Here is a 115,277-nt window from a genome sequence, read left to right as displayed (position 1 = left end):
TTTATTTCATTTATTAACATTTCATTTCATTTATTTATTTTGCGTTTACACTGGACTACAAATACAAAACTTTACAGCATTGTTTAAACGTATAAACAGAAAATACAAAAATACAATGAAATATGTAAATGGGTCATTCTACAGAATTGGTTCAAAGTCAGGGTTGGAAACGTCTTTTTCCACAAATTTTGCATGTATGCAAATTGTACAATATCCAAGGTGCACATATAGCAATTGTGCCGCTAATTGTCATAGTTTTGTAGTGTGTCTTCTTTCCAAATTTATCACTACCAAAACATGGTAATATATAATTTAATAAGAAGCCTTATATTGGCCTATTAAAGGGGTCATCGGATGCAAAGTTTAGGTTGTTTGAACATTAATGTGTGTTGGCAGTGTATGTACAAATCTACCCTATAATGATAAAAATCCATGCAGTGGTTTTTAATTAATCTGTAAAAATAATATCCCCTTTTTCAAATCGAGCCGTTCTCAGATGCCTGTCGGCGTGGTGTCACACCCACAGAGGCCATTCTCACGATAGTTGATTGACATGAGCGTCTTACCTCAGATGTGCCCTAAATCAGCTGTAACAGTCCGACCTCCATTGTTTTGATGCCGGAGCAGGGATGTAAGTTAGACAAGAATATCTAAAAACTGAGCTTGCTTGCACCACAATTGAGGTGTTGTGTTGCTGGATGTAATAATGAACATAGTGGTCGTCATTTACTCCCGACATCTGAGCCACTGAAGACCAGTGTTGGGGGTAACACATTGCAAGTAACGTGAGTTACGTAATATTATTACTTTTTCCATGTAGCTAGTAAAGTAACGCATTACTTTTTAACTGACAAGAAAATATCTGAGTTACTTTTTTCAAATAAGTAACGCCAGTTACTTTTCCCAACATTTTTTGATTAAAAGCTCTCCTGTCCCCAAGTTGAGAGAAATCGGGAGTAAGATGTTAGTTCTAGAATAAAAGTAAACATGCATTAATTCATCTCACTTACAAAAAAGCTTTTTTAGGGAGTAACTCATTATTGCAATGCATTACTTTTAAAAGTAATTTTCCCAACACTGCTGAAGACGCAGTGGATTATGTTTGTTTGTGAAAAGAATGCGCCTCCCATTCTACATATATTGCGTCTGTGTTGGCGCAAATCATTTGTTATCCAGCTTCACTTACAGCAGAAGTGAGTATAAGTTTTTTTTATGAATTTCTGCAATCACCTTTCCTAATAATGTGCTAGTTAGCAAGTTTTGCGGCTAAAGTAAACAATCTCTCAGATACCAGCTTGTCACTCCACAGAGAGTAGAGAGGGGTGGAGTGAGCAGAGCTCATCTGCATTTAAAGGAACAATCCCTCAGAATGAGATGATTTTTGCAGAGCTCATTTTGACAAGGGTAAATAGGGTTTTTTTTGTTTTTGTTTTACACTACCATTGAGATATTTAAACCCAAAGTATATTATAGACTTTTCATTTAGACCCTAAAGAATCATATCAAATTGTGGAAAATGGGCATCCGATGACCCCTTTAAGATTTTGCTTACGTGTTCCTTGTAAATATTTTTTTTCTATTTTATTAACAAATTCTCAGAGGTAAATCAATAACAGTTAAAATTTTAACAATATTTCAAGTGTGATTTAAAGCAGCTTTATTTTTAAGAGTGTAGTGACAATTTTATGGGATAACACCCTAAAAAAAAACAAAGCTGTGAGGAAAACTCACAGTAATATTTGACAGAGACCATGATATCATTTCCCCCATTTATTTACATAATAAACAGTTCCCCCATTTATTTACATAATAAACATCATAAAGGCTCTCTGCCCACTTCCACTTCCTTAACATTAGATCAACATTTTTCTCATTCCACTTAAGATCAGCACATTTAACAGTTACGCACTTACGGGCATTTTTTACCAACTTGTAAATCAAGACAAAAATCATTCTGAGTATTCACTACTTCCTTTGCCTATACTTCCTAAGCATTTCTATTCATATTCAGTAAACCTAAATCAATCAACATGATTATCAGAGATATATGTTCAACATGATATTCCTACTATACCACACTTTGCCCTTTAGTCATAGTCTATTAGGTTTGCGGTGCAGGTAAATGTAAGCCTCGTAGCTTTTCCTTGGCCTCAGATTTAAAAATATGTTTGGTTAGTCACTACCATGTTCATAGCAGATGTATTGTATATCTTCATTATCTTGCCAGTTTTCCTCACCCATATTTACAAAGAAATATGTACAGGTGAGCAGGCTTCCAGTACAGCCAGGTGTATTACCAGTTTTACAGGCGTGGCCTAATAATTTTAGTAATAGTCTTGCAAATTCTAGCTTCCTCCTTCACATAATTCTCAACAGAGACAAAAAGGTAAATGTCAATGCATTGCATTGCATAATACCTTGTTCACAACTTTGGTTTATAAAGGTTAGAATATCTCTTTGACCTCAAACAGATATCCGTAATTTAACTATTAGATTTTCACCAGGACAGTCAGATGTGGGCCACCATAAGAAATAACCCTGGACTTTTGTTGTATTGAGGACTTACTTCAGCTCTCAGGCTTTTAATGTCAGGAGGACTTTTAAATTCGGCCCATTTTTTCCACTCATATAACTTATACTACCTTTTTATTTTAATTTTAGCCTGCGATAGTAATGTATCCACTGTAAGACAATCTAACAAATTTACTTTTAAAGCCTATATCAATCCTAAACCTATATGCAGTGACTCGATTCAGCTAAAACGACAACATTATCAGTAATGTCACACAGATAAACATAATCTTTTGATAAATTTAAACCACATCGTAATTTTTTCATTCCGTGCTATATCAGGATGATTTCAGGATCAAGATGACTTAATCAGCCTCTCTTGCATTCTCCTTTTTCTTCTCAAACACTGATTGAGTTGCTCTTCAGTCTTTATCAGTTGGAGCAAACAGTGGGCTTAAAAGTTGAGTTTGCTCATTTTCCTTGTTGGTCCCCCTTGAAGACTCTTCTGCCTCTGCCAGAGTTAGAAGCACGCCTGGTGTGAACACAGGATGCTCCACCACGTATCTCGCTTCATCACTTGGACAGTCCAGATTAGCGGAGTAAACCATCCCTGGTTTCAGCAGAACTACTTCTACCTATGAAAGGAGACCTTAAAATGCTTTTGTTAGAGACAACACGTTTACTCATCATCCAGTCGAGGTTACTGAAGTGACCTGTGAGAAAAAATTCATGTAGACTAAGGGCTGTTTTTTTTCCCTTTTTTCTTAACACCAGTAGAGCGAAAGGGCTAGAGCCCATATTATTCCAATTGCAGACAATATCATTTATAATTCTTTTTACTTCTGAGTGATATACAGTGAAGTTTAATTCAGCTAAATTATTTCTTTGTTGTTTAACAGTGTCTCACTATTCATCAAATCATTTCTTAATCATGCCTTTTTTTTTAGGCTTTTCACCCATTAATATCAAGTTTTTTTCTGTGAAGCATTCAGCCCACATGTAACATGTTAAAAGGCACAATGTATTTACTACATTTAACACAAAATCAGTTTGATGAAGTCCATCATGACATCCTAAAAGGGAAAAAATTAAGTGTGGAATGGTCAGGGCAAGCCTTGTTGCTCTGCCTTCCCATGTTTTACCCTGCGCAGGTGTGGCACTTTTTCTTTCTGCCAAAAAAATATCCCAGGGCAGGATAATTACCCAAATTACTCCATAGCCATTAATTTATCGGCCATACTTGTATGCCCACTTTTGAAAATTTGGAAACAACTGTTCATGGCAGTTTGTCTGCATTGGTGCACCAACACTTACACACTTTCTAAAAAAAAATAAATACAAAAACAAAGATGTCACTACCGAAACGTCACCAAATGTTTTGGTAGTGACTGTTTCAGTAGTGACAATTTTAGCTACTTTTGAAGCTTGCTCAAAGATGCTAATCAGCACATGGTTAGCTAGTACAGTTCTGAACAGTTGTACACATACAAAATTTTGGAATTTTGTTATCGAACTCCCCAAAAAAAGTGTAATTATAGAGAAATAGTGTTTTGTAGTGAGTGACAAATGTAACATTTTCCATACTTTCGAATAAATTTACCTCAAAATGATAGGACCATCTCACCATGTAGCTATGAGAGAGGGGGACACATAAATATGTACAGATCATAAATTCAGGAGTGTAGTTAAAAATCAGTCTCAGCCAATGGATTAAAACATTGTTCGGTAGTGACAATTAAAAAATGCAGGACACTTTTTTTCTTTTTTTTCATAAAATTTCATAATTTACTTTTTTTAAATTCACTTTTCAAAAAAATCTAAAATATATTTTAAAAATCAACAATGGCGTAAAATGCAAAAATTATTTCAATATCATTTTCATAAGTTGAAATTTAGGGTTAGGGTTCTGGACAGCCACCTTCCAGTTGCAAGTACCCACTAAATTATGATTATATATAATGGGTTTACTAAAGATTGTAGTAAACATCTAAGTACTTAAATGCTTTTAAATGTGTTTTTGGTTGTGGGACAGCAGTTTGCACCCATTGTGTGGAACTGGCCTTATACATTATAGCCTATTACAACTAGTTGTAATAATTTCCCCTAAAAATCCTCTTTGTGTCAATTCAAAACATATTTGCGTATAAACAATTAAATTAAAGATTTTTTATTACTAAATACATTAGTAAACAATATAACTTACGGGATAAAACATATACATTATTTAATATTCAAGTTATTACACATTTCATTTTTTTCAAATGTAAATGAAATGTTGCTACCCATATAGCGTTTATCTGCTACTGTTAATATGTCAACGAAGATTTAAAAACTCGCTGGTGGATGTTACAAAAGTTTACTGGTGAGAATGAGGTCAAACGAAGACCAAGATCTCGCGAGATTTCGCATGTCTGATTCTCAGGCAGAGTCCGTGAACGGAGTCAGTCAATGTGGGACGGAGTTTTGCCTGTTTGTTAGTGGAGTAGGAGGGGGAGAACGAGCCGTTGACTTGACACAGGGCTTGCTTGAAATCAGTTCGGAAATCAAGAAAGCCAAGAATGGCGTCGGGTGAGACACTGTACATCGAAACCGACGGCTCGGAGATGCCGGCCGAGATCGTCGAGCTGCACGAAATCGAAGTTGAGACCATCGAGACGACAGTGGTCGGCGGAGACGACGACGAGCACCAGCCGATGATCGCGCTGCAGCCTCTGGTCACAGACGATCCGAACCACGTTAACCATCAGGAGGTGATTCTGGTCCAAACTCGCGAGGAGGTCGTGGGCTGCGATGATTCAGACCTCCACGCAGACGACAGCTTTGAGGACCAGATCCTCATTCCCGTCCCCGTTCCCGTGGCGGAGGAGGAATATATCGAGCAGACTTTAGTGACCGTGTCTGGCAAGAACCCGTCGGGTAGGATGAAGAAAGGGGGAGGCAGCGGGAAAAGAGTGGTCAAAAAGAGCTTCCTAAACTCCGCCGAGGCGAGCGGACGCAAATGGGAGCAGAAGCAAGTGCAGATCAAAACACTGGAGGGGGAGTTTTCCGTCACTATGTGGGCATCGGGTAAGTTTTGACATCCCATCAAGTGCTTTGTTCTCGCGCAGGCCTCGCCTGGGCCCTCTTCCTCTCGAGCTCGTTATAAAGCTGCCGGACAGCCTGGTGTCAGAAACGATTTTCGCACCAGAAAAGCCACTTAGGAGGGTGGCCCCGGTCTAAATGTTTTTGTTTTGATGGGAAGCCATGTTTTAAGTGTGGATGGGCGCCGCCATATTCCTCCAGACCATTATGGCGGCGGCCCCGAAACATGGCGGTTCTGTGAGCGGGGAAAGATGGCGGCGGGAGCGGAGAGAGGCGCTGTGAGTCCGCCGCGCTGCTGCAGGCCGCAATGGCGCAGCTCAGTTTGAAGAAGGGGAGGGACCTAGTCACACGATCTGCTGCTCGTCTGCAAACCGTCTTTCTCACGGCGCTTCAGTCGCTAAATAAACAAATGTTACCGCGTATTTAAATCTTCTAACTGAGAAATTCACATACATCTAGCAGATTCCTGTGCCGTGGGGCGAGATTATCTCAATTTACTTAGACGTGACTAACCTTTCGAAACATTTAACAGTCAAGTGCATATTGCGCAGTGATGCTTTTTAATGCTTAATGCATTACTTATTTTTATATCAATACATATTCAGATGCTTATGGTGGACAGCGGTGTTTGAGAAAATACGCTTTTGCGATTAACGGAAGTAAGATGTCATTCACTTTGAACTTGGAATGATTTGACAAAAATCGTATTATTTAAGGCTTTGTACGCATTTTATCTGTTTTAGGGCTCAATGTTTGAAATGCTCAAACATATACAAATGTTTGAACTACGCCACAGCCCAGCTCTAACGGGTGCTTATATTTATAGCCATGAATATTAGTTATTGATGATTTATGGGTGTGTATTAGTAATATACTACTTAAATTCTCTACGTGGCCTCTAACGACCAAAAATATTTGGGAATGCTTGAATATTAAAATAAAGTACATGAAGGTGGAGTGCAGGTTGAAACATCTTGTTTATATGTTTACGAGTATGTGCACCGTGAAACACTACAGACTGCGCATGCGCTTCAGAGGCGTTCACGCATTTTTTTTTTTTTTTTTTTTTTTTTTTGGAAGGCTCACATAATGCTGTGCAGGAGGAAAAAAACATGACACGCATACTTCATTGCATTTCTGTGCTCGCTTTAAATTACCATATTTTGCTGCCGAGTACAATACTGGAATTTAATTTGCGTGCCAGATTATTATTAACTGCTTAAACAGTGCTTTTTTGAGACAATGGATATTGTTTTTTTCTGATTAATCATTTATGACTTGGGTGTTGCTGCATCAGTCATCAGTTTGTTTAATTTTGGTTTGCTTTATTTGTCCTTACAACGTTAGGTCTGTGTATACAGGATGTGTGGTTTGATTAAGTACATTGTTAAATGTTTAATCTCGTGTTTTGTACAGATGATAAAAAAGATGTTGATCATGAGACTGAGGTCGAAGAGCAGATTATTGGGGAAAACTCTCCTCCTGACTATTCCGAGTATATGACAGGCAAGAAACTGCCCCCTGGTGGCATCCCTGGTATTGACCTGTCAGACCCCAAACAGCTGGCGGAGTTTGCAAGGTGGGTTTTCAGCCAAAAGCTTGAGTCTTTATTACAGCATTTATTGATTTTTGTGGCATAGAGTTTTATAGTAAGCCCTAAGCATGAGATTTAATGCATATATTAAACTCCATTGGGGGCAGAAAATTAAAACCATCTCTTTTTAAAAACCATCAAAACCATTTTTTTATATATTTATTTATGTATACTTTTTGTATATTTGGCATGGGGGGTGCTATTTGTGACCCTGGACCACAAAACCAGTCATAATGGTCATTTTTTTTGTTTCGAGATACCAAGATACAACTATTTGAAAATCTGGATTCTGAGGGTGCAAAAAAATCTAAATATTGAGAAAATCGCCTTTAATGTTGTCCAAATGAAGTTTTTAGCAATGCATATTACTAATCAAAAATTATGTATTGATATATTTATGGAAGAAAACTTACAAAATATCTTCATGGAACATGATCTTTACTTTATATTCGAATGATTTTTGGCATTAAAAAAAAAAAAAATCGATAATTTTGACCCATACAATGTATTGTTGGCTATTTCTACAAACACCCGTGCTGCTTACGACTGGTTTTGTGGTCCAGGGTCACATTTAAGATTGAAATAATCTAAAAATTTATTAATTTATCTCAGATTGTTTGAAAGATTTGAAATTTGCCAGACTTGTGGAGTCGCATCGATATAGGATGGGTTAAAAGTCAAATTAATTTATCATTTTTTTGTATTCAAAAGCAATGAATTTGATTAGCTTCATGTATTTTATTCATTATTGAACTCCTACAATTAATGTCTTATCCTGAATTTTTTTTTCACAATACAGAATGAAGCCAAGAAAAATAAAAGAAGATGACTCTCCAAGGACGATAGCATGCCCTCACAAAGTGAGTTCATCAGCTTAAAAGATTTTAGCAAATATGTCCAGTTACCTGCATTTTTTAAAATGTAATTTATTATCAGGATTTTTAACATTTTAATTATGTATTCATAGGGTTGCACAAAAATGTTTCGGGACAACTCTGCTATGAGAAAGCACTTGCACACCCATGGGCCACGGGTTCATGTCTGTGCTGAATGTGGAAAGGCGTTTGTGGAAAGCTCCAAGCTAAAACGGCACCAGTTGGTTCATACTGGTGAAAAACCTTTTCAGGTAATGTTTTAAGAAGTTTCATGATGCTGTTCAGAATATTATAAAACTGAGAAGTGTTAAATATAAATAATAATTGTGCTTTTTTTTTTTCCTTCACAGTGTACATTTGAGGGATGTGGAAAGCGCTTTTCTTTGGACTTTAATTTGCGCACACACGTGCGGATTCACACTGGAGACAGACCTTACGTTTGCCCGTTCGATGGCTGTAACAAGAAATTCGCTCAGTCCACCAACCTGAAGTCTCACATTTTGACACACGCGAAAGCTAAAAACAATCAGTGAGATGGCTCGCTGAGGAAAGTTCCCTTAAAGACTCTGTCTGACAACAGCTTCCTGCTCCAAAACCCACTTTGTATGTCGTTTCTAGAACCATTCTTTTCTAAGAGAATCTCAGCGCGCATTTCGATGGGAATTGAAATGTGAATGAGGACCTGACACCAAACTATCCCTCCCGTCAACCTTCTCACGGTCTAGACCTGAGTTAAAATAACTTCCCGAGTTATGAGAGTTTCTTCTTTTGAAGATGTGATTGTTTTTGTGGACCCTCATTCACATACAAGATGCTCATTATCCTGAGCCCAAAGAAGCAAATTGCCCATCGGTGTGTCTGTTTCTACCAGTTTGCAAAGACAAAGACTGCTTTTTAGATGTCTTCAAAGTGTGCATATTGTACACTTTTTAGAGCGTAGAGCTGTCGTAATATGTGTGAGTGTGCGTGCGTGTGCGTGTCGTCCCCGAGACTTAAAACCTGTGAATGCTTTTTCTTCAAGGAGAATGAGATGCCGTTCAGCTTTTTTTCAGTGTAAATACAGCTTTTCTTTGTGAGGTATTCTGTGCAGGTATCTCATTTTGTATACCTGTCCTGTACAAATGTTTTGAAATCATGTAGATAATAGAGATGTTGATTAGATTGTGTTTAACCAATTAAAACAGTTTTATCCAGCTTCAGGAAGTATCGCTACATACACATGCCTTCTTTTGTAACACGTTAACAATCTACTCAGTATGTGAAAAGACACTTTTTCCTTCAAATTATCTAATTTATTTAATGATATGGAATAAAGCTAAACTCCCCTGTGCAGTTCCCAAGAGCCTGAAGTTCATCATGCTGGTCATATGCTGAATGCCCTCTAGCAACTGATTTTAAAAGCAAGAATTGTTAAACTTTAACCCATATGATGGGTCTGGTTAAAGGTAAAATTGTCATATAAAAAGACATATTTCCTGTAGTAGATAAAGGTAACACAAAGCAGTTAGCCTAAAAATCACCAGTTTAATCCAACATATAACGTATTACATATAAAGGCTTAAAATGGTATTGCAATGAGAACATTTAGTTGCAGTTTAAATGTGACAAAACCAGTTGTAAGTAGCACGGGTATATTTGTAGCAATAGCCAACAATAATTATAGATTTTTATTTTATGCCAAAAATCTTCATGTTTTCCGAAGATATTTTGTAAATTTTCAAAAAGTTGTATCTCGGCATTGTCCTATCCTAACGAACCATACATTAACAGAAAGCTTATTTATGCAGATTTCAGATGTATGAATCGATTTAAAAAAAATTAACCCTTATGTCTGGTTTTGTGGTCCAAGGTCACATGCTATTTTAAAATCACTCCACTGACACTGCATCAGTTACAGCTAATGTTGTTAATAGCATTCTAACTTAGCATATGCACAATATTCAATTATAAATTGTAACTTACACAATTAATGCTATTTAAAATATTCATGATATAAATATTTATAAACTGTTTTTGCTGACACAGCCTCATGTAATGTCATGTATCAAGAATTGCAGCCTTACTAGAAACTAGTCATAACACTAAAAATACTTTATAGACCAATTTTGAGTAAACGTCACAGTGACGTCACTTGCAGCTGTGCGCGCATAGTGGTTGCAGAAAAGCACTGGTGGTAAAGGGGTAAAAATCCATGGAATAAGAGGAAAAAAAATATTTTTGTGCCTTTTGATGTCAAAATCAGAATGCAAATAATTTTTATAGAATAGTCATCAAAGACGTCATTTGAAGCTAAACGGACATACTATGGATTAAAAAACTGCTATGATTAGCCTACTCTACTTTTAAAGCATAAATTTGATTTAAACAATTAGGTCTACATAATGTTCACATATGCTGTTCATGCTGTTCATATTGCATTAGCCCTACAATTAAAGCATGAAATATTATTTAAACCTATTCCTATTAACATTTTTACATAATGTTTTTTTTATTTTATCTCACAATTCGGACTTTTTTCTCACAAATTTAAGTTTATACCTCCTAATTCTGACTTTATAATTCGATTTAACAAAACTAGAGAGTTTGTTAATTCTGAGGAGGGAAAAGCCAGAACTGTGGGATATAAACTCTGAGCCGAGGGGAAAAGAGAGAATGACAAGTTGTTTTTCCTCTAGAGTTGTGGGATATAATTTCAGAATTACGAAAATAAAGTCAGAATTTTTAAATATAAATATATTTTATACTCTTTTATTCCATGGCTCCACAGACTGCCAATTGAACCGCCAGCAAAAAACGTCATCCCTGTTTCGGATCTGTAAGACTCTCCCACGATCTAACGTCAATTTCATTGAATAACAGTGCTTATGTCTTTAAGACCATTTAACATAATCCATGCACTAATACTACATAATTACTTGCTATTGTAAATGTGCTCTGCCAACTCCAAATTGAAGTTCAGCAAATAACAATTCCTTCTCAAAAAAAGTGTTTTTTGTTTCTGGATAATATTAAAAATACTTTAATCCAAAACTGTAAGCACACAAAGGCATTGATTTCAAAATAAAAACTTTAATTTGTATTTTTCCAAGCAAAGAAACAAAACATTGCAGTCTTCAAAATATTCATGTACCTTTCAGAGGGAGTCTTGAAGGCAATGCATCTTTCAAAAAAAACAAGTTGGACCGGTTGCTCAAACAACATTCAGTGCACAAGGCGTCTAGTAAAAAAACATTCTCAATCTTACCAATGACTTAGTAGTTCCAGAACAACAAATCCATTCAATATTTAATTCCCTGAGGATCTCTTCACAAAGTCTGTGAAATCAACCCATTAAAAATGCCAGAAACAGGCCATTGGTTTACACAGCTCTCAAGTAATATTTAATAATTAGGCTGGTTTCATCACATGCTATATTTAAACTTTGTAACATCATAGTGTTTATAATAAAAGGATCTATTTTATTGCGTTTTAAAAGGAACTGAAATTAAATATTACGGCATATTGCACTTCATTGAACGTGGTCTCTTGACAAACTTGAAAAAAATTCAGGGGAGGAGGGGAGGAGGGGAGGGGGGTGTTGTCACTTTAGTTCAAACCAAAGGAGCTTTTTAAACACTGTCGTAGCCCCTAATCCTTCACCTCATGTGAAAGAACTTAAGTCGTATAACCTGTTGGATGGGGAGAAGAACTGTGGGTGGGTTAATAAACTAGCCATCAAAGGTTAAGTTTACACTGAAACAATCATTGTTTTGTGAAAATGATTCTTGGATGATTGACAGTTATGATATGATTATACAATGCATCATCATTTAGATGCTTCAGAGTAAAAAAAAAAAAAAAAAGTGTGCAATAGTAGATGATTCTTTTGCAACTTGACTACACAAGCAGCAGCTCAATCCATAAGAGCTTTAAGAAAAACAGGATAATTTGGTGTTCCCCATCCCGTTACTGGATCCCATGAAGGGGAGGCACAGAATCCCTTCCCTTCAACTTTATCATCTAGACAACTTAGGTGACATCCCTCTGTTACCTAAGAGTCAGAGGAGAAAACGCTGTTAAATCAATTTGCTAGGAGTATATGGTTACTTGAACAGGGAAACCAAAGGTTTTAATCGTCACCCTTAAGCTTCTGGTTACACAAGCTTGATTTCACACGTCGCTGCATTCTGAAATGTGTGTGTGCTGCATGCAGTTGCCACAAGGGGCACTACAGCAAGCATTTCCATATACTACTGCCTTTTATCATCATTTCATACATATTCTTTTACATTTCTTACATTGACATTCTAAATATGGATTTTGTAGACATAGTTCTGAACACAGGAAAAAGGCTAAAAGTGTTGCTAATGTTAAAAATGTTTTTAAACACTTACATCAAAAAGACCTTTGCCTTGCAGTTTGTAAAGGCGAGGGTTGATGAATCCTAATGAGGGAAGACCCTTCAGGAAGCGCTGGTCATTTATGAGGGACAGAATTCCACCCACAACTGGAGTTGATGCCTTGGAAAAACATTCAGATGATGAAATATCAGACTTTACTGGGTAATGTATTGTAACCTAATCTGTACTTATATTGTGAACTAAAATGGTACTTCATATTGTACATTGTACATGCATTTTCTACTGTACAGAACTGCTCAAATGTTTGGAGCAGGTCTGCCAGGTTTTCACAACAAAACTTGCCCAATTTTGAGGGGGGTCCCCCTGTTAAAAATCACGTTCCGTGGGGGTAAAATCCACGTTTTTTGGCGGGGTCCCCCTGGTCAAATTAGCATTCCAGGGGCTAAACATTACGTTATTGGGGATGCTTCAACACGCAGACATGAAAAACAACCCGTGGCAACAGTGTTAAAGTAGCCCAATTCCGTGGGAAAACAACAGATTTGGCAACACTGGTTTGGGGTCAGTAATGCTTAGTAAGATTTGCATTTGTGTGATCAAAATTAAAGTGACAATCATCAAGAATCATTTATTATTAGTGATGTTGAAAACAGTTCTGCAGCTTATTTTTGTGGAAACGGTGATACGTTTTTTTTTTTTTTTGAGAATTCTTAAATGAATATAAAAAGTTATAAAAATAGAAAGCATTTGCAACTTCTGTATAAATATCTTTACTGTCATTTTTGATCGGTTTATAAATATGTGAATTTGTGGTTAGAAGGTATATACATTTTTAATTTTCAATTTTATTTTTTGGGGCCAATCATTTCACTGCATTGAAACTGCAATTTGGACCTTCAACCCACTGGCTCCCATTGAAGTCCACTATATGGAGCAAAAATCCTGGAATGTTTTCCTCAAAAATCTTAATTTCTTTTCGACTGAAGAAAGAAAGACATTATGAATGACATGGGGATGAGTAAATTATAAGGAAAGGCTTATTCTGGAAGTGATCTAATTTAAAAAAAAAAAAAAAAATTATAGTCATACAGTCTTAGTATCACATACTTGCACACTTGCTTAATATAATTCTAGTATATTCAAAGATGCAATTTAACCAACCTGTTATGTAAGTGCACTAACAAGTAAAAACCCATTGTTTTTGTAGTATTTACTAACCGAAGTTCCAGAAACCCATGGTACAGGTATACGGTTGGTAACAACCCAGTAGTTATCAGAGAGCGCAGCTAGATCTGGATAGGCTCTTCCAGTGATGCTGAAATATGTCTGAGGAGGTAGAGGCTGAACATTCTTCAGATATGCTTGTACAGCACCAACCTACAGAGAACAATACACAATAGCCTTGTGTGCCAGAGTCTTCAAAAATAAGCAAACAGATAACAGACTTCAGCTATTTTAATAATATGGTGGAACTTCAAAGCCTCTGCTTACAAAAGCACAGTATGCAAAAGATCTGCCTGTATGGAATACTCAGGTGACCTACATTTACAAGAATCGCATGGTGCAAAACATTTCCCTTTTCATTGCAACGTAAAAAAGCAGTGTTATTTTTTCAGCTATGATTAATTTCTTAACTCATTTTGCCAAATGATATAAAAAAAAAAAAATGCAAGAATTTTATTTCCAAGATAACTGCATTTAAACTGCTCGACATTAACATGCAACATGAAGTCATGGGACAAAAATCATGAGGTCATGTGACAGATCTTATGCAACTGTTTAAAACAGGAAATAGTGGCTAAATCAGCAGCTTAAAAAGTACACTATTTAGGGACATTGTGCAGTTTTCATTAAGCAGCAAGATTTCATTCAAAACACAGCAAAGGATACAGACTAATGGAGTTTTACCTGATAATCTGGCATTGCAAACACATTACTAAAGCCACCTCCACTGATGTAATCAGTGACCTCGTAGGTGACTTTGAAGGGGTTCTTAAAAGAAGTCCCACCCACAGTGGTCACATAGGGACTAGATAGGGAAGAGATTCATTTCACACATCAACTACTTTTCATATAAGTGTTATAAAGATTATTTAAAGACCGACGTCTACCTGGATGCTGGAAAACTTGGCCTAAAAGTATTTCTTTCCTTGGTCAAGTGTCTACAACCTGCTCCACTGTCACCTGCATTAAAACACAGACACACACACACTATGATTTTAGACCTAAGAGGGAAAATGAACTAGCATATGCAACCAGTAGTTAATCAAATAAATTTAAATCCTTTTGTTCCTGCAAAGACTTTTATCTTACCGGAAGCAAAGAGCATGGAAATCCCTCTGAGGCCAGCTTTCATGAACTCAATGTTGATGCGGTTCATATAGGCATCTGAAAGGCTGTCCTCATCATCTCCATAGCTGATAGTGTGGACCCAAGGAACTGCAGACATGTTGCTGAGCAGCAGCATCCACTGAAGGAACGGCTCCTGAGACTCATGACGACCTGTAACCAAAGTTTGTGATCTTTACAATATATGAAGTAAAAGAATCTATTCGGAAACGGACCCAACTGATGCACTAAAATCAGCTAATTTAAGGAGATCAACAATGAATTTGCAAAAACCAGCAGAAAAGTTCACTCATAAATAAAAATTTGCTGAAAAATGATTTACCCTCAGGCATCCCAGACGTAGATGAGTTTCAGATTTAGAGAGGTTTTACTGGAGGAAGTGTTATTATGGTTTATGGCCAGAAGCGACAGTTTAAAAGGTTAGTTTACCCAAAAATGAAAATTCTGTCGTTAATTACTCACCCTTGTGTCGTTCCAAAACCGTAAGACCTTATTTTTGTTTTTAATTCACAAAAAGTATTCTCACAGCTTCATAAATTAAGGTTGAACCACTGATGTCACATGGACTATCGATGTCCTTACTGTCTTTGTGTCTTGAACATGGTAGTTGCCTTGTCATCTATGCAGGGTCAGAAATGGTCTCGGATTTCATCAAAAATATCTTAATTTGTGTTCTGAAGATGAATAAAGTGATGTAATGCTAAATTTCCGCAAATTAGACGAAGAAATAAACTCTTCTACAACTTGGATGACCTGAGGGTGAGTATATTATTAGCAAACTTTCATTTTTGGGTGAACAATTTCTTTAATGCAACAGCAAACTTACGGCAAATTATATCCATAAATCAGCGTTATTGTAGTTTAAGAGAAATCAGGCATATTAAGAGACATATTATGAGGGGAAAACTATTTTATTGTCTGATATATAGCTACTAACACATTTTAACTTCCATTATTTATAAATTATGCTGTATGATGTACTTTCTCGAAGCAAGTCAATCAAACCTCCTTAATTTACATCTTTCTTCACATAACAAAATTACTAACTTTAAAACTTAAAGAATATATATATTAAAAAAATAAATAAATAAAATAATTGAAATATTAATATAAACTGGAGCACATACCAGGATTTGTGAAGACCCAGGTAGAAATGTTTGCTCCACTGCTCATGATGTACTCCACATCCAGACTGGCCTCGATGCCGGCTTTCCCACCACCCTGAGTGCCCACAACCCGCTCTACAGCTGACATGTGTGTGAATGCTCCAGCAAACAGAGTCATAAACTCAGCCAGGTCAGCAGGGTGGTAGTACTGCTCCAAGAACTAGTTAGTGGAGATATTTGGCACAACCATGAATAACACTTCAGAGTTCTGTTCATATAATTCAATTAATGGATGTACCACTGTGCATCATTAGTCAATCAGTGAAATCCCCACAGTAAAAATAAGAGGCGTACCTGCGCCACTGCCTGACTGTTGTTAGAGGCAGTCCCCACATCCTTTGCGGTAAGGTTGTAGCGACTTCTGATGACTGAGGGGGTGACACCCAAATGACAGCTTCGTGACGGTCTTGCTCCTTCCCAGCCTTTACTGATATCCTTTCCTTTCGGAGGAAAACGGTGAACACCTCCCACTAAAAAGATTTAAAAAAAAAAATTGCATCATATTGATTACTTCAAAGGTTTTCCATTAGAAACTTACTTATTTTATCCTACTTTGCTACATTTTTTAAATTTATTTTTTGGGGTTTTCAAAAACCTATAATAAATAAATGAAACAAAAACGGTTGCAAAAATGTGTTTGTATGTGATAAGTTACGCTTCTTGGCCCATATAGTAAGGATATGGAGTTAATACTCAAGGAGGAAAATAACTGCATATAAATATCAAAAATTGCATCCAAATATTAGTTCCCTCCAATAATATGTATTAGTAAGATGATATTTAAATGCTTAGTTTTATGATCAAAGCTCTGTAGTCTTATTTGTGGAGGGCACACTAAATAATGCAATGCAACAGTGATGATGACTGAGTTTTGAGCATATTGACAATTTAGAGGCATTGAAAATGTACGTATTAAATATGACACAGTAGGCTTATAGGTTTTCGAAGCTGGAGATGAACTAATGGTGTCAGCTGCTCACCAAAGTCTAAATGCTGATGCACATCTTCATGAACGGAGTATAGAGATGTTGACCTCAACAGAGTGTGTGAATCTCTTATGTAGCGGTGAAATTTAGCACCAGGGAGTAATGCTTCAGCCACCCTAAGAAAGACAGATAGAAGATGAGAATCTGGTCTAATTTGATTTGATTGTGATCTGTAAAGTTCATTCAAAAATGTCCTTACTGCACAGTCATGGCACACTGAAGGAAGTCACGTGTTAAGACTGTGTGACAGTTTTTGACACCATGACCCTGAAGCCAACTCTGCACTACTTTCTCGGTCAGCTGGGATGGCTGCACGAGATCAGCTACTTCTTCCAAACTCAGATACTTCCCTAAAAATTTAATTGAGGATGAATGAGGATTAAATGAGAACTTATTTTTTTTTATTTAATCATTTGGATCAGAACAAATGAGAGGTTCAATACCATATTGATGTGACTCTGGGTCCGACACTAGTTTCAGTAATTCTTTCATCTGGTTAATATTCTGCTGCTTCAGTGCAAAGGTAAGTTCCACTTCCTCCAAAGGTGCAGCCCGTTCAACCAGGACCCAGTCCTCAGGCACGCTAAAACATTGGGAATAACATTGTTCAAGGGCTGTTTCCAGGGTAAATAAAAGGTGGAAATTACAAAAGTGACCAACATAATTCATAATTTGGACCAATATAGTTCATAATTATTAATAGACAGAGGCATGCGTGGCTCTTACGAAGCATCTTGGTCAGCTTCAAGCAGCTCTCCATTGACGAGCCAAATAAAGCACAGGACAAAAGCAGCAATCCTGTAAAAATAAACACTGTCACTTTAAGAACCTACTTTAAGGCAAAATTATTTATTTTATGGACAACAAAAGGTTACTTTTACCGCCTTTTGTCATTTTATAATCGATACAATAATCGATTTAAATAATAAAAAATAATAACATGCTACAAAACAAACGAGCAGTACACAAGAAACAAGGAAACACGTTTTTGTTAACTGTTTGTCCTGACCATCTGACCTCATGAGGTGAACCGGTGTCTGTGAGATTTACAACAGTTTCTGCAAATGTGATTTATAAACTATGATTAGCGTAAGATAACTCTATGTAAATAACACAATACTCACCGCATAGTTTTCGCGTTCATGTACCTTGATATGTGAAGAACAACACCAATGCTTTGTGTCTTAAATGTACTGGTCATGTGATAGTCACGTGACCATCAGCTGTTTTTTTTTTTTTGGTTTAGGATAGTAAATGTGCAGAGATGTATGCATATAAAAACTTCCAAAAAAAAAAAGCCATTTTTTCATAGCGATCTTATAAAAACAAGTAACACAGTGTTCTTATGAGCAATTTTCCAAAGGGAATTTTGTCGCACGTTATCGGTACAGAAACTACCACGGTAATTTCGCCAAAATGCTATAGCATTTGCCTTACTTTTCTAGAGGGTCGACCTGGTTAATTGTCCTCTTTAAAAAATAACAGTAATAAAAAATTAAAGAAATAAATAAAAGGTGAATAATAATTAGTAGAGTAATAATTTAATTTAATTTGTCACACACACACACACACACACACACACACAAACACACACATGTTTGTTTTTGTGAATTGTGGGGACTTTCCATAGACTTCTATAGATTTTGTACTGACCAAACGATATTGTCTATCCCCTAACCCAACCCTAACCCTAAACCTAGCCCTCACAGAAAACATGTTTGCATCGTTACACTTTCAGATAAACATCATTTACTATTTTTAATCATTTTTTAACATTGTGGGGACCGCAGGCCGGTCCCCACAATGTCAAAAATTTCAGGTTTTACTATCATTGTGGGGACATTTGGTCCCCACTATGTAGCAAAAACAAGTACACACACACACATGTTGTGTGTGTGCACCTGGTATTTATCATGTTATGGGGACCAAATGTCCCCACAAGGATAGTAATACCAGTAAATTTTGACTTTGTGGGGACATTTGTGAGGTCCCCATGAGGAAACAAGTTTATAAATCATGCAGAATTAGTTTTTTTGAGAAAGTAAAAGTGTGCACAGTCTCCTGTGAGGGCTAGGTTTAAAACATGTAAACACACACACACACACACACACACACACACACACACATATATATATTTGTGACAGTAATACACTACCATTCAGAAGTTTTTGAACAGTAAGATTTTTAATGTGCTTTTTTTTTTAAAGAAGTCTCTTCTGCTCACCAAGGCTGCATTTATTTTATCACAGGACAGCAAAAGCAGTACATTTTTAAAATACTTTTACCATTTAAAAGAATCTATCTATTATCTATTTGAATATATTTTAAAATCAATAAATTAAAAGTTTATTCCTGTGATTTCAAAGCAGAATTTTTATCATTACTCCAGTCACATGATCCAGAAATCATTTTAATATTCTGATTTGCTGCTCAAAAACATTTAGAATTATGTTGAAAACAGCTGAGTAGAATTTTTTCCGTTTTTTTTTTTTTTTTGATGAATAGAAAGTTAAGAAGAACAGCATTTATCTGAAATAGAAATATTTTGTAACATTATAAATGTCTTTATCATCACTTTTAATCAATTTAAAGAATCCTTGCTAAATATCAGTATTAATTTCTATCATTTATTTCCCCAAAAAAGAAGCTTTTGAATGGTATTGTGTAGCTTTCTATTTCAGATAAATGCTGATCTTTGGATCTTTCTGTTTATCAAAGAATCCTGAAAAAAGTACTCAACTGTACTTAAAAAATGATTCTTGAACAGCAAATTAGACTCATGTGACACTGAAGATTTTAAAATATATTCAAATAGAAAGCAGTTGTTTCAAATAGTAAAAATATTTCACAATATTACTGATTTTGCTGTATTTTGGATCAAATAAATGCAGGCTTGGTGAGCAGAAGAGACTTCTTTAAAAAAAAACTTAAAAAACCTTACTGTTCAAAAACTTCTGACTGGTAGTATATATATGTGGACTTTTTTTGGTACTCATGAGGAAAACCGCTTAGAAATCATGCTACATTAAGTTTTTAATTTTTTGAAAATCTAAAAATGCAAGTTTTGTGTGAGGGGTAGTTTGTACAGTATACAAATCATTACATCTATGGAATGTGCCCAAAAAACATTGGAACCCAACATGTGTATGTTTGTGTATGTGCGTCCCTTAAATGATGGAAAATACTCCTGAAGATTAATTCCATGGGACAAATGATATGAGCTCATTAATAGGGGAAAATAAATTAATAAATTAAAAATTGACTTATAAAATACTTTGTAGTGAGTTGGTAGAAGTATATTTAGTGTTTTGTTAATGATGATCCTGATACTCATTTGTAAAGAAAAGGTCATAATCTACATTTACACATATTTAGTTGCATGCTTTGAACTTTATGATTGCACTTCATACTCACTATAGCATGTCCATTCCTTCTCATTATATAAACATATATACAAAATCTTTGCATGTACTTGACAGCGATGACTGAAGATCTCTAATTGTTGTCTACTAATGCAGGGCAACTAATCATAAGTCAGCAAAATGCTGGGGTGGAAAAATACTGGGGTCAGCATACTATACAGTTGTTTTGAGGGGTAAAAATAACATTTTCAGTCCAAGCTCATACTGTGAGCTTAATAAATGTGTCTTTGGCCACTAGAATATGTTTCTTAAACATTACTTATTAATATGACAGGCATGGATAAGGTCAGGAGAGGAAGTAGACGAATTGTACTTCCTGGCAAACCCTCCAGAGTTTAACCTGATACCTATATATATTATAGCAAAGTGTTGGTTAATCCAGACAGCAAATCAACACACAATCAGCTGCATGGATGAGCTACAGTATTTTAGGCCCAGTACAGTGTAAAGTTATATAAATTAAGTGTTCAGGTAGTACCGTTGGAAATATGCTTTACCTCAACATTATGATCCAAGGTTAAACCTCCACGGTACCATATTTTCAGCCGGACATTTTCAACTTAAGAACTTGAGCATATGTTAGCTGTAATGAAATAATAATGGATTGTAATGCTCCTTCTCTGATTCCAGTAAGTGACAAGTGAAAAGAAGCATATGCCTGACTGATTATGCATATGATAGTCTTTATTTTTTGGTAGTTGACAAGGTGTAAATTAGCAGAAAAATGGATAGCATGACGAAAGAATCAGATCTAAATCCCTGCTATTAATCTACATGAATGCGTTCGCTAATGGGTTGCACAGCAGAGGGAATATCATATAACATAGGCCTAGTGAATGCCTTTAGTAGCTTTACAGTCATCTTTTCGTAGCTTGTATCTTTGGCCAATAGTTAGAAATTGACGTTCAAAAAGAAAACCACACTGAGAAATATTAACTGGAGTGAGGAGTGTGACAACATACAGCACATGTGGTATAACAAAGGCGGTATCTGTACTAAAAAAACGTGGACTACTATTCTACTATTATAATTTAACTCGCATAAACGTTGCACATGTATTAAGCGTTGTCAACAGTAGATGGCAGTGTGCGCGCATTAAACGGGGACGATCGCGCAAAAGATGCTACAGCATGAAAAACAGAATATTGACTTAATGCTTATTTTGATGAAAAATGCGTCAGTGTTATATAAAAAAAACTTAAATCCTTTCATTCTTTATTTTAAGCTCATTCTGTTTAACATAATGTTATTTATGTTAAAGTGACACGATTGCCAATAATATCAGTCCGCTCTAAGAATTCTGACTCACGTTAAACAGACGCTACCGCGTCCAAATATCTTTCCAAAAGGGGGCGCTCTTTGAATACCGAGCAACAGGCGTTCAGCGTTACTCACATTCAAGATATTAACACTATCTAAAGAGCAAAGGGGAGTTTCCAAAGTCATCAAGTCCATCCAACTTTGCCATTTTCGGCCAGAGACCACTGAAAATGACTCCCAAGAAGACTGCCGCTCCCTTCCTATGGTTTTCTTTTTGCTTTGGGAATGTTCTTGAGGCAGTGGTGCTGGGATCGGTGCAGTACCCCTCTGATAACGGGCTCCACGACTCACATCTGGATGCGCGGGGTCCTGCAGAAGCCAGTGCGAGCTCTCGGAACGACTCCACATCTGTTCATGTTCCGTCTTACATGATCTCTCTGTACAGGACTCTATCGGAACTGGACCGACGGGGAAGCAACGGCAGCCAGACGCGCTCCAGGAGATATGCCAATACAGTCACCAGCTTCATGGACCTGGGACAAGGTGAGTGAGATTGATCCGCCGGTGACACAGACAGACAGATAGACAGATGGGTTGTAAGGTGATCCCCTCCTTGAGGCCATCGGATTTCATATCTTCAGATTGAGCCTGATACATTTATTTTGAAATATTGTACTTGGCACGGAAAATCATAAGCTGTAATGAATGGCATAAGGTACACGCTGCAGTAATAAATCACTTAATATCAGGCTTGAATATGACAGCTGACACTGTAAGATGATTGATCTCGGTTAGTATGACTTCAAGTTAATACATGAGGACGCTACGGTATATTTCACCTATAATATATAGAATTTTATTACTGAATGATATTATTTGTTGCTGACAACAACAATATTGTTACTAATATTAAAAATGATAATTACGAACCCTTATAATTATTGTTGTTATTGATAGCACATCATTATGACCCCAGAAGAGGATGGATATTAAAAAAAAATCATAATTTTGGTTTGTGCATAAATTAGAGTGTGTTACAATTACGCGAATAGACTGTATTTCCCTTCCCCATTCAACTTGTTGAACCATAATAATTTATTAAACACTTTGCCTCAGTGATCCTATGAGTTGGATTGCTATAAAATAAATGCATGGTTCCATATGTTATTAACTTCTATAGTTCAGGTTTAATTTTGTTTGGGATCATCTACTTCTCACTAATATTTTCGAATACATCAAATTCCAAAAAAAGAAATATGAAGTCTCAAATTTCCAACATCTGTGACAAATAAACTTCAGCAGCACCTTGAGCTGAAGTATCTAAAACGGAGCACGCGTTCTCTCCTCCAGGTGTTGCTGATAAAGATAGAGAAACATTTTAATTTAAAACGTATGTTCAAATAAAGATTGTCACGTAAAATACAGAATTTGTAAAAAGCAATATGTCAGCTCTCCTCCCTACCAAATATATGGAGATATGCGTGAAAAACATTGTTTTTTAGTATTAAGTCAAAGAGGTTCTGTTCTTGAATGAGATTGAAGTGACGTTCATATATTGACAGGCCAGTTATTACATTTGAATGATAAAAAGTGCACAATGCCACATTTGTTTAAGAGTATTAAGGGTAATATTTAGCATTGCAATTCCAAGCATCAGATTTCCACTCATAGTTTCCCACATTTTCAGAGTGAAGAGTCATTAAATTTAATTCGATCTCTATTAGTTCTAGTAAATATAAATCTATTGGCATCACTTTAAAAAACGGAGGTAGGTATGACGTCACGATATGGCGAACGCATAGTTCATAAATAATTAATTAAGCAATTTATAAAAGCCATTTTATTTAACAATTTCAATAGCATTTTTTATTTCGTATAATTATATAAAGTAGCAATCATTTTTGCTGACCAGTTCAGCTGCTAAAATTAAGGCGTATACCTTCACACATAAGTATATCTGATGCTTTTGCGTCCAGAATTGGTGTTTTGTTGGTTTAATGGTAATGTGTTTGCTTTGAATATGAGGTGTTTCTAATTCAAATCTGGCCTGGAAGTGCAACATGCCTTTGTGTGAAGATTGGAAACTTGTCCTCATCATAAATGATGCTGATGTGTAAAATGAAAGAAAAAATTACATAACATAGTTTGGTGACCGTTGGTGGCATTCTGAAGACAAAAAAAAAAAAAATGTAAGAGCATATACAAATCCTAGATGCAGGCTCAAGGTACTGGAACTTGAGTTCCTGACTGCCTCGGCTCATTTTCTAGGTTATGTCATTGTTTAGTCTGGCAAGCGGATATTAGCTTAGAGGAGGATGCTTTACTCTACACCCCTCCCCTCTGTTCACCTTTCATTTTTATATCGTTCCTTTGTATCAGAAAGGAGAAAAATATATAGTCATTTTCTTTCAAAACACCTCTTGTAGCACCATAGGGCAGGTACAGCACGGCCAAACACCAAAAATCCAGTAGTTTGAAACAGTACCATTATAGTCAATATATGTCCCAATCTGGCCTTGGGTTTTTGTGCAGCCAGCTCATGTTGGAAGAATCCTCTTCATGTTTAACCCATGAAACTGTGGTCTCCGTATCAGGTTGCTGTACTCTGGGTTCGATTTTTTGAACTGGATGTCAAGATGTCAACATTGAGGCTTGTTTTACTCTGAGCGCAGAGTCTGGTCTCTCTTAGCAAAGGTTGGTTCTGCATCATCTCAGTCACGGATGAGACCGAGTATTGGATGTGTTCTTGTAGCCAATTTCTTTCTCCAGACAAAGAAAAGGAGAAGACAACATCTTGCAGTCAGAGTTTTTGTTCCCCGCAGTGATTTCAAGTTAGCTGTGCGAATAATGAAAGACCAGTTCCAGTTCATGGTGGCCGTAGAAAACTGAAGTCCACTTCAGCTTGAAATGTTACCTAACATTTAATTACACCCTGAAGCCACCCACCTTTCAAATTTACTACATCCTCCTGAGGACATATAGGGGAAGGAGGAGGGCTTCGGAGAGAGCTGAGCATTTCCAATGTCCTGCCAAATCTTCTTCTCACTCAATCAGTGTAATTAGCAGATGCTGCCAAAGGCCGACACAGTCTGACAGGTCAGCCAAATGCTCTCCACCTGGTCTCCGTGAGCATGCCGCACCTCGTGTTTGGAGAAATCATTCAGGGCCTTGAATGTTATTCTCATAGAGTAGAAGAACTGACAATTTGTGTATGCCATTTTCACAAAAGCCATATGTAAGACCGTTCAACGTGAGGGAACGCATTAGTGTAAGCTTGCTGCTTTAAATTCCTTCTCATATTTCTCATTTCAATGCTAATCCATGCCTTTTCTTACACCTTCAGACGAGCCTTCGTTAAAGCTCCACCAGCAGTACACATTCGACCTGTCCGGTCTCTCACGACTGGATGAACTAATGGAGGTAGAGCTGCGGATTCTGAGGAGGCCACCGCCTGATGTCTTAAGTTTACTCTCCAGTGGTGGGAACCTGTACCGACTACTCCTTCACACCTGTTCCCTCCCGGGATCCTCAAACCAACCTCTACTTCTCACCTCCAGGACCATTGATCTTCTAGATACCGCTTCGACCACATGGGATGTGTTTGACGTTGGAGCAAGCGTGAAGACCCACCTCAAGTTGCACAGGACCGTGGAAGGCAGCAGGCCTTTGTGCTTCAGCATATCCGCCGTTTCTGATTCAACTAACGAGGTTGTGCATCCTAGCATGCTGGGTCTAAACCACGAGGATCAGCAGACACACGAAAGAGCCTTACTGGTGACCTTCACTCGAGCTCGGAGGAAGGAGAACCTCTTTAGGGAAATCCGTGAGAAGATAAAGGCAATGAAAAGTCGTAAATTTCCTAATCCCGCAGCGGAGCATGGTTTTAAAGGTCATCCGAGACATCGGCGGAGGAGGCGGACTGCACTATCAGGCCGTTCCGGTGTGGGACTCACAACAGGGGGTGGAGGCGGTGGAAAGGGTGGTGGCAGACGGAGAACACGTTGCAGTCGGAAGCCGCTTCACGTGAACTTCAAAGAACTTGGTTGGGATGACTGGATTATTGCGCCGCTAGATTACGAAGCTTATCACTGCGAGGGTTTGTGTGACTTCCCCTTGCGCTCACACCTGGAACCGACCAACCATGCCATCATCCAGACTCTCATGAACTCCATGGACCCGGAGTCCACTCCTCCCAGTTGTTGCGTTCCTTCTAAACTCAGTCCTATTAGCATCCTCTACATTGACTCTGGGAATAACGTAGTTTATAAACAGTATGAGGACATGGTGGTGGAGAGTTGTGGGTGCAGGTAGCAATGTGAGTGAGGGGTGAGCGACCCCTGGACACTATCCGAAAGCCTCAAATGTGGAGGCAAAGCACAGCATTGTGGGCAAGACGACGCAGTCAGAGCTGGTGTGTGTAAATGTGTGACAACGAGCATGTGTGTATGTTCAGACGGCGACAAGACATTGAGTTGTGTTTTAGAAGCGAGCGGAGGACATGTGTGCCGAACAGCTCCAAATTCCCTTACAGCACCAAATAAACAACTCCTCAACGAAAAATGAGTGAAAACATAGGCTTTCCAGAAATTATTTTACATCCTGTTAATATAAACTCAATGATAGAGTGTTGAAGTATCCTTGCAGCAGCCGTAGAAATGTTGGCCCCGTTAAGACTCTGTCAGAGTCTGAGAATCTGTCAGCGGTAGCACGCAACTATAACGTGTGTAACAGTTAAAGGTGCTTTGCATGACAGTCAGCTTATATTCAAGATGAAATAACTCAGAAGAATTTTGTAGTTCTTCTAAAAATGTTTCTTTGTGGAGTCTGGTGACCTTAATTAAATATGGCATTGACTGAGTGAAAGTTTGACTCCATTCTAAATCTAAGGGGTCAAAGTTTAGCTGGTTAGCATGGCCTCATTAGCCCCTGCTGGTAGATGTCGTAACTACACCATGTGGTTGCAATCTTTATCAACTGACGACCATTCAAAATAGCTGTAGTAGGTGAATGTGCACAAGGCTTTCTTAAAGGGACAGTTCAACCAAAAATTTAAACTCTGTAATTAACTACTCACCCTCATGACTGTTCCAAACCTATAAGACTTTTTTTTTATCTTTTTAACACAAATTAAGATATTTTTGATGAAATCCAAGAGCTTTCTGACCCTCCATAGACAGCAACGTAACTGACACATTCAAGTCCCAGAAAGGGAGTAAGGATATCTAATAAACGCACGTCAAAGACTGATACGGAAGAGAAGAAATTAGTTAAAGTCATTATTTTAGTGTTGTTATGTCACATGGACTACTTTAACGATGTCCATGCTACCTTTTTGAGTCTTGAAAGTGGTTGCTTTGTTCTATGCAGGGTTAGAAAGCTCTCGGATTTCATCAAAAATATCTTAATTTATATTCCAAAGATGAACTTCGGTCTTACGGTTTTGGAACAACATGAGGGTGAGTAATTAATGACAGAATTTCATTTTAGTGTGAACTATCCCTTTAAACGTGTAAAACAGACCTTTTCAGCCTGTCTTTTGTCCTACGTGATCTCATGACGAAAATGTACCTGTGGGAACTTTTTCGCAAGATGCAAAATATGTACCAATAAGTACATATCACTGCAGTTTCCAACAGAAATGAACACTAGAGGTAGTAAATCAGCGAGCACTTGTAATCGTTTTCGTACACAGTTATGATTACAGCTACATATGTTTCGCTTTCCGGGCGTAAGCTTGCTCAGTAGCTTAGCTAGCACAGAATTAGACTTACGATGCATTCACATGGGGCGTTGGCGTTAACACGTCTCATTTACTTTGAATGGGTGGCAAAAGTTGAAATCTTTAAACTTTTCAAGTGCCAATGCAGGCATCAGCCAATCAGATCGCCTTATGCAAATAGCGCAGACACTAGCCAACCACGTTCATGCAGCACCAGAAAAGTAAAGTGATTGGCTGTTGTCACAATGATGATTGTGTCAGCACCAAGCTTCAGCCCGCCCTGTGTGAATGCACCGTTAGGATGCGAAATCCTTGGGTACAAATCCTGTGAAAAACATGACTCACAATGAAAGAGCTGAAAGATGATGCTTGCGATTGTGTTTTTACATCACATTCACTTTTGTTCATACTATCGGGTAAGTTTAGATGAAGTGCAGGTGGTATTTTAAAACGTCAAGGAGAATTAGAGCTATAGCGTCACTCAATGGACATTTCATGTCAGAACTGTAGTGACATGTACAAAACCTACGTCACATAAAATGTATCATATGTAAGTTAATTTGTTCCGGCGGGGGGGGGGACACTCTTTAAGCATCACCCAGTGGTCACTTCACATCAAATATGTCACAAGACGTACATAGCGGTACGTATTTTGCATCTTTTGAAAAAGTTCCCACAGGTACGTTTTCGTCAAGAGATGATGTAGGACAAAAGACAGGCTGAAAAGGTCTATTTGTTTTTGTCATAGCTCAGGATACTCACTACAAAGGGACTGGGGACTGTGCATGTGTGGTGTCATCAGTCAATCAGCAATGTGTATATATATATATGTATATATATTGAACACAAGTAATAATTAAGCATGACAGTGGCTTCTTTTTCTCAGCATTGGCTTGTATGTTTAGCACATAATTTTATATTGTTAAAATAATATACTTAATGCTAAAACTAAAATTTTATTTAATGAGCATAAGAACCTAGGCGTTTTATTTTGATGACACCACATTTGGCTTCGGTTGGACGACAGAGCTGCAGTATAGTACATGATGTGTGCAATATGTGCAAGATAAATGACTTCATTGCATTGAACGACCTCAGACCTTATTTTGTGAAAGGCATTGCAGAGCCAAAATCAAAATGATTGTTTTGTTTTATTCTGACACCAGATTTGGCTGTTTGAAGACTTCAGTGTACACCTACGTTTAGTGAGAGAGCTTGTTTACTTGAGCTTGTAATTAGATTAGATTACTTTTATCCTTTAATGTCATGCCTTATTATGGATTATCATATAAATCCACAACGTTTATTTATGAATGACAGCCGCAAGGTAAAAAAGGTGCCTTGTCCCAGAAGTATAACAAAAAGTGACCTAATTTATGCCCAGTTTAAATGCTTTCAAGGGTTAGTTTATCATTTACTCACCCTCACGTCATTCCAAACCTGTATTTTATTTTTTAAAAGATGTTTTGAAGTATGTTCTGGTTACCATCGACTTCCACTGCGTGGACAAAAACATTTCTCGAAATGTCTTTTGTTCCACAGAAGAAAGAACGTTTTGGGTGAATTATCTCCTTAAATTCATGTTAGTTTATGTTAAAGCTCCACACAGAAATGCTTCGGAATGACATCAAGCCACAAGAACAAAACGAAAATAAGCTTCTAGCGTTCATTAATCTCAGTGTCAGGGCAGAAATATTTGCCTGCTTACTGTTTATATAACATCAACTATTTCCTCTATGAAGAAATACGAAGCAGATTTTAAATTCATAACAGCAATTGTTTTCCTTTTTTTTTTTTTGGACATTTCTCCATGGTAAATTCCCTCAATCAATGTTGGTCCCACTGTATGGGAATGATAATCACCCAAATTGTCCACGGTGGCAGTATGAAAGTCACATTCCTAAATCAACAGACCACAGAAAAATTAGCCCGAGCATCTGTGCAGCTCAGAACAATATAATGGCACGAAAATCTGCGCAACACTCAAGAAAACTTAAAGTACATAATTGTCGTGACTGTTCGTTTATAAGCTTGTTGTTTTGATTGCAAGTACTTTTGCAGAAGTAAATACAATTTACCATTTACAATCAAGTCAAAAATGCAGTATTTCTCCATTTTTCATTCCAGTTGTGCAGAACTGAGAAGTATTGTTCTGCAGGATTGCTGGACTTAATCTGTCGAACAGTTTGAAAAGATAAAGCAAAAATGAGATCTTTAACATCTATGAAAACAAATTAATTTCATTTGGCCCGTCAAGGATAGTTCAAGCAATATCCCTCTCTCGAGGTCTCTATCTCCTCTCATTGTACACAATTCCAATCGTATGTGCTTGCTCCTTAATCTAATTCCTCTCAAGGCAGTTTCTCCAAACAATCTGATTCTTTTTATAAGCAGCCTTTGTTTCAATATTGACACGATCACGATACCACACCTAGCTGGAAAAGAATAACATTAGGGGACGCCATCTTCGGCTCGAGGAGATAAAGAGGCACAAAGAGTGCCGTCGACCCCCCCCGTCTGTTGTTCGGAGGTCTGGAGGTTATCAGCTTAAGCGCTGCATGGGTTACCTCAGTTGTGCCTCGCTATTTGACTAAAGTGAAAAGCCTCAGGAGACATTTAGTAGAGAAGGAGTTTCAATTTACTATGCCAAGTGCTCTCAGAGAAATGAATGCAAAGCCTGCAGGATTGTCATGGTTCAGTTAAGGGGTTTGGCACCCCTCGAATATACATGCTGATCAGTACTAAGCAATGTTAACTTACCTTCACCGACATCTGTTTTACTTTACTGTACTTAAGCTGGTAAAATATATGTTGCTTAAAAAAAAATACGGAGGGAACGAAGCCGTGACTGATTTTTTTTATTAGAACAAAGGCTTATAAGTGTAAATTATTGTACACATGCCAAAGCGCTTTTCTTAATTTAATGCATTTAGTGTTATGTATTTATCTGGCTGCAAAAATGATCATTTTATAGTACCAAGAATGATGTTTTAAAATGGGAGAATGTTTGTTTGTTTACTTTTTATTGTAAATGCACTGTGTGTGAGAGTATGTATACTGTTAGATAAGGAAGTGTACATAATTCAATGTAAATTATCTGCTTTCTTGTTTTTATTTTCATTTTTTTGATATATTGTTTATTAGTGTATGTATGAAATATATATATAAAACTATTTTAAATGGAAAAGCATCAGCATCTTTTCACACTTCTTCGCTGTTATTTTTTGTACAGATGATTTTGTTTAAAAAAACGTATTGATGGAATGAAAAAAAAAAAAAAAAACGCTCCCGCACTCCCGCAGCAAATCTTCTTTCCCAGACATCCACATGAAAGTGAACCCTCGGTGACTGTCTGACTCACCCACGGTTCCGGAATCATTATTGGGTTTGTATTTTGTCTCATTTTTTTGCCAGCAAGTATTCAGGAAGTTTCCAGGTGATTCTAAATTCCATACAACACAGGGTGAAGAGGGGGATACGGTATTGTTCGACGCTGGTAGGGGAGCTGTGCGGCATTGTGTGCTGAACTCCAGGAAACGCTAATGAGAGTAAAGGGTCCCTGTGAAGTTTTTTTTTTAATTTTTTATAAAGAATGACTTTGTGCCCTGCTATTGAGCACATGTCCAGAGAAGGTTATGATGCAAAAGCAACTGGAAGAGACGGATCATATCATCAGTCACTTTTATTATTAATATCGCCAATATTTAAAAAGGAGTATCAGAGATAACTTATTCAAAGACATTTATGCCGTCTGTTAATCTGTTTTTGATAGATAGCATAACTAATCTGAATCGAGGTCGGTAATATTTCCTTTGTTGAGTCTACAGATTCACTATATCACACAATTATTAGGGACAGAAAATAGGTGGCCCCTCACCAAGTCCATTTCTCAGATGGTGAGCGCTGACCCCCAAATATTTGAACGACTGCCGAGAGTCCATGACAAGAGGGGATACGCTTTTTCTTTAAGAAAGGAAGGATCTTTTTAAACACGCTTGTTTCTTTTTTATTGAATCATGTCGCAGTCACAATTGAGACTGAAAACAGCACTGCAGTGTCCAGACTTTGACATCTGTCCAGATGGCTTTTCCTGAGAGCCACTTTGGTCATATAAATTCTCATTCAGGTCAAGAAGTTGATAGACATTTTGAGATGGAGGAAATGATGAGGCCGTCATCCAATGTTTTCTTGGCGTTTGGGAAAAATACAGTCAGATTGTCTAGTACTACTGGCCTGAATCTTTAATTTAGAAAGGAAAAAATGTAGTTTGCTATAAGTGACCGCATTCTTGTAATTATATATCTCAGGGGTGTTTCCTCTGAGGAGGCAAAGGAGGCAGTGCCTCCTCAAAATATTGGATACAAAAAATGTGGTACAAAAAAAAAAACAAACACCAATATTACATAATATAACATTTAAAAGTATATATATAATTGTTTGTTTTTCTAAAGAAACACTGTCCAACAGCGACACCAGCAGGTAAAGTTACAGCTGGAGTCCACATCTCTCTCGTCTCCCCTGAGGCCATTAAGTTTTAACAGACTCCCTAAAGCGTGCAGTGAGTTTGGTGGGGGGGTAATTGAGAATGAATGAGGGAAAGTCACATTAGAGGAGGCAATACCTCTATCGCGATATGATTGGATATGACTAGTTATGATCAGCTGTGATTGGTTAATGTGATAAATCCTGCCTCTTGTGTTCATGTGCGTTCCGCATTCGCGAATCAGTCTGAATGAACAATATAATGGCGTTAATGGGAAGACTCATTTTAAAAAAGTTACATCAAAAGACTTAAAATGGAATGTCTGTGGGAGTTTTTAGTGAGTGATAAGCTAAGTGAAATTTAAAGTAAATTCTGGTGTCTGTGACCAATATTTACTGAGTTTTGATGACTGATGATCCAAATTTGTAAACGTTAAAAGAATTATATATATAATTTTATATATATAGTTAAAAGAGTGTTATATAGTTCTAGACTAAATGTGAACATGCATTAATTCATCGCACTCAAAAAAACAGATTCAGTATTCATCAAAATTAATTAAAACAGTGAAATGCAAACTCAGAATATGATGCACACCTGCAACAATATGTTAAACAACATAAATATCCTTTATGTATTTACTGCCATTTTATTATATGATGTCTTTGGTACTGACCTTTGATGATTCAGTTCAACCATACTAATAAACAAAAATGCCTTTAAATAAACTAAAATTTGTGCTTTATTGTTTTTTTTTATTGTAGAGGCTTATTCATTTCACATTCATTTTTGGTGTGAAAGCCAGAGATTTACATTTGCTAAAAATCGAACCATATATATATACACATATATACAGTATACATATACATATACATATATATACATATATATATATATATATAATGCAAATGTAACTTAAAAGTATAAAAACATAACACATTACTTTCCATATAAAGTAACTAAGTAACATAATTAGTTACTTTTTTAGGGAATAACACAATATTGTAAAGCATTACTTTTAAAAGTAACTTTCCCCAACACTGTATGTGTGTGTGTAAAAAATGACCATGAATTTAATGGTAAAAGACTGTAAAAATACAAGTTAAAACCTGTTAAATGGTTAAGGGTAAGTTCCCCTACTATATATGGTCAATTTTGCCATTTTTAGAAGTACAACAGAACGTATAGTTTGTAGTGAATAACCTTAAATTGACATTCCCAGAATTCCCTGTGTTACATTTCAAATTGACTGTTTTTTTTCTTGTTTCTTCTTAATTTTTCTTATCAGTTGTAAACATTAGGGTGTATGTTACATCTAATGTTGTTAAATTAATGTTTATTGCATTATTTCAATTTCATGTGTGTTACCATGATGGTGTTGTTATATATATTATGTAAAAGCTGCTTGTGATGGGCTTTGTTTCATCATGTGACTTTCTCATCACCACCTGCTTTTGGTGTTTATCAGTGTATTACAAAGGTACAAAACAGATTTCAGTACTTCAATAGGTTGGTATATTAACGTTATATCAGTAATGAAATTGCGGTATTTAAATATAAATGCAAGTTAAAACCGTAAAACCTAAAACATTGCTATACCGTATTTTTTACGATAAAATTCTAGCAACCACAGCTTTTTTTTATCTTAAAAAAATAGTTTTTCACTGAATTCTTTTTACAGTGTGTATATATATATATATATATATATTTTATTCTATTTTTGTTTTTGTTCACTAATATGTGACCACATTTCTGCAATATACATTGGTCATTTATCCATTACTACATATTTTATAAAATATTTTAGTTTTTTTTTTTTTTTTTTTGAAATATATTTAAAACAAAATGAAATACTGAAGCTTAAAATGTTACAATTTTAACAAGTACTAAAATTTCCATGGCATGTCAACTGTATCAAACAGCTTAATTCTAAATACAAGGGGGACAACTGTAGGATCACATACACTCATAACGGTTTTGTAATAGGATACATTTTAGTTTGCACTTAAACTAGAACTGTATAATGAAATCCATGTTCTTTCCGAAACATTTGGGCATTTACTATTTTACAAAGCTTTCCCAGAACTGCGAATCAGCTTGCCAAATTTTTCACACCTGTTTCATGCGTCCCTTCTGAATGCACGATATGCAGTATGCAGTATTACATCTAACTTAATTATGAAACTAGCGGCCACAAAATACTAAAGACTCATAAAGTAGTAAGATTCTGCGTTCTGGTTTCACGCACATGGTTATCAGCACTTTAATATAGCTGAATGCAAAGGCAGGTCATTGCATCAAACCCAGGGTTGGCTGGCGTGTCTGTTAGTGTGTTTTTCCCATTAAGATTTTCATACATTTCTGCTCATTGCATTCTACTTTGCTTCTTTTTTTAAGCACATGACTCCACTGTTACACTCTCTGATGTTAATGTAAATACTGGGTTTAAACTGATCTAATTCCCTTAAACCGAATCAATAGCGATGATGGGCCACCGTGGGGGACAATTCTGGCTCTCTGTAAGTTACACAACCTGAAAAACATTTTCAATACTCCTGTGAGAGCAGGCTTGTGGGATGGGATGCACTGTTTGCTTTTCCTACACTCGCTTTGTGTCACTGTAGGAGAATGTAGGACCTGAATTATACATATAGATAGGAAATGGCCACAGTATGGGTGCTGCTATAATAAGAAAAAGACTTTTGTGGAAGACAGATCTCACAGCAACACCAAATACAGTAGGCTTACGTATAGTATAAAAGATCTATTTCGATTTTATCCCTGGATCAGAGCATATCAGATGATCTTAAGTTGGTACAAAAATTGAGAGAGAGGGGAACAAAGAGCAACTATTGCCATGTCAAAACAAAACATAACAAAGACCAGGGGAAAAGAAAATGATCTATTGCAGATGATATTTGGCAGGAAAATACCAGAATATCTCTGGAACGATTCTTCATCACCACAAGAGAACCCAAACCACTCTGGAGACGTAAAACAGTAAAGCTTGTTTGCTTTGCCACAATTCAATCCACCCGGGCAGGATTACTCCATTTCCTTCTATGAACTAGCCCTGCCTCCTGGTTTAAATCAAGGATAAGCAAATTAAGGGGCTTTGTCATTCTTTTTGAGAAGCCTGGAAAGGAAGATTAAAGAGACCTGGGCTTACACGGAGAGTCCCGACTCTTAGAGAGCAGGGGAAACAGATCAGCTGGAAATATTTATTCTCCGTTTGCTGAGCCGCTCGGCAACAAGATGCGGCAGTCGCTGCCGGAGCGGTCCACCTACAGGACATCCTGGTACTGAAGAACACAGATTTCAAACCAACTAAACTACCTGGTGCAATAGGGCCATGTGGCGATGCTCGCTGAGAATCTGTGTGGTGTTGTACCAAAGCCTGTCCCAAATTTCTAAACAAACAGCTCACCCAAAAATAAAAATTCTGTCATCATTTAGTGACCCTTAAGTGAATTAAGGGTTCGAACGCTCACTGATGCTCCAATAGGAAAAACGATGCATTAGGAGCCAGGGGGTGAAAACTTTTGAACAGAATGAAGATCATATATTTTTTTTTTTATTCAGTACTGCACATCAGAGGCTACAGAAGATAATTCAATATTTCCCAAAAGACAAAATAAGTTAAATTTACCTTGATCTTCAAATTCTAAAAATTTCTTCCCCCTGGATCCTAATGCATCATGTTTTCTTCTGAAGCATCAGTTAGCATTTGAACCTTCTTTAATAGTTGCATATCAGTCACTCAGTTGTCATCAGTATGAAAAGATGGATCTCAAAATCATGCAGTCATTGTTGGAAAGGGTTCAAATACACAAAAATGCTGAAAAACCAAAGAATTTGTGGGACCTAAAGGATTCTTCTGAAGAACAGCGGGCAATTTAACTGTTCAGGACAAACAAGGGACTCGTGAACAGCTATCACCAAACAAAAAAAATAAAAAAAACAGTTGTGGATCATTCAGGTAACAACAGAGTATTAAGAATCAAGTGTATGAAAACTTTTGAACGGGGTCATTTCTACAAATTCAACGACTGTATGTAAACATCTTCTATGTGAAATATCTTATTCAGGTCAGTACTAAATAAACAATAACATGCATTTTGTATGATTCCCCTTATTTCAGTAAAATAATTAACATTTTGTAGATTCTGAAAGGGGGATGTAAACTTTTGACCTCAACTGTATACTGAAAATACTTGTGCTGCCAAGCTTCAGAATGACAAAGGCCAGTTCACACACTTAAAAAATTAATTAAATAAATAAATAATTAAATAAAATTATTAGAAATTAATCACTATACTTTGTTGTCTTTACTATCACATACCTGAATTTACCCAGTTACATTAATCAATATTTTAAACTGTTGTCAATATCAATTAACTGTTTAGAACTGTATCTAAATTATCCATGTAAAAAAACATGAGCCCGTAGGGCTGCAATATTATGACAAAAATTACAGAACAAACATTCTGGCTTCACAGACAAACATGTCGGTTCATGGCGTTAGTATAGTCTAGCGCACATTATGTAAAAACTCCAATTATAATCACTGAAGCTACGAAATTAATCTTTTATTTACATCGTATCTGCAACGTGTTATAATGAGGGAATTCGCGTGCGTGCGCACTCATCAACAGCCCTGGCGTTTTCAGTGCTGACTAATCTAAGCACCTCTGATTGACCAATGCTTTCTTAAGTTCAACAGAAACATATTTGATTGGTTATACAGCTCAATGTAGCGCAAAACAAGGTCATCAGCAATCTGATGCAGTGTGAGCAGATCTAAATCTAAATCCGCAGATTGATCATTTTCATTTATTTTCACATTTCATTTCAGTCACGAAAGCTATACCACATGGTTTAATAGTCTTGAAGTCTTTGTCTTGAATTATTGGGTTTTTTTTTGTTAATTTTAGTGGCAATTTTTGCCATAAGCCCTTGTTAATTTCCAACAAGTAATTGCTAGTAAGTGTCACAAATAAAAGCAAAGAAACGTCAATTAATACATTAAATAAAATATGAGTTTTGAAGTAGAAATGCTTAAATAAGATTTTATTGGAGTTCGTTTAGTAAGAAAATACTTTTTTACAGTGCAAAACACTGATTTGTTTCACCGTGTAGCGTTTTAGATTGTAACTTAGATTCTGTAACTGTTTTTAATATGTGCTAGACTAATGTCACTATTTTTTGCCAAGTTAAAAAATGAGTTGAAATCCTGCCTTCTTTCCCAGTCACCAATACTGCGCCCTTTGCAGTTGGATGTTATTTTTAAATGCAGAAATTCATCCCTGTAAACAGTCCCTAAAAGTTTTACAAAAGTGGTCCAAGTGACTCATGCACTATATTCTAAATCTTTCGAAGCTGACTGTTATTTACTCATATCAATGGACTGTTAATCGTTTCAACAAGGTTGAAACAATGAGTTGAACTTGAGAACCCAAGGATCTGATTTGTAAACAAGTCATTCAGACTGGTTTCAAATGATTTGTTGAAAAGTTCTGACTCAAAAGAATGATTCGTTCAGGGATTGGACATCACTTCTCTCAGGAATGCGGCAGGAAAAGTGGTGAATCTCACGCTTTTTTGTAAATAATGATCTTAATTTTCTAAATAGCACTCATATGTGGATTCATACAGACCATTTTATGATACTTCCATGGTGGTTCCGTGTCATTTTGGAGTTTGGCAGTCCCAGTTCTCGTTCATTTTCTTTTTAAGGTCAAATTTGGACATGGTGTCCTAAAGAGTCAATCAGGTTTGGAACGATGAGTAAATGATGACAGAATATTCATTTTTGGGTGAACTGTTCCTTTAAGGTCAGGCATATCAGATCAAGTCACTTTGAGCATCAGAGTAAAATATGAGAGTTTTGATGTTTCAGTACATTGACTGAGGTGGTTAGAGGACTGAATAATATTACTGGTCCCTGGGCTGTTGAGGTAAACTGTCAAAATATTTCACTTGGTAACCCCCAGGAAACCATGCAAGTGGAGAACAAACCTACAGCCGGGTTTTCTTATAAGCGGTCCCTCTTTGGCTCCACCATTCACCATAAAGCAAACTCCTGGGAGGTGTCAAGAGCCAAGTTGGGGCCTAAAGAATCCAAATACATCTCAAACCAAGAGAATAGCAGCTTTACAGGTAAAACACTATTCCAGAGTCCCGCTGATGCCGTCTGGAAAATAAAAATGATCCATGGTGAGGTCCATTCATATAAAGGAAGCTCAAATATGCATAATTTTACAGCATTAAATGAGAGTTCGTCTGAGCTTCATTAAAATTCATAATTTTGTGGTCGTATAAGGTTCCAGGTCATTGCTGACAGGAGCATATTTGACCCATGCTAGTACAGGCATTTCCTGCCACAATAATTAAATAATTTCTCCTCAAACAGAAATCAAATCACATGTGACATGTTCCGAAAAGACAAGTTTTAAAAGATCATATGCAATGCTAAAACAATATTAAAATTTTTTTGGTTAGGTATGTTTTGAAGCATGGCAGCTGGTTTGAGCTAGTTTAAGCTAGTCCTTAGTTGCTCCTTAACTGGTCATGAGCTGGTCCTAAGCTGGTTAAGCAATTAGCTCCTGCACAGAACCAGCTTAAACCAGCTCAAACCAGCTACCATGCTTCAAAACATACCTAATCAGCATATGCTGGTTTTCTCAACAGGGAAACTTTCTTCCTTAAATGCTGAACATTCATAATATTTTATACATACCACTCAACATTTGTAATTATATTATATTAAATTTAAATAGAGCTATACATAGAAGTACAAATATCACATTCAAATGGGCAAAAAAAGTTAAAATTAGACAAGTATGTCTCTTGGCCAGTTTTTTTATTGATTTAACTGCAAATGTTTTTATTAACAACATGAACTTCTATGGACAGAATACAGTTTTTGTTCCTGTTAAAATGTGTTAAAATTCTGATGTTACTGACTGATAATATTAAATTAATTAAAAACTTATAAAAATACATTTCCCATTAAGAGGACAATATCTTCTTTCCAGGCCGTCACCATATATACGAATTTTATTCTTATGTGACCTTTCTGGTTCAGTCAAGTTTACATGTACAGTGCACCCCACTGCACATTTGTGTGTTTAGAAATCATACATAAATAGACAACAACACAAATAGACAACTGCAATGTCCACTTGACAGCAGACCAAGAAATTAGAGACTCTTGAAATTACCCGATGCATAGCTGAAGGACAAAATACATTTACTTACACATATTTGAGAATTCAAATATCAGATATTTTACAATCAAGTTTATGCATGGAATACATCAGTCATACAGCACCATTGTGAGTGTCAAGTGTTTTGTGACACGCTTGATGCTTTTCCATGGAAATTGGTATATACGTCTTAAAATAGGCCTATTGGTCACATTAAAAAAACTCACACAGGGGCTCAGTTGGAATATTTGGCTGACAGACATTAAGTGAAATAAAATGTTACTCTGGTAATCAGAGCGTCCTCAAGTCATTAAAGATCCACTCTGCCGTCATGTTACCCATTTCTTCCCCCGCATCCAAGACGAACGCATGCCGGAAACCCCTCTCGCACAGACGAATGTCCCCTTCAGGGAAGTCTTTTCTGATATCATGGTAATACTGCACAGGGCACCAGTGATCCGTGGCTCCGTAGTAAAAAATAAGCTGACAGAAGAGAACAGAATTAGCAGAGCCGTTACATTAACATGATTTAGGTTTGTTCTTGTACTGTATGTGGGATTCACCACTATGACCATGTATCACAATGAGAGCAGAACTAAAACAATAAATACATCGTATGGCTTTTTGGTTTTTCTGACAGCCATTTTAGCAAGAGCTAGTACCTGTATGTCACTGCTAGATAAAAACCTCATCTTTCATTTTAAAGGCACAATCTGTGATGTTAGAATAACAAAAGTAGCAGGCCTCCCATTTGATTTACATAGGAAATTAGACCACCACTGGTAGAAGTAGGGCTGTCACGGTTCCTTGATTCAATTAAGAGTACTTGATTTTTATAAAAATCATCCTCGACTGCAATTTGCCGTGTCGAGTAGCTGGCAAAATACAGGAAGTGGCGCATTCCACGGATGAGAATCCATTAAACGCATTATTAGACTGATTTACAAGGCTGCACGATATACTAAACCCATTTAAAATCATAAACCATAATGATACTTTTGAATTCACAAATGCTATGATTCAATTATATGTGGAAAATATGTGCTTTAATTAGTACATGCATGTGATATATGTTTGTGCGCGTCACAGCGGCCCCGTTCACAGTAAATGTTGCTCCACACGAACTGTTATCATTTACGAGTATAGATCGCCACAAACATGTTCATCTGGAAACGCAACATGTGCCATTTCATCAGATTTGAAAGGTAAATCATTTACAAACCTATGCAACCACAGGACAATACATGCTAACTGTTAAGCGCCATTTCAAAATAAAAGCTCGAGTTTACACGTTTTGATGTCTAGATTAAGTGGACATTTTAATTAAATGTTGTTTAATCAATGTAAATGAAGGATTAGATTGTGCAGTAAAGTGTAAAAAGAAGAAAACACGAAGGAAACACAATGCATTAAGTGCGGTGAAAACCTAAGGGTGAAAATTTTTTGAATTTGAAGATCAGAGCAAATTTTACTTATTTTGTCTTCTGGGAAACATGTAAGCATCTTCCCTACGTTCTGAAGGGCAGTACTAAATAAAAAATATATAATATTTAGGTAAAATAAGAAAAATGTACACATCTTCATTCCGTTCAAAAGTTTTCACCCCCAGCTCTTAATGCATCAGTTTTCCTTCTGGAGCATCAGTGAGTGTTTGAACTTTCTGTAATGGTTGGATATGAGTCCCTCAAAATCATAGTCATTGTTGGAAAGAGTTCAAATACACAAAAATACTGAAAAAATTTGTGGGACCTGAAGGAACATTGGCTAGTTTAACTGTTCAGGACAAATAAGGGACTCATGAACAAGCTGTGGATCTGTGGTAACAACACAGTATTAAGAATCAAGGGTAATTAAACCTTTGAACAGGATCATTTTTATAAATTCAGCTATTATTTTCTCTTGTGGACTATATGTGAATGTCTTTTATGTGAAATATCTTATTCAGGTACTAAATAAAAATAAAATGCATTTTTTATGATCCCTCTTATTTTGGTAAAATAAATAACATTTTGCAGATGCTGCAAGGTGTATGTAAACTTTTGACTTCAACTGTATGTATTTTAAATAATTTTAAAGGCTAATGTTTGCTTAGGTACCAAAAAAAAAAAAAAAAATAAATAAATAAATAAATATATATATATATATATATATATATATATATATAACAATACAATTACCTGATTAATCTTCAGAATAATCGACCGATTACTCGATTAACAAAATAATTGTTAGTGACGGCCCTAACTAGAAGTATCAAATTATGAATGAAATGTCATAATTTGAAGCTCGAAAAAAACTTTTTTTCTAGGAATATCAAACGATTTATTGAAACGAATTACATTATACATGGTAAATAATAATTGCATAAATTAATATTTGTTTAGAAAAGCCCCAATATAAAAGATAATTTGTGTAATTTTAAAAAATAGAATAAAATACATTTAAAAATCAGGGGATTTGAGAGTTTCTATATTATTAATTGTGTTAATTAAGGCAACACATTGCCAGCTCTAGTCAAAAACTTAAAATATAATCATTCATATCTTTGGCAGATAAAGTTCATCACATGCTGTAAATCTATAAAGCAGAATAACTTAATAAATCATATAGAAAGTCTTTAACAAAGGCGAGGCACACTGAGAGCTTCGCAGAAGATCCAAATGGGAAAACAATCAAGATTGTGTTTCAATAAAACAAAATTTAAGAAAGATTGACATTAAATCCACTACGTCCACCACGTCCCCTCGGACAGCAGTGTGGACACTTGAAGGGTATTTCCTTTAGTTAGGCTGCCGTAACCTCAGCTGAACGGTGCCAATAACATCAATACGAAAGGAAAAACCACCCGTGCAGATTTCTAAAGGCTATTTATTGGTGAGACCTCGAGAGCCGTACACAATAGAAAGATCAAATTCTCTTGTCAACTGCTTTGCATGATTTCTCTGACAAACTGCATAATGTTTGGCCTTTGCCGACTGTACCAGTTAATCGTGATGGGTTCTACATCTGTCGGCCTGATCGATTTCACCACAGCCCATAAATCTAATAGAGGAGTCAGATGCATGTGGTTTAAGGCTGAGAGGGGTTTAAACATATGACCTCCTGTCTTCACCTTCAGCTTTTTCGGAAGAAAATTATTCTAGCATCGCTATTGGCAAGCAAGACGGACTGCGAAGCCGATACCAAAGAACGCCACATACTCTGACACCCATACAGACAATGCTCAGAGAAAAGGAAGGAAAACAAGAGCTTCCATCCTCCGTGGAATTACGGGTGGGATGCACAGATCAGACCAGGATTAATTCAATCGGTTTCCAGGCTCGAGAGATTTTCTGAAGCTTCGACAAGGAATTTCTTCAAGTCGAGGTGCTATGTGTAACATAAGACGCATGTCTTGAGTCTGTGACTCTTAAGAGCAGTAAAGATATCACCTGTTTAACTGATGACAGATATAGACCATCAGCAGCCCCGTCCTCCTCCCTCTGCATGTGTACGCAGTCTCTGCTTTGCATCACACCACGGTACTGAAAGGTACACATGGTTCCTCCACCCATGCATCCGCTGACAAAACGGAAGAGTGGGTTGGAGGAAAGTGCTTTGAGATCTGATATTCTTTGATTGGCTATCAGCTCTCTGAGGGTGAGTCAGCATGGGTTTCATCTGCGTCTAACATATTTAGAAGCTTCCACAATCTCTTTGATCAGCGTCCTTAATATGTAGGAAATTAAGGAAAGCTGTGTCATCTCATTGTTTCAGTAAAAACACCCATGCATGGGAAACAATGCTGTTGGCAAGTTACTTCTGTGATTTTTTGAATCTACTACAATCATCTAAATATGCGTCCACATTTTGGCCACAGAAAAATGACCACAAATATGAACAAAAACCTCTACTTTAATGGGTTAGTTTACCCCAAAATGAAAATTCTGTCATTAATTGGTGCTCCTGACGCAGGAGCCAGTGTTCTAAAGTAGAACATCTGTATATTCTGGTTAAATAAGTAAGACTGGGCAAAAATTGCAAGTCATCCTCTCTGTTGAAATCTTCAGACATGTTTATGAAAACTGTTTCACGTACAGCATGCGTCTTCCTCTGCTTGTAAATAAAGTACAGCGCATTCTACATCACAATGCCGACACCTGCTTTAGCAAACATGCGGCGAATGAAGTGTTGAATAAAGTCGTTATTTTTGTTTTCTTTGCGCACAAAAGAGTATTCTCGTACATTCATGAAATTAAGGTTGAACCACTGATGTCACATGGACCTTTCTGGGCTTTGAATGTGGTAGTTGCGTTGCCATCTATGCAGGATCAGAAACCTCTCAGATTTCATCAAAAATATCTTAATTTGTGTTACTAAGATGAACGGAGGTCTTAACAGTTTGTAACGACATGAGGGTGAGTAATTAATGAATTTTCATTTTTGGGCGAACTAAAAGATAGATAATTTTAAGGATTTTTAATCAATAACGGTCAATTTTGTCAATACATCGGTCAATACTCCATATTTAATTGTGCATAACTTAATAATGTAACTTAATTTTACACTTAAATGTGATCTTTAGCAAATGTAAAAATTCATATCCATTTTCATACTGTACATTAAGATGTTGTGATGCCTAAACTCACTTGTAGCATTTTTATTTAGTCGTTTTTTTTTTTCAGACAAAAAAGTATAAAATAATATTACTGGCCATTTATCAGCTGTAGAATATTCAAATTTTTAGATGATTTAAATTTCAGTGAATCCCTACATAATTCTAATATTTATTTGTATGAAAGGGACCATCGGGTATTAAGACTTCCATGGCTCAATATAATTTCTGTTATGTCTCTTACTAAAATATATAGTAGAAAATCCACAAAAGATTTACGTTATTTAAAAAGTCCACATTGGTTTATACATATTTTAGGAGCGCCATTGTTTCAATGGTGTCAAATGGTTGTACTACTGGTGCTACCTTTTTACCGCAACACAATTCGAAAAAAAAAAAAATACTGATACGATCCCACATTGTGCAGTTTTTGGTTGTAATTTTCAGTCAAAGTGCAACAAGAGAAGCGATGCAAGTCTTCACTGCCTTCCTAGTGATAAGAAGAGGAGAAAACAATAAAAGATGCCTGTGGATGAATAAAACTTTCCTAAAGACCTGCGTATTTGTTCTCTCCACTTTAGCCCTATGTCTTTGAGGCTTTTAGTAGAGCACAGCTACTGAAAAAGCTTACAGGTGGCGATAGATGTAAGCGTAGGCTTAAACCAAATGATGTGCCATCGATTTTTCCCCACAAGGAGTCTAAATGCCCCCAGATATCAAGTGAAATCTGCTCTAAGAAACTCCTTCAGTGGCTGCGGCGTCATGACAAGTGTCGGCATGTTTACATCCTGCCAGAATGGCATCTAGCGTTTCTTGTGTCTGCCATTTGTAATCTCTTTCAGTAGCTATGGCCCACTAAAAGCCTCAAAGGCATCAGGGCTACATTGGAGAAAACAAAGACACGGGTCTTTAGGAAGTTTTATTGATCCACAGGCATCTTCTCATTCTTTTCCTCTTTTTATCACTAGGAAAGCAGTGAAGACTTACATAACTTCTCTTATTGCCCTTTGACTGAAAATTACAACCAAAAGTCACACAATGTGGCATCGTATCAGTATTTTATTTTTCGAGTTGCGTTGCAGTAAAGATAGCAACAGGTGCACAGAGTGCAACCATTTGACGTAACTGAAATAAAAGGCGCCCCCATAGTCCAAAACATATAAAATGACGTGGCTTTTTTAAGTAACGTAAATCTTTCATGGTTTTTCTACTACATGATTCAGTAAGAGACATCATTTATGTTATATTAAGCCATACAAGTTGTAATACCAGGAGTTCCCTTTAAAAATAATGCATGTTTTAATGTATTTCTAGAAGTGACGCTGGATGTGTACATTATCTGATTTATAAAGAGACCAACTTCTTTGCCTCATGCATTATAGACAGTGATAGACTAACACAACATCTCATGTAATCCACTGTAGGGTACAGATGTTCTTGTATTGGACACAAATCAGCTCAAGACTGTTTGGAGTTTGTTTAAAATCAGTTGTTCAATTCTAACAATTATTTCTAAACTGTCATTTTATTCAAACAATATTTTCAATGTTTCTTTCTTTCCTACGTGAAGAAAACAGTTAGTGAAATCACTTAAAAGTCATCTTCATAATATTAATATAACTGATAGTTATTCCAAACAAAGGCTAATTTAAAATTAGCGTTTACGTCATTCATATCTACTGTTCAAATGTTGTGTAATCATTACCTTGCTGAGGTGTTGACGTATGGTTGCGTTGTCTCTTTCTACGACCAGTCTCATTTCTTGGCCTCCCATGTACATACCGTTGGCTGTAGAGACGGAGAGACAACAACAGAGACACACACGTGGATTAGCATGTTACAAAATTGTAATAAATCAGGCAGTGCAAACATAACTTGGTAAACATTTGCGTAACACATCAGCCTCTGCGGGTTTACTAAACACGGAGAGTATCAAAATTAAACACACATCCAGAAACACTGCCACAACCTCAAAGGCCAGTGCTCGTACAAACACGGAAACAGCAACCAGATCGTGAGGATTACATCTGTTCCCGTTCACATTTACTGGATGTACACTCCTACTAACAGTTTAATGGTGCGCCATGATGTCATTGTTTTCGGGTTTACATTCTATGTGCTGAAATGGTTTGTGAATATATCATACAGTGCGTCCCCAGTTTAATAAAACATTAGCTGTGGGATACACATTAGTGATGTATTTTTTTTCCATTTTGACATTATTTAACATCTCAGCAGGAATTAAGGAAAGTACACTGAAATTGTAGCTTATGACAGAATCAGACTGTTCAAGTTTCTGTTACTCTAATCTAGATTAATTTATTCAAAACTCCTCATTGTTTCTGAGGCATAATTACAAATTGTATATACATAATTACTCAGCTCTCTGAAGTATTTTATTCTGATTGGTCAGTTGTGAAATTCAGAGGTCACATATTTGTAATTAATGACAAGGGTTATATAACAGTATGACTGGCCGCTCATACAGGAAATCTACATAGATGTGCTGCTGTTACACTGTTAAAAATGAAGGTTCTTTATTGGCATCAACAGTTCCATGAAGAACATCCATGGAACCTTTCAAAGCAGAAAAGGTTCTTTATAATCGAAAAAGGTTCTTTATATTTTTAAAATGTTCTTCAAAATTCTTTTAGGAACTGTTCACCAAAAATGGTTCATCTATGGCATCCCTTTTGGAACCCTTATTTTTAAGAGTGTATAATCTAACCACAGTCTTTACAGGTTTGATCACCCTGTCTGTTTTTATTTTTATTTCATGACTGTCTAGCTGTACTTAAGGGCTGGGTTTTGACACAAATTTTTAAGATTCGCTTAGATTCTGATTCATAAGCTTGCGATTCAATCCAATTCGATATTGATCATTTTGGATATATAGAAGGTATAGTACATGCCAAATTTTCTCAAGGAAAAAAAACTCTCAACTAATGCTGTATGAGAGTCGGTTCCTACATTACTATAATGTAGAAGGTTAAAATGAACTGATTTGTATACATGTATATTTTTTTTTCCTAGCTGAGTAACGAGTTCATGATCACTGAATGTTTTTTCTGAGGTACACTAGCAGTCAAAAGTTTTTGAACAGTAAGATTTTCTTTTATGTTTTTTTAAAGAAGTCTCTTCTGCTCACTAATCCTGCATTTATTTGATCCAAAATACAGCAAAAGCGGTAATATTGTGAAATATTTTTACTGTTTAAAATAACTGCTTTCTGTTTGAATATATTTTAAAATGTAATTATTCCTGTGATCAAAGCTAAATTTTCAGCATCATTACTCGGTCTTCAGTGTCACACAATTCTTCAGAAACTATTGAAGACATTTTTTTTTATTATTATTATCAATATTTAAAACAGTTGAGTACATTTTTCAGGATTCTTTGACGAACAGAAAGATTCAAAGATAAGCATTCATCTGAAATAAAAAAAAATATAGAAATTAATACTTTTATTTGGCAAAATTGATTAAAAGTGGTGATGAAGACATTTATAATGTAACACAAGATTTCTATGTCAGATAAATGCTGTTCTTCTGAACTTTCTATTCAAAGAAACCTGAAAAAATTCTACTCAGCTGTTTTCAACGTAATTATAATAATAAATGTTTTTTTGAGCAGCAAATCAGAATATTAGAATGATTTCTGAAGGATCATGTGACTGGAGTAATGCTACAAATTCAGCTTTAACATCACAAGAATAAATTACATTTTAAACTGTATTCAAATAGAAAACAGTTATTTTAAATGGTAAAAATATTTTTTAAAATTACTATTTTTGCTGTACTTCGGATCAAATAAATGCAGACTTGGTGAGACTTCTTTAAAAAAAGAAGTCTCACTCATTAAAAATCTTACGGTTCAAAAACTTTTGGCTGGTAGTGTAAATGTGACATTGTTTACAAGCTGTCATACTTAGGTCTTTCCATGGTTGAAACAGTGACTAAGCGATTACATAAGACAAGATGCAGATTTCAGTAAGTTGTACTCTTTCTTTTAACATACCTTCAGATGTTCATTCATGTTTATTTCGAGCTGAAACTGGTATTGAAGTGGTGGAAATTATAAGTTTGTGTGTGCTTTGCGCTGCCGCTTCTCTTAAACTGAGGCTCCACAGTGATCTGTCACCCCACATTAAACAGTGGTAAATGGTATTTATTGTTTGAATACTGTAATAAAATGGCAAGAATTTAAAATCTGAGATTTGTTTCCTATCAAAAGTAACAAAGCACAAAGCCTATTGCAATTTATTGGATTGTATTCATTCTGAAAACAAGCTAGACTAATCGATTCTTGGGATTTAAGTAACATGCTTGTATCAGTCAATTATTTGCTTTTTAACCAGTATAATGCAAGCAAACCGATTCTTTCAAATAAATCAGAATTTTTCAGTGCTGTAATTGAAAGATACTACTTTGTTTTTTGTTGGGTTTTTTTTTTTTAAATCACCAGAGCTACTGTCATGCTGCTAAAAAATGGAAGTTAAATTAGTAGCAATACTACTTTCAGTCAGGCCTAGTTACATAAAACTGCTCCCCACTCAGCACTCAGAACATCACAGAGGATTTTCACACACACATATTCCTACACAAAATCTTAAGATTCATGAGCAAATACAAGCTGCTTGACCTTGATGACCTTGGCAGCTATTCAGAGAGACCGATCCAGATCTCGTGCAGACTAAACGTTTGGCCAAGAGATGTGTTAATATCCTTTCTCATCAGGACATTCCTCACAGTGATGATTATAGAGGAAGTGCATACATGTGTGTGTGTGCGTGGGTACATGAAGAAAGCATGTGTGTTGTGTGTGTGTAAGGAAAATCTCCTCAAATGACTTGCTTCCATTGAGTGAAGAGGAAGTGTGGGTATGATCACACATCCGCACGGCTCTAACACTATAATATTAATCATGGCCCGTGTACTATATCATCCAGCACTGTTAACACGTTTCACAAGACTGAGAGCTACATACTAAAAAGGGGGGGAAAGGCGAGTAATCAATTTGATCCCTTTCTCAAAGCAAAGAAAAAAAAGTTTGAAATAAGTTAAAGTTACGGCCATGTTTCATTAGTTAGTTCATTCTTAATGTTTGCTCCTTCAGACTGGAGAGTTTAATTCAGCACTATATTTTACAGAGGAAATGATTTTTGGAAATGGGGAAAGCTGAATGAAAGCCTTCTGTGCAGAAAACTAAGGGTTTTTCCACATTTCATTAGTGGTGGTTGCAAAAAGAATACTAGGTCTGAATATGCCTATTTCCCTACTAAATAGTATGTAAAAAACGCATTAAATTACTGTTAAGTCGAAATCCAAAGTGTTCATAAAAGAATGAAAATACCCAGACCGCGTACTGCTTCTGCCAAGACTTTACTTTCCCATGAGGCCATGGAAAGGCTGAACAGCTGATGTCGTAGGTCACATACATGTATAAAGAACATACTTCATAATAATCAAGAAGTTAAATAAAAGCAGAGTTCATACTCTGACAGTACTGTATAGAGATGATACCGATAGAGTGGAGCTATTATTATTAGTATATGTGACCCTGGACCACAAAAACAGTGGTTAGTTGCACAGGTATATTTGTAGCAGTAGCCAACAATACATTGCATGGGCCAAAATGATCGATTTTTCTTTTATGCCAAAAATGATTAGGAACTTAAGTAAAGAAGATCATGTTTCATGAAGATATTTTGAAAACTTCCTACCATAAATATATCAAAACTTAATTTTTGATTAGTAATATGCATTGCTTAAAACTTCATTTTAACTTTTTGCACCCTCAGATTCCAGATTTTTTGCTGTACTTTGGATCAAATAAATGCAGGCTTGGTGAGCAGAAGAGACTTATTTAAAAAAAAAAAAAAAAAAAAACATTAAAAATCTTACTGTTCAAAAACTTTTGACTGGTAGTGTAAACGTAAAGTTACGCGACATATTGTTTACAAGCACTGCATGGGTCAAAATTATCGATTTTTCTTTTATGCCAAAAATCATTAGGATATTAAGTAAAGATCATGTTCCATGAAGATATTTCGTACACTTCCTACCATAAATATATCGAAACTTAATTTTTGATTAGTAATATGCATTGCTTAGAACTTCATTTGAACTTTTTGCACCCTCAGATTCCAGATTTTTTGCTGTACTTTGGATCAAATAAATGCAGGCTTGGTGAGCAGAAGAGACTTCTTTAAAAAAAAAAAAAAAAAAAAAAACCATTAAAAATCTTACTGTTCAAAAACTTTTGACTGGTAGTGTAAATGTAAAGTTACGCGACATATTGTTTACAAGCACTGCATGGGTCAAAATTATCGATTTTTCTTTTATGCCAAAAATCATTAGGATATTAAGTAAAGATCATGTTCCATGAAGATATTTCGTACACTTCCTACCATAAATATATCGAAACTTAATTTTTGATTAGTAATATGAACTGCTTACAACTTAATTTGGACAACTTTTTAAAGGCGATTTTCTCAATATTTAGATTTTTTTTTTTTTTGCACCCTAAGATTCCAGATTTTCAAATAATTGTGTCTCGACCAAATATTGAAACTATACATCAATGGTAAGTTTATTTGTCAGCTTTCAGAAGATGCATAAATCTCAATTTCAAAAAACTCTCCCTTATGACTGGTTTTGTAGTCCAGGGTCACATGTTATCTACATTAACAATTTTTCACCTGTTGGACAATAAAACGAGTGAAAAAAATCCCATAGATATTAGCCATTTGTACATTTTATGGGTCTGGCTTCAGGTCACATCCGCGTGTAGCTCGTTTTGCTGCTTGATATTGCCAATTGCTGTTCCTTACCATAGTATTTTAAGGTATTATCTTAATTATAAGCACACTGGTTTGTAGTGCAAACAATTTAACCATTTACTGCACGTTGTTATTCTTCTCCTTATTTCCCTATAGCCACTAATGAACTGGAAGTTTCACCCATATAGGCTCACTTCCATGTTGAAAAAAAGGTGGCTAGGGAATGAGCCATATCTGTAGACTAGAATATCAAAGCTTGAAGGCAAAACAGAGTGTGCCAGTCATATTTCAAAGAACTGAGCGAGAGGGACTCATGGCAGAATGTCTGCTTTATTCCCGGCATCAGAGAGGTTGCAGAGTCACTTATGTGTTTGGATTGGCTGCTGTTTGCTTCTAAATAAATGTTAAAGTTACATGTAAGCTTTCCTTTGCATTCTGATGTGTGCTAAAGGAAGACATAAGTCATTTGAGATGAGGTGCAAACAAATATTTACCATAGAACACAATGAACGCATTGAAGACTCGCTAAGATATCTAATTTTATTACACTAAACACATTACAAACAACATCTCCACCCACTGAGGTAAACTGGATCAGAGGATGTTTAAACTAGAAGAGTAAAGTTCACTGCATTTCCACTACCTTTACCCCTCGAATCTTCGACTGTAAGCAAATTAATCAGGTAAACATGTTGCAGTTATTCAACCAAATCGTGCGTATCTGAGATAACAACAATCACTGAGCACTTTAAATCTTGATTACATATGGTCATATATTCAAATAAGAACATTTTAAGTGAACATATTTCTGGTATTTTCTGGTACTTCAAGAGTTTGATTCACACTAAATTCATGATGCAGGTTGTTACATTGTAAATACAAAGCAATTCAGCTTATTTTTTAAAATTCTTATTTATTTTTAATGAGAAATGGATAGTTAAAACTACATAAAGTGTGACAGAAATATTGCATATTATTGGTGAAAAGAAAAAGAAAGAAAGAAAAAAGAATGAAGATTGCATTTTTTGCGTATTTGCAATAAATAAATAAATAAAATTATGTGCAACACTTTACAATGTGTCATTTGTTAGCTTTATTGTATTAACTAACATGAACAAACAATGAACAATACATTCATTACACTATTTATTCATTTTTGTTAATGTTAGTTACTAAAATAGTTGTTCATTGTTAGTTTATGTTAGTTCACATTGCATTAACTAATGTTAACAAACACAACTTGTGATTTTAATAATTAATACATTTGAAATTAATCAACTAAGATTAATAAATGCTGTAGAAGTATTGTTCATTCTTAGTTCGTGTTAACTAATGTAGTTAACTAATGTTAACTAATAAACCTTATTTATAATGTTACCAAATTATTCTTTATATTATTAATATTCAGGTGGGCAGATGAAAGAGATTAAAAAAAAACAAGAATGTGAATGGACAGTGGAATTATACTAATTTAAACATTATTAAGAAATCATATTATTTAATATTTTGAATATTATAATCACATTTTCAACCCTGTGAAATTATTTGTATGACAAATAATCATTTTGTAATTTTTTAATCCCTTTGACTTAGGGGGGAAAGGACAAAACAAAATATATAAAATAAGTTAAGACAGAAATATTGCATATTATTTGAAAAAAAAAAAAAAAGTAAACAAATAAATAAATAAAAATCATTCTTTCTATTGTTAATATTTAGGTGGGCGGATGACAAAAAAAAGAATGTGAATGGACAGTGGAATTAAACTAATTTAAAAATGATTAAAAAATATTATTTAATATTTAGAATATTATAATCACATTTTTCAACCCTGTGAAATAATTTGTATGACAAATAATCATCAGACAGAATTTCATAATTGTTACTGCCCTTTGATGTAGGGAAAAAAAAAAAAAAAAAAAAAAAAAAAAAATATATATATATATATATATATATATATATATATATATATTTTATATTATTAATGTTTAGGGAGAGTGGAATTAAATCATTTAAACATTATAAGACATTTTATTATTTAATATTTATAATACTTATTTATAACATTTATAACACTTTGACTTAGTGAGGTAAAAGGACAAAACAAAATATATAAAATAAGTTAAAACAGAAATATTATATATTTGTAATAAATAAATAAATAAAACTTTTCTTAATATTAATAATAATCAGGTGGGCAAATGACAAAAAACAAGGATGTGAATGGAGAGTGGAATTAAACTAATTAAAACATTAATAAGAAATTATTAGTATTATTTCATATTTAGAATATTCATATCATATGCATACATTCATATAATAATAATAATAATAATAATAATAATAATAAATAATAATAATAATAATAATAATAATAAGTTACAGACCTCTGAGCAAAATACCTAAAATAATTTAAGACAGAAATATTACATATTACTTGTATAAATAAATACATAAATAAATAATATAAAATAAATACAATTATTCTTTATTTTATTAATATTAAGATGGCCAGATGACAAAAAAAAGAAAGAATGTGAATGGAGATGGGAATTAAACTAATTTAAACATTATTAAGAAATTCTCATTTAATATTTAGAATATTAAAACAGTATTTTTATATCTGACAGAATTTCAGATTTGCTAAAGCCCTTTGACAAAAATATGACATAAGGTAAAACATAAATATTGCATATTATTTGTAATAAATAAATATTTAAATAAATACAATTATTCTTCATATTATTAATATTCAGGTGGGCAGACACAAAAATAAATAAACAAAAACACTTTTACCAGGGATCCAGTGCAAAACATTGGGAGCCGATTATTTAAATTAAAGTGTTAAGTATTAAATTTAGGCCTACTTTCAAATAACAACCTTTATGCAGGTAATGCAAAAGGTAACATATAGGAGGAAAATCCCCTGACTGAGGAGAACGAAGAGGGAAAAAAAGAGGGAGACGGGTGTGCCAGTCTTGGGGCAGTGATCTGCGAGACATCCCCTGTTCTATCTCACTTATCTCCAGGGGGGTATCGGGCTGGGGGGTTTGGCAGGGCACAGCATTCCAGTCAATTTTACACATCCTCACACATGCACCTAGTTAACAACTGACTGGAGAGGTAGAAACGAGGGATACGTGCGCAAAAAACGCAGACACAGATGCACAAAGACGCAAACAGACAAACACGTGGCGATATCTCAGTCTCTCCTGTGAACATCCTGGGTGCCTCGATGTGGCCAGGCACAAAACAACATGGGTATTTGCACCTATGGAGCTTCTTCATCAACATCAAAATTGTAATTAATATTAGGTTAAATAGTTTAGTAAATTTCTTTATTGAAATTGCCATGTCAACTACCCATATACACAATGAAAGTGATCAAACTGATTATAAATCATAATTAAGCCAAATGTTCAACTATTAACGAAAGCAAGTATCTAATCTTCAGTTTTATGAAAGAAAATCAACTGTAAAACATTAGTGATTCAAGGAGCAGAAGGAGCCTCACAAACAAACAAAAGCTTTTAAATGTTTCATCCTGTTCAGTTCAAGATACAGATGTGGAACAAAAGTTTTCTTCTTTCGCTGCGCCTAATGTGCCTTGTTACTCCTTGGGTTTGCTTTAAATTGTCCTGTTGATATTTATTTTACACCACACACTCCTTTATTGCTTCTAAAAGATCTATTTGCTTCTTTTCTCTGGTCACTTTGTATTAGTAACACAAACAAGACAATTTCAAGTTCATGACGGCACAATTGTCTGAAGTCCTCAGACACAGAAAGTACAGCGTGTTATCCAGTTTCTCCGCCGCTAACACGGACCACAGAATCTCAATGTGCTTCTCTTTATTCTATTTGCCTTTAAAAGAGCTAAGCGAATGTGACAATTATATTCTCCCTTCCAATTCAATAACACATGTTGTAATAGAAACCCACATCAACCAAATGTTTCATTTTCATTACACTAAAAAGAGCACATGGTGGGTGGCCGTGATCCATTGCATCTCAAGTAAAGTCACACAGAGCAGAAATTTAGGAGAGGTATGTTAATAAACAAACCTTGCATTTTCATCCGTCATCACTTTTTCATTCACACCCCTAATGAACAGGATATTCCTATTTAACCCATTTGGGGTGCCTTGTTTTTTTTTTTTCTTTTCATGATATATCACACCTGACGACCAGGTTGTGAAACTAACTACAACTGTAGTAACTATTGCTAGAGAAAGCAACCACTGCATTTCAGCATGGTTCTATTATTAGGAAAGGTCATCCGTTCAGCCATATATCAAAAACCACAATGAGAAAATGACTGTTGTTACATACTGGATGAGGAAAAAAATCCACATTTTTTGGGGGATTTTTACTGCCCTCTGGGCTAACACAAGAGTTGCAGATGTGGTTCTTGGATCTCAAGTAAAATAATAATATAAAAATAATATAAATGACTAGCCCATGGACACAATGTCATAAAATGACAAACCTTTAATATCAGGCAGCACAGTGCTCTAAGAAGTGTGGAAAATCAGGAATCTATGGATCCAGCTTTGACATGATCAATTCCTGACACTCCATTGTATTAAATAATGAATTTCAAATGGAGTTAATGATGTATGTCACAACCCTCAGACCTTCAAACCGTCAACAGATAATGAAATCAAACATGCTCTCATCAGTTCTATGATCATAACAGACAATAACATAAAATAGATGAATTATTTCTCAGTATGGTCAAAAATAACCAAAAACATTGCAGTTTTAACTCCAGCACTGAACACATATGAAACAAGCTTATGTGAGTGTAAATAAACTTGATATTTCCATCTGAATTTGTACTTATCAGGTTGTGTGGAGCAGCTTATTTAAATACCTAAAAGATTTGTTTTTGCATAACTGCGAGTGCAGAGAGTTTCAAAGATGCCCCTCTTTAGGTGCCACATTGAGCACTGCATCTTTCTATTGTGTCCTGCTCCATCTAATGGTGATGTGCAGGCAAATGCTAGAACAGCTTCCATGGACATGGTGACTAATTGTTTTAAGACTACTTTTTTGATAATTCAAAAAGGTCCTTATGAGTGTTTCTCAAGAAATATTTGCAAGGAAATAGACTGATTATAGTAAGACGTGGTAGAGCATATCATGTCTGACCTCATAAATATCATGTGACTATTGCCAAGATGCTAATAGAAACCATTCAGCCACCAATAATAAAATTCTGTCATTTACTCACCTTCATGTCCTTCCAAACATGTATGACATTCTTTATTCTACAAAACACAAAAGAGGATGTTTTAAAGGCACAATATGTAAGTTTTTGCCACTAGATGCAGCGATGCAATCCGTCGGGACTTGGGCAGAAATCATGTCAATGAATGAGCTAATGTATTAACGATTTATTAAGGTCACTGTTGTATGAAGTAGGGTGGGGCTGAAAATCGTGGCAGCGAAACGAGGAAGCTAGAGCGACTGCTAATGAAGGACGAGTGCAATACGCAGCTCGAAAGCAGCAGAGCTCTTTTATGCCACAGACGACTGTTTTAGCTTCTTCCGGTCATGTATATGTAGGAAAAAGCAGTGTTGTTTTATCATATTAGATACATTTGAGTGTTGAAAGTTCTGTTATAATGCTACTCTGCGTGTTTGTCACCTGTCTATTAAAGTGTCTTTGGAGTTTCCATGTTTTCTACAAAATAAAACCGGAAAATCAAGGGTGTATGATGTCACTGGCAGGTGATGCAATTACACGGTCTGTTACATTTGGGATAATGCAAGTACACAAGTCAGCAAAATATTCTAATATTCTAGCACTGTTCTAATGGCTTTTGGATATTTTAATAAAAGAATCTTAGATATTGTGCTTTTAAAGAATGGTGGTAATAGAGCTGCATGATTCTGAATAAATTGAGAATCACAATGTTTTGTCGCTACCACGGACATCAGTGTTTAATCTAAACTATAAATTGTTGAAAAGACCGTGAAGCTGTTTTAAACAGCGTTTTAAAATGAAAACAATCCTTGTCTACATTGGCGTTTTCACTGCGTTATAGAAATTATAATTTTTTTACTTTGCAATTTAAAAGTTACTTTTGAGCCTCCAAAATGAGATGCAACAAATCGGCATGTAATTGTTTACACGGTCATCAGTCAAGAACACGCAGAGTGAATGTGGGCAGCAATGCCATTGTTTTCACAAGTCTCCGTTTTGGTCCATTTACACTGAAACGCAACCCCGGAATTTGTAAACTAAAACAAAAAAATTGTGTTTTGTTATTTGTACACGTACATCTTGTAGACGTCTATTTGACGTCTGCATTTACATCTGCAAGATGTATTTTTTAGATTATTTGCTCATCTGCAATACATCTATAGGATGTTTCCTATCAGATGTCAAATAAACGTCTATTAGATGTCTATAAGATGTTTATGATATAGAATGCATGTAAAACTGACATCTTACAGACGTCTGTCAGATGTTTGTACACAGCAGATGCTCTTTAACAGACATCTTGCAGACGTACATATGGGAGCTTTCTATAACACAGCATTCAACAGGTCTACACTTTCACCTCCAGCCAAACGAATGCGCGACCAGGGCTGAAACACAACGTGACTTCAATGTTTCAACGTGACAACAAAGTTTCCATGCACTCAACTGACAACAATAGGAGCGCTATTGATCTAGTGCGTTACTGTTGCAGCTGTGGTCGCTGTGCATCAGGCGGGTTGAAACTTGCGCACGAAGTAAAGCTGTTTTTGATGTAACTTTTCAAACATGAATTTAATAAGGGTGTGTTCACACTTGTAGTTCGGTTTATTTGGTTTATTTGGTTCGAACTAAAAAGGAAAATTATACATTTGGTCCTGGTTCGTTTACAGTTCACACTGGCATTTTTGACAGTGAACCTAAAGCGTTCAAACCTAAAGGCATAGTGATACGTTCACAACCTAATCGGTCGGGTTGAATGAAGTAAGACCCATCTTTTTAGCAGTCTCGGTCTGCTTGCTTGGTGCGCACCAGGGTTCGATGGCAGCCTTCACACTTACTCAAATGAGTCAGACTAATAAAGCAATCGCACCAGCGTTCATTTTAATTGACACACCCCAAGTCATTTAATAAGCTGGAACAGCCTACTAATAGCAGTTTTCTTCCCACAGATTCCCACTGGCTGCTCTTGCTGCTCCTGTCATGTCTTAAAACGTTCACTGAATGTTTTGAAGTTTTTATGAATGACCCAGCATTTTTTAGAGTGTAGCTGGTAAACAAACCATTTAGTTGAACACTGAATTCCACTGTATGGACAAAAACACTAAGTCACACAAGTCATACAGGTTTGGAAAAACACGAGTGTGAATAAATGATGAGAGGATATTACATTTTCAGTGAACAAACCCTTTAGGATTTTGAGACACACTGGAAAAAAACAACATTCCACTAGACGTTCCCATTGTGTTTTGACCGTCTATGAGGAACAAAAACTCCAGGAAGAAACAACAGCCAAGTAATTCTGTGTTTTGTTCAGTTATAAGTCTACCAACATAAAGGTGTTCCACATATTGGCCGACTTTCCAAGCAGAAACAGGTGGCCGGAGGAGGAAGTGAATATGACTCAAAAGTAAGGTGGCAGATAAGAAGTTCAGGAGTTTAGCCTCTAGGTTCCAAAATCAGGTCGACGTGAACTTTGTTCCGCTCTAACAGGAAAGGAAGCCACTTGCCGCTACGCTCTGTTTTCCCGCTTTCCCAGGTGAGTCAAATTATGATCGGAACAGCAAAAGGAACTAAAGACAGAGGAGTTTAATCTGCGTCTCCCAAGATGGTGGGTCAAATCTCTTGGTTCTCATAAATTAGGCCAACAGAAGCCTGGATGGAAAAGTGCAAAAGTGTTCAATCATAAAAAACATGTCATGAGAACTGGCATTAGCGGTTAGGTGAGTGAAAACAGAAGCCATGTGAAGTGGAGTGTTGCAGTTTACTGAAAGGATAAAGCATATTAGCGACCGTTACACAGCCGTTTCCCGGCAGATTTGCAAGCAGGCACGCCTCATTGACGTTTATGCTCCTAGATGCAGAACCTTGATGTCTGCATGACAGACATTGTGTGCATGCTCCACATGCAGTTAACATCAAAATATCAACATTCTCAGTTTCAAGGAAAGGGATTTCTGAGCAAATAAATCCTTAAATGTGCCCAGGAAGTTCCAGCTAATAGCAACATGCTTTCTTAATTAAGTCTGTCAACTCGCCATTAATTACGGATGTAATACAAGACAGAGAGTCAGAGCAGCTTTTCGTACGCAGTCACGGGCCAGCACTCAATGGTACAAAACGCACGCATGCACATGTGTACATACAGGACCACCTGGCCTTTTCAATGAATAACAAGAGATTAAACTTCCTCGCAGCAAAGTATTTCAACATTTGTTGGTATTTAATAAGGAACAGGGAAGAAAGTTGCACTTGAACATTTTGTTCAGATGGACAAAAGCACTAAATCCACTCCGATTGACACTATATGTGACCCAGGACCACAAAACCAGTCATAAGTGTCAATTTTTCGAAATTGAGCTTCATACATGATCTGAAAGCTGAATAAATAAGCTTTCCATCGATGTATGGTTTGTTAGGATAGAACAATATTTGGCCGAGATACAACTGTTTCAGTATATGGAATCTGAGGGTGCAAAAAAAATCAAAATATTGAGAAAATCGCCTTTAAATTTTTAAAATTTGCAATGCATATTACTAATCAAAAATTAAGTTTTCGTATATTTACAGTACGAAATTTAGAAAATCTCTTTATGGAACATGATCTTTACTTAATTTCCTAATGATTTTTGGCATAAAAGAAAAATCTATAATTTTGACCCATACAATGTATTTTTGGCTATTGCTACAAATATACCCCAGCGACTTAAGACTGGTTTTGTGGTCCAGGGTCACATATGAGAAGTGCTAATGATTAAAAGCATGCTTACAAGCGCTGTCAGAAGCGAACCTCTAACTCCCTCCACAACACAGGGAGAGAAAAAGCGAGAAGAACCTAAAGGTAGAACTGACAGCATTAAAAAAAACAGACAGAAAGGAGAAAAGAAGGGCGAGAGAACTGGTTCTTCAGAGCGACTAGAGAGTGGAGCTCGCACTAATGCCTCTGGGCTCTTCTGAGGCCTCTTTGGCAGAGACTCTCCGGCCATCACAACATCCATCACTCTCCTCCCAGGACAGACAGGGAAAACACTCAGCCTTTCACCTAGAGAGAGACTACGTTAGCGGTCCGTTCGCTCGCAGGAGAGGCCTCTTAATTACTCCTACTCACAACACTTCATCTGCACCATTAGTTCATGTACCGAAAGCCCTGGAGATTAAACGAGAGTTATGATAAATAAAACTTTATTCAAAACAATGTGAGACAAAGCTCTCTTGGCTGCCACTCAAATATTATTTGCGTTTTCCCCTCCTCTTCGGCCTCGACTTTTTTATTTGAACCAAATCGTCCGAATCATCTTTGAAGTGGTGATATACTTCTTATCGGCCGATAAAAAGAGAGAGAAACGCATCTGAGCGGCCGAGGTTTGGAGGGATGCCAGCATGTGAACTTTTGAAAGGTTTCAGCACCTCATTGAAACGAGGATTAGAGCTTTGGAGCGCAGTCCAAACTGAGAGAGATGGAAATGGAGAAGTGAGGGGACATCACTGAAGTGAACAGAAAGGTTACGTGAGAGTTGCACTTTAGCTGTGTGTATTAGTGATTGGAATATTAAAGATTATCACATGCTGAGATGCAACCTGACAACAAGAAAACATCACCGCTGCCAGCTGATATTTCTGTGCCAAAAAACACATAATATTTCGTCTGATGCTTATTGTGTCATTTGTCTGACACAAGACACCTAATACAAGAATAGTTCTATATTGAGGCCGCAATGGTGATATAAAGGCCCAAACAGTATTTTGTGTACTTTTTCAACATCTATATAATGACCGAGGGGGCAAACTGTGGACATTTTGGAAAGTGGATTAAAGTCATAAAATGAACGTGTGTGAATAAGTGAAGTGAAAGAAACCACACTAAAATGTGTTAAAACAAGCTAAGAGTACTGCACTGTTGTGTAGATGACAAATTAATTATTGGACAAACACACAAGGGCTGGAAGAACCGGGACAATTAAACAACCAGTATTTGGTTATTTATTGTATCAGTCAATAACTTCTAACCAGGCACAAAAAAACTGTCTGTTTGAAGTTCAAATATTTACCAGTATTTTATTTTTATTCTCTCAATATTTAATTTTGAAAAGCAATTCAAGTAAATATTGAGTAAAATAACTAATAAATTTACATGTTTAAATTTACATTTATATACATTTTAACAACAAATGCCTGTGTTGTCTAGCTCTGCCATGTGCATGCATACTCTTTGCAGTCCTGTTCAAGACAGTTAAGCTGATGACACACGGGGCAACTTTTTGAGCAATTTTGTCGGGCAACTTTTTTTGAACAATGTTGCTTGGGCATTTAGCCACTAAGAATGGGTAACATATTAATATCTGGATAGTTAAGATTAGACTGTGTCTCACCTGGTTGCCCATTGATGGAAACATTTCCAAAAGTTGCCCGGCAACATTGCAACAACTCAAAAAGTGGCCCCTAGTATCATCAGCCTTAGGGTATGTCGAAAATCTCCCATCTCATTTTCTCCACCAACTTCACAATCGTCCTACATCACTGTTTTACCATTTTTTTAAAAGGAGTTTGACCTTCTTCTTTGGATGTCACTTTGTAATCACTGGGTCAGTACTTTTGCAGCGATGTAGAACGATTTTGAAGTTGGAGGAGAAAATAAGATGGAAGTTTTTCGATATATCCTAACTGTCTTGAACCGGAATGCACAGAGTTCACGCAGAGCTAGACAAGACAAGCATTTGAGGTTAAAAAGCATATAAATATTTTTTTTTTTTTGGAAATGACCGATCATTTTGATAGATAAGACCCTTATTCCTCGGCTGGGATCATTTAGAGCCCTTTGAAGCTGCATTTAAACTGCGGGCACCATTGAGGTCCGCTATATGGAGGAAATTCCTGAAATGTTCTTCTCAAAAAAACTAAAAAAAACCCTCTTTTTCATGACAGATCACTGTATTGCCTTAGATCAATCGACATGTAAACAGATCGTCTTTTCTTCTTTACTTAGAGCAAAAAAAAAAAAAACATGTATGAACATTACAACTTATTTTACCTTAACCACGGAAAGATGTCAAGACGTCAAGTTTAAGTCCGAGCTTGTTCTATGGAAACAACAGAGTAAAAAGTTTACTCACCAGCACAGTCTACATTGATCAGGCTGATGGTGGCTGGGATGATAGAGGTGTCCGATGCATATAAATTCCTTAGAGCCAGACGCACCATGCCGACCTTCAGCCTCTCTGGAAGGAGGGAGAGCAGAAAGATGGGCAAATAAAAGGCGTACCGCAGCCGGCAGAGCACAGGGGTCATGACCTTGCCTTGAGGGGTACAGGCCATGCGCTCAATCGTGGGGAAGAGCATCACCGCCTTCACAACCTGAGGACAACAAGTACAGATGGAGATTTTTGAGATGAACGTAGGTCAGGAAAACTGTGACCATCTACTTTTGGTTAATTAAGTTGACACTTTGGTTAAGTAACTGACAGTTAGAAAAACAAGACCAGCAGAACAAGATGTTACTTACTGAGATGCTATGCATAATATTTATGACAGCATTGCGAGCACTTTTAATCATAACAAATGACATATCTTAATTTCAGTGCTTAAGAGTTATCAAACTATGAAAAATGACATGTCTGTGCTCTCACTATATTATGAAATCGATAGGAGAGACAAGGGAAGGAGGGAACAGAGAGGAGAGAGAGACTTCCAGAAACAGGAAACACCTGCCTCTGTTTGGCCATTGAGTAGAAGGCAGCTAGACTCATTCAGTGAGTAAGACAGAGTGGATGTGCTTCATCTGTCTCTACAACCCTTTGCAGTTGCAGCCAAGTATTTTTCAATGAAACTAAACAGTGCAATATCTTCAATTCTCTTGTGTAAAATATGTGATAGCCAGCACAATTCTTTGTCAGCAGTGCCAAATGCAATCTATTCAGCTTCAAACCACTAAACTTCAAACTCAGCTAGTTCTGCAATCCTGAAAGAGCACTGGTTTCATCACGCCCCGGCAACAGGCGAACAGGCAAAGTTCTGCTGCCGCTGAATTTATCATCTAAACGGGCCTTAAGGAACTGAAAAATATCTATTGCTGTCAGTGGAAAAGATATCAAAATCCAAATGGATGGGCGATTCACAATCCAGAGTCCCTCTGCCGTAACAAATACAATACAAACATCAAAAAAGAGAAGATCGAAAGAGTTGTTTTTCTGAACAGATGCTATGTGGTTGCTAGATCATTATAAGCGTCTATTAGAGCATTCCTATATGGCTGCTAGCGTGTTCACAGCAGCTAACAACTTACTATATGGTTGCTAGTGTGTTCTAAAGGCTCAGGTATACATCTTTTTCCACGTTCTGCTCCATCACGTGCACATAAAGAGCGAAGGATGAACGAGCTTGCACATGTCCACACGGACACAAAAACTGGGCTGTATGTGGACAATTCTGAAGGTGAAAATTGGGAAGGCTCGAGTATATTTCGCTTTCCGTGTTCCGTTCTCTCTCGCGCACAGCTTTCAAAGTATAGTCAAACGCAGTTAAGCACGCATGGATGAGTTTAACACATGCCCAGCACCACCTAGCAGACTCAAGGTGCATTACCGATTTGTAATATTTTATAAATGTCGATAAAAAACTATTGCAAATTACTGCGTTTCTATTAACTGATGTTATGTGACTAAAACTTAATTTTTTCCTTTCGCAATAAGCCATGACGACCGATATTGGTAGGTTTAAGCATATTGCAGCCACCGCAATAGCCATTATTTTTAATCAAAGGTGACGTAGACGTGTATATTTAGCAAAGCAGCTTGGAGAGCCACTTCTGGGGCGTGTCGGAAACGTGCCACTAGTTACTACTAGTTATAACATGAAATAAACATGAACGAACATTAGAAGGTAAGTTGCTTTAACCACGGAAAGATGTCAATACACAACATTTTTCAAGTTCAAGTCCACCTACGTTAATCTAATCACTCTCCTGTCTGGTTTCGATGTAGGACAAAATTTTGGATTCTGCTTTATGATTGGTCATATCACCTGTCAATCAAACTCCCAGCAAACATTAAAGTGCAGTTTCTAGGGTGTTTTGGGTGATTTCCAGAGTGCAGTTATGCAGTTGCTAAAGTGTACTAAACCGGTGGTTCCCAAATCTGTTGCTAGGGTCTACTATGTAGATGTTAAAGAAGAAATTTACAGAACAAAAATTTACAGATAATGTACTCGCTCTGTTGTCATCCAAGATGTTCATGCATTTCTTTCTTCAGTCGTAAAGAAATTATGTTTTTTGAGGAAAACATTTCAGGAATTACCTCCATATAATGGACTTCAATGGTGCCCATGAGTTTGAAAGTTCAAATGCAGTTTAAATGCAGCTTCAAAGGCCTCTAAAAGATCCCAGCTGAGGAATAAGGGTCTTATCTAACTAAATGATCGGTCCTTTAGAAAAAAAAGGTAACATACCAATGTAGGATGATTTTAAAGTTGGAGGAGAATATGAGATGAGATGGTTTTTTGACATACCCTAACTGTATTGACCAAAACTACATATAGTACACATGTGCATTGCAGAGCTAGACAAGGTAGTTGTGGTTGAAAAATATATTAAGTTTTTTTCTTTAAAAAAAACTGATTGTTTCATTAGATAAGACCCTTATTCCTCGGCTGGGATCATTTAGAGCTCTTTGAAGCTGCATTTAAACTGCATTTTGGACGTTCAAACTTGCGGGCACCATAGACGTCCAGTATATGGAGATAATTCCTGAAATGTTTTTCTCAAAAAACAATTTCTTTATGACTTAAGAAAGAAAGGTATGAACATCTTGGATGACAACGGGGTGAGCACATTACCTGTAACTTTTTGTTCTGGAAGTGAACTCCTTTAACCAATTGTTATGCAGTTGCTAAGGTGTTCTAAATATGAATAATAGCAATAGCAAAAGTGATAGTGGCCACTAATAAATCTCTACAAACCCGTCTAGTCCACATACGGCTCCAGGAAGCATTCAACATAATACTTTTCATCTGCTATTGCACTGCTCATCCTGATGTCCATCACTTGTCAGACCAAGAGAGAGAGAGTGGAAAAGAGCCAGTGAAAGAGAGAGGGAAAGGTGAAGAAGAGGGAGTGTGTGCAGAGCAGGTGATCTTTGATGTGCAAGTAGTGCTTTTGACAAGAAGCAGTTCCTCTTCCTGGAGGTCACAGGAATGTAACAGAGAACACAGAACAATCTGACAGTCTTTGGGAGTGGCCCTTTAATCAGAGAGACAGACGGCCAGTCACACACACACACACTTCTGCTTCTAGAGGGTTCCTTCTCTGGTACAGCCGAGGTCAGGAAGGGGGAAGGAGTTCTCTGCATCTGGAGAAGGGGCGAAGAGAGTTTAAACGTCACAATCTGACTTCCACGGATCTGAGATGTGAGGGTGCGATCTGATAGTGGAGGAATGTTAATGATGTACAGATCTACTGGAGCTTCAGACAGCATGATGGATCATACGGCAGTCCAGACCACATCTCTTTCAACTCAACCACTTACAGTGAGTATCTCAATGGAAATGTGTTGCAAGGGCCGCCTCCAGTCACGTCAGCACCGCTCTGTACCTTTCAAATGTAGCCTTGCGGCCAGGCTCCCGAGTGGAATACGTAATGAACACTTCTGGAAGGCCCACCTGAAGTTGATAGTGCTCCATCACTGCTAACCTTAAACGCCAAGTGCCTCTTTGGGAAAAGAGCGGTCAGTTCCTGCGGGAAAGCATCCCACGTCACTTTAGACAAATGAACGCACCAGGTCAAGCCAGGATGCCAGGCCACCATGACCCTTACTCTCCACCAGGCCGAGGGAAACCGCTGCCCCTTGCGTTCCAGACCAAAAGATAACAAAATTTTGCTGTAAGTGTTTTCTCAACCGTGTGACTGCATATCGAATGAGCTGGACGGTCCGAGGTCACGTCTGGGAGCTTTAAAATCTGGAGATGTTGTGAGGGTAATCTGAGCCAGGGCTGTGTGCTGTAATGTTTATGCTTGTGTTTGGCTCCTGCTGTGACTGTAACAATGTTTTATTTGAGTGAAGTATGAAATCATACCAATACTTCAGGACTGTCGGTGTGACCTCTGCTCTCCGAAACGAGGCCCACCCAGAACGCTGCGACACACAAGTTAACCTACACACCCAAATCCTCATGTCCTGGAAGAGAAAGACACGTTGTTGTGTCAGGGGAACTTGTGCGTGCCATCAGTCCACTGAGGAGAATGACAGGACTTGTTAAGCATTCCTCCTTACAAGGATCTTGAAGAATGCCTTCGGCTTTCCAACAAAATGCATCTTGTACAGATTAGCCAGTATTTTGTTTAGCACCTTTCAAAAGAACTATCGTTCATGTCACTGTCATGCACATTTGATTCTGATTCTCAAGCTTGCGATTCAATTCGATTTCCGTTTCGATTCAATCAATAGATTATTTTTGGATATATATATATATATCAGGTACAGTACATGAGAGTTGGTTGGTACTACATTACTACAATATTGAATGGGAAAAATTAACTGATTTGTATACAAACGCTTAAATTATCCTCAATGAAGTTTGTATAATAATAAAGTTATAATTACATAATTATACTTCCACTCAAGTTCGTTTTTTGAAATATAAACATTTAAATGGTGGCTGTTTATTTAAACATAAATTAAACATTGAAGAACAGTAAAACATTAAAATGAATATGTTATATGGTGCATGTATTTAGCAAAGTCATCCTCTCTACAGTTCATTTTCTAGCCGACTAACAAGTTTTTGGTCAACGAATATGTTTTTTCTGAGGTAAATGGTATGTTTTTTGGATGTTTATTCATGTTTATTCATTATTAAAGTGGTATTAAAGCAAAGGAGATAATCATTTTATGTGACGTTTCTCTACATCAATCTGTCACTCCACATTAAACAGCGCCAAAAAAACATTTTTTGTTTGAATATCATAATAAAATGGACAGAATTTAAAAATCGGAGACTTTGTTTCATATCAAAAGCATAAAGCATAAAGCTTATTGTGATTTATTAGATAGGAGGGGCTCTACAATGTTTTGTTCATTAACTGAAAACAGGCCAGACTAATCGCTCCTTGGGATTTAAGAATCAATGTTGTAATTTCGTAAAAATGAGAATCGATCAAAATACCCAGCCCTAAATAATAACTTCTGCTTATTAATTTCTGTTTAAATTAATGTCCAGATTATTGCTGTAAATAACAAACATGGCATGTAAACGCTGGATCCCACTGACTGTCACTGTATGGACAAAAAAAAAAGCTTTTAAAAAAAATACAGATTTAAGAAGAATATGAGGGTGAGGAACAGAATTTTAATTTTTGGGATGACTTATTCCTTTAATCTATTTTTGATTGCAATCAGAGTAATAAAATCCAAAGCAACACTTCAGCCAACAGCTGTTAAACCAAACTATACATCTGCGAAGACAAACGTAGGAAATTACATCACCTTCCCAGGGCACATGACGAGAAGGTTGCTGCAGGAAGAGGCATAAAGCATTTGCCTCACCTAACACTCCCAAGAGCTCTACCTCAGGCTGAGGTGTCAGGTGGAAAAGGCCAGTAGATTTCTACCTCTTTTGCAGCCTCACATATAAGCAACTAATCATTTTCTCACTTCAGACTGTTTGTTCTACAACTGGCACATACACAGTGTCACTTTCTTACAACAAGCATGTACTTCAAAGGCCATAGGGAAGACTTGTGAACTGGACTCATGTCAGAGACATACAATTGAGCACCTCCATATGCAGTCAATCAAGCTCTTCCTCTAGCTTTAAGGAGGTTTTCCAACCTACCCCATGCTGCTCCTGGTCTGAGGCTGAAATCTGCTTTCTCCTCCAGAAGTGCACTAAAGAAACCTCTACCATCATTTAAATTGACTGGTCTCTTCCATTCCAAGATAAATATCTTGAGCCCATAGTAACAGTTTCTGATTATCACACATCATATGTTACCAGGCATAATCGCCAGGTTGGCTTCCTGGCAGCCTGCAATCTAGGACGAAAAAGGAAATCTTTTTCCTCCTTCGTGCATGTTTGCTCCGAGCCATGCCATATCTGCCTACATCGTACAGGGATTTAACAAGCCATAATTTGAAAAGAACAGTTTCAGACGGGTTTACAAAAGGCCCACATGGTTGGCAATGTTTTAATGGCTTGGAATGAAACATTTTTTAACAGATTATGAAAGAGGAACTTCGAATCGATGAGTGAGATTGGGAGGCTGTGTGACTATTAAGAAGAAAAAAAGACCAGCTTTTTGACTGAAGTTTCTGAACTAAATCACTTAAAGTGGTTTGGACGTGGATTGTCTCCAAAAGTATCAGAACATATTTTTATCGCACTGCAAAAAGTGGTACATAACTCCGCTGGCCCCATTAAAAAGCTAAAATCCATTTCTCTTTGCCAGGAGGAAAACACGCCCCTCTAGTGAGAGGAAATACTACAAAAAAAAAAGTTGAAAGAGAAAAAGAAAAAGATTTCAGGGTAGAGAAAATGCTTGAAAATCAAAATGACGAAGAGCACATCTTAGGGTAGGAAAACCCCAGAGGGAGAATGAAAATCAAGGTTCTTTTCCATGTTATTTAATCTCTTGACCTTTTACACAGCAAGGAAGGAGAACAGAAGTGTCTTATTAAGCTGCTGATTGGCAGTGTCTAACTCTGCTTTCACACATTACATACTTTCATGCAGCGACCATGTTTTGGCGGCATGTCCTGCAATGGCAAAGCTGCAAATCGCTGAGGTGGTCTGCGGAGGTTATGCAGACTGCATTACTGTAGCCATTATTCATACTCTTTTAGGTAGAGAATCAGTAGTACAGTCTCTAGACAAGGTACTGAAACTGGGGTCTTTTTTATCAATTCACTATCACTCATTTAAAACAAAAGAAAGTGTTCAAAGAGAAATAAATTAAACAGAAAAAAAACACTATACAATTATAAATATTAAGGGATTAGTTCACATCCAGAATAAAAATTTCCTGAGAATTTACTCACCCCCATGTCGACTAAGATGTTCATGTCTTTCTTTCTTCAGTGGAAAGAAAGTTAAGTTTTTTGAGAAAAACATTCCAGGATTTTTCTCCGGGGATCAACTGGTTGAAGTTCCAAATTGCAGTTTCAATCCAGCTTCAAAGGGCTCTAAACGATCCCAGCCGAGGAACAAGGGTCTTATCTAGCGAAGCGATTGGCCATGTTCTTAAAAAAAAAAAAAAACAGAAAAAAAAATAATAATAATTTATAGGGCTGCTCCCTAATAGTCAACTAACCGTTAGTCAACTAGAAGAACATTTGTCGACCAAAACTTCACCTATCGTTCATCGACCTCAAATATGGCTTATCATCTAAAATGTGTTAGTTACAGCAACTTTACATGGCTGTTCAATCTAATGTTAACCTAGAAAAATATGTGCTATTGAAGTGTTTGGGGTGTGGAAGCTGAACAGTAGTGCGCTTACTGCATGACAGATGGAGTGACTCTTAAAATACTCCATCATTTTTGGTCATACAGATTAAAACAATACATCTTTCGAATGTGTGAAGACTACGTTTATTTGTGTGCACTCAGAATAACAACAAAACGTTGCGCTTTTGTAAAATAATGAAAACAACCAGGATGGGCTTTCTGCTGTCTTGGTCTCTGTGAACTTGAGGGCAAAACTCGGAAACTCTGTGTACACTTGCCTTACGAACATGAAAAATATATTTATAGAGAGTGAAACGTCTACTTTCAAATGAACAAATTCAAATGGAAAGAAATATTCTCAGATTTTGAAATAATGTAACGTGCATACAGGTGCATCCACTGCGGAGATGACGAGTCAGTGTCGCCAGCTTCATCTCTTACAGGAGAAGTCCACTTCCAGAACAAAAATTGACAGATAATGTACTCACCCCCTTGTCATCCAAGATGTTCATGTCTTTCTTTCTTTAGCCGTAAAGAAATTATGTTTTTTTGAAGGAAACATCTCTGGACTGCTATGGTGCCCCGATTTTGAACTTCCAAAATGCAGTTTAAATGCGGCTTCAAACAATCCCAAATGTGGTTGTAAACGATCCCAGTCAAGGAAGAAGGGTCTTATCTAGCAAAACAATCAGTTATTCTCATTAAAAAAATACAATTTAAATACTTTTTAATCTCAAACGCTCGTCTTGTCTTGCTCTTCCTGAACTCTGTGTATTCTGGTTCAAGACAGTTAGGGTATGTCGAAATTGCAATCTGCAATCGTATTTTCTCCCTCAACTTCATCATTTCAAAATCATCCTACATCGCTGCAGAAGTACCGACCCAGTCTTTGCAAAGTAAACATGCAAAGAAGATCAAACACCCTTAACAAAAAAAGGTAAAACAGCGATATTGGATGATTTTGAAGTTGAGGGAGAACATGAGTTTTTCGACATACCCTAACTCTCATGAACCGGAAAAAAAGTGGAGGCAGAGCGAGACAAGAGGAACGTTTGACATTAAAAAGTATGTAAATTGTATTATTTTTATGAAACTAACCAATCATTTCACCAGATAAGACCCTTCTTCCTCAGCTGGGATCATTTACAACCGCATTTGGGATCGTTTGAAGCCGCATTTAAACTGCATTTTGGAAGTTCGGGGCACCATAGAAGTCCAGTATATGGAAAAAAAATCCTGAAATGTTTTCTTCAAAAAACAATTTCTTTACGACTGAAGAAAGAAAGACATGAACATCTTGGATGACAAGGGGCGAGTACATTATCTGTCAATTTTTGTTCTGAAAGTGGACTTCTTTAAGTCAAAACAAAGAACAAAGAAAGTTTCACTAGTTTATCAATAAATTGTAAAAATGTTAATGCACCTTCCTTGCTGTTTTACCCCGACACATTCATAATCATTACTTTTGCCGGTGTGCTGTGGCTTTATGCATACGCTTGAGTGCTTCATAGGCTATGTAGGCAATTAAAGGCTTATTATATTGATTTAAATGGTTTATTAATAAACGTGTGATTAGTCGACTAATACTTAAAATTAACGACTATTAGTCGACCAGAAAAATCTTTAGTCGAGGGCAGCCCTACAAACTGATATACTTTTTAACCACAAATGCTTGTCTTGCATTAGCTAGACTTCACGCATTACATAACCAAGTTGAAAAGGTCACATGTGACATAGGCGGATGTACTGACCCAAAGCGAAAGTGCAAAGTCAAACACCCTTTAAAAAGAAAGGTAAAAAACAATGTTGCTGGACAATTCCAAAGTTGGATGAGCATTTGTGGTTAAAAAATATATATATATATATACATACATATATATATATATATATATATATATATATATATATATATATATATATATATATATATATATATATATATATATATATATATATATATATATATATATATATATACACATATATATACACACATATATATATATATATATATATATATATATATATACACATATATATACACACATATATATATATATATTTTTTTTTTTTTTTTTTTTTTCGAAAATGACCGGTCATTTCGCTAGATAAGACCCTTATTCCTCAGCTGGGATGATGTAGAGCTCTTTGATGCTGCATTGAATCTGCAATTTTGACCTTAAACCCATGATCCTTGTTGAAGTCCACTATATGGAGAAAAATCCTGGAATGTTTTCCTCAAAAACCTTCATTTTTTTTTGACTGACAAAAGAAAGACATGAACATCTTAGTTGACATGGGGGTGAGTAAATTATCAGGAAATTTTAATCGTGGAACCGAAGTAATCCTTTAATGTATTAATGTAACAAAATAAATGTATTCGATTAGGAATTTAAACTGAATGAAAATTATTCATGCAACTTTGAGATTTCATTTTGTAAATTAAAAAAGATTTTAAATGTGCTGAAATTTGCTTCTAAATAAATAACACAAAAATCTTTCCAAATCAGACACATGCATTTAATGTTAGATTAAAAGTCTTGTTAATTTATATGAAATAAATGTTTTTTTTCCTCCTAGAAAAGGGAAATGAAGTTTCATAATATATAAATATTGTAAATAAATATTCATTAAAAAGTGTGACCATATCCAGCAGCTAGTAGCATGTGTCAGCCACATGGTACTTTAATGGACTTTCTCATCCAGTTGCTTGTACCTTGAGCTCTGGGTCTCTCTTCATCATCTCCAAGATGATGTAGCAACCGATGGAGTGACCGATCAGCAGCAGGTTGGTGTCCCGAGGCACATGCTTTCGAAGGAACGCCAGCTTGTGTTCAATCTGCCCGTCTAGGCCAAAAACATCCTCCTTCTCAGTCACAGATGCATCTTTGAAAGAAAAAGAGGGAAAATCTGCATAAATCTCTCACACCAAATCCGATGTACTGTACACCATCATCACATGGTGGCCAGGACTGTTGCCAGTACTTTCATCATGACCTAGAACTAATAAATACAGCAAATAATATAATTAGACAAAGCTGCCTAGTTTGATTGATTGTGGAGCTCCAATCACAGCTGAATGTGAATTGTAAAGGATCCAGAAGACACATTAAATTGTTAAGCGCTCCATATAAGAACTTTTCTTTCATCATCTTGATCTTGTTCTTCATTATTTCTTTGGAAAGGAGTAAAATTACGCTCTATTGAACAATCGCAGTAACTGGAGATCCTGATAATGCTTGGCAGGCTTTGATATTAATATCTTCCTACAGGTGCTGAATTCACCAGTATGAACCCGAGAAAGGGTAAGAATTAGAAAGACAATGGACTGCGCAGAAACAAAGGACTGACAGAAGAAGAGAGAAGAAGCTGGACTGAGACGGGGGAAGGCTGAGGCATTTATCACTGTGATGAGTTATGGGAGCAGAACTGTTAATGATGAGACAGGGGGAGAGAGGAGTACTAGAGGGGAGAGAGAAATAACTCATATTAGCTTCAAGACATAAATAGACAAAGTGCTCCTTCATGAGACATCTCAGAAAATATGGTTCCTGGAGCACACTGCATCTTCTCCTCTTTCTAAAATAATAAAGATATCTCAACTGACGTAGTTGCACATGGCTAATTACTTAGACCTGTTTTATGATGAGATGTGCTGGAACAACAACTCCTAAGGGACTTATGGATTACCTCAGATTGGACTGTTGTTGAAAGACAAATGAATATATTCTTATAAATTGTCGGCAACATATTGAGATCGGACACCCTTTTAAAAAATAAAAAGTGACTGATTTCAGAAATTAATTTTTTTCAAGCAAAGTGACTCAAATATTTTTTTAACATTGCTTTCATGATGTGTGCGACACTGTAAAAGAGATCTGCTGCTTCCACAGACATTTATACAGAAGATAAAAACAGATTTCAGTAAGGAAACGATGTTGGATGGGGGTGTTAGAGGGCGAGCAGGATGGATGGAGGAGCAGGAGGGGGACCACTAAGACCAAAAGGAGTGCATATGACCTTAAGGTACAGACACATGCAGGAGAGATAAAAAGGAAGGCGAAGAGAGGAGGAACCAATGAAACCCATTCAAAAAGTTCAAAACATTAAATCATTTTCATTGCATAAAATACCAATGGATGTACAAGAATGATAAGATAAGACAGGGTAGAAAAAAATAAAGACATACACATTAAGAGCGGTCTGAGACAAAACGCATGTGCAATACAACTTAAAGGGAACCTGGGGCTTATTACAACGTAAATGATGTCTCTTACTAAAATATGTAGAAGGAAAATCCATGAAGATTTATGTTATTTATAAAATCCACCTTGTTTTATACATATTTTGGACTATGGGGGTGCCATTATTTCGATTATGTGAAATGGTTTCACTCTGTGAGCTACTGGCACTACCTTTTGATATTTTTACCGCAGCACAAAGCGATGTAAGTCTTCACTGCCTTCCTAACACAGTAAGAAGAAGAGAAAAGAATGGGAAGATGCCTGTGGACAAATAAAACTTCCTAAAGACCGCCATCCTCATTTTCTCCACTTTAGCCCTCATGCCGGTGAGGCTCTAAGAAGACCACAGCTACTGAAAGAGCTTACAAACGGTAAAGATAAGACAAGGTAGATGTCTTAACATACCGGTAAACATACCGATGCTTGTCACAATGCTGCAGCCACTAAAGGAGTTTCTCAGAGTGGATTTCATTTGATATCCAGGGGCGTTTAGATAAAATCAATAGTACGACATTTGGTTTAAGCCTACACTTACATCCATCACCACCTGTAAGCTCTTTCATTAGCTGTGATCATCATATCTGCATTTTTATTTTCAGATTTGCAGGGGCGGATCTACCGGGGTGCCACCCTAAGAAAAAGCTGTGCCACCCCAGAATTACCACAGACTAAAATATAAATGTAAGCAGTGTTTAATGTGCTAATTTTCAGCCACAGCGATGACAGCCTAACGCAAAATAATGGCAAATGGCAAAAAACACATCTTTAAATAAAATGTGCACGATGGTTGCACGTGCACGCAGCACGCCCAGTGTATTCGACTTCATTTACAAATGACTCTTATGAATCGGTTCTTTTTGAGTCAAAAAAACAAAGCGCGGCCCACTTCACTAATGAATTGTTTTACATGTGTTCGTGAATTAGATAATTACTGTCTCTCGGCTAAATCAGAAGTCCTCTGAGAAATCTAATCCCGTCCGGATATGTCTGAGATTTACTGCGTAATTGTTTGGTGATCCGATTCTCTGACCGCTCGCTCAACTTTCATCATGGATATAGGCATTTTTGCCGTATCCAACAAAACAATAATAGCATGAAATCAATAAGAAGATGCTGATCACGGAAACTAATAGCAGAGCTATGTAAGCATCTGGTCATATTGCAGTTGCAGTAAACTGTAGCACATGTTGTACACCTTCAAAAGTGTGACTACCACATTTTATTTATAACCATTTTTTATGTGTAGCCTACTGCATTTTTGCAGAACTAAAAAATGACTACCTAGATATATAGTCTTGTGTCAGGAGTAAAAAAAAATGTTTTTTTAATTATTGTAAGCATTTAAGAATACCTGCAAATTTATGCTGGCTTGTTTAAGTCTTGTTTAAAAACATAAATAGTTTGGTCAGTTAGATGTTCTAGATGTTGGTTGCTAGGATATTCTGGGTGGTTGCTAGACTCCTGCTATGCAGTCGCTGGGGTGTTGCTAGATTATATGGTTGATAGTGTGTTCTGGGTGATTACAGACATTCCCACCTCTGTTAATAACAGAAAATCAAACACTGTTTCCAAAACTGATCCAGTTTCAGTGCTTTGATATTATAATATTTCTTTCTAATGTTAGGAAATTAACAGTAAATCATCAACATTAACATCTTAAACTTGCAGTAAAATGTGATTTATACCATCTAAGTAGTAATTTAATAGAATAGCATGTAGTCTTTAGTGATACAAGTTCAGAAACATTTACAGTATAACCTGTTTAAGTTTTTTTATATTGTTTACTGACTTGGTGCCATGATGGACACTGAAATGTTATTTATTTTTTCATTTTAAACAGTAAATGATTACTTAATGGTAATGCAAAATTTGTGAACACAATTGTGTATGTCAGACTATAAATCCCCAAAAAACTATGCATGGGGGCTTGCTTTGGTGTTGCCACCCCTCACAGACCCCATGCCACCCCTTTGCCACCCTAAAAAATATTGTCTAGATCCGCCCCTGCAGATTTGTGTGCTGCGGTAAATATAGCAACAGGTAGCGCAAGTAGCTCACCGAGTGCAACCATTTCACTGCATCGAAAAAATGGCACCCCCCATAGTCCAAAATATGTATAAAATGTTTAAAATACTATATACCCATGCTGCAACTGGAGCTGTTAGCCATGCCCAGGCCCAGCTGTACGGAGGTACTAGACCGTGCTAAAATTTAGAAAAATGTAATTTAGGAAAAACGTTTTGAAGTATTTTTTTGTTTGTTAAATATAAGTTTTTGTTTTTTTAAAGTAACGACAAAGTGGCCAGCGGAAGACTGATAATAGTCTGTTAAATTTTGCCTTCTCAAATCATCACGACTTACCTAAAATAAAATCTACAGATATAGAACAGTTCAAGTTAACAACAATGTTAGTTTAAACATTAAACCTAGATAAATGTGTGCTATTAGGCGCATATCCAATTATTTGTGCGGGGAGCTAAAGTGGCTTTGCAGGACACAGAGTCGCCAGCGCGATCACTTGCATTTTTTTTCAGTGGAAACAATTTAAAATATTCATTACTTTTTGCTGATAAAGGTAATAATACATCATTTGGAACTGTAAAGGGTCTACTTTTATTTGTGTGCACTCATAATATCGACAAAATGTTGCAAACGGTGCTTCTATAAAATAAAGAAAACAAACATGATGTGTTTCTGTCGTCTCGACAGGAGCACGTCACAAAAACGAACCGAAACTCAGCGGATACATACCTCACAGACATAACTTAACAAATCAAAAACAAAAACTCTTTCATTATATAATCTGTAAAAGATGCATAGATGCATTTTTCTCTAAAGGCGCATCCAAAGAGGAGACGGCGAGTCAGGATCGGCAACTTCATCCTTGCGACACTGACTCAGAAAACACTAGTTTATTAATAAATAATTCAAAAATCTCCTTACTATTCCCCCGACACACTCATGGTAATAACTTTTGCAGATGCTTTGCGGCAAGCTTTAGCTTGTGTGCACTTGAATGCGGAACTGTTCAGTAGCCTAATTTCATTGCCAGTAAGTTCAGGAATGAATGGTATGCGATTTATGACAGAATAGTCCCACAACTGATCGGTCATTTTTTTCTCACGTCTCACCTTTAGCAACAACGAATCAAAACAGATACATTTCAAGTGGCACGGGGAAAAGACACGGAAAATCAGAAAAGCAGCTTGCACATCTGGTTAAAAATGAAAGGCCGTCAACTGACACTTAAAACGGGAAGCATCGCCAGCAGCAAGAGTCAAAAGCTCGTCCACAGTTTAGTAAATTTTGGCAACCTCTTTAAGTTATTCTTGACTGCGTTGTATTGACTGCTTTGGTGCGTTGCAATACAGTAGGGCATTGTTTTGATGCTTACCCGAAAACATTGCTTTTTTCCCTATTTTTTTTTCTTGCCCCCCCCCCCGACTCAAGAGTCAAATGTCACCCATGTGTTAATGTATTATGAGTTATAATGAAATCTTTCTGAGAAAGCCTAAAATGTTAATGTTATACACATAATATTATACAGGTAAGTCTTTTTTTCTCAAAGAAATGAACCGTTATCTTATTAAGCAAAAGTTTACATCAAAAGTCTTTAAATTAGCCCCCCCCAAAAAAAACAACACTGAAAATATTAAGACATTTTTTTCTGAGCAGTAAATCAGCATATTAAAATGATTTCTGAAGAATCATGTGACAATGAAGACTGGAGTAATGGCTGCTAATATTTTAGATTTGCCATCACAGGAATAATTGACTTTTAAAATATATTTCAGTAGAAAACATTCATTTTAAATTATAATTAATTATTACTGTTTTTATAGTGTTTTAGCGTGAGCATAACAGATGTCTTTATTTTATTGGTTATGACAGTTTTGGGATACTGAGTAGGACCTTAAAAGGGACTAACTTTGGAGCATACACATAATATTAAAAAAAAAGTATTTAACCAATAATATTTTTTTAAAAGTACTGACAGGCACTCAATCCAGGGCTATTTTCATTCATGAATGTAAGCGAGAGATAGACACTGAGCAATGAAGTCAGTGACCTGTGCATGCACACACATTTAGCTCTCCCCAACCACTCCTTACCCCTCATTTCCCATTTTCCAAATCCGATCTTGATTTTTTTCCCGAAGGTTCCCACTGAAGTTTGCCTACAAAGGGGCCCTACATGTTTATCTACCAGCACAGAGGGGCACTATGAGCTCAGAGCCCAAACACCAACGAGAGCAGTTTACACATTGAGTGGCCTCTCAGGATTACCTCATGAACATTTAAGACTATCCTACTCGTAAAACATACAAAACCTACATCCAGCTACAATGACCTACCTACAGTCACCTATATCAAAGCAATCTTTAACTGTGGGAAAAATGGTTAGACAGAATCAAGAAATAAAAAATATATGTAATTATATATATAAAAAAAAAAAATTATATACAAAATGATATTACAATAAACCCCATTTTAATTTTTTTAATAATACTTTTTTGTTTGTTTTGCCAGCTGCATTTGTTAATAAATATATATTTTTTTAAATCTATTTATTTTTCTGTTACTAGTGTCATTACCACTTATAATTAAATTTCTGAAAGACCGCTTTTTCTAAGTAGTGTAGAAAGATGCCTAAACAACTACATGGCTAGATTTTTTGTGCGCTGCTGAATTTTGCATACAAGACCTGGAATGCATACTAAGAAACTAATTAATGTAAGGCATTTTGATCCTAAGGTTATATAGATTTATCCTATGGTAAGAAATCCAAAGGATATCCTTCTGGATATGGAACAGGAACAAAAATCAAAGCAACCTGTAATGGGTCCAAAGAAGCATTTATGCAACATATGGCGAAAACAAATTCCTCAATATAAAATAACGATCTGTTGGCAAGAGCAAGCGATGTATAGGGAGCAGGCTGTTAAGTGATTATATCCCCCTCTCAAAAATGTGCAATGAATGTGTGGTGCATGTTTCATCCAGGGATCAGGTTACTGAATATTAATGTCAAGAGGAACCACAACAGAGTGGTGTTACTGATTAAAATGGGTTGATACACCGGCCTTGTCCTTTTGTTTTTGAAACACAGGAGAAGGTATCTGCATGTATGCTTAAAGAAATAATTTACCCATAAATGAAAATGTATTCAAGCTCAGGCCTTCCAAGATGTAGATGAGCTTGTTTCTTCATTGGAACATATTTGGAGAAGTTTAGCGATTGTTCTGAATCCTCTGTAGTGAACGGATGCCGTTAGAATGAAAGGTCTAAAATTAATTTTTGGTGTTTTCACCCTCGAGAGAGGGGCACAGGATCATGAAAGATCCACAAGACAAAACTTTAACTCAGGACACCCGAAGCGCAAAAATGCTTATCGGCACGCTGCCCACAAGGCAGTCAGCACTGACATGTCGGTGGATATGAATGTGAGAGGACAACGGGATGGACAGGGAGGAAGTGTTATGGATTATGAACTGGTATTTTAGCCAGAAGACATCCAGGTATTTAGACATATGGTTTAATATAGCACAAATAATGTCTCTTACTGAAACATTTAGTAGAAAACCCATGAAAGATTTACGTTATTTAAAAATCCACATCGTTTCATTGCCATTATTTCGATGACATGAAATGGTTGCACTTAGTGAGCAATTGGCACCACCTATTGCCTTTTATACTGCAACAAAACTCGGAAAATAAAATACTGATACAATGACCACAGCTACTGAAAGAGCTTATAGGTGATATATAGGAGATATAAGCGTAGGCTTAAACCAAACGCCGTATCATTGGGTTTTTTTCCCCCCACAAGGAGTCTAAATGTCCTGGATATCAAGTGAAATTCATGCTGAGAAACTCCTTCAGTGGCTGCGGCGTCATGATAAGCGTCCGCATGTTTACATCCTGCCAGGATGGCATCTAGCGTTTCTTGTCTCTGCCGTTTGTAAGCTCTTTTAGTAGCTGTGGTCTACTAAAAGCCTAAAAGGCATCAGGGCTAAAGTGGAGAGAACAAAGACGCAGGTCTTTAGGAAGATTTATTCATCCACAGGCATCTTCCCATTCTTTTCTCCTGTAAATATCACTAACAGTGAAGACTTACATCGCTTCTCTTCTTACATTCCTTCAATTGAAAATTACAACAAAAAGCTGCACAATGTGGCATCATATCAGTACGTTTTTTTTTTTTCCAAATTGTGCTGCGGTAAAAATAGCTGGTACTACAGGAAGCACCAGTAGCTCAGAATGCAATGATTTCACATCAAAATAATTTCGCCCTCCATAGTCCAAAGTATGTACAAAACAACAAGTATTTTTTAAATAACATAAATCTTCATGGGTTCCACTTCCAAAATAAAAATTCCCTGATAATTTACCCACACCCTCATATCATCCAAGAAAAATCCTGGAATGTTTTCTCAAAAACATTAATTTCTTTGCGAAAGAAGGAAGAAAGAAAGACATGAATATCTTGGATGACATGGGGGTGAGTAAATTATCAGGGAATTTTTATTCTGGAAGTGGACTAATTCTTTAAGCCATACAAGTCTTAATACCCGGGGTTCCCTTTAAATTAAAAATGCTTTAATGATGGACTTTATTTTTACAAACACAGCTCTTTGTTTCACAAGACATTAATTGGTGGACTGGAGTTGTGTAGATTACTTGTGGATTACTATTATGTTTTTATCAGCTGTTTGGACTCTCATTCTGATGGCATCCATTTACTGAGGATCCAGTTGCGAGCAAGTGATGCAATGCTAAATTTCTCCAAATCTGTTCTGATGAAAAAACAAACTCAACTGCATCTTGGATGGCTTGAGGGTCAGTAAATTTTAAGCAAATTTTCTTTTTTTGGTGAACTACTCCTTTAAGAATGCATCTGCATCAGCCATCTTTAGCATACAAAATGAAAAACAGCTTGTTGCAACTAACAACAATTATTAAAAAGAAGTATTAAACAACCTTTGTTCAAAAAAGGCCAATAGGCTTCCCACCAATGCCCATGCCCCCAATCAGCAAGACAAACATGAAACCCAACCTGACTTCAACTGGTCACAAAAGGTCACATCAACCAAAGAGCTCAGAACAATCTATTTCCCTTTTACTATACCCCAGGCAATCTTACAAGAACGAGGGAAATTCCTTATTTATGCCTGTTTTAATAGCCTGGGCATAAATGGAGGGTAATTTGGTCATATCAGAGAAGGGAAAGTAGATTTTGAGTAGTAGCTCTCTTAACACGCTCTGACAAAATGAATGAGATGTGTAGGTCTGGAGGACGGCTTGACCCAGGGCAGGGTTATTGACATTGGCAGAGTTATTGACATTGGCAGAGTGCAAAATGTTCCCCATGTTTGCATTAACAGATATTTTTACTGTAATCAAAAGGCATCAATCACAATTCGCCAACCACAGGAACAGTTCCTCCACAGAGATTTGGCATGTTTACCCCACCACCATTTCCCCCTGCTTTTGTTTATGTTTCCGAGACACAGGGATGTAATATCACTTAATATATGCCGTTAAATACGACCGGCCCTATATTGCCAAAGGGACTGAAGTGTTTGGCATTGAGAGTTTAAGATCTCATCAATGAACTCAATGAAGCCTCTCTGTGGCTGTGCTGGACTGGATGAAATGAGGTTTCTGTGGGATCCGATTGGCTGTGCCTGCTGCTGACCGCTGGCTGACCAAGTGCTCTTTGAACAGCAGTAAATCAATGGGCAGCATTCACAAGGAAAGCCACCAGTGACTTCTGGACAAGGAAGTTGAAGCCTGAAAACCTGAAGTTGTTTGAAGGGTCATCGCAAGAAGAAACCGCAAACTAGATCTGACGCCCAAGTCAGTGACGCCATCGTCCTATGGAAAACAAATGGAAGGCCACCAATTCTACAATCAGATTTTTGAATCACAGTTTTAAAGTAATAAGACGTAAATTTAGTTAAATTAAAAATAATTTACATTAGTGTTATTTTAATATTATTTATATACTATTATAGTTTTTATTAACCCTCTGGGGGTGACAAAAATGCAACATGTTTTGTGGCATTTTTTCCTGATAACGCCGAAAAGAACTTAAAATGCTCCCATCATTTTTGATTGTACAGGTAAGAGCAATACAATAATAAAATAAACACAACAGACAGGGCGCGCAACTGAAAAAAAGCACAAATACCAGGGCCTGTCAAAACTTCTTCAGGGCCCAGTGTTGCCATGTCTGCAGTTTTCCCTTGAAATTGGGCTACTTTAAACACTGTTGTGTTTTTGATATCTGCGGGTTGAAGCAACCCCAATAACGTCATATTTAGCCCCTAAAATAAAAATTTACGAGGGAAACCCTGAACAAAGAACGTGTATTTTGTCCCCCGAAACTGGGGCGATTGGGCTAGTTTTGAGTTGCAATTGGGCGGGTTTTGTGGTGAATACCTGGCAACCCTGCCAGGGCCCTCAAAACACCTTCAGACCCCAGTGGGTTAATATGCCGAATTAGCATTTATTTGTGATTTTCAGTTTTTATTTCAATCATTTTTTTAGTTTTTTAGTTTTTAAATATACATTTTATTTTTATAACAGTTTTAATTATTTATAGTTAGTAATTGTAGTTCCTTTTCTTTTTTCAGTTAGTTATTGCAACACAGCAAAAGTAATAAGTTTTTTGACCACACCCCGTGTCTGCCATTGGGCAAACAAACAGATAGTCCCGCCCCCAAGTCATACCATTGGTTGAGCCAACATTTCAGTCCGCAAAACTGAAAAGAAAGCATCCAAATAATTACTGAAAGAAACTATCCACACTATGAAGTATCACTTAAACAGTTTATTTAATCTAAAATCAAAAATAAAAAACACATGCCTGCATAATAAAAAACAAAAGCTTCCTAGGATCTCTTTAGCAGTTTTTGGTTGATTACAGTTTGGTATACTAAATCCTCAGCAATGAGAAGCAACACAAGCAGCTATTTCCTCGGACAGGGGCATCTGCGAACCAAATGGCAGAACATGATGAGGGATGGATCATTGAGATGAACAAGACAATGTGCTGTGGAAAGAAAAGGCCAGCATATTTGATACCGGCCCGCTTAAGACAGCCATTGATGGTAATCAAGAATGTCACTCATAATAGCGAGATTGGAGAAATAAAATATAACTTTTAATTGCGTCCCCTCTTTCATCTGCGCTGGCTTGGCAAACGGCTGCCGCCTGTTGTCATCTCTTGGCACATTTGAATCCGCTGCTGAGTTTTGACTTTTAATCATCCAGCTTGTGATTGCACAACATGATATGAACAGCAATGGATGTTATTGTCTGTTGTGTGAGCCAGAGATCAGCTGTCTGTCACTGAATACTTTAAGACTGTGATTCCAGTAAAAGTATTCCATGTGTTCACAATACAAAAAAAAAGCAATTGTTTGATACTTCAGTTTGTAAAAATAATCTATACTGAATGAGCTATGAGAGAGAAATTTCAGATGCTCTTCTGGAAGTTTATTCTGCTAGATCTACTGATTTGATTATGGTCATTTCTGGTGATCAGATGGCAAATACACCACCATATTACATACTGATAAATACTCCTGACAGTAGACCTGATCTGACCAGCGTTCACCTACGCTGCCCAATCCATCAAGCGAGCCAGTAGAAATGCTGTTTTTGGAGATCTCAGCCATCTGCATGTGGTTTGTCTTATTACAGGTGAGGGCTTGGTAATGTCTTTCCCACGTAGCAAGCTCAATAAAAACGTCCATGTTGCTTTATGGATGAACATGCTGGACTTTCATATACTGGTTCAGGCAGAGGAGGGAGACACGGCTTGGCTCGTTCGTCAGTCCCGAATGCATTCCACCTTACTGTGCGCTCTGTGAAAGGATTCCAGGAGGAGCATCCCGCAATCTGACAGACACTACAAACCAGCACATCAGTCAGGACGGAGTACGGCTGTGCCTGAAACTGTCAGTCGGGGACTTCACAGGCAGCGTTAGCATATGAAGGTACAATATCTCCCAAATAAAGTGGTTTCAAAGTGTCTTTGAAGGCATTACAATGTGAAGTTTAATGATTTAAAAGGGTCATGAATTGAGAAATCAAAATTCCATTGATCTTTTGACATAAAATGTCATTGTACTATAAAAACATCCTACGAGTTGTTGGCACTGATAGCCTTGTGGGCAGTGTGCCGACATACAGCGCCGTTGTGCTCCGGGCGCCCCATGTTCGAATCACGACTCAAGGACCTTTCCCGATAACGACCCCCACCCCCCCATCTCTCCCACTTCGCTTCCTGTTAATTCTGTCCTGTCCTGTCACAATAAAGGCAAAAAATGCCAAAAATAGATTAAAAAAAACATCCTGTAACTTTCATAACTTAAAACTTTCTTGTTAGTCTAAAAACAGCTTATATTGAAGTCAGTCTGCCAAAATGACAGGCTGTACAATGTGCCACTTTATGGCGTAACAGTAGGGATGTAACGATATTATCAATATCATGGTCTTGATATCAAGACATATCACACGACAACATGAAACGATAGGTCCTCCAGGCAAAAAGTGTAGTAAAATATGAATTAGTGCTGTCAAACGATTAATCGCGGTTAATTGCATCCAAAATAAATGTTTTCTTTACATAATAAATGTGTGTGTGTGTGTGTTATATATATATATTTTTTTAAAAAATTTACATGTATATATTTATATTCATATAATTGAGATTATATAAAAGTATTTTTAATATATAAACATAACATATTTTTCTTAAATATAAACGTGTATTTATACATACACAGTACACACATATTTATTATGTAAACAATTTTTTTTATTTTGTATACGATTAATCATTTGACAGCACTAATATTTAAACTTATGCTAGTATAAAAGGTTTTTAAAGTAGTATTTTGGGCCATTATTCTTCTTTCATTATGCTAAAAAATTAAATCAATTAATATATGAATACTATATTACATTTATTATATTTAATAGCATTTATTAATAATAGTCTAATAAATAAATAAATAAATAAGTATTTTTAATAATAACTTCTTAATATTCTTAATAAAACAATTGTCTTGATTATAATAATAATAATTACTATTAATAATAACAATATATTAATTGTTATTATTATTATCTTGAATGGTAAATAAAGGGGAAAACCATCTAAAAAGTACAAATTATAAACAATTATTCCTCTGAATAACCAAAATCACTTAATTATCTGCTGCCATCTACTGACTCATTTTTAATAGTGGTAATAACATCACACTGAGTGAGACCACAGCAATCTGACAGAGGTTTCTGCAGACGATCTATGATGATACTTTATGATCGTTCTCTCTATGACATTATTTAAATACAAAAAGTTACAGACTTTATGAAGTGCTTACATGTTAGCTCATGACAAGCAAAACAATTCTGACCATCTGCAGATGGGTATTTGTAATACAATCCAAATCTGAAAAGGCTGGCACTCTGAATTAACTTTTAAAATGACAATCTACTTTGAAGTCCATCAACAACAGAATTGGGACAATTGCATTTACATGATTGTCCTTGATTTGTTTCAATATAGGTCACACATGATCACTTTTACACCTTCAGAAGGTACTGTACGGTTATGCAGTTGTTCGTATCCACATGGCTGTGTAGTTTGCGTAAAGATGAAAATGTCCCACCTTCAATCATATCATAGGTTTCTGGAGGCATACAGTGTCCTGCATGACTCACAGCCCACACAGGATATCTCCGGATGAACGTCTGATACAGAGTCCACATGTATGTTTTGTAGAATCCCACCACACCTGGGTTACCTGTGGAAAGGTGAAAACTTAATTTAATTTTTTCTAAATTTTTATACTTTCACTTCTGTGAGACATGGCATTCATTGTTTAGACAAGCGCAGACATTTGTTCCAGGTCTGCTGGCGTAGCTCTGCTGCTCTTTACAGATGAGGTTAACTGCGAATGAGAGGAGATAAGGAGATAAATGGCATCTCTGATACCCAGCTGCCTTCAGTACAGAACAATGGGCACTCTGTGTGGTCACAGGGAATTCACTCTCTCGCTCCAAAGAGTATCGATGGGCCACAGCCTCACAGGCCAATTCCTTCACCATAATTTGTGTGTGTGTGTCTCTGAGATTACACAAACACATTACACCAGTGTTTGAATAATAATGTTTGAATAGGCTAGGTGTTAAAGAATCACCCATCACTGGAGGTAAACTAATTTTGGGACTATTGGGAGTTATGTAAATGTAACTCCAAGGCACTACAATCCAGACTAGACAGTAATCAAAAATTCTCTTTCTCAATTCATATTAACAAGCAAAACACCATATACTCAGATACTACGTAGCAAAGTTTACACTGAATAAACACACACAAAAAAAAAGTCAGATTTTTTTTGTTTTTGTCTGGACCAAACTAAGCAAAAATATGAAAGAAGGTACATTTGTTATTTATATGGTAAGTTTTGTTTGTAATGAGAATCAAGGATTTTTATAATAGTATCGCACACAATATTTAAACTCTTTAGTTTAAATATATGAATATCAAATATCAAAGTAGTTTTAACTGTGTGGGGGGAAACATAATGCAAAGCAATACAATGATGACTGAGAGATGTACAAATACACATTCTTATGGAAGAACTTTTTTTCTCACAATTCTGACTTTTTTCTTGCAATTGTAAGTTCACATCTTGTAATTCCGACTTTTTTTCCTTGCAATTACTACTTTTCATATTGCAATTCTGGCTTTTATTCTAAGATATAAACTTGCAGTGGCGAGTTATAAAATCATTATTGCATGATGAACTCACAATTTTGACTTTTTTTTTCTCGCAAATCTGTCTTTTTAATCACAATTGTGAGTTTACATCTTTATGTTTATAACTTTATAACACATAACCGTGAGTTAAGACAGAATGGTGAGACATAAACTTGCAATTCTCAGAACATATCAGTCTTTTTTTCCCCTTCAAAATTTGACTTTGTTACTCAGTATTTATATCTCACAATTCTGAAAAAAAGTTGGAATTGCAAGAAAAAAATAATTCCAAGAAAAAAAGTCAGAATTGCGAGATACAAACTGAATTGTGAGAAAAAATTTGGAAGTGTGAGAAAAAAAAGTCAGAACTGAGAATATAAACTGAATTGTGAGAAAAAAAAGGTCAGAATTGTATGAAATAAGTCGGAATTGCCAGATATAACCTCTGAATTGTGAGAAAAAAATTCAGAACTGCGACTAAAAAGGCGCAATTCAGAGATATAAGCTCGGAATTGCAAGAAAAAAAGTCAGAATTGCAAGAAAAAAGGAGCAATTGAGAGATATAAACTCCGAATTGCAAGAAAAAAGTCAGAATTGTGAGATATAAACTTTGAATTGTGAGGAAAAAAAGCCAGAATTGTGAGAAAAAAGGCAGAATGGTCAGACATAAATTCTGAAATGTGAGAAAAAAGCCAGAATTGTGAGGGAAAAAAAGTCAGCATTGAAAGATAAAAACTGAATTGTGAGTTTTTAATCTTACAATTCTTACTTTACAACTTTCTGAGAGTTCAGATTTATGAGTTCGTATTGAGCAATTCTTGGAAAAAAAAAAAAAATAAAAATAATCACAAAAATTTCACACTAAACTGCCCTTTACTTGCTAAAAAGGAATCTACCTCAGATCGATAATGCATCTCTTTAGAGGCCTACGAATTCATGCATCATATATGACATAATACGCTTTATAGGGTCAAAGCAGGACTGGTGAAGCAAAGTTGTCCACCGTTCATCCCAGGCTTCACAGCAGGGGCAGTGTTTGCTGAGATACGCTGCACTGATACGAGCGTCGAGGGCCAACAGCAGCCCTTCTGAGCTCTTTTCAAACTGATTAAATCCATTTGTATGTTTTTATTCATGCTGAGGGTTCCCAAATCTCTTTCAGATGGGACTTGACATGCTCAAAGTCCGAACTGCTTCAAGCCAGTGTTATTAGAAATGGCAGGTTTTTCCCAACCAGTCACCACAATAAAGTCACAGGCTCTCTCGCTCTAAAGGCAGATGGAATCAAAGAATGCACTGTCACACATGGGCCCATGGATAGATTTCATCTATAGGGGCACAGGGGGTGGAAGAGGAGACAAGTGCTCTACGGCTTTAAACATCGCTCCACCCTTGATCTAGCCGATAATTACACCCGCTTTCCAATTTTTCTGTCCATGCCGAAGGTGAAAATGCTGCACGAAATTGAAAGCAATAAAACCACAGCCAATCAGACATTCCTGGACCAATGAGATTTCACTGTTGGCGTGATTACTCTGATCAGAGAAACCAAGCAACCAACAAAATGCATCGGTTCTTGACATGACGCAGCTGTGAAGAACAGAATCGGAAATTCAGGGGAAAATTCCTGTCATCATTTACTCACCCTCATGTCGTTCCAAACCCGTATGACTTTCTTTCTTCCATACAATGAAACTGGATGGAGACCAGGAGCTGTGAAGCTCCACAAAGGATGCATTGTAAAAACAACATAAAAATAGTCCCTATAACTTATCCATTCTTGTGTGAGGAAGAGACCAAAATTTAAGTTTAAATAATTTAATGGTTGTCACCAATTACTCTCATTAGGGATGCACTAATGTACCAATTCAGGCTAATACTGATACATTTATTTTTTGACAGCTAACCGATAAATGATTGTTATATTAAAGGATTAGTTCACTACCGAAAAAAATTCAGATAATTTACTCACCCCCATGTCATCCAAGAGGTTTCTTTTTTTTTCTTTTTTCAGTCAAAAAGAAATTAATTTTTGAGGAAAACATTCCAGATTTTTTCTCCATATAGTGGACTTCAATGAGGATCAACAGGTTGAAGGTCCAAATTGCAATTTCAATGCAGCTTCAAATGGCTCTACATGATCCCAGTGAAGGAATAAGGGTCTTATCTAGTGAAACAATCAGTCATATTCTAAAAAAAAAAAAAAAAAACAAAAAAAATACAACCACAAATTTATATACTTTTTAACCCTAAATGTTCATCTTGCACTAGCTCTGCGATGCGCATCTATGCTTTCACACATTACGTAACCATGTTGGAAAGGTCACATGTGGTTAATTCTTCTGTCTGTTTTAAAAAGGTAAAAGGTGGAAAAACCCCTATCTCATTTTCTCCTCCAACTTCAAAATCATCTAACATTGTTGTTTTACCTTTTTTTGTAAAGACCTTTTGACCTTCTTTGCATGCTCGCTTTGTGAACACGGGGTCAGTCCTTCCGCCTACATCACGCGTGCGTGATTCTGTAAGGTTGAGCTAATGCAAGATGAGGATTTGTGGTAAAAAGTATATCATTTTAATTTTATTTTGTTTTAGAAAATGACCAATCGTTTCACTAGATAAGACCCTTATTCCTTGTGTAAAGCCTGTTGATGCTGCACTGAAACTGCAATTTGGACCTTGAACTGGTGGATCCACATTGAAGTCCACTATATGGAGAAAATTTTCTGAAATGTTTTCCTCAAAAACCTTTTTTTTCAACTGAAGAAATAAAAAAAAAAAATTAACATCTTGGATGACATAGGGGTAAGTAAATTATCAGGAAATTTTAATTCCAGAGTGAACTAATCCTTTAAAATTCATTACCACTTTGTCTAAAAAAAAAAAAAAAAACAATTAAATAATTGTAAACATCACAAGTAACGCATCACAATATTATGAAAAGCAGATGAAAAATAGATATACATTTTGAGATGTGCAAAAAAAATACATTTACCTGTATTTTAAAATTAACTTTAAAGAATGAGTAAGCTAAATGTAAAAATAGGAAGATAAGCTGTACAATCAAATTACCAGTTTCAACTTATGTCAATAAATGTAAAATATTAATATTTCAATTAAAAATCTAATAGCAGCTGATAACCAATATTGTACAAATCCCTATCAAATTGTGCATCCTTACCAAAAAAAGGACCAAGAAGATCGGACCGATATTTTGGATACTAAAAATCCGCCATGGTCACCAATCACTTTCATTATGTGGACAAGTGAAGCTTGAAAACATGATTATAAATAACTCCCATTTTTGTTTTACAGAAAAATGTCATATTTATTAAGTCATATATATTCATTTTTGCTTGAACTCAAACTTATCACTTTAACATATTGCTGTGTTACACATTGTTAGGAAGCTGAATAGTCTCACTTACGATTTTTTGTTTTTTGGGTGGGTATTAATATACCAGGGAAGTAGAAGATCTCCTCCCCTTTGTAATCGTGTCTATTCCGTTCCTGTGTTAAAACTATAACAACCTCTCTATATGGACATCACACAGCTTATAGTAAGAACAAACTAGTGTTTGCCTCTGTGTGGGGAGAAAGAATGCAAAGGAGGCATTCCTACCAGAAAAAGACGACAGAAGCATGAGCTATCCTCTCCTCTCCCACACGTTATCATTTCCCCCTCTCCCCGAGTTCATAAATTCAGGGCTGCTCACCGGGACATTAAACAGATACCCTGCCTGCCGTCTCTGACCCCAAGGCTGCCTGGACTACCACACCACTGACGTAGTCCTGCAGGTGCAGGACGCACTCTCACTTTGTCTCTCCTTCTGTCACACACACACACAACCCGTCCTACTAGCTTACCAACCACACCGATTCACAAATACACACAAGGGAAGCCACTAAATCAACGCATAAACACCAGCAGTGATGTAGGACTCTAGTGGATATCAAAAAATAAAATATTGAGTTGAAAATATTGAGGAACTTGGCACTTGAATAAAGAGTCTCCTTCTGGTTTAGTCTGTGAATGTTGCATTAAATCAGTGTTACTTTGGTATCACTGAGATACTACTAGTTTTGTTTTTATCTTTTTTAATTTGAGTTAGTCCTTTAGTATTTTTTTAATTTTATTTATTTCAGTTAAAGTTTATTTTATTTCAAGTAACAGGTACTGTCATTTACTAGCATTAAAGTGCAGACAAAAACAGTAATCGAGTTAAACAGGTTAAGGAGACCTGCCGTAAGGAAGGCATTAGCAACTGCTGGAATTCGTTCATGCAGACAGTGTGTGAAGTTGTCTTTAACTTATTAGCTCCAACATGCCATAAAGCTGATCCAGTCTGCAGAGAAAGAGGAACAAGTGAAAATGCTTATTGACTCTGGCAAACATGCAGACACAAGGGTGACTATAGCCAGATCTCCTGACAGATTGCCCTCCGAGGGTTGTTTCAATCTATTCAAGAGGTATTGTAATCCAGGATAAAAGGCAGTAGGGGAGTTGTCAACCTCAAGAGTTGGAAAAGTTTGGATGGATGAGGAACAATTTACGAATCAATAGAGAATACCACAACAGGTATTTTTAATATAACAGTCGGTATAAACTCAATTGGCCCAGTAAATGCGCTTACTGTATTGTTTGAGGTTACGAATAGTACGCTGTTCAAACAAACAAGGCAAACAGCACAAAAACTCGACGAAGTTAATGGAAGCATGTTCCATAAAAGAGTCAAAAGCACACTAATAAACAGCATTTATACGCATCTGTGCACCGATTTTGAGGCTGTTTACAACAACATCTGATGTTAGACTTACAATAAGAAAGAAACCATCTCACATGTGAAAAGTCAGTGAAGTTTCTGTTACAAAATGCACTATAAACACTCATTCAAAAAGTTTGTGATCAGTCTTTTTTTTTTTTTTTTTCCAAACAAAGACATTAAATTGATCAAAAGTGGCAGTAAAGACATTTATGGAAATCTATTTCAAATAAATTCTGTTCTTTTGAAATTTCTATTCATCAAAGAATCCTGAAAAAAAGTGATCAAGATTTACACAAAAAATATTAAGCAGCACAATGATTTTAACATTGTTAATAATTATATGATTTCCGCAATGTGGAAAATGAGGATGGAATCGCAGATCCCAGTCATAAACACAGAATTGACTGTATAACGTGGAACGTCATGGAATTTGCCAAATTTGGGATGAATAAGTTAAAAGTATCCTGCATGAGTTCTGCATGTCTCTGTGTGAATGAATGGCGCAGACGCACAATTTTGTTTACTACACACATTGAAGCACACAATTGCGATGTTTTCAGCCTCTGCCTCCTCAATATATGAATACATGAATACACGAACATAATCTGTAGAACTGCTATAAATCACTTCATTAGCATTTTACCATTTCTTTTGAGAAAAACTATCATCATATCATATACAAACAGAAACTTAAAGGTCTTTACATGCAGCAACCCATCTAAATAAAAGTTTGGTTTAACTTGAACAAACGGTGACAGATATTACTTAATTTAATTATTGCACGACTACTACTAATAAAATTACTATTAAAACATAATTTAAGGAATATTTACCAGAAAAATGTAAATCCACAATAAACAATAAATCATTTTATAATAAAATCAATTAATTAGAGATGCTTTTGATTATTACAATTTTATGAAACCAACAGAATTTGGTAAATATGAAACTAAAAAAATGTTCATGATTTCAATTAATTAGATGTGCTTTCTGATCAATGTTTTTTTATTTAACCACTAAAACTGAGTCTAGAAATAATAAAACAGAATAAAACGGAATCCAGAAAAAAATGGAATTTGGAAAAAAAAAAAAAAAATTCATAGGGCGCTTTAAATAGAAATGTTTCTTGAAGTCAAAATCAGCAATTTATTACATTTTAAAATATATTGAAATGGAAAAGAGTTAAGGACTTGCTATGGGAGTCTAGAGGGGAGGGTAAAAGGAAAGGTCAGTGCTGGACTGGCAATCAAATACAACCTCCGGGTAACATTCCTAAAAGCATTAGGCCTGAAATCCCAGAAATGCATGAAAAAGCAAAAATAATAACCTACTTGGCAAGCCCATCGTAACTCCTGATCCACCTGCTCATCAAATGCTAGCAAGAGAATCATAATTGCAGAACGTTCATATAATTTTATATAGCTGCAAGGTGGTCAGCAGAGTTGGCTGGAGTGGGGTTGTTCCATGCATGAGCCATGAAAACTGACATAAATATTAGTTTCCATATCCAAAAAGAGAGGAAAACCCCTTGGAAACATTTGGTGATAAAAATGGCCATGTTATTAGGACCATAAGTTAGAGTAAAGCCCACACTGATTAACTCTATGAACACAGCGTGCCTCAACCCCAAGTGGAAACCAACATACTGTCTAAAGATGGCAAAGGAAAGAGGAATCTTTGTAAGATTATTATGAATTATCAAACAATGTGATACTGTGGGCTATTGAATGCAGCTGGTGGGACAAGCTGAGTGCTTTGCACAGCAGGTTCCCATAAATCAAAACCATCTGGATAGCCATCCCTGACCTATTGAACATCTTTGTGCTTTAAATAGGACTCATCATAAGCAATTTTAAGGGGCTTAACAATTTTCTTTTATAAGTGACTATATAGAAATATCGTTCATTTTATTTATACATCGTTACACATTTCTCAAGGTCAGACAAGATCAGCTTTAAGTCTGTTGTAGTTTAGCTGAAAACATGACAACTTGCGATCAATAGTTGAACATTTAGATAAAACATTTTGATATAGATAAACAACACAGATAATGGTTTAAATATCCTTCAAAAATTGGTGTAACTGCTCTCTAAAAGAAAGATTTCAAGTAGACAGTTCCTTTAAAACAACAAAAGTATTTGGATATTTAACTGCACAATGTAAACTGGCTCTTTTCAGTGCTGTACTATTACTAGTTATAGATTTTAAACTAGGAAACAATGTGAAACACTTCTTGCTCGGCAGGGGACATACAAAATCAGCAATAACACAGCAAACCTGCTGCCATCCAGTGGTTTAGTCAGTTAACACGGTTAGTGTGCCTTTGGAACTGAGGTGATTTAGCATTTATGCATCACACACTTATGTCAGTATGCTGGGACTCAACTGGAACTTTATATGAAAAAGACAACGAACAATTGGCATTTTAAACAATAGTAACTATTAATGAGTTAAAATGCTTTGTTGCATTGTGCAATAAAAAGGTTAAATTTGGTATCGTTTATGCTAAGATTACATAATGTTGAAAAAGTCTTCCAGTGGCAAATAAAATATTATTTGTGTTTGTACCCTACTTTTCTCAGTCAGTGTGAACGTCTCAATAATACAGCACCGTTTCTCATTCTTACAGAGCGAACCCATTAAAACAGTAGCACCTGTGCTGGCCCCGGTGGATATAAGAGCCAAGGGAGCCTCTGGCCAGACTGCAGAGATTATTGCTGTTATCTCTGGAGAAAAGGGCACAGGTTCTACAATAACAGTGCCGGCGTATGGGCTCTCCGTTTCCCATAAAGAGTCTATTGAGCACAATGCTCAGTGACATTCAGAGCCTGGTGAAAAGCGGCCCTCTTTAAGGTCATCAGCTTGACCATGCTCTCTCTCCAGGACATCTGCAGTTGGGGTCTCGCTTTTTTTATCAATAGTTTACGTCAGAAATTTAAAAAGTGCTGTATGTACACTGAATTAAAACTTTCATTCAGGATGACACACTCAGTTGATCAAATGGACAGTAAAGACATTTATAAACACATTTCTCTAATTTGTAGATTTTATATTTAAATAGATGCTGCTCCTTTGAATTGTTTTGACAAAAACAATAAGAAATGTTTCTTAAAGGAAAAGTCCACTTCCAGAACAAAAGTTTACAGATAATTTACTTACCCCCTTGTCATCCAAGATGTTCATGTCGTTCTTTCTTCAGTCATAAAGAAATCATGTTTCTTGAGGAAAACATTTCAGGATTTCTTTCCATATAATGGACTTCAATGGTGCCGCGAGTTTGAACTTTCAAAATGCAGTTTAAATGCAGCTTCAGTGGGCTCTAAATGATCCCAGCTGAGGAAGAAGGGTCTTATCTAGCAAAATGATTGGTTATTTTACAAAAAAAAATTTACAATTTATATAATTTTTAACCTCAAATGCTCCTCTTGTCTAGCTCTGCGTGAAGTCTGTGTGTTCCGGTTCATGACATTTAGGGTAGGTCGAAAAACTCCCATCTCATTTTCTCCTCCAACTTTAAAATCGCCCTACATCGCAGCAAAAGTACCGTCCCAGTGTTTACAAAGTAAACACACAAAGAAGATCAAATGCTCTTTACAAATAATGTTTTTCGACCTACCCTAACTGTCTTGAACAGGAAAAAGTATATAAATTGAAAATTTTTAGAAAATAATCAATCATTTCGATAGATAAGACCCTTTTTCAGCTGGGATCATTTAGAGCCCACTGAAGCTGCATTTAAACTGCATTTTGGAAGTTCAGACTCAAGGGAACCATAGAAGTCCACTATATGGAGAGAAATCCTGAAATGTTTTCCTCAAAAAACATCATTTCTTTACGACTAAAGAAAGAAAGACATGAAAATCTTGGATGATAATGGGGTGAGTAAATTATCAGTAATTTTTTGGTCTGGAAGTTCTCCTTTAAGCAGCAAACCAGCATATTAGAATGATTTCTGAAAGTCGTGTGACACTGAAGACTGGAGTAATGACTGCTTAAAATTCAGCTTTGGATCGCATGTTAAAACATATTCAAAAAGAAAACAATTATTAAATTGTAATAACATTTCACAATATTTCTGTACTTTTGATCGTTTTTGATCTATTGATGGTAAACCATATGAGAACTCTTTAAAACCATTATTATATTATACTATTATTATTATTATTATTATTATTATTATTTTTACCAGCTCTAAACTTTTGAACAGTATTGTAAATCATTCAAGAAAGAGAAAACTACTTTTGGAGATGATAAACAAAGAGGAACTGGGAGACAATATTTCCTAAGTCTGAAATTTAGTGACAGCATAAGACACTTTACTGACAGCTAAAGTGCTTTGAGAAGACAACTATAAAAGAAAATGCGCCATCCAAGAATTCAATGAATCATGAACACATGACAATGAATTAACGACTTTGGCTCACAAAACAGGCCAGATTTGTTCATAAACTGATGTCTAATAAATTGTCTAGTGCTGTTTTCAGGGAAATTTGCTCAAATTACAATTTTTAGGGTGCGTGTATAACTCACACACTATCAAATGGCAATAGAACACCTGAAATACATATGAGTAGCTGACAAACAGGTAGTAAAACAAATGCTTAAAAAAAGAGACAATTTTTAAAGAAGAAGTGCATATATTTATGTATTGTGGTGTCTGATCTTTGGGGAAACATAAAGAGTCCCTAACTTTGCCAATTCTTTTGTTTGTTTGTTTTTTTTTTTTTTTTTTTACATTTTTACTGAATTGTACCATAAATTGTACTGTAAATTGTACCACAAACTGTATCACTTATTTTCATATAGCGTTATTTTTTTTAAAATGAAATTATATTACAATTTTTTTTTTCCCCATAACTTGGACAAGTTCAAGACAAACTTTGACAACAAGACAAACTTTGCTGTCATTTGTTTAAAACTGCTGAAAATTATACCATTTTAAAATTACAGATATTTATATCTCTCCTACTGCAATACTCAACTGTTTTTTTTAATATATTTTGAGATAAAAACAAATCTGTGGTTCTTTAATGTGTGTCATACCACAGGACATTATGTTACACTAAAAAACAGAAATGGCAGCTATAAAAGTATTTCTATTTAATTTTAAACATGTCAAAGGAGAAAGAAAGCAAACAAAACAAAATTTTCATCAACAAAATTTAGTCTCTTAGGCAATCAGTATGTTACTGAAACTCTTCTAGCCCCCCACTGCATGTGTGGCACATCTAAATATGATTGATACTCAAATTATATTCATTAAGATGTGAATGATTTTAAGTATACTCTTTTTAAGGCATCATTTTGATTCTATTTACTTTCTGCATCATTCTCTTAGGATCTCCTTCCTTCTGGTGGATCCCTATTCGTTTTCTGTCTATATAAAAGTTTTGCAAAAACATCAGAAAACAGTTTAATTAATGTAATTATTGCATTTAAGAACACTGCACATGATGAAAAAATAAGAAAAAGGAGTTAAACAAATCTTATTTAATTATTTAAAATGCTTCTTAAAGAGATCCTGTCCTCTTGTATGACATCTTTGTCCTATGGTGTGGCAGTACAGGTGTCACACCAGAGGGCATTATCTGTCACACCAAAGAAACTAACCTGTTATTAGTGGTTAGCAGGACACATTTGCATAATTTTGCAGGATTATGTAGTTTTTAACTAACAAATATAATTTAGGGTTGTCACACCAAGGACAACAAAACGTAACACTTTTGTATTGGTTCCAAAAAAGTTAAATATTTGAACAATTCTGAGACCAAAAAAATTACCAAGTGCACATGTCATGGGGTTCAAAGGGGGCTTCAGTCACATCATCATTAATGGGGTCCTTCAACTAATTAAAGCTTTTTTTTGGAATTGGCCAATATCAGGATATGGTGTCACACCAGAGGACATGGTTTTCAGAGACAAAATGTTATCCATTTCCTATGCTTTCAGAAATATATGAATGAAAAAAAAAAGATTGTCATTGACACTTGTACAATTATTCTGGTGGTATTTATTGACATTTTTATGTTTTTCTTTTTAATTCATAAAAGTTGCAATTTACTGAACCATGCTTGAGACAGTCACACTATATGACAATTTTGACATTTGGCTCAAAAATAAAACAAAACAAAAAAAAAAAAACAAATGACACTGCAGCTTTTATAACAACATGTCCAAACAAAGGTTTACCGATTTACTGCTTTTTAAATAACGACAATATTAATTATATAAATTGGTTTTCTTGTGGGACAGTGAAAATGCCATGTCATGTCAACAACCCATATTTAGTCATATTATTCCATTTTTGATGCTTTAAATACTTTTATTAAGCCTGAAAGCTCTGGTCTCCATTCACTGCATAAAAAACGACAAGTACATTTTTCAAAATATCTTAAGAAGTTATACAGATGGGAAATGATGACAAAGCTTTTATACATTTTTGGTGATCTCTAGAAATTCAAAGAGCCTTAGCCACAGTATATGTAAATCTATGAACTAGAAAGTACAAATATGAAAGTTACATCCAAAGTCTAAGTTCTAACATAGTCTTTCTGACTCCGTGTAATAATCTTAAACAATTTTTTTTGTGCTTAACATCTGCTCCTGAGCTACACAGCTTTTCCATGAAGTCAATGCATTAGAAGCTGCTGTCAGGGGAAGAGTGGTGGCCCACAGAGCCATTTTCCACTGGGGTTTTCCTCTTGACCCAAGGCCAAGTGTAAAAAAGGTAGACTCCCTACTGTGCTGAACTTTTCTTCATATCCCCGGCATCTGTTGAACTGTGTTCTGTCCAATGCTTCGGATAGCTGTGACGCACTCACCCACCTGTGTACCAATCACTGCTACGCAAATTTGGCTAGTTCCATTAGTTATGTTTATTTATGCCTTGGCAACCAAAACCTAACGCAGCTCAGTCTACAATATACATTTCGCCTCAAGACAGGTTTATTTTGTTCTTGGTCTTAATTATGGAAGTGAAGTCATAGGCTTTGAAGTTGAGCAAAACTTTAAGATTTAAAAGTTCATGCAAACATTCCCTGACATTCAAAATGTAACTTTCAAAAACAATATAGAAACAAATAAAAAATAAAACAGGTTGTGTATACAAAGCAATGCCCAAGTTTGTTACTTTAGGATGTCTCAAATGTATGTAATATAATATAATAAAGGGTGCAAATAAGTTTTTCTCATAAGAGCACCTGAAGATTTGGTTTGGTCCTCACACTTCATGTAGTGTGACCCATTAAATATAACTATTTAAAAAAATTATTAATTATAGTGATAATAATATTATTGCATTATATTCATATAGTTTTTTTTTTTAATAAAATAACAAACAAAATAATTATATTTTAAAATAAAAAGGGAGAATTAAATAAAAATACAATTATTTTGTAGTAAGTTTAAAAATAAAATTGTAACATTTACTTTTTTATATACACTGCCTTCCAAAAGTTTGGAAACACCCCTGGCAAAGTGTGGTTTTGGACGATATCAGCATAAATCCTTATTTTTTGGTGCAAATACACTAAAGTAACTTGACATTATCATTGAAGACCAGCAATAATAATTTTAATTTTGATTACATAATAATGGCAATAATATATGTCAAAGTCAGACATGCCCCTTTGCCAGCTGTGATGCCTGGTTACTGGTTTAAACGTGGCCCAGGTTTTAAATTTTTTTTTTTGGGTCAGTACACCTTAATAGCTTCAACAACTGATTGCCAATTAAGTTTAGAATACAATGAATTTAGGCCCAGATTATGCAGAGCTGTAATAGCTGCTAGTGGTGGCTATTTTGATAAATCGAAAATAGAAAAAAAAAATGTCTATGTATAAACTGTTTATGTAATAAAATATGTTTTTGTAGTTTGTGTTGTCCCTTATCAGTGCAAAATTATCACAAATTAAAAAGGATTCATGCCAATATTGTCCAAAACCCCACTTTTCTAGGGCGTTTCTAAACTTTTGGAGGGCAGTGTACATAATTTTCAAACTTAAAATCAACAATCTTTTATTTTGGCGGGTTGCCGTGGGTTGTTTTTCATGTCCACGGGTTGAAGCGACCACAAAAATGTGATATTTATCCCCTGGAATGCAAATGCAAACATGTTTTTAACTCCCAGAATGCGATTTTAATGGCGACCCCCCCCCCTCAAAATGCAATTGGGCTAGTTTTGAGCAGCAACTGGGCAGGTTTTCTTGTGAAAACCTGCCAACCCTGCCAGCAAGTAAGTGTATGCACTGCCAACTGAGGAGCGTAAGTGAAGCACATCAGTGAATGATTGCATTGTGCTTTAAAATTGGCAGCAGATAGCCTAGATTTAGGCATTCAGTTTGAATAGAAATTGTACACAGTATTACAGTATTACAGTATACAATGTAATGTAATGTAATATAACACATAAAAACTTTGAGGGGCGAATGTTTGTGATCTCACTATTTTTACATTATTTTTTTGGAATGTGAAGGCTGTCGATTTAACATGATAACTGGGTGTGATTAATTATGGAAAAAAGGGTTAAAATTAACGCATTTAATGCATCTGCCCCAGCCCAAACGAACATGATGCAGGACGACTGACTGCACAACGCAGCCTTTAAATAATCTTAAAATTCAAGATACGAAAGCAAATGCCCCTGTACAGGTTTTTGTCTTAAATCATATGATATAGTTTAACAATATCACACAAGCAAGAGAGACGTTTTCTCAAATATCTGCACAAATGCAAATATTATATTGATTTTACACATCAGTTCAATAAACAAGAAGTTAATATTTTTTACATTTTGGACACAATATTGTCAGTATTGCCTGTTTTCCTTAATTTAAAATACTTCCAAATAAAGCCACAGCAGAATTGTTGTGCCTTTCTGTTTGTTTGTTACTGAACGAATCCACGTTTTTGAACTAATCAAATGAGCCACTGATTCAGAAATTATATTACAGGAAATTGAAATATGAAGGAATGTTTGAACTGTTTTTGTTTTACTTTTTTATATAATAGATATATAATTTAACTTTAAATATAATATTGTATACTTCGATTTCTTGCCAAGAGAGAACTCAACCCATCTTACCTGGAATGACAAGGATTAGCATTTTGGGAGGGTTGGGGCCTTTGCTGGCAGCATGCAGGTCTGTTGGTCCATATTTAAGCAGCTCTGTTATTGCACCTCTGCAGTAAACAAACTCTACAGAGGCGTCCTCTCCAGGCCCGCCCGATCCTGGACTGCACATCACATCAACTGGATCAGCTCCACACAGTTCTGGGCCTAAGTAAAGAAACCAGACTGATTATATTATATAAAACTTTCCACAACACAGCTAAACCACCATCAGCCTTCAGTGATTACAGTCACACACGGTAGAACTCTGTCCCAGAATGTCTGCGTGACGAAAGTCAACCTCTGACATCTAAAGAAAAAATGAACGCTTGCAACACACTGAACACTGGAGTTTAGAATCTGTTATCTTCTAAAGCCTTGCCCTTGGTCAGATCATTCAGTTCAGACTCAACATGCATACAGAAATAGCAGAACAGAAATAGAATAGAATAGAATAGAATAGCCAAAGCATGGGTAAGAATGGACAACACACACTGAGCATTGGAGTTAAGTTTGAAAATTGTTTTGCAGACAACACAGCAAAATAGAACAGAACTGAACAGAACTGAATAGAACAGAACAGAACAGAATAGAATAGAATAGAATAGAACACACCAAAGAAAGTACTTTTGTTTATCTAAAATCAAAACGTGTCACTGGATAATTTCTTATTGACATGTCTAACTTATGAAGGTCTTTAATATAATAACTATTAATTCCTTATAATGCCCATTCATTACATTTACCTACGACTTTACACACAAAGTTCAAAGCTTTACCACGGTTGTGACATTTGAATGACTTCACTGCATTTCTTACCGACACACGATAATCTTTTGAGTGCTTGTGAGCGGAGAAAGTTCGTAAGAAGAGATGTAATGACTTTTACCGGTAATCTTCCCAAAGTAGGTACCATTAAACCCAAGAAGCGAAACGCTTCCTACTGTTTCTTCTCCTTGATATTTTGTGTGTAAGTCTGAGAACCAACGGAAGCTTATATCGCCACCTATTGTACTGTATGTAAGCCGACTGTGCTCATTCAGCTACACTACACTTTGTAATAATAAGGTGAACATAAACATTTATCTTTTTAAGTATGTAAAAATAAATGGGTTTGCTTATGTATGTATGCGCATGCCATTATTTTTCTTCATTCTGGATTTTTTATATTTGTTTACTTTAGTCATCCCCAGTGAAAAAACCAGCATATGCTGGTTAGGTATGTTTTGATGCTGGTTTAAGATGGTCCTTTGCTGGTTTTTGCTGGTCATGTTGCTGGTCAAGGACCAGCATGAACCAGCAAAGGACCAGCATAAACCAGCATCAAAACCTACCTAACCAGCATCCCAGCATCAAAACATACCTACCAGCATATGCTGTTTTTTTCACCAGGGATGTTAACTAACGTTACTGGACTTTCTATCCCTCCACCGTTTTGATCGAATGAAAACTGTTGAATATCATTTAAAACCTGGAAATGATTACAAATTATGTCTCGTCTCAAAAATAAATTAAATATTAGTATTTTGATTAGATGTTAGATGGAATTAACTTCAAATTAAACATCATCTTATGTGATTAGCTCACTACCTCGAGATTAATTCACATTACGGGAATAGTAACAAACAGATATTTATGAAAATACAACAGTGGTGTTTGTTGTCATTTAGTGTTACAGAAGAAAAAACTCTATAGTGTCTTTAGCGTCCTTGTGTCGAGGCTAGTGTATTTTCAATATAGTATGGGCAAAATACTTTTTGAACATGTTACATGTTTTAAACTATAACCTTTTATCTCCCCCATTTATTAAATAAAAGCAACCCATTTTAAATTCATTTTGCCCATGTGTGATACTGCATTGATTGTTGCTGATCAAATTTTTTGCTATCAGGTCTGCACAGCACATTCCAATAGTTTGCATCATCTGCACAACTATGCTGGAAAGTCCCCTTTGCCTGCATTAGGTCATCTGTGTATGTGTGAGAAAGAAAGAGCACATAATGTAGTTTTCCTTCAATTTTTGGGCTGGGGGGACTAAAGAAAACAAAAGATAAGGTACAGAAAAGATGATGGCATATCCTAGTTTGATAGGAGACGGGACGTATTTAGGGCTGGACAACTGGGAATGTTGTCCCAGGCCTTATGAGAAAGCAGGCCTGCTAAATACATCTTTACACTGCGCTTTAATTGCAACAGCCCGATCACATTATGCCACTGTCATTACATTATATGACAAACACTCACTGTGACCTCCCAGAACTGGTCAGCTTCAGCAGATGTCCTGGATCACCGCCCTGATGTGAGGACTTAAACCTGTGGATCATAACGGTCGGCCACACACACAGCAGTGCTCTACAAATACATTTACCTTTAGATATCAAGTTGAATCTTTATCTAGTCACATGCTGTGAGCTTTCAGAAAGATGAATGCGTGGTAACAGACTAACTGCCCTCTGCTGCATGCGTCTCCAATAAGACTCAACTGCAACTGTTTTAAGTATCAGTCTTAACCATCATGAGTTCCACAGCGATATCTGGACATAATCCATTCTCGTACAGAAATATGTTGAATCTGATTTTCTGCCGCTGCTGTAACAGCCAGTAAAATGTCAGCACTAAATCCAAGCAAAGCACAAAAGGCTCCAACACTGGCTTAGGCAGTAATCTCAGTATTCTTTCAACACACTATCACAAAATCATGAGTCAATCACTGAAAGAAATGAACTGATTAAAACTGGTAAAAATAAAGTATTAGGAGCCAAACGGGGGAAAAGGTTCCACACACTTTTTATTAGATCAAGATTAGTTTCAGGAAAGAGCATGCGATATGACATTGTACCACTGTACCTGTGTTTTCTCATGTTGGACAGATGACTGTGACACAGGCTTAGATGCAGATTTCTCATGCAGGATCAGGTGTCCTGTGAGTTCTCACCTGAAAGTAAACCCATATGTAATCAACAGCCAGATCGATCTTTGATGTATTAGGTCCAAAAGCGCAAGTCCACATGCAAGCAGACTGAGACACCAGGCAACATAATTTAAAAGGTATTCAGAGAATATCTGGAAAGTGTAAGTCATACTCACTCTAATAAACTGTTACTTTGACAAAAAGATACATTTTGTGATGACTAAAGTGGGTTTTGGCATATTAACGTCTAAAATAATGTTTAGTCATGATAATGTTTGCAGAAAAAAATATTAAAAAGCAATAAAGAGAAAACAAAGTGCTGCCAATTTAGCTTTTTTGGCATGCTCAATTTGACGCAGGCCAGTGAGGCAGCTGCAAATAATGTGAATGTATAAATAATGAATTTAAATGCTTATTCAAAGTTATTCAGCTGACTAACATGAAGTAAGCCAAAACTGTCAAACACTGGTTCTCACATAAGAACAGACTTTAATGTCTCTTGCTTTCTTGCAAAAATGAGTACATCATTTCATAAATTATCATTTCAATAGAGAAGAGTTTGGGAAAATGCTAAGATGGCCTTTTATTGTATATACACTTTTAAATTGATTTTTTGTTTTTTGTTTTTTTTTATAAAAGCTAGTCACGTTGCATGAAACATTGCAGATTGAGAAGAAACACAGTGTGAAATGACGCAGTGTGTCAGGGGCTGTTCACACAAAATGCTCCGCTGCTATTCTATTGCTTTTCTATGTAAACATGCACTACAGTGGAGATCAAAATTAGAGAACAACCTATAGACCAATTCAGTGCAAACTGTGATGACGTTTTTGTAGGCGGAGCCTATCTGGTGGCAGAAATAAACACTTTTCAAGTGGCAGTCTATGGAAACCATGGATTAAAAGAATAAAAATGGTACATTTGAGTTTATACTTTAAAATTCTGACTTTGTTCTCGCAATTCCGATATTATATCTCACAATTCTGATAAGAAAAATCAACTTGTCATTCTCTCTTTTGAATTTATATCCCACACTTCTAGCCTTTTCCCCCTCAGAATGAACAGATCCCGCCATTGCTGAGTTAAATCGAGTTAGAAAGTCCAAAATACGAGATATAAACTTGCATTTGCGAGAAAAAGTCCGAATTGTGAGATAAAATAGGTTAATGTAAAATGTTATAGGTTTAAATAGTATTTCATGCTGTAACTGTACGGCTAATATTTTGTATCCCTATCAAATTTATGCTTTAAAAGTAGAGTGCTCATAGCGGGTTTCTTCCATTAGTTTGTCCATTTAAAAGTCTGCGTTTAGCTTCAAATGGCGTTTTTGATGACAGTATTCTATAGAAATGATTTGAATTCCGATTCTGATATCCAAAGGCACAACAATACAATTTATTTCTTATTCTGTGGATTTTCCCTGTTTCACGGCACTTGTTACCAGTGTTTTTTCTGCCACCACAATGCACACACAGCAGCAACTGATGTAACTGTGACATCTACTTCAAATTGGTCTATAATTTCCTACATATCAATGTCACTGCTTAGTCCTATTTAAAGTTATCCTAACAGGAGTAGAAAGGCAGTTTTTAAGCATATTTCATAAATTTACTGTATTCTGAAGCATAGTAAATGTGATATTTGAAGAAGAACTTACATAACACTTACAGATACCTCCAAGTTACTGGTGTTAATCTGGCACCTGGAGCTAATCTCCTTAATTATATGACAAACCTGATTTAACTGGCAGCATTTCTCCAACTTTCACTGAGATTGCTAGATGGCAGGTCACTCTAAGGTGACTGAAACCCTGCGACAGGAGGTTGTCCAGATGAAGGCCAAAGGGATGACACTTTGAGGCATTGCAAGAGAAGCTGCTTGTTCCAAATCTGTGCTTTCTTTAATATTGCAGCTTTACAATGACACTAATTTGTTCAAGTCCCCCAAAAAGGCGGGTTGTCCATGTAAGAAAAATGCACGAGAAGACAGGCCACTGCAGAGACTCTCAATGGGGAAATCGGTTCAACACTGCAGCTGGAATTGCTTGGCAGTTTAGTGCTAAACAAGGTAAGGATCTTCTCTGCATGTTTAAGAGAAATCGGACTGAAAGTGTGCTGTGCAGTGACCAACCCTCTCATCAGCAGAAAGAATCAAAAGGCTCACCTTTGCTGAGGACCATGTCGTGTGGAGAGAGGAGAACTGGTCCAAAAATTTACTTTAGTGATGAGAGCAAGTTTAATTTATTTGGGTCTGATGGGAAACATTTTGTTAGGTGTCAAACTGAGGAAAAACTGAAGCCTAAGTGCATAAAGAAGTCAATGAAAGGTGGAGGAGGAAGTGTGATGGTTTGGGGATATTTTCTACAGCAGGAGTTGCTACATGGCAGAGTAAATATTTATCAGAAACTCTTTCAGCAACATGAGGTTCTGTCCCTGCAAGCATCTTCTAAATCAGCCTGCAATTTTCATGCAAAACAGGTAAAACAGTTCCTTGAAGCTAAGAACATTGAGATTTGAAGGTATGGCTAAGAAACCCACTACACTTACCAAACTATGAAAGAGAGTGGAAAAATAGTGGACCAAGACCACACCAGTGCAGTGTGAGAAACTAATGATGATGATGACCTGCGGCCGCAGATGTGCTAAAGTCATCCAAAGCAAAGGCCTCTATACTTCCTACTAATTTCTGACAGCTGTAACCCTCCAAAATGTTAGTTGTATTTTTCTTTTTCGTGCTGCAGTGTTTACTGGTCTCTAATTTTGATCACTGCGTTTTTTGCAAAATAAAGGCTTTTGTTGAAATACCTTGGATATTTTGTCAAACATTAGTAGAACAGTGGTATATCTACAGCTGCTATTCCTTCAAATTTGAGTAAAGATTAACAATATTTCAGAAAAAATCAAAGATTTATAGATTGTTCTCAAAATTGATCTCCACTGTACATGAGGGTATTTGACCTGTTGAGCACTGCTACTTTTGTAGCATCTCAAAACATGTTCTAAAAATCATTCAAATAAAAAATTTCAACTTTTAAAAAACCTGACACTAGAACTTTCACATTTTTTTCCCAATTCCACTACCCTGCTCCTCGCATTTTTTAATGCAAAAAACACATTCCGTGTGAATGGCTGATGAGACAAAGAATGTAACATTCCCCATTTAACCATCTGCACTTCTATTCAGTGAATAATACAAAATGTATTGTTAGGGAACTAGTGTGCTGAAAAGGTGGCTAAATGCATTCATAATAGCTAATTTTTTTGATGACCAGACCACATGACCAGCTAAGGACCAGCATAAACCAGCAAAGGACCACCATCAAAACCTACCTAACCAGCATATGCTGTTTTTTTCAACAGGGTAGAGAAGCACTTTATAGTAAACTGTAATTTGTTAAAGCTGCATTACGTAAGTTCGCCTATTTGTCACCATCTCTCTTTGAAACCTGCAATTGCAGTTATTTGCAGAATTATCTTTTTTTTTACATGGAATCATTGTCAGGGCTCCTCAGCGTTGATGAATAATGTTTTGAGGTGTATCCTCCAGTGTGGTATAGTCACTGTATTTACAGATACAACATCTTGGAAGTATGCCCAAAATAAGAAGTTTCACTGGAAAATGTCATCTGAACAAGTAAGTAACATGTCTGCAAGTTCTGTCTAATCTCTAATAGAGGGTTTGCAATTACCTCATGATTTGGTCAGTTACCCGGATGCACGGCCATATTGGCAACACTGGATATACGTATTGATGGCACAGTTAATGTACTTCTGAATACATTGTTCTGCTATTTTGTGCTGTCTAAACCACGGAAAAAACGTATGAAAGCTTCTAAATCATACAGAGAAGGACCCAGTAGGCAGTAAAGGGTTTGACAAACTAAAGTTAATAGGTGGTAAAGATACGTTCTGACTAGTTGTTTAGCAACAAGTCACCAATCATACACTGAATAGCGCTTGCTTTATTAAATATTTGTGTGCTTTTTATAGTCACAGAAACGTTTCTGCTCTGTATTTTATTTCAGCGTTCGAGGGAAAAAAATATCTTGGTGCAGTCGGAGTAAAGAAGCAATCACATTATTCATTTTCTCTTTTCTCTGAAATGTGTGAAAAGCATTTTAGGGTGCATCTTAAACAGGAGGAAATAAGCTTAACTTGAATATTTTCTGGTGTTAAGATTGTCAGATCACCCCTGACCACCACATACAGTATTTAGTCCCGCCCAATCTCAAACATATGCTCATATACATACTATCTGTGCCTGCGGCCAGTATGCCAAGAATTCCATGCTTCTGACCCAACATTCTCACATCTCAATCTAATCAATAATAATGATATTTTACTGGAAACACATGTAACATTTAACCACACACACAGTCAAACAAATTTTTACCGAGCTCTTTGAGGACAAAAGGGAATACTTAGTGCACCTGTGAAAACACAGTATCAAAATATTGGTAGAGAGATCTGTTGTTTAAAAAAGAAAAAAGAGAGATTATAATGTTAAGTATTTCCTGAATATATCTTGATGCATGACAGTGTGAATATCATTCATGCATTAATAAATATATCCATAACACAGCTGTTTGTCTTGGTATGTTCCCTCTTTTTTCCTTTTTAACTAAGAGAATTAATCAAAAGTTTCACAAGACTTGAGGACTGAGGACCCAAGGCTGGAGTTCAGTTGTGATTACAAGAAATCAGCTATATATGGTTTTGATTATTAATTCATAAACAGCTTCATTTTTTAATGCTAACTACTTTGACTGAAAGGCATGACTTTGTTTCGCTTTGTTCCACACATCTGACACACAAGTGCCTGGAAATGTTTCAAAATTCCAAGTGCCACACAGAAAGGATTCACTCTTACTGCCATATCTGTAATATGTTGCTCAGTCAGTGGCCAGCTGTTGTTTAATGCTCCGACTTGGTTGTAAATCGTCACAAGATTTAGAGAGACACTTTGAAACCTGCTGCAGTGATTTACATGTATGACAGACCCAACAGGTTGAGGTACATTATCTGAGCTCTCAAGGGGGGAACTGCTGTCCATTAGAGGTATACGCAACCCACACACATAATCTGTAGCCAAAATGGTTAGAAACAGATGCATCCAAAATCTTCAAGTGCCCTGTGTGGTTAAAAGTCCATATTAGTGTCTTGCTCCTGTGGGGCCTTTAGTACTTGAGAGCATGTGTGTGTGTGTGTGGATATGTGTGTGCATTAGCGAAAAGGATGTGATTTACACATGCAGGGGTCAGAAGGAAGAGGGGGTGTCTGGTGTTTGGTATAGCACCTGGCCCATCGTATCTGATCACATCAGTTTCTTCTTTCTCCCCTTGCTACTCAAGGACATTTATCAAACAAGTTCTTCATCACTACAACCTCTAAAATCCTGCCTCAATACATCTGAGGAAAAGCATTCCCCATTCAAACATCTGCACGTCTATTCAGTGAATAATACAGAATTTATTGTTAAGGAACTAGTGTGTTGAAATGGTGACTTAATGCATTCATATGTTTTAAATTTTTCTAAACAACTAAAGACATTAGAGAATTTTTTATTTAAAAAACACTTTATAGTAAACTATAATTTGTTAAAGCTGCATGTGCATCGGCACGGCTCCTCAGCGCGGATGAATCTAATGTTTTGAGGTGTATCCACCAGCGTGGTATAGTAACTGTATTCACAGATAGTACGTCTTTGAAGTATGTCGAAAATAAGAAGTTTCACTGGAAAATGTTATCTGAACAAGTAAGTAACGTTTGCCAATTTTGTTTTCCCCAACTGAAAAAAAAGTTTATATAAACGCTACCAATGGTGATTAAAAATCTAACGATCACAAAATTTGCTCAGATCACGTAAAACCGTTCAAATTATTGTTATAGTTTGTTCTCAAATTGTTAATATACGATATTGGCAATACTGGGATATAAACTCAGCACTGATTGCACGGTTATGCTGTCTAAACCACGGAAAATACGTGTGGGAGCTGCCAAATCATATAGAGAAGGACTTAGTAAGCAGGAAACGGCACAATAGTTTGACAAACTAAAGTTAAAAGGTGGTAAAGATACATACAGGCAGTATTAATTAAGACATTAGCCTAACATGACAATAATTGACCATTTCCAGCAGCAATAATCAGCAAAATATGCAAGTTTTGTTCAGGTTCAGTGGCATTGTTTACATTCAGTGCCACCAATATGGCCAACTGATGACGCGTCATGAAAACATCTACTGACTTTGGATAATTTCTAACCAAAAAATGTTACGGAATGCAGCTTTAATTCAAATATAGGCCTACATTCTCAGAAGATATAACATTCAAAAATGACTTTAACTTGAAAAATAAAAGCTTGAATAATTAAAGTGACCTTTAAATCATGCTAAACAACATTAAATCATAAGATTATTTGCCATCTGGTTCACTGCCCATATACAGTACCACACTCTCTGTAATGGTATGTGTCTATGATGGGCTGCAATTATGTCATTTCCTGCCTTCATGTTACTTGTGACAAATTCATCCACCAGATTTCATTACATTTGACATTTCAAATAGAAACCGCTGGCAGTGCTGCTCTTTGTCTGGCATGGCTCGTCCAGCATCAGGTCTCTGTTATGGGGGTGATGGGGCAAACTGGTTTAGGGTCACCCTCAGCTGCCATTAATTTAAAATAGAGAGCTAAATGAATGACAGACTGTCACCGCTGCCAGCATGTGCCTTCCAACAATTGCATATGAATATGTGGTATGTAATTAAAGAGATTCCCATTACAATATTCTCTGCGCACAGCAAAAACATGGGTCATGGGTGTTTCTTTTATGTCTCAAGTGTTAATTCGAATTAAAACTAACTAAACTAATGTTACAAAAAATATATCATAGTCCATTAAGATGGTCTTGGAAACTTTTTTTTTTTAGGTTTTACCCTTGTCCCAGACCCAGACTGTCAACTTTGAACTAGTACAGTTCATATTAATTTTTTAATTTTTGTTTAATTGATTCATTTTAAAGCCTTGGTGTCCTTAGAAACACCTATATGTGTTTTTCAGTCCTGTCCAGCTTCTCAAACTCTAAATTTGAGAGTGTTTATATTATATGGTATAACATTTCCATATAGAGGAAATGTAAAACAGCCTACTTATTTTAGCTTCCAAATTTCTTGAAAATGTCAGTAGATGGTCGGGAGCCACATGAAATCATCATTTTAACGTGTGGAAGGTAATACATCATTTCATGTCTGCATGCTGTCATAACTATGATATATTCAGTAGAATGCATTTGTTTACAATGCAATGTAATGTAGACTTCTCACAAACTTACACTGCAATACTGCAATATGTTTGACATTTAAAATTAAATATGATGGTGAAATTGTCTCCTCTATTTACAATAATACAAAAAAATGACAAGTTCATCGGGACAGATGAAGATCTATGGAAGTTTGAAGAAAGGCCTTAGTTTGATTGTATGAGAGCATGTAATAAATACATGAGTAATGATACAAATGGGAAATTTGAAACCTGCTCATCTGCCAATTGTTTTTAAAGTTCTGTCAAAAAACTCAAATCCTTGTGATTTATGAACAGACAAAGCATAGATGATCATAAAAGAGGCTTTTCAACTCTCTGGTGAACCCAGTGTAAGACATGCAAATTGTAAAATGCATAAATACAAAATTCATTCCCAGAACTCTTATTCTGGTGTTTTCTGCATGAAAAAAGCACCAGTGTGTTGCATTATTTTTAACTCTTAAGCCACCTGGCTGGCTGAAACAAGAAAGATCTTTCACAAATTTTCATTCTAGTTTGTAGTCAATCGGTCTGAACTTTGTCACTCTGGATGAAAAGTTCACTGAGGAGAGGAGAAAATGAATGACCTTTTGATTAATATGAGGCTGGTGTGAGGAGCTGATGATACCCAAATGCCAGCGACTAGCAGAAACAGTCAGCATTTGATCTGTAAGAAGGTCAAGTCAAAAGCAAAACAGCTAAGAAGCATGAAATCATCTGTCCATGTGATTTTTATCAGTTTCCAGCCTCCTTCCAGCTGCAGCAGGCGGAGTGGGTGGAGCGGCGTAGAGCAGCGCATGCTTTATTGCCTTTTACACACCCTGTAAATCATTGACATTTTGTTTTCACTTGTTAGCCTGCTCCTCGGGAAAAATTAGATTATTTAGAGCTGGCACTGAATCAGCTCAAGGACATTTGAAGATCAGGGATATTGTTGAAATATGTTTTTTTTAACATCTGTGCTTATGTTACTGATTTATTTAGGCTTTTAACTTTGTGACTTATTTGATTCTGGCTAAATGTGCTACACAAACAAGTCAACTTTCACTGCAAATTATTGGTATTTTCATATTTACAGTATGTAAACTTCTTAAAGGGGTCATCGGATGCAAAGTTCACTTCTACATGTTGTTTGAACATTATTGTGTGTTGGCAGTGTACAGGTGCATCTCAATAAATTAGAATGTTGTGGAAAAGTTCATTTATTTCAGTAATTCAAGTCAAATTGTGAAACTCATGTATTAAATAAATTCAGTGCACACAGACTGAAGTAGTTTAAGTCTTTGGTTCTTTTAATTGTGATGATTTTGGCTCACATTTAACAAAAAACCACCAACTCACCATCAATCTCAACAAATTAGAATATGGTGACATGCCAATCAGCTAATCAACTCAAAATACCTGCAAAGGTTTCCTGAGCCTTCAAAATGGTCTCTCAGTTTGGGTCACTGGGCTACACAATCATGGGGAAGACTGCTGATCTGACAGTTGTCCAGAAGACAATCATTGACACCCTTCACAAGGAGGGTAAGCCACAAACATTCATTGCCAAAGAAGCCGGCTGTTCACAGAGTGCTGTATCCAAGCATGTTAACAGAAAGTTGAGTGGAAGGAAAAAGTGTGGAAGAAAAAGATGCACAACCAACCGAGAGAACCGCAGCCTTGAGAGGCTTGTCAAGCAAAATCGATTCAAGAATTTGGGTGAACTTCACAAGGAATGGACTGAGGCTGGGGTCATGGCATCAAGAGCCACCACACACAGATGTGTCAAGGAATGTGGCTACAGTTGTCATATTCCTCTTGTTAAGCCACTCCTGAACCACAAACAACGTCAAAGGTGTCTTACCTGGGCTAAGGAGAAGAAAAATGGACTGTTGCCCAGTGGTCCAAAGTCCTCTTTTCAGATGAGAGTAAGTTTTGTATTTCATTTGGAAACCAAGGTCCTAAAGTCTGGATGAAGGGTGGAGAAGCTCATAGCCTAAGTTGCTTGAAGTCCAGTGTTAAGTTTCCACAGTCTGTGATGATTTGGGGTGCAATGTCATCTGAAAGTGTTGGTCCACTGTGTTTTTTGAAAACCAAGGTCACTGCACCCGTTTACCAAGAAATTTTAGACCACTTCTTGCTTCCTTCTGCTGACCAGCTTTTTAAAGATGCTGATTTCATTTTCCAGCAGGATTTGGCACCTGCATACACTGTCAAAAGCACCAAAAGTTGGTTAAATGACCATGGTGTTGGTGTGCTTGACTTGCCAGCAAACTCACCAGACCTGAACCCCATAAAGAATCTATTAGGTATTGTCAAGAGGAAAATGAGAAACAAGAGACCAAAAAAATGCAGATGAGCTGAAGGCCACTGTCAAAGAAACCTGGGCTTTCATAACCTCAGCAGTGCCACAGACTGATCACCTTCATGCCATGCCAAATTGAGGCAGTAATTAAAGCAAAAGGAGCCCCTACCAAGTACTGAGTACATATACAGTAAATTATCATACTTTCCAGAAGGCCAACAATTCACTAAAAATGTTTTTTTATTGGTCTTATGAAGTATTCTAATTTGTTGAGAGAGTGAATTGGTGGGTTTTTGTTAAATGTGAGCCAAAATCATCACAATTAAAAGAACCAAAGACTTAAACTACTTAAGTCTGTGTGCACTGAATTTATTTAATACACAAGTTTCACAATTTGAGTTGAATTACTGAAATAAATGGACTTTTCCACAACTTTATAATTTATTGAGATGCACCTGTATGTACACATCTACCCTATAATGATAAAAATCCATGCAGTGGTTTTTATTTATTCTGTAAAAATAATATCCCTTTTTTCTAATTGAGCCATTCTCAGATGCTTGTCAGTGTGGCGTCACACCGACAGAGGCTGCTCCCACGATAGTTGATTGACATGAGCGTCTTACCTCAGACGTGCCCTAATCAGCTGTAACAGTCCAACCTCCATTGTTTCGATGCCGGATGTAAGTTAGACAGGAATATCTCCAATTGAGTGATTGAGGTGTTGTGTTGTTGGATGTAATAATGAACATAGCGGTCGTCATTTAGTCCTGACATCTGAGCCGCTGAAGATGCAGTGGCTTGTTTGTAAAGGGAATGCGCCTGCCGGTCTACATAAATGCGTCTACATTCAGGCAAATCATACGTGATCCAGCTTCACCTACAACAAAAGTAAGTACAAGGGATTTTTCTCTATATATTGGACCTCAATAGGAGCCAATGGGTTGAAGTTCCAAATTGCAGTTTCAATGCAGCTTCAAAGGGCTCTACACGATCCCAGCCGAGGAATAAGGGTTTTATCTAGCGAAACAATCATTACATTAAAAAAAATTACAATTGATGTACTTTTTAACCATAAATGCTTGTCTTGCACTAGCTCAACCTCATGCATTGCATTGAGTTTTTTGCCCTTCACTACATTTTTCTCATAAATGTATTTATTTTGTTTAATTAGGGGAAATTGATGTTTTGTAATGTTGCTATAAAATAAAATAAACTTAAATAAAATTAAATAAATGAAATGAAATGAAATGAAATGAAATTAATAATCTTTAGGAGTAAATCAACAGTTAAAAAAAAAAATAGCAGGTGGCTATTGATTTTTCAGTGTCTTGTGATCATTCAAGTTCATTCTTGCCTAAATGTGATTTATCTAAAAGTGAAATTCATGCACACTTTAAAATGATTAAATCTTCACTGAACTTTTAACCATCCCAATGTATGAACACTGTCTGTTAGGAAAAAGCAATATGTTATGTCTGGGTGATCACACACTAAAAAAATGTTGGGGGTCACAACTGGGAGGCTGATTCTCCATATCCTGAAGTTCATCTTCACATGCTGGGGGTCCACAATAACAGACGACCTTGAATAAAACTACCAACAAATGTCTGTTCATTCACAGCATTATCTAATATTTCAGTGTATTTTTCGATTCTTCCTCAAGTTTTACGCAGAAATATTATATATGAATCTTGGGATTGGGAAACCCCAGCGGTGAGAGGAAAAAAAATGGACAGCAACCGATTTACTCGCTGCTTCCATTTGGAAATCCTTCGAAAAACAGCAGACAGCTACTCTGTGCTACTCCGTTACTTGTGAAACATCAACTCAGTTGTTTTGCCAAGTATCCATGGCTAAATAATAACTGGCATACTCTTCGGAGTGTTACATTAAACCTCTGACAAGTGAATGAACGAAAGCCAAGACAAATGGAAAACGTCTTTCCTAAGAAAGCACTTCATCATGAATATGGTAGCAGGCTACTGCTTTAATTCCCTTTATTCCAGGAGCAGATGCACTAATGTTGATAGTACTTTTGGCCAGACAAAAATAATAGTCACATCCTGAAGAACTGGATATGGAAATGCAATATACTGACGCACCAAACAAATTTTATACTTTTATTACACATGTATCTTGTCGTCAAACTTCGCGTTTTTAATATTAATGGTGGATGAAAGGGATCAGCTATCAAAAGCAGATATGTTATCCATCTGTTGCACGAGATTTAGATGGATAAATTAATATTTGAAGGTTCCCGGAGCAGGAACACATCACCTAGTGCCATAACGCAAAGTTGTTGGCAAAATATTGACAGGAAGTTCCTAAGAAACAACACAGGTGTTGATGCATGATGAGCGATAAGACATTCTTTGCGTCTAAACGTCATCATACACTCTAAGGATATGATTCTAAGGATATGTGCGTATCAATTTCGAAGAATTTTTTTTTTTACTGCATCCAGGTACCAAAAAAAAAAACATATGAGGCCTACATCCTATCCCTCACACCCCCACTCCAGTGCTGATGACCTCTGACCTTGTCTGAAAAGACTGCTGTGGGAAAAGCAGCACGCACTTGGACACAGCACAGGCGCAGATTCCAAACAGGTGGCAGTCTCTCTGCTTAGCAACATTTGTTTTGGGGCTCTTTTGATGAGGTTATATGAAATAACGGCAGGAGGGAACTGTTCCCCACCAGGTAACCAGGGGCAGTATATGGTGGGAATGTAACCTACTATATTAGACTGGTGTGACCATGCACTGAGTGGAGTGAAACGGCATGGCTGGTTAACCATTTAGTATCTTACAAGGTGCGAGAAGTGAAATCCACAGCCGTGTGGTTGTTCGTTGTCATGAAGACATTGCCCTCTT

The 115,277-nt window shown here is 36.3% G+C and overlaps 4 protein-coding genes across 5 annotated transcripts; 2 read left to right on the top strand and 2 right to left on the bottom strand.

Moving 5' to 3' along the window:
- The first annotated feature begins 4,928 nt into the window (after nt 1-4,928).
- yy1a (YY1 transcription factor a) lies at nt 4,929-9,260 on the top strand. Its single transcript, XM_051133349.1, has 5 exons — nt 4,929-5,577; nt 7,009-7,171; nt 7,986-8,046; nt 8,154-8,312; nt 8,412-9,260. The coding sequence occupies exons 1-5, from the start codon at nt 5,070-5,072 to the stop codon at nt 8,592-8,594; spliced, it is 1,074 nt and encodes a 357-aa protein (XP_050989306.1). The 5' UTR covers nt 4,929-5,069; the 3' UTR covers nt 8,595-9,260.
- A 2,378-nt stretch (nt 9,261-11,638) lies between these two features.
- On the bottom strand, nt 11,639-18,113 carry tpp1 (tripeptidyl peptidase I). Its single transcript, XM_051133348.1, has 13 exons — nt 18,027-18,113; nt 17,629-17,700; nt 17,346-17,485; nt 17,102-17,252; nt 16,897-17,018; nt 16,211-16,386; nt 15,878-16,076; nt 14,715-14,903; nt 14,513-14,585; nt 14,310-14,430; nt 13,620-13,778; nt 12,435-12,560; nt 11,639-12,091 (listed from the first exon to the last, which is right to left on the bottom strand). The coding sequence occupies exons 1-13, from the start codon at nt 18,101-18,103 to the stop codon at nt 11,954-11,956; spliced, it is 1,743 nt and encodes a 580-aa protein (XP_050989305.1). The 5' UTR covers nt 18,104-18,113; the 3' UTR covers nt 11,639-11,953.
- Nucleotides 18,114-21,814: 3,701 nt separating this feature from the next.
- Nucleotides 21,815-27,365, top strand: gdf7 (growth differentiation factor 7). The gene is made up of 2 exons (XM_051132711.1): nt 21,815-22,127; nt 24,928-27,365. The coding sequence occupies exons 1-2, from the start codon at nt 21,815-21,817 to the stop codon at nt 25,893-25,895; spliced, it is 1,281 nt and encodes a 426-aa protein (XP_050988668.1). The 3' UTR covers nt 25,896-27,365.
- Nucleotides 27,366-38,631: 11,266 nt separating this feature from the next.
- On the bottom strand, nt 38,632-100,859 carry ldah (lipid droplet associated hydrolase). 2 transcript variants are annotated; one of them, XM_051134193.1, is made up of 8 exons: nt 100,725-100,859; nt 99,879-100,073; nt 84,940-85,074; nt 71,726-71,895; nt 61,872-61,929; nt 61,689-61,793; nt 45,294-45,376; nt 38,632-39,477 (listed from the first exon to the last, which is right to left on the bottom strand). In XM_051134193.1, exons 1-8 carry the CDS (start codon nt 100,819-100,821, stop codon nt 39,286-39,288), a joined length of 1,035 nt encoding a protein of 344 aa, XP_050990150.1. In that variant the 5' UTR covers nt 100,822-100,859; the 3' UTR covers nt 38,632-39,285. The 2 variants fall into 2 exon arrangements, with proteins under 2 accessions (XP_050990150.1, XP_050990149.1); XM_051134192.1 differs by having other exon boundaries at nt 61,689-61,929.
- Between the last annotated feature and the right edge of the window lie 14,418 nt (nt 100,860-115,277).

Source organism: Labeo rohita, chromosome 17 (genome assembly GCF_022985175.1).
Source record: "Labeo rohita strain BAU-BD-2019 chromosome 17, IGBB_LRoh.1.0, whole genome shotgun sequence".
Taxonomy (NCBI): domain Eukaryota; kingdom Metazoa; phylum Chordata; class Actinopteri; order Cypriniformes; family Cyprinidae; genus Labeo; species Labeo rohita.
Note: the sequence above shows the minus strand (reverse complement) of the source record. Positions and strands in the feature narration are given on the sequence as shown.

Coding starts and splice junctions, on each gene's coding strand:
- tpp1 (XM_051133348.1), bottom strand. CDS start 18,103: ATGACCAGTACATTTAAGACACAAAGCATTGGTGTTGTTCTTCACATA. Junction 14,431..14,512: donor CCAAGTTTTCCAGCATCCAG/GTAGACGTCGGT, acceptor TTCCCTATCTAG/TCCCTATGTGACCACTGTGG. Junction 12,092..12,434: donor AAGGCAAAGGTCTTTTTGAT/GTAAGTGTTTAA, acceptor TCTGACTCTTAG/GTAACAGAGGGATGTCACCT.
- gdf7 (XM_051132711.1), top strand. CDS start 21,815: ATGACTCCCAAGAAGACTGCCGCTCCCTTCCTATGGTTTTCTTTTTGC. Junction 22,128..24,927: donor CTTCATGGACCTGGGACAAG/GTGAGTGAGATT, acceptor TTACACCTTCAG/ACGAGCCTTCGTTAAAGCTC.
- yy1a (XM_051133349.1), top strand. CDS start 5,070: ATGGCGTCGGGTGAGACACTGTACATCGAAACCGACGGCTCGGAGATG. Junction 7,172..7,985: donor CAGCTGGCGGAGTTTGCAAG/GTGGGTTTTCAG, acceptor TTCACAATACAG/AATGAAGCCAAGAAAAATAA. Junction 8,313..8,411: donor CTGGTGAAAAACCTTTTCAG/GTAATGTTTTAA, acceptor TTTCCTTCACAG/TGTACATTTGAGGGATGTGG.
- ldah (XM_051134192.1), bottom strand. CDS start 100,821: ATGGTACCTACTTTGGGAAGATTACCGGTAAAAGTCATTACATCTCTT. Junction 85,075..99,878: donor GCTAATCCTTGTCATTCCAG/GTAAGATGGGTT, acceptor ACCTTTCCACAG/GTAACCCAGGTGTGGTGGGA. Junction 45,377..61,688: donor GATCAATGTAGACTGTGCTG/GTGAGTAAACTT, acceptor CCGTCTCTACAG/CCAACGGTATGTACATGGGA.